At 38.4% G+C, this 127,385-nt stretch overlaps 1 protein-coding gene across 1 annotated transcript; it reads left to right on the forward strand.

Moving 5' to 3' along the window:
- The first annotated feature begins 8,869 nt into the window (after positions 1–8,869).
- C6 (complement C6) lies at positions 8,870–74,932 on the forward strand. Its single transcript, XM_051182490.1, has 17 exons — positions 8,870–9,017; positions 10,123–10,279; positions 11,524–11,668; positions 16,002–16,143; positions 27,537–27,675; positions 29,726–29,926; positions 35,198–35,438; positions 41,915–42,040; positions 48,444–48,610; positions 49,817–50,042; positions 51,751–51,922; positions 52,182–52,293; positions 58,847–58,979; positions 60,070–60,258; positions 65,433–65,526; positions 68,391–68,632; positions 74,542–74,932. The coding sequence occupies exons 1-17, from the start codon at positions 8,875–8,877 to the stop codon at positions 74,721–74,723; spliced, it is 2,811 nt and encodes a 936-aa protein (XP_051038447.1). The 5' UTR covers positions 8,870–8,874; the 3' UTR covers positions 74,724–74,932.
- Positions 74,933–127,385: the final 52,453 nt, after the last annotated feature.

The raw sequence follows: 127,385 nt of genomic DNA on the forward strand, positions 1-127,385 counted from the left end.
TGCATGACCCACACCACTAGACTCCTAAAATTTCCCTAAGATAGAAGGTCTTTGAGTTCTGGTTATATTTCTCTGCTATGTATATGTGTTACCAGCAAAAGCAGAGTGGTTGCTACTTTCTGCTCACTTAATCAATCATCAATAGAGTAGATTAATGTGATATTTTGTGGAAGATACAGATGATCAAGGTCCCTTTGAGCTAAATTATGACACAGAGCGGGAGAGCTAACATATCCTTGAGGTAAAAGTGTCCTCTGTGTTTCCTGACCTGTTCTAATTCCATTCTGTACACTGTCTGTACATTATTTTATGTCACAAGTCAAATTTATCATAAACTTTTTATATGTGCTTCTTTTTTATGTAATCAGTTTTATCTCATTTACTATAACTATGCCCATCAGATTAGCATTGGTTTTACTCACAACTTATTCAAAATTTAAAATGAACACAGGTTTTCAAGATACTTTAATTTATGACACTGAGATGTCTCTGTTCCTTACTCCTGGCTCATGTAACATCAGTGGTTTTATTACACTACATATGCTCCTACTGGGATGTATTCCTTCACCAGATGCCCAAGGCTAGAGGAATAATCAGTTATAAACAGAGTCAAAATAAACTTGCTCTTGTTATTACTTGCTTCAGATATTTTTTACAGGAATGGAAGGTTAGCTAAAACAGAAAATAACCTGTAGATAATATTTTCCTTTCATAAAGAATTGCCTAAGTGTTGACTAATTCCAATGTTGTTATCATTATTATTATTCATTGTTCAAATTTCAACAACCATGTAAATAAAAATAATTAATATACTATCTTTCTATAGGAATGATTATTGCATCATATACCAAATATAAGAAAACAGTGCAATCTAGATAAGGGCACATATGTACACATGTAATACAAAACAGTGACTTTCTCATAATTTATATTCAATTCAATCAATATTTATTCTATATTATTCTATATTAGTAATATATTCTATATTGGTAAAAATAAAGATGATTACCATTCAGACCTGGCCTTTATAAGGGACTTAGGCTCTGTTTAGTGGAGGGAAAGAGAGTGGTAACTAGTAAATCTTCCAATGGTCATAATAATTAGCAAAATTAAGTGTTTCCTTGAGAAATATTCTGGAAAGCCATACAAGTTTAAAAGATAAAAGAAACTTGTGGTACTTGATTTAAATAGTAATGTTGAATGTGGAATATAGAAAGGGTGTAAGAAAGAAACATATTTGAATGGTCCACCAAAAAGAAATACACCAGCCTGATCAGATATGCTTGCTGGTACAATAGCACCATGAATGCTATGGAAGTAACCACTTTCTGGTTGGATGTAAGGTTTGTTCCATGACTTGGGACTAATACCCATGTTGAAAGGACCAAGAACTTATGACTAAATAGGGCAAAGCTCTATGAAGGAACCTACTACTGTTAATCTGCTAAATAGATAAAAGTTTAAAATGACTCTTAATGATTTATTGCTGTAGCCATACATCCAAGTATCTTTCAACCCTCAGAGATGTTTCTTCTTGAAGTAGATTATAATCAGCACAGAGACTGTAGTACAGAGACCTTCAACTGGTCAATGTGTAGAGACTAAAAGCAGTGAGGTACTCAGCCCTACATGAGATAGCCACATCACACTCATCCCCACAGGGCTCAAGGATCTTCATGGGAGGAGAAGAAACATTGCAAGAGCTAGAGGTGATGGATAGATAACATAGAAAACAATGCTTTCCAGACACACCCAGGCAGTTGCAAATATGAACTCACAATGACTGTGAGGGCATACACAAAGGAAAGGAGAGAAAATAAAGAGATGGCATAGGACTAAAGTGCTCAAGGTCCATCACTCATGATGAGTCTCTTACTGTGTATCTTCCTTAAAAGATGTGCACTGAAATTTTGCAAAGGGCTGTGCTACTTACAGATGAGCTATGAAATGAGCAGGCTACTGACTTTAGGAATTAAAGGAGTCTTAAGGTGTGGACAATAGTTAAGCTATTATGTGAACTCCAAAGTATAAGGCCACAGGAGCTAGAAGGGATGATTCAGTCACAGATGAGTAAATTAGAAAAGACAGGAAAAGGGCAGAAACTGAAAAAGAACTACAAAAGCCAGCATGTGAAAGGAGAGGGCCAGGGACAAAGCAATGGCTGTAATGGTTTTTTTTTTTTTTTTTTTTTTTTTTGATATAATAAGTGGGCACTAGAATACTGAGACTGATAGAGAGCAACAGAGAAAAAGATGATTTGTAAATCTAAGAAATGGGTGAAATCTCAAAAGGAAACAAAAAAGAGAGAAGGAGGAAATGAGGTGAAGCTAAAAATCACAGGTAGTTAAGGAAAAGAATCACAAGAGGGATAAAGGGAGTTTCCAGGCTTTTCAAATAATGTATACATTGTTTCATGTCTAGGTAACTCAGTGGATTAAGAAGGAGGTGCTTTGGTTAACAATTTACAGTTAGGCAAGACATTGGTGGCCCATGTCTTTAGTCCCAGCACTCAGGAGGCAGAGGCAGGCAGATCTCTGTGAGTTCGAAGCCAGCCTGGTCTAAAGAGCTAGTTCCAGGACAGGCTCCAAAGCAATACAGAGAAACCCAGTCTCAAAAACAAAACAAAACAAACAATTTAAAGTTTGTGGAAGCCATTGACAGAATGGCATGCAAGTTAATTATATCAATAACTAGAGGAACGTGTGTGAGTGCTAGGTGGTGACATTAAGTACAATTAATTTAAACTCAATTTCTGGTCATTTTAAAGTAACACCAAAAAGGGAAGGCACATGACAGCTGAGACACTTTTATTTCCTCCATGTGTGAGTTTTGGTATATGGTTTCCTAAGCAAAATAGTTCAATTTGTCACTCCACTTTATCAACTCCCAAAATGACAAGCAAAGTACATTCACTGGGTTTATGAAGTAGTGATTAGCATTTGTCTCTAAAGAGACATTGTCTGCAATAATGATCAATTGGCACGTATATACACAACAGGTGAAAAACCTAGTAGGTAGACTCAGAATTTCCACTGTCCCTTGCCTTATATTTGGGGTTTTCTTGACAGAAAGTATCATTTGATTCTGAATCTCTTGTGATTGGGAGAGAAACAATGATTTTTAACTGAAACATATTCTCTACCATTTTCTTCCTTTAAAATTACAAGTTGTGTTACTAATTAGTTGCCAACAACTTTTCACATTATGAAAATACAGGGCATTTGATCTAATTTGGATTCCTTGGATCCTGTTAACACTTGAAACCCCATAGCTGGCTGAAACAGCTCAGCAAGTAAACTTCCTGTTATGTTTGTTTTTCCATATCTAATATCCAAATATGCCTTACAGAGTGTTGATGGGAGATGTCATTCTGTAAATATGTTTTTCATGTTGGTTAATGAAAGCAAGATAGGCGGGACTAGGAGACAAGGAGGATTCAAGGAAGTAGTAGGGAGGAGTCAGCATATAGAGACTGGAGAGAGCAGAGGTCCGGGCCCACTCTCGGGTAAGATGAGACCATGTGGAAATACTTAGGTTAATAGAAATGAGTTAATAATTAAGACAGAGCTAGCTGATATGAAACAAGTAACTGGCCAACAGCATTATATCTAATACTATGTCTCAGTGTGTTATTGGGGGCTGGCAGTAGTGGGCCCAGGCAGGCAGGGGAAAACCTACTCATTACAGAGTGTATATATTCATTTTACACCCAGAAAATCTAAGCAAGCACAACTTTTGATCCCCATCCCTGTAATAATCACTCACTCCACAGGACAAGTAGAACCACGCCTACTTTCCAAAGATTTTTCTCCAGCAACAAGAACTATTGCAACAACCCTGAATGTGGAAATCACTGACAAATCCAAGACCTTGTATAATCTGCTACGTTTAGAATTTCAGGGCTTCTGCCTATGGCAGTAATTATTTTCAAAGTCAGAGTTTCGACACTGTTTATTTTGACAAGGGTCAAATCACTGTTAAGAGTCTAGGACTGCACTGTCTGGTATTGCCCAGACAAACCCCTTCTCATCGTGTGCTCCTTTTGCTTCTGCAGCTATTCACAGCTTAAGTTCCCAAACAGGACAAATCCATTTAAAGGTAAGTGACCTAATTAATCAGTTCTGTTTCCATTTTAATACTTCAAAATTATAGATCAGGTTCCCAAGAAACACCCCAGGCCAAAAGTGAAAGTATATCCCTCATACTATCACCAGTTACTTATCTTTCTTTTAAATCAAGAAATAACTATTTTGCTTTAATCTCAAAAGAACCAAAGGTTCATATACTTTGAAGAAATGTCCATTTAGGGGACATTCGAGATTAAGTCACTCTTTGAGTTAAACCACAGTTAAAAGTAGAGCAAATGCACTCTTCAGCCGAGGTCAGCTATGTGTCTAGTCTCCCAGCCCAACAATGAGCAGTATAAGTGTCTCTTTTTGAGCCTCTGGTACACAGACTAGAAAAAAAATGCAAGAAGAAATAAGAGGTTCAATAAGTCTGCAAGCTAATGAAAAGGGAAGGAAGGAAGCACAGTTGGGGTTAAATTATAGCATCTGTTGATATCTTCAAGGTCAGATTCACTGAACTGCCCTCCAGATATGTTGTTCATGTGAGTAAAGTGTGTGCAAAGGTGATAGGGTAATATGAACTCCCTTCTTAACCAGTATTATCTAAAGCTCATAAAGCCAACTGCAATGGCTCAGCAGATTGTTGACTTTTAGAGAGGTCATGAGGGGCTAGCAATTACCAGAAAACTGCAGAGCAGCTGCTCTTCTACCATGACCCTGAAGAGGAAGAAGTTTCCCAACTATTCTTAACAATTCTCTCTCTCTCTCTCTCTCTCTCTCTCTCTCTCTCTCTCTCTCTCTCTCTCTCTCTCTCTCTCTCTCCTAGCCCTACTGAGCATTTGCCAATTTGATATTTCCATAACAAATAACAAATATGTGCCAGTGAGTCAAATATTTGCATTGACTATTGGCTATTTAAAGAAATGGAGAATCAACAAACATGGAACTGTATGATATACATTCCGCTATGATAATAATATATTAAAGAAATAGCTCTCTATGTTTGAATGAGAATTGTCTTTTTAACATGAAATCACCTTTATTTCTAATTTACCCAGTTTAGTACTTGGTCTTGCAGATGCATACCAGGCAATTGTCAAATGTTGTGCCATTGACACCTCAAACCCAATAGTTTTTCATCGAAACAATTTCTTTGCAGCCAACTATGTTACTACCACCTCATCAAATAAGTTTTGTTGTCACCATCTTCTTTCATTGCTGTCCAAATTTCTTCCAGAAGAATTATAACCAAATAACAAATCAGAATATTTCATGTGAATATTGTCCTGGAAGTTTTGATGATAATTGGGACGAAAATCCACCTATAATTTCAAACTTCTATAAACTAAGGCAGATAGTATTCGCTGAGAACAGAATGAAATGCTGTGCAGTTTTGCTTATCTCAATCATTTGAATGCTAATTACACAGAAGATTTAAGAATTTTTTCTTTTTAATATATTAGGAAATTATAGAAAGTGTATGTCTCTGCCAAGACTGACTATTTTAGACTTTTAGCATTTACTCTGATAACCACCCAGATTCTCTCTTTTGCCTGTCATCCTTGTGCTTCTGTAATGCTGGGAGTGGGTGAGCAGGAACTGTGAGTAGGCAAGAAGAGGAGTCTATAAAGGAGACCTATTTTTGTTATTGAAATAAGCTAGAGTCATAGTTTATTGGTTGGATTAAAGGAGTCTAAGCAAAAGCATGGGTAATGTGTTCAACATCTACCACCCTCTGCAGTGACAATGGCTTCTATTAATTTGTATCATGCTCACTGCCTAGCAGTATCAGATACCCAAATACAGGTAGATTAACTTTTTATGTTGAAGGACATATTCAGCAAGCCCATTGGCTCTTGTGGCTGACTACCTCTGATCTGGAAGACAAAGGAGTTTAGCAACTTCTAAACAGGAAGTCTCATTTCTGCAGATTGCTAAATAAGTGGTCCTGTCGTATCATTCTTGATGTATCATTTTTATCACAACTAAGAAATATAAGCTCATTACATTAAAATATAATGAGAAACTAATCCTCTGAGACAGTTAAAAGAACTATAATTAAATAGGGTAATTGGGCAAGATTAAAAATTGTATCTTTAAAAAAATGACTTAACAGAGAGTTTGATAATCATTGTTGCTAGAAAGTTGGCAAAAGGATGTGCCTCATCCAAGAATCAAGTCTAGATGGAGTTCTTGTCATTGTACGTCCTTGAACTTCGCTATTAATGATGCAGAGATATATGATCTGGAGGTTTCTTATTTCTTTTCTATTTTTTCTATAATTTAAAGTAGATTGTTTTCATACAATATATTCTGATTATGGTCTCCTCTTCCTCTACTCATCTCAGTTCTCCACATTCCCCCTCCTATTCATATCCACACATTTTCTGTCTCTCCTCAGAAAATGAGCAGCAACCTACAAAAAGAAATCAGAATAGAATAGATAAACCAAACAAATCAGAATATGACAAAACAACCAAAAAGGAAAATATCCAAAAAAGCACAACACACACACACACACACACAATGTTCACACAGTCAGAAATCCCAAAACTGGAAACCATTATATATATGCAAAGGACCTATAAGTTAGAAAGGAAAATAATTATTGGACAACATTATAACACCAATAAACTCCAAAGATACTGTTGAGTTCATTTTGTGTTGGCATTTTATGGCTGGGCATGAGGCCTACCCTTAGGAGTAGTTTGTTCCCCTAGTGAGACTTCCTAGAAGAAAACTAAATTTTCACTTGTAAATGGTTATGAATTTGAGATAGCTTATGGTTAGTGATGGAGGCATGTGCCTTTATCCCCTTTCAACTCTAGGATCCCATCTGGTGTAGACCATAGAGGCAGGCCCTGTACATGCTGCCTCAATCTCTGAGTTCATATGTACATTGGTCCTGTGGATTTAGAGGGCCTTGGTTTCTCAAGCCCCTATGTCTCCTAAATTCTTCCCCCCTCATCTTCTACAGAATTCTCTGAACCCCAGGGGGAGGGATTTGATGCTGGTACCCCATTTAGGGTTTAGTGTTCCAAGGTTTCTCACTCTCTGAATATTGACTAGCTTAGGTGTCTATATTTGTTCCCATCTGCTACTGGAAGAAGCTTCTGTGATGATGACTGAGTAGAACTTTATCAGGACTCATTTTACTGTTACATTGCCTTAGCAGACATTAGTATTTGGTTTTACCCTTAGATCTCTCTCTTATTTAGATTAGATTCTTGACCACTCAGTGTTGGGTATGTGTTCTATCAAATGGAGTGCGCCTTAACTCAATCAGATATTGTTCAGTTATCTTACAGGCTGGTTAGTCTTGTAGAACAAAGGGTTGGTAGCTGGGTCAGTGTTTATGTTTCTTCTTTGGTAGCCTGCAGAATAGCTTCCAGCACCATGAATACTAGTCCACAGAGGTTAAGGCTCTAAATAGGGACTAGCTCAACTTCTTCATGTTCATTGAGTGTGTAGGTGTTGTCTTCAACAATAGAGCTTTACTGTCAGTTTATAGAGAGCCACCAATAGCCTTGGCAAAGGCCTAGACTGTTTGGGGGTTCCTAGGGAACCCCTTTGACAAACAACTCAATTATATATAACCACTTACAGGTACTGAAAGCTTCATTTGGTTACAACAAATGTTCAGTTGGGACTCCATCTCCCACATTATTTGGTGATATCATTTTGATCACCTTCATATGTTAGGTTCTGAGAGAAGCTCCCAAGAAAAGATCAGCAGTCATGTATGCAATAAACAAGAGTGCTTTATTAATTCCAACATGTTGAGGTGGCACATGGCAACCCCAGAAGAAGCCCACAAACTCTTTTTAAACTGGGTTAGGGGAATTCCAGGGAGGAAAGATTAGTATGGGGGCTGATTTATGGCTTTACATAAAACAGTTTAGGGTTGCTATAGGAATGGTTGACAGCTTAGTGGTTAGGGGCCTTTCAGTTTTAGTTCTCTTAAGCTTGCAGTAGGTTGTGGGGCACCCTATGGTAGGTTGCCCTGGATGGCAATTTTTCCAAGAACTTCTTGCTCAGCTCCAGCCAGTTCCAATAAACTGAAACTAATGTCTGGTCCCTGGTAGGGACCATTAGAAGCCTATCCTGGCTGTGGTCTGGCTCCCTGGCTCTCTCTCTCTCTCTCTCTCTCTCTCTCTATATATATATATATATATATATATATATATATATATATACTCAAATGACCCTTAACATTCCCTCCCCGTATTACCTCCCATTCCCTTGTCTTTTTTTTTTTTTTTTTAACTTCATTCCTGTCTCCTCTCCTTACCTATCTATAACTATCCTATTTCCTGGCATGGAAGACTGTAAGCTCTGGTCCATCTCTAATTTTCTATGAACCATCTGGAAAGGAGTGAGGCAGTGAACTCTCTTTAAATCTCCCTGAGTAGTAATCTAGACTTTTCCCTCAGGCCCCAGGATGTGTGAAACAGTGAATGTACCCAAGATACCACAACATAAAATGAGCGGTTATTTTGGGAAATATAAAACTAAATGTCTAGCAATTATAAACTACATAATTTGCCTTGTGTATTATCACTACTTACTGGACTATAATGGAGGTTATAACTCTGTTAATTTTTATCCTAAAATCTTTAAAAATAACACTTATATGAATTCACTTATGAATTTATGTGTTGATTTGCCCCATGAAAAGTAGAGGAAGGGAAGTGTTTTCTATAATCACTTGTGTCAATAATTCAGCATTACATACACAGTTTTATCCCCTAAAAGCACTGAATATCTATACTATTATTTGATTTCAGGGCCTGGGAATTGTTGAAGCATGGTCAGCTATCTCACCTTGTGCTTCATTTTACTAATCATATTGACTGACAAGAGTGAAGCCTGTTTTTGTGATCACTACCCTTGGACTCGCTGGTCCAGCTGTTCTAAATCCTGCAATTCTGGAACCCAGAGCAGACAGAGGTGGGTATGGGACATGAGTCCTTTGTGTTCTGAGGGAACTCAAGGATGGAATATATACAGATCATATAGATCATACTACACAATAAAGGACCACTATATGAGAACTGACAAAATTTCAGTTCTGTCCCAAATGAAGTTAAAATAAAATCTACTTTAGTTCATTCTACAAAATTAAAGATTTTCCGAGAAATTTGATTCAGTTAGTACATGTGATTTAATTATAGGTTTTTATAGTAATTAAACAGAACCAAACAAGACCTCAGCTGAGCAGCACTGCTAGACATTTGCTTCATTGTTAGCATCATCAAGATTGTAAGGAAACTGTGCTTACTTTAGTATTTAATAATCCAGTCCTATCACCGTGCAGACTACTCACCTACACACCTTATGCATCTATGAATGTTCTGTGTAGTGGAAGTGCTCACATGGCTTATGCAAGACAAGTGTTTTTGTTGTTGTTTTGTTTTGTTTTTACTATTGTATCTCTTTTAGAGAATTATTTTGAGAAAGTATTTCTGTGAATCTAATTAAATTCACCAGTCCATGAAGTATGAGAAGAGACTCCACTATTCAAGAGTTCTTCTGAGGTTCTCAACTGCCTACTAAAGAGAGCATCCTTTCAGTCAAATGTAGTCAACCTCTTCCCCAGATACTCAAGCTCCTTTAACCTCTAACTTCTTCTGCCCTTTCTTTTTCTACTTAGGAAATTTATATGAATTTTGTGAATTTATCTCCCTTATGTCAACATCCTAACTCAGCTCAATCATTGTATTTATGTGTTGACATCTTTCAAATGTGGGGTAATTCATGAACAACCTGTACAGCCACTGTACACTTGGAAGGGCCTGTGACATGGCTTAATGATCTGCCATCACTGGCTCAAAACTTGCTTTGAACTCCCATTTTTATCATGGTTCTGAGCTCTGTTAAATTGTATAATCTTATATGTAAACCAACCTTCCTGATTTCTCTATGAAAATATTCTTTCTTTAGTCTTGGTAGGTAATGTTACATGATCAATCTGTTTGTTATCAAATCAGTTTTGTTGTCAATTTGAAGGCACTATGAAAGCACAAAATCAGAGTGGCTTTTCTCACTGTTACAGGCAAATAGAAGTTGATGATTACTACCGGCATAACTCATGTGACCAATTTTGTAACAAGCAGGAGACTAGAGAGTGCAATGTACAGACATGCCCTGTCAACTGTGTCCTTGGAGACTATGGGCCATGGTCAGACTGTGACCCTTGTATTGAAAAACAGGTATGGGAACCACAAAGCATACCCAGATAGTCTGAATCACACATGTATTCCATGGCAGATTCAACATCAGACATGCTAAACCTTTTTAATTTCTGAAAATAAACTATTTTAGTTTTCATTAAAGGAAACTTGTGTTTAGTTTTGTGTAGGAGTTATGGTGGTGGTGGTGGTAGTGGTGGTAGGGTTTATTTTATATGACCTTTGACCACATGAACACCAAAAGGAAAGTCCACCTCTGACCGTATCATACTTAGTTGTATGTGAATTCCACTGCCTATGCCTCCTGAGACTTCTGAAAGCAAAAGTAAATGCTAAGAAATTCAGCTTTCATCCGGTGCTTAAAACTAAACAGAAATAATGGAAATAAATCAAAATCCTGGCTCTATGCTTTTCCTCTAAACTCTGTCTACCCTTGGGAAAGGTCCACAGCTTGTTTATTTTCCCAGCTGCAATATTTACCCGTTTCATACTCTTTCCTGCAAAGGCCATATCACATGACCCATGTCAACTTCGGTCAGAGTCCTGTTTTCCCAACAGCTGCACATGAGAAAGGAAAAAGAAACTCATTTGTAGACACTCTAAGAGTTGTGCTGAGTCCCTTCCATAAGCCATACAAACTTCACACCCCTGTGTCTGTTTGTATGTTTACAGACATAAATGTTCCAGTTCCTTTGGGGCTAAGTATTTTGAACAAAGATGTACCACTAATTAATAATGGAACTGTATTTTGAAGTCAAACTTTTCTACAACTAAAGTCAGAACTGGTTAATCCTGTCATATTTCTAGTCTCTCTCTCCATCTTACTCCTCATCAAAATGTTTCAAAGTGTGAAGAATATGTCAACCCAGTTTCCATAGTGACTTTCTTATGCAAAGGGATCTCAAAACCATTTCCCATTTATCACTGTACACTGCCTGGGATATAAAAGGGCTACTTTATTACCTACACAGAGGGGAGTCTCAGCAATCATTTTTCATATGATGTTGGTATAATTTAGACTCCTGTGCTTTCAGAGAAAAAGCTCTGGAAGATTTTTGGCCCAGTTTTTCATTTTGCAGGTTGGGAAACTAAGGTATATCAAGTGGTGACTTACCAAATATATGCAATAATAAAGTGTTAGTACATTTTAGGAATTGTCACCATGGAAATGATTATAACTGTGACTGGGAAAGCCATTGGATGAACTTTCACTTTGACCTTTAACTTGCTTTGAAATTATTCACCCTCCTCTATTTTTCTTTCAGATTAAAGTTAGATCTGTCCTGCACCCCAGTCAGTTTGGGGGACAACCATGCACAGAACCCCTGGTGACCTTTCAACCATGTGTCCCATCCAAGCTCTGCAAAATTGAAGAGGCTGATTGCAAGAATAAATTCCTCTGTGACAGTGGTAATATACTCTGCTAAAATATTCAGTCTCCACTAAAAATACTAAGTTCCAGGAAAGCTATGAAAAAAAGTGTCCTTCCCCACTGTAAGCAGTTACACTACACATTACCAAGGCATATAGGTGTAAAATTACAGCTTTCCAGACATAGCCACCTTGACCAGTTACCTGACTCATTTGCCCAAGTAATAGTGTTCAGAGCCTTACTTTGTTATAGGGGTAGAGAGAAAGAGGACAACAGGAAAAAAAATACACAGGCAGGTAGTTTTAAAAATGGGTATTAGTAAACACAAATCTATAATGAGGGTAACTGAAAAGAAGTGAAAATTTGGGTGCCATAAACATGGTTTAGTGGATAAGGGTGCTTGTCACCAGGACTGACAACATGAGTTCAATACCTAGAACCCCTAAGATAGAGAAAACTGACTACTGTTAGTTACTCTGGCCTCTGCATGTGTATATTGCATGCACACACACACACACACACACACACACACACACACACACACACACACACATCAAATTAATAAACATAAAAACTAAGTTAAATAACAAGAGACAGATTAAGATATATTTTAATTGTTAGGAAAAGACTACTGAGATATTACTAGGTCAGGTGAATTCTAAATAATATAAATTTCCTGATTGGCTCCAAAGGCTATCTCCATCCCACAACAATGACATATCATATTAGTTTACATGTTAGTAATATTCAAGTATAATATATCCTGAGATTTCCAAGAACTGATATTTAAATTATATTAGAATATAGTAAAATCTTGATTAGTTTATTTATAGGTATTCATCTGTTAATTACTAGCTCATTAGCTCCCACCACTTTGGACAGTTCAGATCCAATTTCTACAAATGCTTTAGTAAACATCTAAATGGCCAATATCGGCTTTATGGTCCATGTGATTTATCTTGTTATCACTCAGCTGGCCCGTATCCTCAAACCTGCTATATCAACATGTGAGCATGGATGTATTCCAGGAAAGCTCTATTTACAAAATAAATGCAGGCCAGTTTTAGCATATGAATCACAGTTAATTGAACTCCCATGTAAATATCCAACTTGCATTTAGAAAACAGAGAGAAATTCAGATAGATAAACCCCACATTACTCCTGTACACTCTGGATATACAGAAAAGTAACAAGCCAATTTTAAATTCCATAAATAATCAACTTAAGACATTAGGACTAAAATCCTTTCTTCCTTACACACTGCTTCCAACCTTTATCTTTGCAAGCTTTTTCTAAATATAGATGATAAATGCTGATGTCAGGGTTTTCCTAACCCAGAAAATGAGGGTAGATGGTGAGTTGGGAGGGATACCTTGTGCCCCAATGATGAGGTCACATCACAAAGTAATGTAAGCAGGAAGATAATACAAACCATGGTGGAATGGCTTTGAGTAAGCCAGAGATGCACATTAAATCAAAATTTACAACTGAAGGATGACTATTTCAGGCTTCAAGTATAGTTATTATAGTGAACAACTAAGAGAAATTCTGTTCAGCAGATAATAGACCTATGAAACTAGTTATAGAAGAGGCTGGTACAGATAAAATGTTCATAAGCCTGCAAAAGCCTTAAGAATCACATACTGATTACTAATACACAATGGCTAATTTCAGGCAAGTCAGCAATAGCAGCTGCTGGTTTCCAGGTCAACGGTGCTATATCCACAGCCACCGTTTAAAAAAAAAAATGGTAAGATGGTTCAGTGGTTTGATTACCAGAGTTCAATCTCTGAGAATCACATGGTGAAAAGAGAGAACCAGTTCCTACAAATTGTCCCCTAACCACATGTACCATCACACTCCAATTAAAAATGAATTAAATAAAATGTAATAAAATTAATAGTTAAAACATCCCAATTATTACAATGTCTGTTATTGTTGCTAAGCTGCTGTTACTCTGAGCTCTGAGCTGCCCAAACCATGTTATCTTTAGCCTTCACTATCTTGATATTCCAGCTACCAATTGGCAAATCCCTGGCAACAATGTGGTTGTCATCCTTTTGGATTGGGTGATGTGATGGACTTTTTGGTTGTTTACTGTTCCATTGAAAATGATATGCTACTGTATTCTCCACAAACCACCTACTATGAACAGTAGTAAGAGAGGTTGAATGGACATCATTTGTCTGATTTGAGATGGCACTCCCTTAACTAACAAACAATTAGACTCATTAGACAGGATACCTTACATGACATTACATGACAGCCTTACCTGGCATTAATTGAAATTACTATGCCAACCCATCTCTTGGGGCTCTAATTTAAAGCACCCAATAACATATCTAGTTAGTCATTCAGATATTTATAAAATCATACACAATCACAATAACATATTCAGTCCAATTAGAAGAAAAGAATGTATACAATTTCTGAATAACTCTATGGCTGTAATTAGCAATCCTCTTATCCACAAATTGTTTTTGTGATTACAATCACAGTCTGATATGTTAAATGAAAAAATTCTGGAAATAAAGAATTTTAATTTTTCAATTCCGTGTCAGAGTAGAATAAAGAAACCATGTGTCACCCCACTCTGTCCCTCCCAGGATATTTATCACCTCTTTTCATAGCATACACAGAACATACACTACCTGCCCAATGTCTCCATTATAAGATCAATACGCCAGTGAGCTGTAGCAGTACACCTGTTTATGAGCCCTTATTTTACTTATTAATGGCCACAAAATACAAAGATTGTAGCAGTGGCGATTCATGTGAGTCACAGAGAAGTATAAAGTGCCAAGGTGAAAGTTGTCAACGTTAGGAAATCAAGAAAACCATATGCTGAGGATGCTCAGACCTAGGGTAGGAGTGGAACTACTAGCCATGTACTTGTAAAGAAGGGAATGTAAACTACCACTATCTTTTCTGTCACATATCAACCAGAGTTTTGCTTAAAGTGTATGACAGATGCTTAAGATGGACAAGATATGAAGTAAAAGGTATAGTGTTCCCTGCAGTCCAAGGCATGGGAGGGTCTTAAATATTGTTCCTCACAGATAAAGGAATGTGTATGCACTAACCTCAATAAATTCTGCAGCATTCAAACTTCCCAACCCCCTCTTTGATATAGGCTATATTAATGGCTTAAAATGTCACATCTTAATACTTTGTATTCCACTGAGTCAGTATTGCTTATAGTCATTCTCAGCTTGCCTACCAAATGTCACTCAAAAGGAGTCTTCTTTCATCTCAGCACATATAGACAGGCCTGTTCTGATGTCTAGAAGTGTCAAAGCTTGGCAAATAAGAACTGTGTGTTCCAAAAGTATCTATATCACTATCTAGGAAAATAGAAAGTCCTAAAAGGAACCACTAACCAAACTGGATCTTCCTTTAATCTGGTAGGACCAAGGATAGAATTTTAAAAGTATATCATGAGTCAAAATGATACTCATCTTTGTTTCAAGTTAAATAAACTAAAACAAGATTTATAATACACAAAAACAAAAACCCTAGAGAGATAGTTTCCTAAAAGAAACCTCTTCTAAGCTATGTCTTAAAATTGACAAAAATCCACCCCCATCTTTCAGTTTTGTATGATTATGATGCTAGTCCTGATAATAACAGATGTCTGAACATAAGACAAGATCTTGAATAATCTAAAGAGTCATTTTGAATGTATTCAGCCTTCTAAATGAAAATGATTAACCAAAAGATGTGAAATTAAGTGTTTTCAGGAGTCTTTTGTAGCAATAAAATTTTTAATTTAGCAGATACTCAAGTCCCCCCCCCAATCATTTATTTAGTCAAATTAGTGACACATGGCTGTAAGTGTGACACTGATCACAACTTTAACTTGTCAAGCGTGTAATCTTCAGTAAGAAGTATATGATATGACTGCTAAATATCTGGCTTCTTCCACTCAACATAAACTTTCAGAGATTTGGAAATGTATTGTTTGCACAAGTAGATTGCTTGTGTGCATATAGTTATAATATTTTTTAAAACAAAAATAGTGTAGACTCTGCCATAGAAACCAAAACAAAATTCTCAACCTACTGCTGACTTTTCTCAAATCAGTATCTCTACAGAAAGCTCACTATATCTTAATTTTAAAATTCTAGTCTTCAAACAAAAAACGGAAGAGAAAAAATGTCTTGAAAATAGCCCAATAGAAACTACATTGTCCTATGGTGACCCTTAGACTTTCGGGCCCTAGAGGTGACATCAGTTTATCACTTCATTTCATACATTCCTTTAGCTTACCCTCAACTTTCTCTTTATTTCTAAAACATTTGTGCTTCACCTTAATAACTACTTCCCAACTAATAACATGTTGGTGATGCTGTGGTGTGCTTTCTTGACCAGGGCGCTGCATTCCCCACAAATTAGAATGTAATGGAGAAAATGACTGTGGAGACAATTCAGATGAAAGACACTGTGGGAGAACAAAGACAGTATGTCCCCAGAGATACTATCCCATCCCTAACGTGCAGCTGATGGGCACTGGGTACGTAACATCTTGTTTTCACTTGGGGACAAGAAGGTATTCCTGAAATAATGAGAGGAACAACAACAACAGACACTGCACAAACTCATGGAAAATAAACAGCACACTGTTGAATGATGTTTGAGTGAATGAATAAATTGATCAGGAAAAAGAGAACATAGCTTATGTTTATATTATGAGTCAAAAATCCTAACAGGAAATTCTCTCTTTTTGGTATGAGAGGGTAAGACATAGTAAATAATGGAGAGAGAGAGAGAGAGAGAGAGAGAGAGAGAGAGAGAGAGAGAGAGAGAGCTCCTCATCACCTTCAAATGAGAGAATCAAATTAGGATCAGCACTGGGCTCCCCCTCTGTCTCATCTTCATCTTCATCAATGCACTGGCCTACCTTGGTCATGTGGCAAAGAGTCAGCATTCCAACTGGGAAGCCTGCACCCTCTGTAGTTTCCCAAGCAGCTTTGACTGGCCCTCTCCCACCTGGCATTCTCTCTCTCCTGAAGTCTAGTGGCTTTTTCCTTCTTCCCTTTTCTTGTATCTTAAGGCAGAAAACCCCCTCCTTCTCCTCCTCTCCTTATTGTTTTGCTTATTTAATTCTGATATTAAAGTATTCAAAACAAAAATAAGAATAAATAAGGGAGGGATGGGAGGAGAAAGGGGGAGTAGTTAAGCAGTCATAAAAAATACAGAGCGATTAAAACCAAGTGAAAAATGGAGTAAAATATGTGTCAGTGCAGCTAAGAATCCTCATAAATGTGATTTATGAGTTAGTCAGTGGTTTACAGGCCGAAAGATAGCCTTATGTTATCACCTGCTCTCACCTTAATGATGAAAAACTGAACTTCAGAAGATTTATTTAGGTCTGCCAAGCAATGAATGGTAGAAGCAGAACTCAAGGCCAGATTCCAAAGCCAAATTTGAAAATACTGAAAGATACCAGGGACCATGCAGCCCTTGTTGAATAGGACTCAAAAGTCCTAATGTTGCTATTTCAAAAGGGCACTGGCAATTTATCAAGGGGTCTAAATTCCAATGCCCACTAATGACCACAGCGTTTCTTCCTTCCTTCCTTCTTTCCTTCCTCCCTTCCTTTCTTTCTCTTTCATTTGTTTTGTTTTGTTTTTGTTTTTGTTTTTTGAGACAGGGTTTCTCTGTATTGCTATGGAGGCTGTTGTGGAACTAGCTCTGCAGACCAGGCTGTCCCTGAACTGCCTCTGCCTCTCCAGTGCTGGGATTAAAAATCATGCACCACCAATGCCAGGCTCAACCTCAGTGTTTCTAATTTTCTCGTTTTCAAGTGTTTGTAACATTCTGACTGATGAAGGGGACATTACAAGTCATGTCCTATTCTGTGGGTCAATCTCCAGAGTTACAGAAGAGGAAGACCACATGCTATGTGTACTTTGGCAGGCAGACTGTGTGACCTTCTGACAACCAGAACTGTTGTCCCGAAGATTCTTAGAAATGATCAGAGGCTGAACACTTGAGGATAGCCAGTCCTCTCTTTTTCTCCCCAGGGAGAGAGTCTTGAGATTTACTATAATTTCTTTTTAATCAGCTGGCCGCAGCAACTCAGCCTCCTCTCCCTTTGCATTCCAATATTTTTCTGCCTACAAAAGATATCTTCTTACGTGTATGGCTGTTTTTTTTTTTTAATTACATCTTCCAAGAAAAAAAATGAGCAACACTTACGTTCCCAACATCAATCACTATGTCTCACACCTAAAGCAAGAATAAAACAATACAAACATGTGGCTTGCTTTTTATCAGGCTCAATCAAGGTGTACATACAAATATGTTTGACCACTAGTACAAGGCCACTTTCCAAGCACATGTGAGACTCCAGTTCTTCCAGCCACCCCCAAAAAATCTATACAGCAAATGAGATAAAACAACACTTTAGAAAGCTAAAGTAATTATTGTCAGTATGCATTTAAAACACACAAAGGTATGGGGTCAATTTAAACATCTCAGAGGAGACTGAAAATAGAGGAACTAGAAGCCTCTACATGGTTGGTTTTGCTTTGAACAAAAAACAACTTTGAGAAAAAAGGGTTTAATCTAGTTTATATGTCATAGTCCATCACCCAGGGAATCCAGGATAGGAGCTAAGGGCAAGAACCTGATGGCAGGAACTGAAGCAGAAATCACAGGAGAATGCTCTGCTTGCTGCCTTGCTCCCTCCAGCTCACTCAATTTCCTGCCTTTCTTCTTTCCTTCCTTCTTTCCTTTCTTCCTTCCTTCCTCCCTTCCTTCCTTTCTTTTTTTTAAAGGCTAAATCAAAGCAAGCATTATTTGGTACATGCCTGAGGCAGGCTAGCAGGTCAGGCTCCACCTAAGAGAACCATCCCCAAGCCAATTTCTCCTATCTCTTTTATATGGCAAAGTCATAGAGAGGGTGGGGGATTTTGCAAGCAAGCCTGGTTACAGAAGTGAGATGAGACAGTTAAGGAAATTGTACTGGAACATCTGTTTTATGACCTTCTGTCGTCATGGGGTGAGGCACAGTTTAATCCTGAGACCCAGAAACTTAAAGTTGTATAGTAAACAAAACTTAGCTGAACTTGGGTATCAAAATGGCTCTTCCTAATTAATCTCACTACCCCAGTCTCTTTGTTTGTTTGGTGTGTGTGTGAGTGTGTGTGTGTGTGTGTGTGTGTGTGTGTGTGTGTGTGTGTGTGTGTTGGGACAGGGTTTCACTGTGAAGCCCTAAAAGAGGAATTATATGAGATCTCCTAGGTAAACTGAGGGTGAGGGGGATGGTAAAGAGAAGGGGATAGAGGATCAGCTACATTTCTTATACAGCCCAGGCTCACTTACCTAAACACAGCATTGTTCACAGTAGACTGTGCCCTCCTTTATCAAATAGCAATTAATCAAATGCCATCCAGCCACAGCCACAAGCAAATCTGATCAGAGAAATTCTTCTGTTCAGGTTTCCCCTTTCCAGGTGACTTCAGGTTTATGTAGAGTTGACAGCCAAATCAAACCATGGCAAGCTTCAAAAGATTCCTTATGCCTACTCTGATGGAGCAGCCTTCATAAAAATCCTGTCTTTAAACTCCACAAGCTGCTTCATAGATTCCTTGGGACCAGGGAGTTAGTTTTTTTTTTTTTTTTTTCCAGAGCACCTTCTCATTGGTTATGAATTTAGGTACATAGCATAAGACAGTTCTAAGAGAACCATTCTTTCCACTCCATGCAACCCTCTTAACTTAAAATACGCAAATACACGAGTTACAGACACTTGTGCTTGTCCTGTTGAGTAGTTTAGAAAGCTGCTCTTAGATCAACTTCTGGTAATTCTTCATTAAATTCCCACTGACATAAATTCAAATGTGAATAAATTCAAATGTCAAGTTGTACTTGGAGCAGTTGCTATGTATCTTAGAGAACCCATAGAAACCATTTCTTCTCAAAATAACATATGATATATGATATAATTTATATTCATCATGCAATTCAACCATGTAGAGCATACATATTAGAAATCGAGCAAAATAAATATCATGGGTTGCAGGCCACATTGGACTACAATGCATGGTTCTTTTGAAAATAATTTGCAAATCTATACTTTCTTATTATACTCACAGATTTATGTAGCCTTTACCTGGATATAACTTTAGAACATTTTTTACTGGTTTTTCAGAATGGCTGCAACATTTTATGTTTTCATTGTTATGTGTGATTAAAACATCAGTCTCTCTTCAGTTTGCCCACATTTTTATTTTTTAATGGAGCAAAACTTTAATTACTGCCAAATGTTGGAAGCATGTTACTGAGGAAATCCTATTTCAAATATGACACTCATTTATTTCAAATCATTAGTGGCACTTTCTGATTTCTAAAATATTATGCATGTATTTATTTAGCATGTGTGTGCATGTGTGTGACTGCGCATCCATGAACCACAGGCTATATGTGGACATCAGAGGACATCCTTCTTGGAGCTAGTTCACTTGTTTTACCTAGTTTGGAAGCCGTGTCTTGCTTATTGTTTCTGTTGCTGCACCGCAGACTCCAGGCAGGCTATATGGAGTTTTGAGTTAACTCTCTTATCCTTATTTCCTATCTCACATTAAGAGAATTGGAATTACAGATGTGCACCACCTCACATGAGTTCCAGGGATCAAACTCAGGTCCCCAGGTCTTCTGGCTTGTTTAGGAGGCACTTTTACCCACTGAGCCATCTCGCTATTTTTAATGAACCCTTTCATTAGAGCTATCTATCCTGGTGGGTGTGAAATGACAACTCATTGTGGTTTTGATTTTTATTTCCTGAATGATTCACAATATTGAGCATCTTTTCCTGTGCTTGTTAGCTGCTTCTGTATGTTCTTTAAAGAACTACCAATTCAGATGCTTTGATCCCTTGCATACCATGAACTAATATGTTCTTTATATCATTGGGTTATCAACACTCTTTCACTCTTTGTATATTCTGATTATAGGCTCTTCAGCAGATAGGTAATTTATTTGTAAATAATTTCTCCTATTGGATGGCTTTTGACATTTTGATGTTATCCCTTTAAATGTAAATGTTTGAAGTCAGGAGAGAGAGAGAGAGAGAGAGAGAGAGAGAGAGAGAGAGAGAGAGCCCGAATGATTTTATGTGCATTGCATGTACGTGGAAGCCGATGGAGACCAAAAAAGGGCATTCCATCTTGTAGAACTTGAGTTTATGGGTAGTTATAAGATGCCATGTGGAACTACTGGGAATCAAATCTAGGTCCTCTGCCAGAGCACTAAGTGTCCTTAAAGACTAAGCTATGTCTCCTGCCCTGAAGTATAATTTTTTAATTCTGATAAACTCTCATATATCTACTTCTTCTGTTATGTATGTTTTTAGCATATCATCTACGGAGACTTTGCCTATATATAAAATCACAAAGATTTAGTTTTATAGTTTTCCTTAAAATGTTTGTAGAATTTTAATGTTTGAATTTAAATCTATGATCTACTTTGAGCTAACTTTTTATCACATGAGAAATGATTCGGAATTCACACACTTTCACATGACTATCAAATTATCACAAAAATAACCATTGGTTAAAAATAAATAAAAAGACTTTAATTCCCCCTTGTGGGATTGTCTTGGGATTCTTACCAAAAATCAACTGACCACAGATATATTGACTTATTTCTGTATTCCTTTTTACTTCATGACAATATTTCTTTTTAGTACATGGTTTATTAGGTTATTCAGTAAATGTTTATAAATTATCATCAATAAAGACTAGTTGTTAGTAGATTAAACAATGATTTTTTGTATTAAAGAACTTTTTTCTGTCATTTAGTTTTTTTCCCCATTTAAACTTTGATTTTGATGGTCCAGTAGAAAAAAATTCTACAGAAACATGAAACATGCTCTATTTCATGGCTTCTGTGTTCAGTAAACAGAGTAGTTGCTAATTTGTGGGGTCACCTTATAGGTGATGAATATTACACCTTGAACTTGAAACTGAAGAAACAAGAGATCATTGAGGGTATTTCTATCCCATTGATCTATGTGTCTGTCTTTCTCAATATTACACTATCTTCATCACTCGGAAGCTTTAAGCATCCTGTATAATAGAAACTATGATTCTTTTGATGTTGTTCTTGTTTCTCAAGATTCTTTTGGCTATTTCCAGATGAATTTTGGAGTCAGTTTGCCAATTTCTATCAACGAAAGTCATCTTAGATTTCATATTACATTTTTCACTGTCATAATAAAACATCTGATAGAAACAACTAAAGATTTGTTTTCAGGTCTTTCACATAGTTTCAAGAAAGTTCAGTCTATAGTCATTGACTGTTTATCCCAAGCCAACGATGAGACATAACACCCTATTGTTCTGGGCATATGGCAGAGGCCACTCAACTCATAGCTGGGAGACAAAGAGAGACTAAGGGCCACTGAAAAGTCTCAGCTACAAGGACAAACTCAACTAACCTTCTGTCTGCTAGTCCCTTTCCCCTAAGAAACCTCTGAGCAGTGCTACAACTGGGTACACTTTTCATGCAAGCTATAACAGATCTAGATTGGATTATTCCACACCTACATGTCAGTTTGGGAAGTACTGCCATCTTGATAATAAAAGCTCTTCAAGTCCATAAATGTGGGGTGTCTTTCTACTTATTGAGCCCTTGTTGACTGTCCCAACAATTTTTATACTTTTCAGGTCTTAAGGAATTCTTTTATTTTTTTCCGGTGTTTCTGAGACATTTCTTTTAAATGCCGTCATAAATGGAAATGTTCTTCTTGTAGTGTAGTGTAAATGCATTTATTTGTAATATTCAACATTTTAAATACATTTTAAACAGCTGAATATCTATAAGATACAGTGTAGCATTTGAATATATATGTACAGTGTCTAATTATGAGATCAGGGAAATCGAAACATCTGTTATCCAGATACTTCATTTCTTTGTGTTGGGAGCAATTCATATGGTTTCTACTAGATATTTTAAAATATTTAAATAATTCATTTAATTGATGCCAAATTTTCTAACCCTGCCATACTTTAAACATAGAAGTTATTCCTTCTTTATGAATATGTGCCCATTAATTATCCTCTTACCATACATTCACAAACATTGTCAGGCATGATTCTTACTTTTCTGAAATCAACTTAGCATCCACATCTAAGTGAGTACATGTAGCATTTGTCTTTTTGTTCCTGATTATTCCATTTAATATATCTTCTACTATATATGTGGGTAATGTATTTTCATTGTATACTTGTCTTTCACTATACATCTTGGTTAATTCCATTTCTTGACTATTATAAATAGTGCTGCAGTAAAATGAGTAAAGATGTTTCTTTGACATACACAATGTCTACTCCTGTGAAAAAATATCCAATAGTATAAATGCTGTATTGTGGGACAGTTCTAATGTATTTCAGATTTCTCTATACTGTATTATATGGTGACTGTATTGGTTAACATCCCCACTGTCCCCTGTTTTGTTTCTCTGCCTACATCTCTTAGTGTTTATCTTTTGGGTAATTGGCATTTTAACAAAAGTAAGATAATTTCGTATTGTAGTTTTGGTTTGCATTAGATACATAGTTGAATATTGTCCATTGTAGTTAAATACTCGAAGCAATAACTTTAGTTTAATTTTTTGGTTTTTTATGTATATTTATTATTTTTTTTCTTATTCTACATATCAATCCCAGTTCCCTCTCCCTCCCTCCCATCCTCCCCACCCACCCCCCACTCCACAGGGAGGATGATACCTTCAAGTAGGGCTCTGTCAAGTCATTTGGAGTAGGGACTAGGCTCTCCCTACTGCCTCTAGGCTAAGGGAGTATCGCTCCACAGGGCATGTGCTCCCAAAGTCCTTTTGTGCACCAGAGACATATCCTGGTTCCACTGTCAGAGGTCCCTTAGACTGCCTAGGCCTTCTAACTGAGACCCATGTTGAGGGGGTCTGATTCGGTCCAATGCTGGTTTCCCATCAATCAGTCTGGGGTCCACAAGCTCCTCCTTGTTCAGGTCAGCTGTCTCTATGGGTTTCTGTAGCCTGGTCTTGACCCCTTTTCTTATTACTCCTCCCTCTCTGCAACCGGATTCCAGGAATTTGGCTCAGGATTTAGCTGTGAGTGTCTGCTTCTGTTTCCATCAGCTACTAGATGAGGGCTCTATGATGGCATATAAGTTGGTTATCATTCTCATTATCAGGGAAGGGCATTTACAGTAGCCTTTCCACTGTTGCTCAGATTGTTAGTTGGGGTCATCCTTGAAGGTCTCTGGACATTTTTCTAGAGTCAGTTTTCTCATAAAACCTATAATATCTCCCTCTATTATGGTATCTATTTTTTTCTCTCATCTATTAGTTCCCTGACTCAACCTTCCAAGTCCCACATGTTCGCCTCTCCTCCCCTTTTCTTTCTCCTAACTCCATCTCCATTCACTGCCTCCCCCACACCTAATATGCTCAGATTTTGTTCCTTTACCCTTCTATGAGGGATCTTGTATGAATCTCTTAGACTCCTCCTTGTATCCTAGCTTCTCTGGCAGTGTAAATTATAGGCTGGTGATCCTTTGCACTATGTCAAAAATCCATATATGAGTGAGTACATACCATGTTCCTCTTGTTGTGACTGGGGTACCTCATTCAGGATGGCTTCTTCAAGTTCCATCCATTTGCCTGTGAATTTCAAGAGTCCATCCCCTCCCCCCACTGAGTAGTAATTCCATTGTGTAAATGTGCACATCTTCTTTATCCATTCTTAAGTTGAGGGGCATCTAGGTTGCTTGCAGGTTCTTGCTATTACAAATAATGCTGCTATGAACATAGTTGAACAGATATGTTTGTTGCATGGATGTGGATCAGTTGAGTATATGCCTAAGAGGGGGATTGCCGGGTCCTGTAGTAAACTAATTCCCATTTTCCTGAGGAACCGCCATACTGATCTCCAAAATGGCTGTACGAGTTTGCACTCCCACCAGCAGTGGAGGAGTGTCCCCCCCTTCTCCACATCCTCTCCTGCATAAATTGTCATTGGTGTTTCTAATATTAGCCATTCTGGCAGGAGTAAGATTACAGGTATCTCAGAGTTGTTTTGATTTGCATTTGCCTGATAGCTAAGAATGTTGAGCACTTTCTTAAGTGTCTTTCAGCCTTTTTGAATTCCTCTATTGAGAATTCTTTCTTCAGTTCTGTACCCCATTTTTTAATAGGGTTGTTGGGTGTTTTGTTGACTAGTTTCTTGAGTTCTTTGTATATTTTGGAGATCAACCCTCTGTCAGATGTTTGAATTGTTTCCTTCATCTGTTTGTTTTTTCTTGGCTTTCCTTACTTTCTTTAAGAGATTTGTTTTTTTCTTCCATTTCTTTAAGGGATTTTCTCATATCACCTTTGAGGTCCTCTGTAATTTTTATGAAGTTATATTTTAAGTCGTTCTCTTCTGCTTCATTTGCTTTGGTGTGTTCACTTCCAGTTTGTGTAGAATCCCTAGATTCTGGTGGTGTCATACTGGTCATTGTATTGTTAGGTGTTTTCTTGTATTTCAGTATTCTCATCACTTCTTCCAGTGGGTGCAGGTGGAGTCTCTCTCTCTCTTTCTCTTTCTACCCTGCTCTCCTGGTGGGTGTAGTTGGGTCAGGAGTTCTATGTCTGCAACTCTGGATGATCTAAGCTCTCTTGGAAGTCTCTCCCCCAGCAGAGGACAGGTGATAGGGTCCAAAGTTCAGGCTAGTGCATCCTCAAGGTGGTCTCACGTGAATAGGCGGGTCCAGTGTGCTCAGAGCAGACCCAGCAAGTTCCAAGAAAATTGAGGATTTGTTGGACGTGCACACTGTCCCAGTTCTCACCTGGAGCAGTAACTCAGTGGAGCTGTGGGCCCAGTAGAACAAAGGGTAGGGGGAGGACAGGCTCTGGGTTCTGTATGCAGCAGAGTACCAGGACTGTACTATTCAGGCTGAGGATGGGAGAGGGAGCGAGATGTGGAGGTAACCCAGGGAGTTTACAGGGAAGGAGGGGGGGTGGGGATTCAGCCTGAACTGCTCCCAGACTCACTTCTTCTGGCAGAGCGATGGAGGCAACAGGGTGCAAAGATCAGGGGAGTGTGGCCTCAAGATGGTCCTGTGTGGATAGGCGAGTTCAATGTGCTCAGAGCAGTCTGAGGAAGTTCTGGGTGGGGATGGGGGTGGACCCGCCCTCTGGCCCAATGCTCACTCAGAGCAGTGGGCCCAGCAGGACAAAAAAGCAAAGCAATCACTGTTGAAGTCAAAGTTCAACTCATTTAATGAAATTAATGTCTTAATGTCCACTTTTTCCACTGGAAAACTAGGGAAACTAAAATATATTAGTACACGTTGTAGAGCAGGATAGCAATCACATGCCAACCATTGTTAACTCCCCAAACTACCTGGAGGTAGCAATAGTTACCTCCACGTTTTAAGGGTAGAAAACAATTGCAGATGCTTTAAAATGTGTGGGCTATATTCATGGTAGTAGAAAAATCATAACTTTTTTCTATTAGCCAATAATTTGTTTATAAAGTTCCTACTTTCTTTTACAACTTTCTAATTATCCTTGTTCCTTTCTTAAATTTCTTAGTCATTCTTATGGCATTTTCATGTGGCTATATTGTACTGTGCTTCTATTTACCTCCTCAGCCCCCCATCCCACCCAGTTTGCCCACTTTTGTTCCTCTTCACTCACCTCCCTCTGAGGACATTGTGCCAACTGGTTAAAGTTGCATGTCTGAGTAATTAACTCCATATTCTAAACTCAAATGCACTACAACGGAGTACCCAAATCCACACATTGAATTGCTTCTTGATGCCTTCCAAAGAAATTAATCTATCTGCCTTTTCTTGCATGAGCAAGAAGTTAACAATGCAGCTCCTGAGAAAGGTGAAGCCATTTCCACACCACTTGTTTTGTATGCTAGCACAATAGAGGTATAGTAAAAGCACATGTAAGTGGCACATGATCACACACTTCCATCAGAACTGACAAGTATACATGTGTATCATGAGTGAGACAGGGTAGAGAGCACTTCCTCTACTACATGGAATTTCTCAATGCTATTCTCTAGAAACATATTTTTGTATCCTATGGAACACAAGGTTACCTGATCAAGCATATATGGAAACTGACCATTTGTATTTTTAGATGGTCTGGCATGATTTTTATAAAGATAATTTTTATCATCTATATAAATAAATTACCAAACTTTTGATCAAAAACCACTTTTCTCAGAGAATATGTATCACAGTCTCTAAGAAACTGGAAGACTTTATAAATGAATGAAAATTTTTCTCAAGCTGCTAATATTTTCTTGAATTCATGATTTTAATTCAACTAACCCCTATGTGCCTTAATTTCTTTATTTGTAAAATAAGTATAAATAATACTATCTAAAAATATAATTCTATCTATAAAAATAAATTCTATCTATAAAATATAAATGTTAAATTGCTTAATATTTATAAAGAACTTACTATTGCTTACTTAGCAATAGTAAGAGGTTAGTAAATGATATATAAATATTTGATAGATAAAATATATTTTAAATGTAATATACCACAATATAGAACTATTATTACACTATTAAGTTTTTACATTACTATTTCATAATTTACTTTATACCAATATCTTTTACCATATCATAATATGTTTCCAATGTCTGTATCAACCTTACAAATGATAAAAATTATAAGCTCAAATTTTATTTCATACTGAAATCCCAGCCTTTCTGAGTTAATAAGACTGAGTTGGAGACATCCAGCTTTTTATGGATGGCTCATCACAGAAAAGAAGAAGGGAACCTTCCCTTGGAGTCATTTTTCAGAAGTCAAAAATGTCTAGGAAAAAGAATTTCTTTCATATAAGTAAGGTAAATTTTAAAGATTGCTCTACATCTATTGAATTCTTGAAAATTGCTTTGTTTCCAGGTTTCACTTTCTGGCAGGAGAGCCCAGAGGAGATGTCCTTGATAACTCATTCACTGGAGGAATATGTAAAACTGTCAAAAGCAGTCGAGCTAGTAATCCATACCGTGTTCCAGCCAATCTGGAAACTGTCAACTTCAAGGTATGGCAGTCTAGCTTGGTGGGCACTCCAACACTGATTGTGGTTATAAGCCTAGTTTCTAGTGGAGATTTTACATATTACAGGTGAAAAACAAATTATCCTCCAAGAACCTACATACACGTAAACAGTTACCTTTCAGGCTTCCTACAGATCAGGAATCTTTCAGCCATAATTGTTTACACAGGCAGTAGTTATTTCAATTTCCAGAAAAATAAGTTACTATTTTCACTTTTCATATGTTAGAGTCTTGTTGAAGTATCTTAACTAACCATCCAATTATTTGTTATCTAGTTACATGAAGTAAATTGCTTAAATCTTTGTTTTAGCTATGATGCACATCTAAACCGGTGAACACATTTCCCAATAATCAAAAAGAACTTGAGCTCCTGGGACTCAATTGTTTTCCTTAATCTTTAACTTAAACCACTCCTCAAGAGTAGTCTATATAACTCCTCTATACAGAGACACACATAAGTCCTAACTGCATGGCATTTTCTTGTTTCTATTTTCTATTTTGTAGTTCCTGCTTTATCAGGAGCAGGGGCAACACCATATCCTGCCTTTGCCTATATTAGATTTCTCACTAAACTAACCTCTATCATAATCCCTTACTATATTAGTTAAAAGTCCTAAATCATCAAAATTCTATTTAAACTAACACTGTTATTATATTAAACCATTACTGTGGTTAAGTAATACAGCTTAAGAGGAAATCATCTTCATAATAATCCACAAGTAAAAATGCCCAGTAGAATGGGACATTTCCATGAGATAACCACACTACATTAAAAGCAGTGGGGATCTCCCCACACCCATTCATCCCATGCCAGAAAACAAGGAAATATGGCAGTGGCAAACATGTGAAGGTATAGTGCTAACAAGAGACATTCTGGAGCCAAAGCCCTAAAGACTTTGCCTATCCAAGATTCATCCATCAATGTCTTGCACTCTGGTGAGCCAAACTCCTGAAGCTCAATTGTCACATGTTGTTCCTCTGACATGGCCACAGGCAAAAGAGAGTGGAGATAGGGTCATACAGAATCTCTCCTACCCTCTTTTGTCTCAATAGCAGATCTCTGAAATATACTTTCCATTAAATTCCACACCACACTAAAACTCACAATCAGTCTTAAAATCGGCCTGATCATTGGGACTATCATAATGAAAAACTTTACTCTGCATAATTAAGATGTGCAAAAATAGCCATTCAAGCAGTGCACAGGTATACACATAAGCAAAACACTCATATACATAAAGTTATAAAAAGTAGAGGTCTACGGTACATACTGCTGTCAGGTCATGAGGATGGCTGTGGTCTGTGTTGTCACCAGACACCATGTAGAAGTCCATGATCTATGATCCTACTGATTGTAAAGGACAAGAAAGGTACTATTGGAGTGATATCTATGGCTACAGTTAAGAAAGGGAAACAGAAGGCTTCTGTGATAACCTCACCAAAGTAAAAGCCTAGATAGGAAGACATAGAAGAGAAATGTTAAAATCATGATAAGGATACTGTAGTGTAGCTGTCTACAGTTGATGGCTTCTGGAAGGGCTGTGGTTGGGGAAGGACTCTTTTTTTTTTTTTTTTAAGAGACTGGCCACCAGAAGTTTGACCACACTGTAGTGAATATATGGACAACACAAATTGAACTATTGTATCCTTCTTTTTCTTCTTCTTATTCTCCTTCTTCTTCTTCTCCTCCTCCTTCTTCATCTTCTCTTTCTCCTTCTCCTCCTTCTTCCTCCTTCTTTTCCTCCTCCTCCTCTTCTTCTTCTGGAGTCACAAGGGTAGAGTAATGGAACTGGAAGGACTGGAAAAGAGTGTGGTTAGGGTTCATGATGTATAATTCCTAAAAGTCAATGAAAATATTATATATCTTGAAGCTTGTTGTCTTCAAGCCTAGGTTCTGTGTTCTTTCCTTAACCAAGCTACTCAAAATATTGCCTCTCCAAATCTATGTTTAGTTATGGAATCTCATTAGTATTGCATCTACCATACCAGATTCTCTCCATAACTGATGTTTTATATATATAATCTTTTGGACAGGTACAAACTGTAGAAGATGACTTCAAAACAAATTTCTACAAAGATTTAACTAATCTTGGAAATAATAAAAATGAAACTTCCTTGTTGTCACGTGACCAGAAACAGTCTTTTGATGTGCCAATTATTTATTCCTCAAAGACAAGTAGAAGATCCAAACATAACTCAGCCATCAAGGAAGCCATTCAAGCCTCCCACAAAAAGGTAAGGAAAAGAGTTCCCCATCATTCATTCTTTCATTCTTTCTTCAGAATTAGTGCCTAGCCAAGCAACAAGAAGCTTAACATTTCTGTATGCTTGGGATTCCTAAGAGATGTTCAAATAGACTTGCTTTTTTCTGATCAAGTCTCTTTTAATGAATATAATAACAAAGTTTAAGTAGTGGAGAAATGAGGGAATGGGACAAAGGGAGGATGTAAGGGAGGCAGAATGTCCTTCCAAGCAGAATGCAGGTGTCCTGCTATAACTTGCTATATGATAAGACTGCAGCTGGGACTCTTTGAGGGTCAGGCTGCATCATGTTTAACAAGAGAACAGTCATAAGGGAATGGAAAATTACCAGTATGTTTGTATCTAAGAGAGTAGTAGGGAGGATGGCTGTTAAGATGCTAACTTTGCTCTGGGGTTCTCCACAAATCTTATCTCTCTTCTCACACTCATACTTTTGCTCTGCCCAGATGATTGTCAAACATTTACTGTCCACTGACTTCCCTAAATTCATTTACTATCCAGATGTCCTCAGACATCAAACACTCAGTGATAACCATTAAATATTGTGGGGAACCCCAGAGCAAAGTTAGACTTGCTTTTTATGTTTTTGATTTTTTTTAAATAATGTATTTTTCATATTACATTCCAACCCCAGTTGCCCCTCTCTCCCCTTTTTCTCCCACATCCCTACTTCCCTACCTTCCCACCCCTATCCACTCCTCAAAGGAAGTAAGGCCTTCCTTGAGAAGGCCAAAGTCTGGCACACCAAGTTGAGGCAGGACCAAGCCCCTCCCTCATGTATCAAGGCTGAGCATAGGCTCCAAAAAGCCAGTTCATGCACCTGATCCAGGTACCACTGCCACCCTACCACCACCAAAAGATCATATCACATGACTGTCACCCACATCAGAGTCTATAGTTCAGTCTCATGCAGGTTCCCCAGCTGTGAGTTCATAGTCTGTGACCTACCACTAGTTCCTGTAGGCTGTCTCTGTGGTTTTCCCCATCATGCTTCAACCCCCCGACCTTTGTTCATATGATCACACCTCCCTCTCTTCAACTGAACTCCAGAAGCTCAGCCCAGTGCTTGGCTGTAGTAAATTCATTTCTTTTAACTCTCACTTTTGAATTTAAAGGGGTGCTGCACCACAAAACTTCCCTTATACGACCTGGGCTGTGGGAGTTGTACTTGTTTTATTTTCAGTTTCCTGTCCCATTCTGTGGTCAATATGGATTGTTTTCAAAACATAAGGCTCTTTTTTAGTTTTTATTTGCGTGTATGTATGTGTGAGCAAGTGTTTGCCACATGTGTGAATGCCCACAGAGGCCAGAAGAGGGTGTGGGAATCCCTTGAACTAGAATTACAAACAATTGTGAGTTACTGGAAGTTGGTGCTCGAACCAAACCCAGGTCCTCTGGAAAAACAGCCAGTTCTCTCACCTGCTGAGCCATCTCTCTAGCCCTCAAGAGGGCTATTTTTTTAAGCATCTATAAATTATAGGAAGTAAAAGATTTCGTTTCTTTATGATGTTGCCAATGACGGGGCTATTTTCTTTAGATGCCTGTGATTTCAACATATTTTCTTCATTTTTAAAAATCTTTTAAGAATTTTATATATGACTTTCATATATTTATATCATTTCCACTCTTCCTCCCTCCTCTTACTCCTCACTGCCACTCCATTCCCTCTCAAAGTTAAGAAATTGTCTTCCTCATTGTTGTTATACACACACATGTGCATGCACACACAAGTGCATGCACGAATGTGCACACACAAGTCCTTGGCCTGCTGAGCCCATTTAATGTTGCTCACATGTACATGTGCTCAGAGCTGATAACTTGAGATTTTATAACCTATTGGACAGTGTGTCCCTGGAGAAAACTGGTTCTCATTCTCTCAGCAGCCATTGATTACCTACAGATCTTAGTCTAGGAGATGGGGCCTTGTGAAATTACCCCATCCCCCATCTATGCTTGGGTGTGTTGATTGGTTTGGTCATTATGCAGGTCTTGTTTAGGTAACCATAATGTTGAGATCTCATGGACTGTAACTTCCCTGTCCAGTTTAAAATACCTTTTAAAAATATTGTGCATTCTATTACGGTGAGTGTGTGTATGTGTGTCTTTCCATGTGAATGTATATACCCCACAGTAAGTAAGTAGAGGTCAGAGCATAACTTGTTGGAGTTTGATGGGAGATGTCATTATGTATATATGTTTCTCATACTGGTTAATGAATAAAGCACTGTTGGCCAATAGGAAAGCAAGATAGGAGGGACTAGGAGACAAGGAGGAAAAAGGAAGTAGTAAAGAGAGTCAGCATGGAGAGACCGGGGAGACCAGATGCCTGCCCCACTCCCTGGTAAGGAGACCACATGGAAATACATAGAAATGGGTTAATAATTAAGACAGAGCTAGTGGATAAGAAACAAGTAACCAGGCCAACAGCATTGTATCAGAGAATCTGTGTATTATTTGGGGCTGGCGCAGCGGCAGAACAAGACTAGGCAGCGGGAGGAAAAACCTTTCCCGTTACAGGAGTTTATTCTCTCTTGCTATCACCCCAGTCTCAGGGGTCAGACTCAGGTCATCAGGTTTGCCTTAACTAACTGAATACGTCTCTTACAAATCATACAAATCTTACAAAACTTTATCTTTTTATATGCAATCTGCTTTGGGCTTTCTATAGACACATACACTCCCTTCTTCTAATCTATTAATTCATACTATCTAGGGATCTGGTCTTTGATCAAATCCTCATATCACCCTGGCAAAGCATCCATAACTATATATAATTATCTAAAAGTGTAGCATAGAGAGGGAAGAATATGAGGATACTGAATAAATGCAGGTGACCTACAGTGGTGGCGGGACATTAAGACAGATATCACATAGTTGATATATATGTTTTAAACACTCTAGAGAACACACATAAAAACCCTTTTCTGGGTAAAGAGATAGTTTTTATCTTAATAGTCTTTCCAAAAGTCAAAACATCTGGGGCTATTTACAGGCTAAAGCATATGAATTTGCTACTTTTCAGCCATTCTGCCTGAAAATTATCACCCTGGTGTGGCTCAACCCAATATCATGATAGACATAGAAGATAGAGTCCATCTGAATGGTGCATGTCCTTATTCTAGTCTACCTAAGGAGAAAATGCTACTGTGACCTTTCTAGGTCTGCAAACACTGAGGCACACCAGAAACTTGTGAATTGATCCAGGCCCTTCCTTTGATCCCAATGTGTGCTGTTGTTTTCTTCTGTCCATCCCAGATTTGATTAGACTTACTCACTGGACAGAGAATCGCTTCAGAGCAAAAAAATAACCAATTCCATGAGGCTTGGTTGCTGGGGGATGTCCTTCTGTATATATGTTTCTCTTATTGGTTGATGAATAAAACACTGGCCAATAACCAGACAAAAAGTATTGGAGGAGCTACCAGACCAGGAGAAAGCTGGTGAAAGGAAGGCAGAGAAGGGGCCACCAAGAGAGACCATGTAGATACCAGAAAGATAAGATGCACCAGGAGTTCTCTGGTAAGATAAGGCCATGAAGAAATATGTAGATTAGTAGTTATGGGTTCGTAATTAAGACAAAGCTAGCCAATAAGAGGGCCCAGTCATCAGCCAACAGTTTTATAATTAAAATAACATCTGTGTGCTTATTTGGGGCTGAAGGGCAGCAGGTCATAGTGGAACAGAAATTCTTGTCTTCATTTTGTGATTATCTCACTTACTTTACAAAACTGAAACCACAAAATAAAATCCAAGCACAGGAAGATCTCACAGATTGATAAAACGTGTTTATATTCCTTAACGCCCTGGTATAATGTAACTTCTTGGTCTAAACTAGACAGTTCCAGCCCATATGCAGTAGTGGTGCATCAGGGCTATGCTTCTGCTATGCTGAGCTATCAAAGTTGAGTAGATGTTTCCCGTGATCCATCCTGTAAAGAAAACTATATATATTCAACCTCCAAAAGCTTACATTGAAGATACTTGTCTCTTGACAAAACCACAGAGATGCTCCAAGTTTTGGGGTTGTTTGACAAAATTCAAATGTAAAAGTTCATAGAGTTAATGGGAACATACTGAAACATGAACTCAACAAAGGAACAATCTTCCTCTGCCTCTCTCACTTCTACAGCAAGTGCATCTGACATAACTGAACAAAAGTTAAATAGAAGACAATAACATAAGAAGGGAAGACACTGAGGAGTGGGAAGAAAGAGTAAATGATAGCCCCTTTTCATCCTTGCAATGGTTTAGGTTTTTGCATTAGCAGTTTCTGATGTCATAATTATAGCATACAGAAAAATGGCTGTTTTGTAATTAACAGTTACAGTAAAATCTTTTGCTAAAACATAGTAGTTATTATGTTATTATTGCTTATATAACACAATTTGTTACCATTGAGAGATGAGATTAAATGCATACTTTGTAAATACAGTGTATCTGAATATATTCATAAACAGTAATAGTTATGTGAGGGAATGTAAAGGAATGAGACCATACCACAGTATCAACTGTTTAACCTCAAATTAACCTATATAATAAGACATGAGGAAATAAACAAATATGTTTGCAAAAAAATTTAAAAAAAACCTTCCTACTTCTGCATATGGGTGGCAGAGATGGAATATAAAGGAAAAATTAGTTTAATTGTATTACTTATTGGCAGAAAATGTGTTCTTTAGCACTGAGAGTGTGAAATGTCATCTGATGTATATTTTCATCTGGGAATGGAGAGCTAAAGTCTACAGAATGTAATGTTTCTTTGTAGTTAGTGAATATCACCCACAACACTTCCAGTTAAACTTCATGTAATCCTTTCTTATTTTCAACTATTTGAATTAGGGGCATTCAAATAAAAGCTCACTGGTGGTGCAGCTATGCACGGACAGTCACAAATACTGACGTTTCTGAATACTGATATCCTCCTTGGGAGAGAATGCATGCCAAAGCCACATGGTGTTCATTATTGAGACAGTCTCATCAGTTTAGCTGTTTGAACATTTCAGGAAATATATTGGCATGCCGCATGAAGATACAGCTAGTGTATGAACATATGCAATAGAGTGGAATTATTTTCATCCTGTGGTAGGAATGAGCTAATATGAAAATGATTACTTTTGAAGAATGGATGCCTCTGTGTTTTTGGGGGGTTTTTTTGTTGTTGTTGTTTTGTTTTGTTTTGTTTTTATCTCTGTCTCTGTTTTCTTAGTTTTATTTTTTCCTTATGCTTTTTGCCCCTTTACTTAGGATTCCAACTTTGTTCGGATCCATAAAACAATAAAAGTCTTCAATTTCACCATGAAAACGACAGACCTGCAGCTGTCAGATGTCTTTCTAAAAGCCCTGCACCATCTGCCTTTAGAATACAACTCGGCTTTGTATAGCCGGATATTTGATGACTTCGGGACCCACTACTTCACCTCAGGCTCTCTGGGGGGCAAGTATGACCTTCTCTACCAATTCAGCACTCAGGAGCTTCAGAACTCAGGTGTGTTGACAATAGCATGGCATACATCTTTTCTCCTACTACTTCCTTCTAGTGACTCTTCTTTGACTTTATTTAGACCTTTCTTGTTGTTGCAAAAATTGAGATGAAGAATAACCAAAAGCAAACACACTGAAATAAACAAAATAAAATAAAATAATAAATAATAAATAAGGACTGTTGAAGAAGAAGGAGGAGGAGGAAGAAGAAGGAGGAGGAGTAGAAGAAGAAGATAATGAAGAAGAAGAAAATGAAGAAGAAAGTATGTTTAACCTCTGTGGCCCAATATCAGTCATGGAGTCATGGTCACTTAAACAAGATTGTCAGTACCTCAAGAACACGAAATTGTTCCTCAAACTTTTATATAATTTACTTACAACTTTTTATAGCAAATAACATATCACAACAATTTACAGCAAATTCAATAGCAATTATTTTCTTAATGATTTTAAGTAAAGACCAATGGTGTAAGACAAAAGAATAATTAGGGACTTGATAAGAAACTAAGTTAATGTAGGACAAATATTCATTACTGTTGAAATTTGCAAACACAAAGGTCTTTATTTTAAGAAGGCTTTAAATGTTATGTCCTAAGGAACAGATGTTTTAGTTTATATGGAAAATTGCAACATACACCAAGCATCTTGGTTTCTTGAGTTTTAGCTAAAATTTCAAATACTAATTATCATTATTATTATTATACATATAAAATCTTTGGATTGCTTTATTTTCAGACACTTGTGTGAAATTAAACAGTGCCTTGTAATGATTTCTCATGTGTGCCTTGGGATAAAAACTTGGAAATAATGGTCACCAGAAAATAACTCACAAATCCCCCAAAGAAGTCAAAATTAATCATCACTAAATTTTTGTACAAAAGTACATAAAAATTTATTTTAAGATACAGTATCAAACAGTCATAGGATCATTATTCCTCATCTCCTATTCTTTAGTATCAGTATAGAAAATAGTGATGTGTGATATGCCCTTCCCTGAGTCCTTCCAAACCATGGGTTCCTTCTTGATGTCTTTCCCAATAGAGGAGATTAAATAAATGTCATTCAGGATGGAAAAAAGCTTTAAACATTGACCTGGTGTGTTTACTAAAACCAAGACATAATCCTGTGATGTGCTGTCCATAGTACTTGCCTGTTGTGTTTCATTTCAGTCATTATTTTTATTGTAACAAGGCTTGCCTTCTACCACCTAAAATGGCATCAACATCATGATTGTGCACAAGTAGTTAGGAGGAACTCCTAGACCTTTAACTCCATCAAAACTGCAGTAGTTAGGAGGAACTCCTAGACCTTTAACTCCATCAAAACTGCAGGTGAAATTATTCTGGTCACCACTACTGTGACCTAGATGAAGGTTTCCTATTCAATGAGTGTTCCTGTCATGCATTCACAGCAAAGCTTCTTTTAAAAAAATCATTTTATATACAAACTACAGTTCCCCTCCCTCCCTCCCCTTCTTCTGCTCCCCCTTCCTCCTCTAGAACCTACCTCCATCCACTACTTAGAAAGGGTGAGGCCTCCCATGGGAGTCAACAAAGCTCATGCACCCACAATAGAACCTGGTCCCAGTGCCAGAGGCCCCTCAAACAGACCAAGCCACATAACTGTTGCCCACACGCAGAGGACCTAATTCAGTTCCATGCAGTTCCCCAGCTATAGATCTAGTTCCATGAGCTCCTAAGAACTTGGGTCAGCTGTCTCTGTGAGTTTCCCAATCATGATCTTGACCCTGCCTCTTGCTCATATGATCCTTCATCCCCCTCTTTCCTCTGTACTCCTGTACCTTGACCTGGTTGGTGCTTTACTGTGGATCTCTGAGTTTGATTCCATCAATTACTGGATGAAGGTTCTATGATGACAGTGAAGATATTCACCAAACTGATTACAACTGAAGCCCAATTCAGACATCCTCTCCACTATTGGTTGGAGTATTAACTGGGGTCATCCTTGTGGATTCCTGGGAATTTCCCTAGCACTTGGTTTCTCACTAACCCCATAAAGGCTCCCTTTATCAAGATATCACTTCCATTGGTCTCCCCACTCCATCCATCCCCCAACTTGACCATCCTATTCCCTCATGTTCTCATCCCCTATCTCCCACCCTCTATCACCCCTCCACCCCCAATTTACCCAGGACATCTCATTTGTTTTGCCTTCCCAAAGCAATCCATGCACCACTCTTAAAGGTTTTTCTTGTTACCTAACTTCTATGGAGCTGTGGATTGTAGTCTGATTATCCTTTGCTTTACATCTAGTATCTACCTATGAGTGAGTACATACCATGTTTGTCTTTCTGTGTCTGGTTTATCTCATTCAGGATGATTTATGTTCTTGTTCCATCCATTTACCTGCAAACTTCAAGAGTCATTGCTTTTTCCAAGTGAGTAGTACTCCATTGTGTAAATATATCATTTTTTTTTTTTATCCATCCTTACAGTTGAGGGGCATCTAAGTTGTTTCCTGGTTCTGGCTATTACAAATAATGCTGCTATGAACATAGATGAGCAAGTGCCCTTGTGGTGTGATTGAGCATTCTGATTTGCATTTCCTTGATGATTAACGATATTGAACAATTCCTTAAATGTCTTTGAGCCATTTAAGATTCTTCTGTTGGTGGCAAACACTTTAATTCCAGCACTCAGAAAGCAGAGGCAGGCAGATCTCTGTGAGTTCGAGGCCAGACTGATCTATAGATCTAGTTCCAGAACAGGCTCCAAAGCAATACAGAGAAACCCTGTCTCAAAACAAACAAACAAAAATTCTTCTGTTAAAAATTCTGTTTAGATCTGTACCCCATTTATTAAAATTTTATTATTTGGTATTTTGATGTTTACTTTTCTTGAGCTCTTTATATATTTTGCATATCAGTCCTCTGTCAGATGAGTGGTTGGTGAAGATCTTTTCCCATTCTGTAGGCTGCTGTTTTGTCTTATTTACTGTGTCCTTTACCTTTCAGAAGCTTTTCAGTTTCAGGAGGTTCCATTTATTGATTGTTGCTCTCAGTGTCTGTGCTACTGGTGTTGTATTTAGATAGTGGTCTCCTGTGCATTCGAGGCTACTTCCCACTTTCTCATCGATCAAGGTCAGTGTAATTATATTTATGTTGAGGTAGGTCTTTGATCCACTTGGACTTGAGTTTTGTACATGATGACAGATATAGATCTATTTACAATCTTCTACATGATAAAACCCAGTTATACCAGCACTATTTGCTTTCTTCTTTCCATTGTGCATTTTTTGCTTCTTTGTCAATAATCTGTGTTCATGGGTGTACAGGTTAATGTCAGGGTCTTCAATTCAATTCCACTGGGCTACCTGTTTGTTTTTATATAGAAAAGCTTCTTATTGCTTTGAAACTAGGACAAAGAACTGTATGGATCTTTAACAAACCACCCAATATTTCAGTAGTTGAAGGCCTGTAACCAAAACAAAGGAGTGACAGGCTCTGCTTTCCTGTTAAAACATTCTCACCTTCAATCACATTCTCTACAAACAGAAGGGTAAATTGACAAGGGCACCCTCGTACATATTCATATACATATACACTAAAAAAACACACAAACATTATATATACATATTTTGTAGTATTTGCAGCATACATATGCATGTGGCTATATCCCATACATCTAATAATATTGTGTACAATTATATTATTCTTATAACCTGAATTTTTGGGGCTTTTATCTGAATGTTTTTATGTTCAGAAAACTTCTGAACTACAGTAATATGGCTGTGCCATCTTAATTATGATGAAAATGAAGACCACTGGGACAGAACAAATCCTAATAGAATGGAATTCTCCAAAGGGTGGGCTTCCGTACATTTCCCTCTGAATGAACCTTCTCTTTTTATCACTTTCTTTATCTAGAAGTAAGATTAAAACTAGACTTAAATTTAAGGCATTGCTAAGCTTTATTTAATAACAATTACACTTCTTCTCATTTGTTTTATAATAGCTTGGGTGTTCCATAGTACCTTTTTTCCCTCAAGAATACAATTAAATCAAACTGTGTTTTGCTTGTATCCCTTTACTGTCTCATTCCTCTGTTGTTCAGTGTCCCCATCAGTATGCTAAGAATTTGAGTAAAAGTTGATGTGGCTTCAGCATACAAGGTGAAAGATTTTCACAAACATGGTATAATCTGTAAATAGTGGAGATATTCTAAACAAGAGGGTAATTTTGAGTCCTTTTGTGAGGAAGTCATCTTCTGCTCTGAATTTGAGATGAAAAAAGAATACCTTAGTATTTCTCAGCATAATGTTTCTTAAATTTTTTCCAAGCCTTTATTGTATATTAATAAAAACAAATATTTGAGCACAATATTTTGGCTCATTCTGCTGACTTGCTCATTCAGGGAAGATTTAATTGCTACAGAAACACTCATTCCTTTGCCATAGCATAGAGAAAATTAAGTGTGACAGATCAGGTACCACCTGAGAAACTCCCCCAGTTAATGTATATAGTGACCATGCAATGCACCACTCATGTGGACCAAAAGACATGCACAAAATGTCACATGTGAAACCTTGATTCTTTAATCACTGTATTAACAACATCACGAAACAGAGTCATTTCTCATTTCTTTAAGGATCCCATGTAGTCCTCAAATATATGAAATCAACTTTGGCCTTAGGTAAATCTTTGTGTTATAATTAGTCACATAAAATTTAATTCTAATTTATAAATGTTAAAAAGTGAATGAAGGAATAAGAAAAAGAATTGTAAACTGAGGATGCAGGAAAGCGCTAGCTTTGCTTCAAATTTTGACTTAAAAATAATGTTACCAGATACATATATTTACTCAAGATTGAATGAAATAGCCATCTTCTGTGTTAGATTTGAGGGTGCAAATACAAAAGCTTCAAACTAATTTTTTTTTTTTTTTACTCTTAACAAATAATATATACCTTCAAATGAGTCAGACTTAAAACATAAAAGTAAAAGAAAATTGAAGGTCAACCTAATTCACATCTGCTTACATCTCTGTAGTGGGATATTCACTTTGTCTCCTTCTGTGGCACTGACCACGCCCATTGGGGGGTGGAGCCATGGGCGGAAGTGACCTGTGGAAGGAGGTCGGAGGGGGCCAGAAAAGGCTCTCTCTTTCTGGCGTGACTCGGACAGGAGAGGATCGGGTTGAATTTCCTGGTGTTCATCTGTCTAGGTTGTAAGTTATTTCTCCCTGAATAAACATCTATTCGGCCTATTTGTTTATCCTGATCCTTATTTACCGCAATACATCTCCTCTCAAAAATCCATGCCTTCATGTCTTCACCTTGGCATTAGACCTGATGTGATATATGCCTCAAGCTCTCATAGTACTTATCCCTGTGCATTGTAACTTGTAATCACAAGTGCCAGAATCTGAAAAAGTGTTTGCTTTAAAGTGTTTAAGTGCTGGTGTTACAGCCTGTCTCCCATGCACAGTCATATGTCTTGGAATGCTGGGAAGAAAATAGGAAGCATCAATTGCCTTCATGTTATCCCAAATAAGTGGTGCCACCTCTACTTTTAGGGATGCTAGACCTGTCTCTCTGTGCTGTCCTAGCCTCACAGATAGACTCTCAGGTCAGTGAGCATGACTGAAGGCATTCTGATGGAAATGATTAGAGTACTCAAGTGTCAAACACTTTAACAATCTATGGTAAGACATTGGCAAAGGATGTGGTAAAGGTCTTCTAATGGAATGGTTTCAGTCTCCAAGCATCATAGTTTTTACATGATATATAACAGTAGAGAGCCACTCAATGAAAGCAGTACAGTTGATCTGGGAAGATGTTAATTAACACTAACCCCAAACCTGAAGGGACAGAAATTAGGTAGTACTGCCTCCCTTGAGACAATAGAAAAATTGCTTCAGATATAGATTTGAATACAGATAAAGAGACAAAACTGCCAAGAAACAGTCTGAAGAGTTCATCAGTCAAGACTTTAGAATTCCTATTCTAATGAAGAGGTTTGCGGAGGAGGGATGGAATGAGTCACTAAGTCATGGGAAGGAAACCCATTTGTGAAAACGAGCAGTGAGTGACGGACAGTGGGCAAAGATTCATCCTTGAGATGGTGAACATTGAAGTGATTCACACCTCATAAAAACAGCTATGAGTCCACAATGTGCATTACACAGCAAAACAAACTTAATGTGCAGGGCTACACAGAAGCATGAAAGAAAAGCTGTAGCAACAAGGGCTAAGAGAGACCAGAACCCCATGAAATGGGCTACAGTGACTTCACAAGTGCTTCCTGGGAAAAGTATCAAGGGAACTCACAGAATCTCTTCTATTTGGGATTTTCTCAGGGTTTGTGTGTGGCTGAATCTTGAACAAAACTGTCTATTAGAGCTGAGCAGGACAAAAGCTAGTGAGAGTATCTAGCCCAACAGCAGCCAGAGCCACATGTCCTCTTTCTTGAATTCTCAATGGTACATTCTCAGAGAAGTTTGCTTATATTTCATTTTCCAGGTTTAACAGAAGAAGAAACCCGAAACTGTGTCCGGTATGAAACAAAGAAACGTTTTCTCTTTTTTACAATACAAAAAAGCACAGAAGACCGGTGTACCACAAATAAGCTGTCTGAAAAATATGAAGGTAACCGCACTCTCTTGGCAGTTTGTCCAGTGTGTCCTGAGGCTGCCCACTATTTAACCATAATGCACATGACTGCTGTGTCTTCACTGATATTATATGATTGGCTCAAAATGCCACATGCTATGAGGGAAGGTATAAATAAAATATCCTTAGCACTTAAAAAAATAGAAATGGAAGCTGGTTGATGGTGGGACATGCCTATAATCTCAGCACTCTGGAGGCAGAAACCGGTGGATCTCTGTGAGTTCCAGGCCAACCTGGTCTGCACAGTGAGTTCCAGGAAAACCAGGCCTACACATAGAGAAACCCTATCTTGAAAAAGAAAAAGGGGAAATAGTTAAGATGTTCTTTTCCTTGTTCTTAGGCTGTTCGATTCAAAGAACAATGTATTGACAGAACTCTTTATCAAGTATTAAAAACTAAATGGGAATATAAACCAGACATCTCCACTAAGAAACTTAGAAGGCAAGGATATATAGATAACCAATCATTAAAAACATAGACTTGCAATCAGAACACTGGAATTCGTGCCAGTTGTCAAGCCAAAGGCACATATGCAGACACAAGAATTGAATCTTTAAGTTTTGCTTTATTCAAATCTAAGATCTGAGAAGCCAAAAGATTAGCATGTTTTTGGAAACTGTCTTAGGTTTCTGACCTGAAAGTTGGTAAGGATGAGGGAAATGGATATGGCAAATACAAAAGCCATCAATCATGCCAGAATTCAGTCCCACCTTTTTGGTCATATGCACATCCACATTTCTGAGACTTGTAGTGGATGTCTGTTGTTATCATTCTTTGCACTATTCCCTTATTCTCTGACTGACTGGACTCAGGTACTTCTTGGAACACAAAAATTTAATTAGTGTTTGTCTGATTCAGGCATGGATTCCAGCAGGGGTATCTGGGCTGAAAGGTAAGATGGGGAGCTTAACTCAGAACACACCAATCATTAACAATGTGATATTAAAAACAAATGTGTGCTGATTTCTTTTTATAATACTCCATCTTACAGAAGCATCTTTATAACACAGAATATGAAAGTGCCCCTTGTGGTCTTGTCCCTCACTAATTCCCATTGTTACATATTTATAAGATCCATGATGTATAAAGAATGGCATTCTGACACTATATAAAGTGGCTGATTGTTCCCATAGCTTCTTAATAGTGAGACAATTCTCCCGCAAAATTGTGCTCATGGGAGCATGTACGCACACACACACACTTATAACTTAGTGTGAACAGTTTTTAACTGTCTGAACCAAATATCACAAACAGAATACAAATAGGAGTGAAGATTATAAGGCATTCAGTTAGTGTCAGGTAACCACATGTAAAAACTGTTTTTATAAAAACCTCTTGGCCTTAGTTCTTTGTTGAAAGATGGACCCAAGACTTCATTCTTGGTTTTGGCTTTGAGAAATGGTCTCACTGTGAAGCTCAGGCTGACTTCTAATTCATCATCCTCCTGTTTCACCTTCCAAAATGGAAGAATTAGACTACCACGCAAGTATATACTCATTTTAATTCTGGCAATTTCAACTCTTATCTCTGAATATTATTTTCTGAAGTCATTATTGATTTATTGTCAATGATCTGACCTCGATTGTCTCTCATTGCCAAGGTAAGATATGACCTGATTTATTTGACCTGATTCCATGTTGGGATATCTAAATTATATTCATGACATAATGAAACAAATTCAGTCACCTGTTCATACAGTTAAACTATAAAGTTTTGTTTTGCTTTAATTGTTTTTAGAATTTCATACATGAGTGTTTTATTTATGATATTTCTACTCTTTCTTATACCCTCTCTAATTTCTCTCATGTCCCTTTTCCACACTCCCTTAAATGTATGATCTCTCTTCTTCTATAATTATTTCACATTTACACACATAATGTGTGTGTGTGTGTGTGTGTGTGTGTGTGTGTGTGTGTGTGTGATTGTATACATAAAACCTACTGAGTCCATATAGTATTGCTCATATGGACATGTCTTTAGTGGTAACTACTTGGGATCATATAACATAGGAGGACACTCATCCTAAAGAAAACATTCTCCCCTCTCAGCAGCCACTTATTGCCACTAGCTCTTCATCTAGGGGTGGAGCCTTGTGAAATCCCCCATCCACCTGGCATGTTGATATATGTTGTCATTATGAGGTCTTGTGCCAGCCACCATACTGAGATTTTATGGGTTCAACTTCTCTGACATGTCTAGGAGATATTCCAGACAACATTCTGGTTCTCTGGATTTTCCAACCTTTTTGGCCCTTCCCTCCCAGTGTTCCCTTTGCCCTAGTATAGGATTACATTAGATGTACTAGCTGGACCCAGGACCACTTAGTCTCTTCATTTTGTCCAATTGTAGACCACATAATAGCCTCGATCTGTTGCAAAAGGAAGCTTATTTGGTGTGGGATGAGGGCCAAGTTTCTCTGCAGATATAGGGATAACTGTTTAGAGGGGGCTTGGATGGATATAAACAGTAGAGTTTTGTTGTTGTTGCTGTAGGACTTAGGCAGGCTTTATGGTTACCAGATTTTTAAAGGCTCTTACATGTTAGTTCCTTTGTCTACAAAAGTCTGAGAGTAATATAGAATCCTACATTCAAATAAGAGTTGTTCAAGATAACAGAAACTCCAGTGACCTTCAACGGTGAGCCATATCATATGAGGAAAAAGTCAGAGGGGCAGGAAATACAGAGAAATCCAAAATTCTTTTTATATCAACTCTAATTGGGGTTTGAGATACAAAGGGCATGTGTTCTCTGTAGAACTTGGGGAGAAAGCAAATGGCTGCTTTCATTTTTCCAGAAAGGCATAAGAACAGTTAGACCAATTTTTCAGAACATTCTCCCAAGAGGCAGTCACAAGGAATGAAGCCTGTGCCTCCATATCAACAGTCATAGCTCTGAAATAAATCAAACTGAACTGGCTGAACAGAAATGGACCCTTAAGAGGCCATAAAGGCCTTAACCCAAAAGAAGAGAACAAAATGGGTCTGAAAGCATTTTAAACCAGAGGCAAGTGTCATGGCCCCAGTTGGACTTGAGGTGAAGACCTTGCTTCTTTCTCTGCAGAGCTAAACTTTTCCAATCATCTAAACAACTCAGCTCTTTCATATGCCTTGGCACTATAAATAACTTGTACTTTATATTAAATTCTTCTTGTCCTTGATTGATTGCTGTTCATTCTGCTCCAAACACATAGAGGTACAGTCACAGAAACTCTCAAATCTGAAATTTGCAGTCTCATTAGGAATACAGATGAGAAACAAATACAGGTGTTTTATTGTGATAATTAACAGACAACTTTAAATGTAGTGTTTGAACATATTGATAGTGTCAAGCATGAACAAAATTGAGAATAATAAACTCGGCAACTACATTTATACCACAGTCCACCCCCCCCCAAAAAAAAATAACTGAAAGAGAAAACACAGTGGAAAATAGACAAGGAAATCAATAATATAAATTTAATAACTGGATACTATAATGGGTAGTTTTATGTCAACTTAACACAAGCTAGTGTTGTTTAAAATAGAGAACTAAAATTGAGAAAATTTTTCCACCAGATTGGCCTGTGGGTAAGCCTGGGAATTAGTGTCCTCAATTGGCTCTACTGAACAACTTCCCAGCCATGCTCAGAAATTGATTCTATTGAACTTAGTGTGCCACACATGAAAAGAAGACATGAAGTAGGAGGCCAAAGCATTGAGAAGAAGGGAGCCAGTAGTCCAGACAAGGGTATGAAGGAGAGCAATGGAAGGTGAAATGACTAAAACTTACTACATAAATGTATAGAGCACTCAACCATTTTTTTTCAAGTGAAGAAAAAGTAGGAAAATCCACACATTCACAGATAGAGTTTTCTGTTTCCTAAACAGAACTCAACTTATCTCTCAAATTCCCATTCCTTCCAAATAGTACAAAAAATATATAACTACCAGTGTAACATCAATTTGTCATTCTGGATTTTAACTTTTTAATTTTTAATCAGATATAGGACTGTAAGTCTTCTCCTTTGCTGGCTCCCAGGGCTAATCTCAGTATGGACTTGTCTGTGAACATGCACACTTGTTGAGGGAGTGTCAGGTGCACTTGGCATCAGAGGATCTTTGTATCATGTTGCCTTTCCACATCCTAACTTCCTTTAATTGCCATCTTCCTGCTCTGCTCTCTGTTGCTATGCACAGATACCCAGTCTAGTGTTGATGATCTTTCCTAGTCCTGTGATTACTGAGCCCAGAGGCTCAGAATAGACCTCATCCTAAGGAGCATGAGGACAGGCTGTGTCCATGCAGCTTCTCCAGACCTCCTCATCTTCCCCTAGGTCTAGGGAAGTCCTGACTATTTTATGCATTTATCAGAGAAGTATTGATGTTTTTTAATCAGCACTAACTTGTGGGACATGTTAGATAAACCTATCAATTCACATACTAGTACTAGAGACAAATTAGATACAATTTTGTTTTTATCAGATTTCTCTTATAACAGCAAGCCCTCCTAAACTCAACTTAAAGTAATAGAACCCTCATTGTCCACTGTGCTATTCATCAAATCTAAATCCCCATTCATCCTACTGCTCAAAATCTTTTTCTCCTTTTGAAAAGGAAAATGGCCCAAGTCATTTTGTATTTTTATCATTCTATACTTAATATTTTAATTTCCTCTTCTGAGTCATAGGAGGTTTGGCTGTTGGTATTTAAATTCAGACATTAAGGACTGGACAATTACTTTTTTCTCTCAGGAGATTGGTCCTACACAGTAAAATTTATGACTTTCCAATCTATGATCTGGATCAGATTTTCAAAAGTGGACTTGAGAGTTCAAAAAACAAAGCTTGCCTCTTTTTCCTTTCTTCTCTGACCCAGGGTTGTTCATATGCAAAGCCTATGATGCAACTTTAATGGGGACAGGAATGGGAAAAATGAAATTTAGGAACACAAGCAAAATGATTAATATCAAGAATTTAACCCGACAAATAAGTATAGCACTCAAAGGGGAAGACAGTGGATCCAATGAGACTATGAATTTAAATGTTTACTATGCTAACAATGTGATCTTTACTTTGAGGCCATCATCTTGAAATTTTAAGTTTTGAAAGGTGGTCTAGGATGCCTTTCCCAACTCTCACCTCCATCATTGTAATTAGGGTCAGGCACCTTCCTATTGGTTCACACAGAAAACTATTCATGATATCACAGCATTCATCAACTGCATTGTTCTTATTTTCTTTACCAACTTTTAAGAAAACCTATGATGCTGTCATAGTCTCTGTGTTCTCTATGTTCTCTATATGCTAAATGCTTAATAGAGTATTTCAGCAAACACATGAAGGGCAGAAAGAAAGAGAATTGAGGGAGTAAAAGGAGGAGAGAAGAGAGTATGGGGGAGGGGGAACCAGCATTGTTCACATCCTTACTATATCTCAGGCACTATTTTGTTGTAAATGTGAACTGATCTTTTCTAATGTTTAATTCTCATGGCAGCCCTGTGAGACAGGTATTACAATAGCCAATTTGTAGATCAGGAAATGGAAGCACAGAGAGACAGAAAATGAATATAAACAAACTAACAAATAGTATGTCAATTTGACATAAACATAAGTTTGTAAAATAAAGCTAACTTTTGAAAACAGCTTTGCTTGGAATTAAATAGTATTTATACGCCCAGCTAAAATATTTGGATTCAATCCTACTAAAGACTTGCACTACCACACTTGCAATAGGATGATGTTTATAGATGACAGGGGTAAGCTTGTTCTGTCTTTAGACTTGAAAACTGTGACAAGGTTATTTTTTTCTGAGTTCTTAAAACTATAGACTGACATTTCCAGTAAACTGACATGGCATTCAGTGCTTTTGTTTTTTTCTTTTGGCTTGTTCTTGTTTTTGTCTTCTGCCTGTAATTGAAAGTTTCTACCATGGTACTCAGCAAGTGCATGGTTTGTGCCATTCCACAGACCCCAAACTTAAAGGAATATAAATCCACAGATGGGAAGTTGGCTTCAAGTAGTGGACCAAAGCAGTCAGAACTAGAGTTCATTTCCATTCCCCTGCTGCCTGTTGCTAGCTACAAGTTTCAAAACACATTGCTTTTGGCTTCAGTATCTGCAATGACACTATTGTCTACTTAAGGTTGTTGAGAGAATAATGGAAGATAATGTGATGGGCCTGGTGTGTGCCCCCTGTTGACTAAGTAGCACCATCAACAGTTAATCTAACCTCTATCATTAACCTCCTGTAGGGATAGGGGGTGTTCTTTCCCTCTTTCTCTGTTGTTACTTTCTGGTACAATCTGACCAGTGTTGTCTCCATTGCTCTCTGAGAAAATTAACTTGCCTTTAAGCATGAATTTTCAATAAATTAAATGGATCATTTTCTTGCATCTCTTGCAGGTTCCTTGTTGCAGGGTTCAGAGAAAGCCATATCCCTGGTCCAGGGAGGGAGGAGTCAGCAAGCAGCAGCCTTGGCATGGGAGAAGGGGACCTCAGGCCCAGAGGAGAAAGTCTTTTCTGAGTGGGTAGAATCAGTGAAGGAAAGCCCTGGTGTGATTGATTTTGAGGTGAGACTCGAGTATTGAGGGTAGGAGGGGTTATAGCATTTCACCACCAGTCAAAACTGTACACCACACAATTCTCCTTTCATTTCCTTTTCAGATGATAAATAAAATGTCTGGTTTTAATATACAGGCAGGATATGCCTCTCTAAAACATGTTAAAATGCACATCTGTTACTTTTAAATTTTAAATGAGCATTCTAGTACCATATTTAGGACTGTTGGCATGTGTGAAATACTGAGGAAGAAAATTTATGATTACTCACTCTTCGTCTCCCTATAAAACAGTAACATTCAATTTTGTGATTTTTGTGCAATTCCACTTTGTAAGCACATTAAGAAAATTTTAGATCCATTTGTTTTTCCAGTTTTGTATTTGTTGTGATTAGACAAAAAAAAAAAGTGAGTTTTATTGGCCATGGCATACTTTGTATAATATTATGTCATGTGGAGACAGATTTGCCTATGGCATACCAACATTTTAAAGGCTACCCAAAACTATTATGTTTATTGATTTAAATATAGATAGAAAATTTGAATCATTATAAACATGGAATCATTTACATGAAGCAGAAAAACATGAGAGTTCCATAAATTTTGTTAGGATCAAAGCCAGGACTACACTAGATGGTTTCTTTTAGCTTTAAAAAAAAAAAATGTAACAGAGAAAGCACTGTTGTTGCTGCTGCCTGTATTATCTGTTACTACATTCCTACAATTCACATGAATGGAAAGTTCACTTCTCTTGTTTCCCCCCATTGTGCACTTTCTCCACTGGCTCCAACAAAAGCCAATGTACATCCTTAGACAGAAAGCAATGACCTCCCTTGGTCCTCCAGATGTGCCTACCTGAATCAAAGTTAATAAGGTTACAACACAACACTAATGAGCACTAGTGATTCTCGGTGACCTATCTCTGCACTTTAGCTGCTTATGTTTGATGCTTAATAAATAACAGGACACAAGTCCAAATAAGCAACATGTAGTTTCCATCCTTGTGATGCAGGGATAGTTAATTCTACACAGTTTGCAGCTGCCCTTGGGCACTGGGCTTTCCCCTCCTGGCTCAATAGCCAGATAGCTATATGAGATTCATTAAAAATTCCTTGGATGTTTTCTTGGTAAGCACTAATTCAAAGAGAACTAGATAGTGGTGGCAACAAAATAATACCCTGTGGAAGTGACTAGAGCCTCTCTGTTGCCTGCTCTTAGCTTGCTCCGATCACCGACTTGGTCAGAAACATCCCATGTGCAGTGACAAAACGGAACAATCTCAGGAAAGCATTTCAAGAATATGCAGCCAAGTTTGACCCCTGCCAGTGTGCTCCATGTCCTAACAATGGCCGTCCCAGGCTCTCAGGCACGGAATGCTTGTGTGTGTGCCAGAGTGGCACCTACGGTGAGAACTGTGAGAGGCGGTCTCCAGATTACAAGTCTGGTAAGTGTCAGGGATTGGTTGTGTGAGCAGTTCCTTTCCCACTCAGAAATATATTACGTATGAGTTGATGAATTTCAGCAAAATAAAGTTCACTAGCACCCTCCACCTTATAAAAGAACCTCCAAAAATGTGATTCCAAAGACAAATAGTACTTGGCTGTGCTATAACCTATGAACTGCATTAAAAATAATTTTAACCTCTCCAAATTAAAATATCCTTGTCCATAAGACGAGGATAATTCTATTATTAAAGGTTGAAATGTGTGTGTGTGTGTGTGTGTGTGCATGTGTTTGTGTGTGTGTAAACATTTTAAAGACACATAAAAATCCATATTATACTTCCTTTAATATTAGACATCATAAAAATTAGTATGTGATATTGTGTCTTAGTTACTATTTTGCATTATACTTCCTTTAATATTAGACATCATAAAAATTAGTATGTGATATTGTGTCTTAGTTACTATTTTGCTGTTGTGACAAAACACCATGAACAAGCCAGCTGACAGAAGCAAGGGTTTTTATTTGGGGCTTATAGCTCCAGAGGGTTAGAGTGCTATGGAGCAGGGGCAGTATTAGGTGGCAATGTCTAGAGCAGCAGCTGATACCTTACTTCTAGAACTCCAAACAGGAAGCTGAGACAAAACAACAGAAAAAGCACATAGCTTTTGAACCCTCAAAGTCCAACCCCAGCAACACACTTCCTCCAGCAAGGATACACCTCCTAAGCCTCCCCCAAACAGGGATAGCAACTAAAGATCAAATATTCAAATGTCAGAAACTATGGGGCACATTTATCATTCAAACCACCACATACTGTTACTGGAGATTTATATGATTATATGTATTATAATGTATAAACAAGATGTTCATAAAGGGTTAAATTAAGCCACAAGAAAAGTTTTCATACATGGCTAAGTATATTAACTCACATTTTCTTTAGAGGAGGGGAGAGGTCTAGTAGAACGAGGATATGTTCCAATACCTATAAAAATGTAATTTGATATATTCTCTCTTATTCAATATCCTATTGCTGTGAAGATACATGGTGCTACCATTGCAACTATGTAATTGGGGCTTGCTTATAGTTTCTGATGTTTAGTCCATTAACAACATGTCAGGGAGTATGGCAGCATGCAGGCAAACACCTTAGCTGTGAGTTCTACATCTGAATCTGAAGACAACAGGAAAAAACATTGGGTCTGGCTTGGGCTTTTGAAACCTCAAAGCCCATCCCTTAGTGGCACGCTCCCTCCAATAAGGCCATACTGACTACAACAAGTCCATATCCCTGTCCCTCTTAGGCAGTGCCATCCTTTGATGACCAAACATTCAAATATATGATCCTATGGAGGCCATTCTTATTCAAACCCTTATAATTTTATTCAGAAATTTTAGTATTTATACATATATGTGTATATATGCACATACATATGTTTTGCATGCATGTACATATAATATGTGACTGATATGTTTGTTGATTCAAGTGATTCATAGCTGTTACTATTTTATTCATGATTTTGAGAACAGGAAAAGTTATCAAAGAATGTATAGGACCCCTTCCATAAGTAACTTCTTGAAGCCCTCACTGGAAAGCTGTTTACCTTCCACAAAGCATATATACCTTCCACAAAGAAAGCCAGGTGGTGCTAGTTTCAAAGCCCAAACTTTTTTGCAGCAGTAGGGCAATGGGTCTCCCTCTATTCCAGATTCAGTGGATGGAAACTGGAGCTGCTGGTCTTCCTGGAGCACGTGCAATGCTGCTTATAGGAGATCAAGGACTCGGGAGTGTAACAACCCTGCTCCCCAGCAAGGAGGGCGACGCTGTGAGGGCCAGCAGAGGCAAGAGGAAGACTGTACATTCTCAATAATGGAAAATGTGTAAGGTCGGGTGACAGGGAACCAAGGATCACTGGTTAGCATTTGCCATTGTTAATTAAAAGAAAAAAAAACACTTAGAATTTTAATGTACCTACACAATGTACTATGAGGTACCAAAACGGCTGCTACACTTAGCTCACTAAGCATTGGGTTCTCTCTATCAGTATCTGCATATTATAAAGATGCAGAGTGGGCATATTACTTTAATAGATGCATATCTGTGTGTGTTCACACCCACATATTAATTTTTCCCTTTTAGTGGACAACCATGTATCAGTGACAATGAAGAAATGAAAGAGGTAGACATTGGTGAGAAAGAAGCAGATTTGGGGTGTCCTCAGCCTGCTCTCCCAGAAAATGGATTTATCTGGGTACGTATCCTGACCGTAACTTTTGGCTTAAAGTTAAAAAAAGAAAATTTGAAATGTATGTTTTCTTTTCATTGGAATTATTTTCCTACTTTAATAATATGTTGTCTCAAAGGCACAAAGGAATATCCAGGAATGCTGGAACACCCTTTTATCAGGAATTCCCTTGGGATACCCTCATGCCTGTTTGTTAGTCAAGGAAGAGCCAGGTGATATTTTCCTTTGTACCACTCAGCTCACAGAAGGCAGCAGACTTTGTGAGTAGGAAATGGAGCTTCAGTGCAGGATAGGTTTGGATGGACTTAACAGTCTGCAACTGAGACCTGGTTGTTTACTTCTGAGTCTGATAAAAACTAATGTCTATTGTCTAAGGCAGATTCTCCAAGAGATAAAAGAGATTTGGATATAACCATTGGAGGTGTTCAGCCTGTATGTCTTTTTAGGTTAGAAAGCTATAGATCCCTTGAGCAGTCAATACAAATCTAATTGTGTGTGTGTGTGTGTGTGTGTGTGTGTGTGTGTGTGTGTGTGTAATTTTGAAAATCATCACAAAAAGCAAGATCTCATCCATTTTGCATTTTAAACTAAATAAAAACCTTCACATTAATCTTTTTCCATTTATTATCAAAAGTCAATAACACAAATCTTTAAACCCACTCTCACAGATATCCATGGTGAATAGCAAAACTTGTATATCCTAATGTATTATGCCTAATGGTCTTAAGAGGAGGTATTTTTGGGTTTTTGTTTGTTTGTTTCTCTCTTTTTTTTTTTTTTTTGAGTTTTTAAAAAGTATTTATTTCTCATTTTACATATCGATCCCAGTTCCCACTCCCTCCCTCCTGCTCTCCCACCCTCTCATGCCCCCCCCGAACACCCTCCCTTCCCACCCCACCCCACCCCACTCCACAGGAAGTGTTATGCCTTCCAGGAGGGATCAACAAAATCTGTCAAGTCATTTGAAATAGGGACTAGGACTGCTCTCCTGTCTCTAATTTAAGGGAGTGTCCCTCCATGGGGGATGTGCCCCCAAAGTCCTTTTGACCAGGAATACATCCTGGTTCCACTATCAGAGGTCCCTTAGACTGCTCAGGGCTTCTAGCTGAGACCCATGTTCAAGGGGGGTCTGAGTCAGTCCCATGCTGGATTCCCAGCTATCATCTGGGGATCCATTAGCTCCTCCTTGTTCAGGTCAGCTGTCTCTATGTGTTTCTGCAGCCTGGTCTTGTCTTCCCTTTCTGCATCTGGATTCCAGTTCAGCTCAGTGTTTAGTTGTGGGTGTTTGCTTCTGTTTTTATCAGCTACTAGATGACAGCTCCATGATGGTGGATAAATTAGCCATTGAAATCATTATCAGGGAAGGGAATTTATGGTAGCTTTTCCACGGTTGCTCAAATTGTTAGTTGGAATCAGTCTTGTATGTCTCTGGACATTTCTCTAGGTTCAGTTTTCTTTTCAAACCTATAATGGCTCCCTCTTAATATCTCTCTCTCTCTCTCTCTCTCTCTCTCTCTCTCTCTGTCTTTCTCTCTCTCTCTCAATCTTCCTAGTCCCACATGTTTTCCTCTCCTCTCCTTCTCTTTCTCCTAGTTCCCTCTCCACTCACTGCCCCACCACTCCCCATGTGCTCTGGAGATCTTGTCCCTTTCCCCTTCTGTGAGGGACCTTATATGAATCTCTTAGAATCCTCTTGTATCCTAGTTTCTCTGGCAGTGTGAATTATAGGCTGGTGATCCTTTTCTTTAGGTCTAAAATCCAAATATGAGTGAGTACATACCATATTCCTCTTTTTGTGACTGGGTTACCTCATTCAAAATGGGTTCTTCAAGTTCCATCCACTTGCCTGTGAATTTCAAGATTCCATTATTATTTTTCCACACAGTAGTATTCCATTGTGTAGATGTACCACATCTTCTTTATCCATTCTTCAGTTGAGAGGCATCTAGGCTGCTTTCAGGTTCTCGCTATTACAAATGATGCTGCTATGAATATAGTCCAGCACATGTGTTTGTTGCATGGATGTGGATCATTTGGGTATATGCCTAAGAGGGGGATTGCCGGGTCCTGTGGTAAACTGATTCCCATTTTCCTGAGGAACCGCCATACTGATCTCCAAAATGGCTGTACAAGTTTGCACTCCCACTAGCAGTGGAGGAGTGTTCTCCTTTTTCCATATCCTCTCCTGCATAAGTTGTCATTGGTGTTTCAAATTTATCCATTCTGAAAGGAGTAAGATGGTATCTCAACGTTGTTTTGATTTGCATTTCCCTGATAGCTAATGATGTTGAGCACTTTCTTAAGTGTCTTTCAGCCATTTTGGATTCCTCTATTGAGAATTCTCTATTCAGTTCTGTACCCCATTTTTAATAGAGTTATTTGGTGGTTTGGTGACTAATTTCTTGAGTTCTTTGTATATTTTGGAGATCAGCCCTCTGTCGGATGTAGGAATGGTGAAGATCTTTTCCCAGTCTGTAGGCTGCCATTTGATCTTGTCAACTGTGTCCTTTGCCTCACAGAAGCTTCTCAGTATCTGTGCTACTGGTGTTATGTTCAGGAAGAGGTCTCCTGTACCAATTTGTTCAAGGGTACCTCCCAGTTTCTCTTCTAAGAGGTTCAGTGTGGCTGTATTTATGTTGATGTCTTTGATCCATTTGGACTTGTGTTTTGTGTATGGCGATAGACATGGGTCTATCTTCAGTCTTCTATACACCATCATTCAATTTTGCCAGCACCATTTGTTGAAGATGCTTTCCAAGGAAATATTTTTGAAGGAGGTAATTTTAACCAGTCTTCTTCCAGAGCAGAGGTCTTGGCCTCACCAATGCAATGGAGGGCATATTAAAACACAGACCAGCCACTTCTATGCCTGCAGTTTCTGATTCACTAGTTCTCAAGGGAGGCCCTGTCTCAGTTAGAGTTTCAATTGCTCTGAAAAGACACCATGGCCATGGCTGGAAGCATGGTGGCATGTAGGAGGACATGGTCCTGGAGAAAGAGCCCAGGGTTCTACATCCTGATTAGTGGGTAGCAGGAAGTTAACTATGAGCCACTGTGCCTAGTTCAACCTAGTGACACACTTCCTCCAACACAACCACACCAATTTCAGCAAGGCCACACTTCCTAATAGTGCCACTCCCTCTGAGCCTGTGGGGGCCATTTTCTTTCAAACCACCACAGGCCCCCAAAAGCCAATATCCACAAGCTCCCATTGAGTGCTAATGTTTCTGGGTTGAGAGTCACAGAGTGGAGACCAATCCTTTAGGACAGGTGTGAGGCTCAAGGTTATTACTTTAAAATATTAGATTTTACAACACAGCCACATTCATTTATTCACATTTTACCTTTGATTGCTTCCAGACAGTACTAAAAAACAAGAATAACTGTGACAGATGCCTTATGACCAACAACTGACTAACACAGGTCCTTTATAGAAAAACATTTTCTGGTTCCTGGTTTAGAACAGAGATGTCAAAATTATATATTGTCAGATCTATCTGCCTAAATAATGTTTAACATATTTATGCCAGCTGCATGCATGAACTATTAAAAATTTCTTGTTATTTAATTTTAAAAACCCCACAGAGGCTTTAAAGAGGAATTCATTATACTTATGGATTCTTTTATAAAATTAGATTATGTCTCTTACTCTATTCCCTGCTGCTGTAACCAAGTCCCACAAAGAAGAGCAATATATGTATTATAAAAAGGTAATTAAAACTGGTATGGTGAAGCTCATCTTTAATCCCACCACTCAGGAGGCACAGGCAAGTCAATCTATATGAGTTCAAAGCCAGCCTGGTGTACGTAGTGAAATACAGAACAGCCAGGGGTATGGAGTGAGATCCTGTCTCAAAACCCATAACCAGCAAACAACCAAAACAGTTGTTTAGCAGACAGTTGTGAAGTTTGAGCAGTTAAGCTCAATGATTACTATATAGAAGTTATTGCTTTATTAGGGAAATGGAGACAGAAGTTCAAAGCAATAACTTTTTTCAGGAGAAAAGCATGAATAAAATGTTTGCATCCATTAGCTGGTGAGATTGCTCAGTAGGTAAAAGTGCTTACTTTTCAAGCCTGGCCAAGTGCAGTCCCTGAAACGCACAGTAGAAAAATGGAACCAACTCCTAAATGTGGTTCATTGACTTCTACATAACAACTGTGGCATGCAAACACATATCATATGAGCACACACACACACCACTAATAAGTAAAATAATTTTTAAAGTGTGCAGTCAATAAAAAATCCAAATCATCAACATTTTTAACAGTTCACTTCCTTGAAAACAAAGATATATCAGTAAGGACCAACATAATAGTTTTTTGTTTGTTTGTTTATTTTGTTTAGACTGTTCTAGGATGTAGTGTGAACAAGTCATGAAAAAAGAATAATGCTGATCTTTTACCTTCTGTCATTTTCTCAAGTTTAGTGTTCTCCCTCCTGGTAAAGGAATAGAGTGCTCCTTTATCAACATCCCTAGAGAAGATGATGCTCTGCATAGTTTCAAAGACTACTAAGATTTCTGTAAGGGTGTGTGTGTGTGTGTGTGTGTGTGTGTATTGTGTGCATGCATGTGTGTGATTGTGTGTTCATGCCTCTATGCATGTGAGTGTGTGTGAGGTGTGCCTATGTGTGTGAGATGGGAAAGTTGTGAAGTTGCCACTTGTTTCAGTGTCAGAGCAGATAAATGTGATAGAAGCTAGAGAAAGCTTTGTTCAAGATGCTGCAGAGCTGAAATTTCAGTGCACCAGTGGAAGCTGAAGTTTGCATAGAAGGTGTTTTGCATGAGCTGGGTCTTTAGAGAAAGGCAGACAGAAGGTGGGTAGTACAGATGGAACAGCCAATGGAAGATGACATGAAGGCATGAACAGCAGAAGAGACAGGGAGGATCAAAGTAGGGTTGGTAGTTTTGTTTCTTTAGAACATGGGTTTTGTGAAAGGAAATGCCAGGAAGTGAGGACAGTTGCATGGGTTAGTTTAAATTAACAATTTAAATTAAGAAGTGCAAGACTTGTTTTTATCTTGAAATTTTTATTGAGCCTGCGTAAGGCAATGCTCTATCCATTGTCTGGGAAAGTATATAATGACTAATCAGTTGCTAGGAAATGAACAGATTTTAACTGGTTTCTAGTTCATTCATCTCAATAACAATGGCACATGTTTATAAGTGTAGGATCATCATGCAATGTATAACCATAACACAGAAAGCAGAACCCTTTCCTATTCTGGTAACACTAGGAATTTTTGTTCCTTTTCTCATTGCTGTGCCTCACTCGTGTTCAGGAAAACACATATATGGACAAAAATGAAAATGATTAAATCCTTGAAAGATTACTTTATAGAAGTAAGTCAGTGAGGAGGAAGGGCATATGATTGTTCAGGGTTCACATGGGAAAGTTGTGACTGAATAGGCAACAGCAAGCAAGGCTCATGTCCATGGTGAAAAGATCTTGAAGAGGCTTGCTCATCTTTCCAGGGACTAAGAAGCACACAGAGCCCAGGTATGTGAACTGACTATAATCTATGGGCCTGAACCCCAGGAACACACTTCTTTCCACTAGACTTCACTTCTTTAAGGTTTCAGAATATCCCATAACAGCACCATGATCTGGGGACGAAGAGTTCAAACATAAGAGACTACAAGGAATATTTCAGATTCAAACCATAGCAGACGGCATCACATACGCAGTTTTATTTGGTTGACTGTGTGTGTGTGTGTGTGTGTGTGTGTTGTATGTCTGTGTGCATATTTGTGCATATGTGTATATGAACATTTATAGAGGTGAGAGTTCAACTTTAAATGCCCTCCTCTATTGTTTTCCACTTCATTATTTTTGAGATAACATATCTCACTCAACCAGGATCTCATCAGTTGGCTAGACTTGGTGGCCAGCAAGCTCCAGAGACCCTGCTATCTCTGCCCACCACCAATGCAAGAGGTACAGATATGGGTTCCCATATCTGGATTTTACACTGGTGGTGAAATTCCAAACTAAGGTTCATGTGTTTACACAGCAAGCACTTAAGTACTTTAAGTCCCATGGAGCAAGATTTTTCATCTGTTTTTGGTTTTGTCCATGCTTTAGGAGTCTGAGGAGACTTGCTAACATCTCCACAGACCCAGCAAGTACACAAAGCTTGGGCAGAAAGTGAAACCCAGCTATAGTCTATAAGGCCTGCACACCAGCCCCATGTGGAACCCTGGCTGGACTTACATTCATAGAGGTCTACTACCTCTGCCTGTCAAGTGCTAGGATTAAAGGCAAGTACCATCATGTCCAAAAGGAACAGGATTTTTAAGTACAAAAAATATAATTTGTTTAGAGCAGAAAAATTAACTCAGAGAATGTACAGCTGAAAGATTATCTATGAACAAAGAGATTGAGGAGGAGGAATGGAAAGAATGTTTGGCCTGTGCTTATAAGTAGACACTTAAGAAGATGACATGAGTGAGTAGCTACAAAGAATATGCAATGGGCAGTATCCAGAAAGACCCTAAGATATTCAGAAGTAATAATTGATTATACTCATGATTTCTGCTTTTGGTTTTAATTCTAGAATGAAAAGAAACTGTACTCCATTGGGGAGGAAGTTGAAATTTCATGTCTTACTGGATTTAAAGCTGTTGGGTACCAGTACTTCAGATGCTTGCCAGACAGAACCTGGAGGCAAGGAGATGTCGAATGCCAACGTGAGAGTGGGGCAAGCATGATTCCCCTGCAGAATGAAGGAGCCCAATACAAATAGAGCAAACTCAGTTCGGTTCACTTTAATATTTTTTAGTAACTGTGCTAAAAAGACTTAGTGAAGCAGTAAATGGGGCTCATTTGCTTAAAGTCATATTTCAAAATACCAGATTTCAGCTCTCCTGCCCTTGCATATTAGCTTTGTGCACACAGCACTACAAAGTATGCCTCTAAAAAAGAAATTCATGGAACCAGAAAACTTATCTAACCACAGGAATCTGTCCTGGGTGATATAAAAACTGAAACAAAAGAATAAATCCCAGAAAAATAATACTCAGATTTGGGATTTTGTATGAGTTGCCATTATCTCCAAACCACTATTCTTTGGGGGAAGAGGGGAACACAATCAGAAAAGGCTAAAGAAACATGTGTTTCCTGTGGCTACCCACGCTGTAGGAAGGTAAAAACCAAGATTCAAACAAGACTCAAAACGGGACCTCAAGCACTTTATGGAATGACTTACATAGAATTGAGATCACTGTCAATTATAATCTCCTGGCACCTATTATTCAACAGGGTTGTAACTAGTATTAAGGAAAACACAAAAAGAAGATAGGAGGATGGTTTGGAAGATAGGAACACTTGCTAGTCAAGAAGAGGATCTAGGTTTGATTGCAAGAACCCTAGGGCAGCTCATAACCATATGTGTATAGAGTTTCAGTAGATCTGGCTCCCTCTTCTGACTCCTTAGGAACACACATGCATGCAAACATATCTACATAAAATAAAAATAAATATATCTTTAAAAAAAGAAAAAAAACACAAAGGGTATAAAAGTAAAATTATTTATTGAATAAGAAATGTTCAAAAGCTGTAATTCCTTGGCAAATAGACCTTGGCTGTCAGAACAAAGGGTTTTTTAGTGGTGTTTCTGAGAAGTTGGGGATCCAAATTTCACTGATTAAAGGGAGGTGCCACAGCTGAACAAACACAGTAAAGCTCGCTAACGTTACCTCTTTGGTCACATATCATCTGTCTATACTTGTTGACTCTTCTGTTCCACTGAATACATCTGATATATTGCTCTTCCTGCAGGGACCGAGTGCCTCAAGCCAGTTGTTCAGAATGTCCTGACAATCTCCCCATTTCAGAGAGTGTATAAGATTGGTGAATCCATTGAGCTGACTTGCCCCAAAGGCTCTGTTGTTGCTGGACCATCAAGGTACACTTGTGAGGGAGACTCCTGGACACCACCCATTTCAGATTCCCTGACCTGTGAAAAAGGTGAGCAGTGACTTGGGACTTGGGGTTCTCATAAAGTCTGGCTCCTCAGGATGGGAAATTCAGTGCACACAACATTGCTGCTTCTCAAGTAGATTTTAGGATGACGGGGATATGTATTTCACCCTGTGTCGATGATGAGGTAACACCTTACTAGCCAAGTGAATGTCTTTAAATTTTAGAGGGTGAGTTCAATTTCCCTTTCCAATAGAAAACTTTGTCATTTACAGATAGTCTAAGGAATGCAAGATCTGTCATCTAACAAGATCAGAATTTATAACTACTGAAATTTCAAATAGAGCACAATAAAAAGTGTGGAACATATAATTAGGCATTGTATTAATTAGCTACATCTGAAATTTCATAGTCCATCATTTGTATCTCCCTATATCTATCACCTTCTCTAAATGATGTGTTTCGGTGCTGGGTGGCATCCTTTTATAATTAACTGTCTAAGCCCTGTCTTCCTGATGTTGATGTTACAGAACGGGAAAGAAATCAGTGTCTGGTATTTGTTCAAAATGCTCCCAGCTAAAGAGGATTTTGAATATTTTTACTACAAAGAAATAGATCTGTTAAATTTGAATAGAACACTAATTTGTGCATGTACCAAAATGTCACATGGAACACCAAAAACAAACACATTTTATATATCGATTTTAAAAGTTTTTAGTCAATATAAAATTTTAAGAAACCTCCCTTGTGAATCCCGTGTTCCTGAAGCAATTGTTTTGAAGAGGAAAAAAAAAATATAGAAATATATTTGAAACAACTGACTACAGAACACTACTGAATTTTCAACTTATTTAAAAATGGATTTTGAAAATTATTTTTATTTAACTATTTAAAGCCTTTGTCTTAAGTATAAGTCCATTTTTCTTTATTTTGGCAGTTTACATTTATATGTTGAATCAATTTATATAATAACAAGGATAGCTGGATCTTTTAAATGTCTAATTACTTTTTGAAGAGAGAGGGTTGTGTGTGTGTGTGTTGTAAAGTCTATTTGTATATGCATGTTTTTGAGAGGGTTTGTGACAAGGGCATGGAAGAACAATTCTGTAGAAAACAGTGGTAACTCACCCATGTCAGTGCAAATATGCACAGTTGCAACCCACATCCCTCACCTCTTCTGACATCCATGCTACTTACCGTAGAAGAGCTACAGCCCTTCAAGTTTGTCTAACTTTTAGCCACATTTCACTAGATGGAATGAAGGCTCCAAAAGAATATAATGATAGAAAATAGAGTTAGCAGGAAAAAAATCTCACAGCTATTTTCAGTACTCAGTTGGATCTCTAACAAAATCCTCATTTCATCAAATCTTGTGCACAATAGGCTAAGTAAGAAACTATGAGCCAGATCCTATGTTCTGCTATGTCATTTAACAAATATTTGCATGTGGCTGTTTGCTCTTCCAACAATTAACTTGTTCACAAAAGCATTCTGGCCCTGTGGATGCTAATGAATCAGACTCAGCTCAAGGAAGTTTGGTTCATCCAACATGGTTGGGATGTCAGCTTTAGGCTAATGCAGCTATTCTAAACATCCCTCTGGGTAGCCTTCCCTAGAAACAGAGATAACCAAGATTATTCCTTACAGAGAATATACCCAAAGTATTAACGGCCTACTTTAGTACCTTTCCTTCATGTAGACTCTATTCAATTCTTCATCTTAGTTCAAGCATGTTTCTTTTGGAATCTTTCCTTACATTTCCCAGCTGAGATCAGTATGGTATATAGTCTCCTGAATCCAAGTTGTCAGTTTAAAGAACTGTGCCTACTTTCATTTACAAACCCATTGTTATACTATTTTATGCACATGAGATAAAAAGTCTTGAATGTAACTACTTTTCTCCAGTTCTGTGTCTGGTACCTTGACCCAAATTACTGTCACCTTTCCCCTGAATTATTAACAAATTCCTCTCTAGATTAATCAAAGAACCACTGTTGTTTCCTTCCTCTGTCTTCATTGATACCTTTCATCCCTCCCACCTCTCCTCACTCTTTTCCTCCTTCCCCTCCGTCTTTCTTTTTAGTTAGCCATAGAATCCTAGTACATAGAAGATATAAATGATTCCAGTTCGGCTCAGTGTTTAGCTGTGGGTGTCCACTTCTGTTTCCATCAGCTACTAGATGAGGGCTTTATGATGGTAGATACATTAGTTGTTGTTTTCATTATCAGGGAAGAGTATTTGTAGTAGCCTTTCCACTGTTGCTCAAATTGTTAGTTGGGGTCAGTCTTGTAGGTCTCTGGACATTTCTCTAGATTCAGTTTTCTCTTCAAACATCTCCCTCTTTTCTGGTCTCTCTCTCTCTCTTTCTCTCTCTCTCTCTCTTCTCTTCTTTTCACTTCTCTTGTCTACTCCTCCCCTGGTTCAATCTTCCTAGTCCCACGTGCTTTCTTCTTCTCCCCTTCTCTCCAGATGCAGAGAGAGAGGACAAGACCAGGCTACAGAAACACATAGAGACAGCTGACCTGAACAAGGAGAAGCTAATGGGCTCCCAGATTAATAGTTGGGGATCCAGCATTGGACAGACTCAGACCCCCTGAACATGGGTCTCAGTTAGAAGGCCTGGGCAGTCTAAGGGACCTAGGACAGTGGAACCAGGATGTATCACTGGTGCACAAAGGACTTTGGGAGCACATTCCCCATAGAGGGATAGTCCCTTAATCTAGAGGCAGGAGAGGCCTAGTCCCTATTCTAAATGACTTGACAGATTTAGATGACCCCTCCTGGAAGGCATGTAGAGTGGGAGGGGGTGGAAGGAAGGGTGGGAGGGAGACATGGGAGGGTGGGAAAGAGAAAAAGAGGGGAAAGGAGAGGGAGGGAAGGACAGAGGGAGGGAGAGGGAACTGGGATCAATATGTAAATAAAAATAATAACTAATAATAATAATAATAATAATAATAAAGAATAAGAAACCCTTAAAAAGAATATATAAATGAAGTGTATTACTCTTGTATGAAAATTGGACTTTCAAGCTACTAACCCTCCCACTTCCACCCACCCCCCCACACACACACCAAATTGCGAGATTCTCATAGTTAACACCCATAATGCTAGATCTCACAGATGTTATATTTGTTCTTGTCTTCTTTGGCCTCTCAACAGGTTTCAACTATATTGACTCTCTCCATTTTAGTTCCTACCTCCCTAGCTGGTTGTGCTGCCTTGTTTTTCACAGGTTCCTGCAAGAGCATTAAACAGTAGTCTCCTTAGACTAAGATTTGCCTCACCATCTCATGCTGCACTCTTGTGCTGGAGAATCATAGTCATACCCACAACCTTAATGATTTCCTCGAAGACTTGATGAATTTATCCTTAGCACAGATTTCTCTGTGAACTCTGAACAGGGATATCCAGATCCCTCAAAGTCTATTTGTCTGGGTAGGCTGAGGGTACCATAAACTCAACATGGGCAGAAACAGCTCTGATTTGTCATCTTCCCATTCCTGAAATCAACCATCTTCTGATACTTTCCCTTTCAGAAGAGACCCCGGTGCCTCTTCTCTTGTGTACATTAGACACTAAGAAATAAGCTTGAGTCTCATTATAACTTAACACAATATTGACAGAATTTATTTTAACACACACACATACACACACACACACTGTTTGCCTACTTCATTCTCGCTTGTCACATACACATATAAAATACTTAATTTTAATTTTTTTATCTTACATACCAACCACAGTTCCCCCCTCCCACCCCTCCCCCCCCCCAGCCTACTCCCATCCACCCCTCCATAAGGGTAAGGCCTCCCTGGGAAGTTAACAAAGCCTGGCACATTAAGTTGACACAGGACCAAGCCCCTCCCCCACTGTACCAAGGCTGAGCATGGCATCCTACCATAGAGAATGGGCCCCACAAAGCCAACTCATGCACCAGGGACAGATCCTGGTCCCACTGCCTGGGCCCTTCCCCAAAAAGACCAAGCCATATAATTGTTGCCCACATGCAGAGGGCCCAGCTTTGTCCCATAGAAGCTCCACAACTGTGGTTTAGATAGAGTTCATGAGTCCCCATGAGCTTGGTTCAGCTTTCTCTATAGATTTCCCCATCATGGTCTTAACCCCCACCCCTTGCTCATGTAATCCCTCCTCTCTCTCTTCAACTGGAGTCCTGGAACTGGGCCTGGATACACACTTATAATTTATCTACTTCTCTCTTCTTTCATATCTGCACCCTTGTTCTAAATTACCATCTCTTTTGTACCTGAGTCACTATAATAACACCATAGCCCTCTTCTCTTGACCTAAACCTCTCCAAAACTATTTTTTCACTAAAGTCAGAGCTTACCTCTTTTTCAAAATCCTAACCTGCTGTTGCCACATGCTTCCTTGCTTAAAACCCATCAAGGTTGTACTGCTTAGAAAATAAAGGGGGATAGACTGATTAGACACCTTAATTTCCATCACATACCACATCCAGGACTTCATCTTGTTTTGTGTTTTTGTTTTTCTGCACTCAGCCACAATGGCCTTCTCTCAGTTCCAGGAAAGTCACATGGTGTCTCATTTTGAATATTTTCATGCATGACGTTCCCTCTACTTCTGACATCTTCTCATCCTTGCCATCTCTCTCTCTCTCTCTCTCTCTCTCTCTCTCTCACTCACACACACACACACACACACACACACAAACACACACACACACACACACACACACACACACACTTCACTGTTCATAACCTTCCTGGTAACAGCAATTTTTCTGAGTGCATGCTTTCTCTTTAATATCACTGATATTGTTAGCAATTCTCTCCATATAATACTGCTTGTTTGATCACCATCTGTCAGCCCCCATTCGGTAAAGGACGTGAGACACAGTTTGCTCAGTCCAGTCTCAGATCCTAGCAAAGTGCTAAAAACATCATGAATGACCCATAAGCATCTGAAAGACAGATGAACAAAACTCTCATCATTTCCATATTTATTTTTGTTTTACTTTTCTGAGCTCAATAGCAATGTTAGGCTGGAAATTAACAAAGGAGGTGAGCTGGAAAGGACATTTCAGATGGAATATTTCATGACAAGTTATTTAGAGCAGCCACAATGAGTGATCTAACCCGGAGATAAATGAGAACCCTTCACCCCTGCCTGCTCTCCCGAATGTAAGCTTGTCACTTAAAACCCTCGAGGACACTGTTCTCCCTCTTCTCTTCTGTTTCAGATAATGTCCTGACAAAATCAAAGGACCTTTGTCAGCCAGGACAAAAACAATCGGGATCCACGTGTATATGTATGTCTCCAGAAGAAGACTGTAGGTATGAAACATTCTGGGGTGTGTCTGCAAATGGAGGAAACCAGTCTAGCAGCCAGTCTGATGAGGAAGCTGACAGTGACATACAAATACAGAACATTAATTTTCACATAACTGAAACTCTTATGTCCAGTTGAATTTCTATTTTGAAGCAAGCCCTTTTTAATTATTTTATTTTTGAGGTTAAAAAAGAATTATGCCATTTCCCCCTTCACTTTCCCAACTCAAATATCCTTCCTGGGAGGAAGTTATTTAAATTATGTCTCAGCCTAACTCCTGAAGTATATGTTGCTTTTATATATTTAAGCAGTCTAATCTTTCTGTTAAAACCCTCAAACTTGAATACATCATAGCCTTCCCTTCCTTACTGAATATAGTTAAGGTAGTCACTCCTTACTTTAACTTACCATTAATTTAAAGAAAGTGTTAAGTATGTACTACACACCACACCACACCCCCACACACACACAAACACACAAACACACACGCTATACACTACACACCACACATACCACACACCACATACTACACATACACATCATACACACACACACACACACACACACATCACCATACCGCACATCACATCATACACACATACCATACACACCATACAATACCATGCATCACACACCACACCACCACCACCACCCCACACACACACAAAGAGAGGCAGACAGAAAGACAGACAAACCACACCACACACACACACACACACGCACACACACACTCACACACACACACACAAAGAGAGAGATAGACAGACAGAGAAACCACACACCACACACTTGCTGATGATTTGTTTCATGTTGAGCAGAAAGAAAAACTAGATGTCCCCGTTTGTGGAACTGTTTGGAAAAGATTAGGAGGTGTGGTATTGCAACTTCTTTTATTGTTTTATTAAAAAATAAAATTCATGAGTTAAATATTAGGGAATAAACCTGGGAGATCTACTGAGTGACAAAGAAGCAGTCCTGACCGTCTCTCCATCTTTCCAGATAGATCAGGCCATGCATCTCTTTGGGCCCCTCATTATTCCTCCTGTGTGTCCCTCTATAGTCCACTTGAACCAGCTGAATGTGGACTTCCCCCTCCAGATCTCCACCCTTCGAACCAGGGTCTGAATATTTTGCCAGTCTGGGAGCAACAACACAAACAAATCTCTGACAACAATGTGGTCTTATTGAGGGAGCTTTGTTACTGCATTTGGGCTTTAAGAACTAAAAAATCCACACCGTTTCCAATTAGCTGTCTCTCTGCTTCATGAATGTGGATCAAGATGTAAGCAAGCTCTCTGCTACTTCTCCAACACAATGCTTACCTGCCTGATGCCATGCTCCCCACGATGGTGGCCATGGACTCTAACCCTCTGGACCAGTTAGTCCCAAATTAAACATTTCATTTATAAACTTTTTCTCATGGTGTTTTATCACAGCAGTAGAAAAATAACTAAGGTATGGGTCTATCCTCCCTTTTGATGTTTTCCCACCTTTAAGATTCTTCTTTCATGGTCTAAGATTACTTTGCTAGAACAAGAAGGAAGACTACAAATAGAAACATTCTTGTTTTGGTTAGTTCTCCTTTCCTGGAAGACTCATCTCTTGCTTCATCTTGCTCATTTTCTCAGAGTCAAATTAGATTCAGTTCCTGAGATAGTAACAGAACACATGTTGCAGAGGAAGTCAACAAACTAGGCACAGTATGAATGTGTCACCTTTAACACTCATTAGCTCCCAGATTCTCCTGTACAAATGAGGACAAACACTTGTAAATGATCAGTCCCCATTGTTTGGGAGAGCAGAGTGGGCCTTTTTCTCTATAATCCCACCATATACATGAGCACAAAGGTGGCTCACCTTGTTCTCCTCAGAAGATGCTCTCTGGAAACTACTAGAAGCATCCATATTGTCGTTTTAACAGAGGAAGCTTCTTCCTGTGTTCTGTGCAGCACCAAATCTTAAACATATACACTACCCCTGGAGAGGCCATCACAACTGTGCTATTCTTTCCAGCCCTTCCTCTACCCATCATTTCTCCTCATAAGGAGTGAAGGTGTTGAGAGTGTTTAGTCCATGGCTTATTTCTTCTGAACAGAGAAAGAAGACTTTTCTTCTAGGGAATAAGGCCTATTATCTGGACATAACTTTGCATACTGTTTCACTGACTGTTAACTCTAAAGCACACATCACAGAAAGAACTCAGATTGAACTAATTGAAAAGATCTATGCTCTCAGCCAAGGGAAAACTGATCTCATATTACATTCGTGTAGCAGAATAGATGAAGTGAGTGAGTCAAGGAATGACTTAAAGCCTCATGTTCTGAAGCATACTACAAACACATTTAAAACATTGTACAGTGATGGAGATACTGTGCAGCAGCAATAGATTAGTTATTTAGAGTTCCAAAGAGATACAGACCCTGAGCTACATAGATCAGGGTAAGCAAAAGAAAGAATGCAATACTGGTGGGTTGTAGCAAAAAAAAATTAAAAGTTTAGAGAGTTGATTTATATAATAGCCAGATATTAAAGAGGGGCTTAAGGATGGGAAAATAAAACAGGACAGTTGGTTGAAGTTAATCATAGAAAATTCTGGCTTTCAATTGTTTGGATGTAAGCATGAATTCAGTTGCAAGCAATGCCAAGATTAAGATGGAAGTTCAAAAATATGAGTCTCATAAAAAACACAAGGTGAAATTAGGGGGCGAGGTAGTAGGAGAGAAATTGACAGTGAAATTTTAAAAAGAAAAATAAATAATAAATTAGTGAAGAAAACTTGAGTGGCAAGTCATTAAACTGGCTATATATCATATTATATCATATTTTTCCCTGCCCTCACATGTAACCCTTGATTTCATTCTTTGAATAGCAATTATTCAGAAGACCTTTGTATATTTGATGTGGGATCCAGCCAATACTTCACTTCATCTGCTTGCAAATTTTTGGCTCAAAAATGTTTAAACAAGAACCAGTTCCATTTTGTACATGCTGGTCCTTGCCAAGAAGGTCCCCAGCTAGAATGGGGTCTTGAGAGACTAAAACTCGCATTGAATAGCACAAGGAAAGTGTCCTGTGGATATGACACCTGCTATGACTGGGAAAAATGCTCAGGTAAGCTACTGTGGTAAACATATACTAGAAATGCTTTAACTCACATTCTACTCACATGGCATGGTATAGTTCCTCCACATTTATACATCATATTTCTAGAATAACCTGACTTTAATCAAAATTTATTTATTTTTATTGAAATTGTAATTATCTAAACAAAGAGGGCAAAAGGTAACTAACCACAAATTAAAAGTAACTATCTTATTAATTCAGATGTGTATCTTTTTTTTTCCCCCTGTGCTTACATAGTCAGTGTTATCCTTAGATTCCAATAAGAGGAATACTTTGCTGTCTAGCTTCAAGCAACCCTTGCCATACCCCACTTGAAGGGTCTTCCTGAGAATTATCTGATTTTCCCTATTGTTTCAGACTCAGTTGTGCCAACTGTGCTATATAGAAAAGATTGAGTTTCAATATGGATACTGATTGATGAAACTTTTCCCTTAAAGTTCTTTATTTCCTCTACTAGTGACTGGGACTTGCAGGACTAGCAATCAGACATTCTGGGCCCAAATTCAGGGTTCCACTGAACTCCCGTTCTGTTTTCCCCTCATGGAACAATCATTGATCATCTACTGCTTCTCTTCTTTGCCTGACCTAGAAGGTCAACTAGATCTCCACATAAAGCACCATGACCCATGTGTACAATGTCATTTCTGTTCTTTCTAATTCTCAGAGCATAGCCTAGTGAGTAAATAATTCACAAAGGACTATTTGCTCAAAATTGCTTGAAAGTGAACTACCAAAATAGTATTGACATTCTCATTTGGATCACTATTTATAAAGACAGACAAATCTATTTAAAAAATTGCTCTGGTGCCTTACACATCTCAGGTATATGCATGCGATATACATACATAAAAGATAAATTGGGAATATATTACATATGGCATTTTATAAATTGATGTATTCATTTAATATAACATGATATAAATGTAACTTTTTCCATGTCCTGATATTATTGTCACAAATTTTAATGTTCACAAAGTCTGTGCAAATATTAACTATGATTTATTTATCCAATGTTTAATTAGTTTAACTTTCCCCTGATATTATAAACAGTGCTATGACAGATAAATTTATCACAAAGGGTTCTATTAATCGAAAATTAGTTATTTAACATGTGACTTAGAAAGTGAAACTTATAGGTAAATAATAGTTAATGATGTCTTCATTTATACATTGACAATTCTTTACAATATACTTTTATCAGATTCTTCTTTTTCCCCCAAAACCCTCCCAAATTCTCTCCTTAAATATTATTTTTAAAGTATAAAATGTTAACTGATACAATGTATTAACCTACTTTTCAGAAATATTTTTATGATAATATATTCCACTTTATCACATATGCTATTCAGCTGCTTCTATCCGGTCCCAAGACTTGAGGTTGTTACTCCATTATAACCTGACAATTTATCCTTAAGGAGTGGCATTTCATTCCCATTCCCCTTAAGTGGATTGCTGTTGGTATCGCTTGTGTGAGCTGACAGGAAGCAGAGACTTCCAAAATAACATCTGCCTCTGAACTAGGCAGTTTCATATAATTTACAAAAATTGTTAGAGATTAGGATTTAACAGAACTCAGATAGGCATCTAGATTTCCCTTATGACACATTTTCAAGAAAGGTATCTGAAACTTGGGAATAAAGACAAAGCAGCCTTACAGATTAAAGCCAGGATTTCTAAATCTTCTTCGAATCCTCCATGACAGCGCCCCTTACCAGCAGGAAGTAGTTTGGAAAGAACAACACCCAAATTCCCAAATATTGTCTATAAATGTTTGTTTTCATTTAAATGGACTTTGTTCTATAAAATAAATTTAAAAAATAAAAAATAAAAGGTTAACTAAGGAAAAAAAAAGTACACAGTCAAATCCTGTGAAGTTGTTCCATCTAAAACCACCTTGTATTCCTAAACATCCATTTTTAGGTCCCAGCTGAGAGAAGAAGAAAATGTCCTACTCAAGTCCACACTCCTTCTGATCAGTTTAAAACTAATAAAAATCATCTTCTTTGGCAGACCACAAGATGTTCCCATAAGAGAGGGAAGATGTGGATTCACACAGCACAGGCTATCTGGTTTTACCCTCACTCAGGAGAATAAAATACCCAAGTCTTTAACCTCCACACCAATTCTGAACAAGGCAGTTCCACATAAGAGACAGAAAACAGAGGCTACTTCATACATCACCCAGGGCTAGTCACTATAAAATCTCTTATAGAAAAAACTTTAGATTCCATATTTTAGTTGTTTGGCCAACAACATTAATCATCTGGCATCTCTCTCAGAAATGGCATTTTGTGATAGAAAAGAGCTACAAATATTATGTAGAATCCTTTCTATATTTAAATATAGCCATTGTCAAAGAGAATTATAGTACATGGATATTATTGTCAAAAATATAGAGAAAGCCACGCATGGGAGCTCTAACCTGCAATCCTAGGACTTGAAAGTCTGGTGCAGGAGGATTTCATGAGTTCAAGACCAAGCAGGATTACAAGGTGATTTCCAGGCCAGGCTGGGTTAAAGCATGAGTCTGTCTCAAAATTCCTTCTACAAAAAATAAAAGGGATTTGGACAGCTGGGTGATGGCTTTTGAAATGGCCTCTGACTTTACTGGATAAGTTGAGATTTGGGGAGGTATTTTAGCATTATCTCTCTGACTTTATTCCTTGCAATGAGGTCTTTGAAGAATTCTTCCTTTAAAAAGATTTTGTTTTACTATATTTTCCATAAAACATTCTCTTCCAATCTGTAAGACTTAAAAATAATTGCTGCAATACAACTTCATCAAAATATCTGCTTTATTAGTACCCCCACACAAACTATCTGCTTTATCTAGTACCCACCAACTCTACTAACACAAGTTCATTTTTAAAAGAAATACCAAATACTTAATTAGTGTTGCTCAAATTAATCGAATGTTTTGGGGCTAATAAAGCTTATAAGCATTTATTAACAAAAAAAAGGTTTGCTTATATAGTTTAAAAAATTTGGTTCTGCACATAGTCAGGCAACTAAAAGCACCCTTTTCTAAAGAAATGATTGGCTTCAGACAGTTTTATTTTATATTTTTATTTATTCTTTGATAATTTTGTACACTGATACAGTGTCTTTCATCATATCCAAGTCAAACTTCCCTCTCCCACTCCCCTTAGCCATACTCCAAGTATTTCCCCCTCCTGCCTCCATATCTCCTTTTCTTCCTCATCATCCTTGTCACCCTCCATGGCCCACTAAGTGCAGCTACTGGCTCTGCAGGGATGTGGGCCCATCCATCTGCACATGGCAGCCCACCAACAGCCACATTCAACCAGAAAATTGATTCCTTCTCCCCAGGCAGGCATCAGTCACCAATAGCTCCTCATCTCAGGATCTGCTCTCCCTTTTCACTGGCTTGTTTCATGCAGATCTTATGCAGTTACCAAGGCTGTCTTAGGTTCATGAGTGCAATGGCCACATTGTTTTCAGAAGGCAGCATTTCACAGCATCTCTCCCATCCTCCAGCTCTTACATCCTTTCCATCCTCTCTCCTTTGATGTTCCCTGAGCCTTCTGTGTGGGTGAGGCAACATAAATGCCCTATTTAGTGCTGAGAATGCAACAGTTTCTTATTCTCAGCACTTTAACCAGCTATTACTCTCCCCAATGACTGACTGCCCCATGGCAAAAGAGGCTTCTCAGAAAAGACTGAAAACAGCACTAATCTACTGGTATAAATGTAAAGATTTAGAAAGCAGTTTGGCAATAAGTCCACTTAACAGAACAGCAGCAGGGACATCCCACATGCGTGCACACGCGCGCACGCGCACACACACACACACACACACACACACACACACACACACACAGAGCTCCTAGAGCCTATGAACTTCCTCGCTATGGACTTTTAACCAGTCTTAGGTACCAGGCATAAAATGCCTCCTGTGGATTAGGCATCAAATGCAATTAGAAAATAGCCAATTCTGCCTCTGCCAGTCTTTAACTCATGATCAAATGTCTGCATCACAGTAAATAATGCTGGGAGTCACACCATCAAAAGGTATGAACAAATGCATTTACAAAGAAAGAGAATTTAGAGATGTATTTTATACCCAAGCCACTTGCTGCAAGTTGTAGTCCTAGTATTATTAAGTTGAATTGGTCTATCTTGCTTAAACTATGTTCAAGATTGCACTGGGCTCTCTGCTTCTCCTTTTCTTCCCTATTTAAAATGAAATTATAAAAAAATTTAAAATAGTCTAAAGTGGAATATCAAAGAAGCAAGATGTTCTCTCTTCAGAACTTAAGAAATGGCTCCCTTAGGGGACCTATTTTTATGGATATTAAATATTCTTTCTGAATTACAAAAATACCCATTACCAACAAACCAGCCAACAGGAAGGGGAAATTCATTCAGCAAAAACCCATTTAACATCCCACCTATGGAAGTTCCTCTACAGTCTGGTGAGGGGGCTGAACATAAGGGACTCTTTGTTCTCCTCAGATTGATCACAACCCCTGCAGAACTTACATTAAACAATTCTTTCTTTATGCAATATTTTAATTAAATTTTTTTTTCAATTTTATTATTTTTTCTTATTTTACACATCAATCCCAGTTCCCTCTCCCTCCCTCCCATGCCTCCCCGACCCCCCTCCCATCCCATTTCCCACACACACACACTGCTAACTTAACAGATTTTGATGATCCCTCCTGGAAGGCATCATGTTAACCAATTCTTGCCTGACTCGTTTCAACACAAAGTAGTGTGATAAGAACTGTAAGACAGAGATGAGTCTTCTGACCTGGATTTCATAAGCATGGAAGTGTGAGAACTGAGCACTGACAGATTTCTTCCTAGACATGGTGGGAGTGGCCCTTAGGTGCTGAAAATAAACAGGTTTGGTACCTGCAAGTCATGATACACGGGGGGGGGGGGGGAGAGAGAGAGAGAGAGAGAGAGGTGATAGCACCTTTTCAAGACCTGAGAGAACTGGTTTGCTTAGACAATGTAGAACAATCCCTTGGTCTTCTTTCTCCAACTCCATCCTTCTGACAATAAAGAAGATTTTCCCACTACCCTTACCTTCTCCAATTGACTGCAGATTAGATAAAACAGGCAAGTTCCAAGCACAACAAGACACTCTGCCTCTGTAAGATAAGTTAGAGAGCAATCCAGGAAAATACCTGGTGGCAACACACACACACACACACATAAACACACACACATTAAAACAGAAGATGATTGCATGAACACAGGATTTGTATGAACTATGCAGTGACTAGATGCCTCAAAAACTGGCTCTCATGGGAGAATCACCCAAATTAACTGCTTATTAAATTACAGACCACAGATACAACCAAGTAGTATTCTAGTATGAAATAAGTAAATACGACATAGAGTTACATTAGATGAGCATGGGGGCCATTCATTAAAATACTCGCCCCTCCTATTTATTATTTGGTTAGAGGCAAACTCTGAGTTTAGTTTATTCATCTGTAGAACTGGTACAGGGCAGGTCATAGACTTGTAAGGATTCAATAAAGTATAAATGTATTGTATTGTTTCAGAGTTCATGTCCAATAAATAATAACTGTAATGTTATATAAGAACAGGACACATCACAAACCTTGTATAAATGGCTCAATAGAATGAGTGAGAGAAAAAGCTCAAATCCTGACTAGCTGTAGGTTATGAGGAACAGAAGGGATCAACAATGGCCCAGTTCTGGAATATTATTAACTTAGGAGGGCACTCTGCTGTCTCAAATTATCATCTATCCATCCATCTTAGTTTGGAATGTCACCTTAGTTTCAGCTTTCTCTTCATTGACAAAAAGGAACTCAGTACTACAGGAAAGGCTTAAATAAAACCAAGCCACAATGGACCATCTGAGATGACTCACACTGTCTCTTTCATTGCAGCCCACACTTCCAATTGTGTCTGCCTGTTGCCCCCACAGTGCTCCAAGGATGGAAACCAACTCTACTGTGTCATAATGGGATCCTCAACACGTGCGAAAAGAGTAAACATCTGTACAGTGGGAGCTGTGAGGTGTGCAAACAGGAAGGTGGAAATACTGACCCCTGGGAGGTGTTTGGATTAGCATTGTTGCTGATAAGTTCAAAACAGTGCCTCCAAAAGCAGGGATGGGCACAAGGACAGGAATTGGGGAAAGTGAATGGATGTAACCAGAGGATAAAGACACTTATATCCAGGGATGCCATGATAAAATTTTTTTTACTTTGTATGATAACCTAAAAGGTAATTTTTAAAAACATTATATGAAGAGAAAACTGGCATGGACATAAATTATTGGACAAAATTATTTTGTGCTGTCTTTATATCACTACCCTCCCACCAACTCCCATTTGATCACCCCTATCTAATTCTAGTATATGTTGTCCTGTGTCTTACTTCTGAGTTGAAACATCCATATGTTTAAAAACATGCTAAATCATCTTTTTTTCTATTTTATATAACCAAGTCCATTTAAATGAAAACAAACATTTATGGACAATATTTGGGAATTTAGGCGTTGTTCTTTCCAAACTACTTCCTGCTGGTAAGGGGCACTGTCATGGGGGATTCGAAGAAGATTCAGATATCCTGGCTGTAGTCTGTAGGGCTGTTTTGTCCAGCTGTTTTGAATGAAGGATCACCTGGTACTCTGTTTCAGGTGATCTGGCTTTATCAAGCCACTTTAGTCTGAAAGGAATCCACATCTTTTCATTTTCTGTGGAAACAAAAATAGAAATCCTTTTCCCCAGTAACTTGTCCTTGAACTTAAATTTTGGAGTCAAAGCATTTTTTTAATTTAATTTATTATTTTACATGTCAATCCCAGTTCCCTCTCCCTCACTCCCTCCCAACCTCCCTCACTCCCTCCCTTCCTCTCTCCCTCCTTCCCTCCCTTTTACCCTCTCTGCCCCATCACATGCACTCTAAACACCCTCCCATCCCATCCCTCCACCCCAATTCCATATGTAGGGGAATGCCATCCAGTAGGGGTCATGTAGATCTGACATGTAGATCATGTGAAGTAGGGACTAGGACTTCTCTCCTGTCTCTAGATTAAGGCAGTTATCCCTCCATGGGGGATGTGTTCACAAAGTCCTTTTATGCTCCAGGGATACATCCTGGCTCCATTGTCTGTGGTCTCTTAGACTGCTCAGTCCTTCTGGCTGAGACCCATATTCAGGGGGGCTTGAGTCAGTCCCATGCTGCCTTACCAGCTATCAGTCTGGTGGCCTGTTAGCTCCTCCTTGTTCAAGTAAGCTGTCTCTATGTGTTTCTGCCCCATGGTCTTTTCCTCTCCCTCTGGATCTGAGTTCTGCTTTGACTCAGTGTTTATGTATGGGTGTTTGCTCCTGTTTCCAACAGGCATTAGTTGAGGGCTCCATGGAGAAGTTAATTGTTGATCTCACTCTCCTGGAAGGGCATTTATGATAGCCTTTCCACGGAAGCTCAAATTGTTAATTGGCAACAGTCTTGTAGTTCTCTACACCTTTCTTTGTGCTCAATTTTATCTTCAAACCAATATTGGCTCCCTCTTTTATGTTATCCTCTCTCTCTCTCTCTCTCTCTCTCTCTCTCTCTCTCTCTCTCTCTCTCTCTCTCTCTCTCTCTTTTCCTGTCTTCTATTCCTAACCAGGCTCAATCTTCCTGGTCGCACATGTTTTCCTTTCCTCCCCCTCATTTTCTCCTGCTTCTCTCTCCATTCGCTGCCCCCCCCACTTCACCTGAGCTCTGGGGGACTTGTCCCTTCCCAGTTCTGTGAGGGACTTTATATGAATCTCTTAGAATACACCTTGTATCCTAGTTCCTCTGGTGATGTGAATTATAGGCTAGTGATACTTTGATCTAGGTCTAAAATCCATATATGAGTGAGTACATACTGTGTTCCTATTTTGTGACTGGGCTACCTCATTCAGGATGGTTTCTTCAAGTGCCATCCACTTGCCTGTGAATTTCAAGATACCATTATTTTTTTTCTGCAGAGTAGTATTCCATTGTGTAAATGTGCCACATCTTCATTAACCATTCTTCAATTGAGGGGCATCTAGGTTGCTTCCAGGTTCTTGCTATTACAAATAGTGCTGCTATGAACATAGTTTAATAGATGTCTTTGTTGCATGGATGTGAATCCTTTGGGTATATGCCTAAGAGGGGGATTGTCGGGTCCTGTGGTAAACTAATTCCCATTTTCCTGAGGAACCGCCATACTGATCTCCAAAATGGCTGTATGAGTTTGCACTCCCACCAGCAGTGGAGGAGTTTTCCACTTTCTCCACATCCTCTCCAACATGATTCATCATTGGTGTTTCTAATTTTAGCCATTCTGGCAGGGGTAAGATGGTATCTCAAAGTTATTTTGATTTGCATTTCCCTGATAGCTAGGGATGTGGAAAATTTTCTTAAGTGTCTTCCAGCCTTTTTGATTTCCTCTATTGAGAATTCTTTCTTCAGTTCTGTACCCCATTTTTTAATATGGATATTTGGTGTTTTTGTTCACTAGTTTCTTGAGTTCTTTGTATATTTTGGAGATCAGCCCTTTGTTGGATATAGGATTGGTGAAAATCTTTTCCCAGTCTGTGGGCTGCCGTCTGGTCTTGTCTACTGTGTCCTTTGCTTTACAGAAGCTTCTAAGTTTGAAGAGGTCCCATTTATTAATTGTTTCTCTCAATGTCTGTGCCCCTGGAGTTATGTTCAGGAAGAGGTCTCCTATACCAATTTGTTCAAGGGTACCTCCTACTTTCTCTTCTAAGAGGTTCAATGTGGCTGGATTGATGTTGAGGTTTTTGATCCATTTGGACATGAGTTTTGTGCACGGCGACAGACATGGGTCTATCTGCAGTCTTCTACACACCGTCATCCAATTGTGCCAGCACCATTTGTTGAAGATGCTGTCTTCACCCCATTGTATAATTTTAGCTGTTTTGTCGAAAATCAGGTGTTCATAGGTGTGTGGGTTAGTATCAGGATTTTCAATTCGATTCCTGTCTATTTTTATGCCAATACCAGGCTGTTTTCAGAACTATAGCTCTGTAGTAGAGCTTAAAGTCAGGAATGGTGATGCCTCCTGAAGTTATTTTATTGTATAGGGTTGTTTTGGCTATCCTGGGTTTTTTGTTTTTCCATATAAAGTTTATTATCTTTTCAAGGTCAGTGAAGAATTGTGGTGGGATTTTAATGGGGGTTGCATTGAATCTGTAGATTGCTTTTGGCAAGATTGCCATTTTTACTATGTTTATCCTACCTATCCAAGAGCATAGGAGATCTTTCCATTTTTTGGTATCTTCTTTAATTTCTTTCTTTAGAGCCACAAAGTTCTTATTATATAGGTCTTTTACTTGTTTGGTAAGCGTTACACCAAGATACTTTATGGTGCTTGTGGCTATTATAAAGTGTGTTGTTTCTCTGATTTCTTTCTCTGTCTCTTTGTTGTCTGAAAAAAGTAGGACTACTGATTTTTTTGAGTTTATCTTGTATCGTGCTAGTTTGCTGAAGGTGTTTATCACCTGTAGGAGTTCCCTGGTAGAGTTTGTGAGGTCGGTTATGTAAACTATCCTATCATCTGCAAATAGAGAAAGTTTGACTTCTTCCTTTCCAATTTGGATCCCCTTGATCTCCTTTTGTTGTCTTACAGCATTAGCTAGAACTTCTAGTAAGATATTGAAGAGATATGGAGAGAGAGGGCAGCCTTGTCTTGTTCCTAATTTTAGAGTAATTGGCTTAAGTTTCTCTCCATTCAGTTTGATGTTCGCAGTTGGTTTGCTGTATGTTGCTCTTATTATGTTTAGGTATGTTCCTGTTATCGCTGACCTCTCCAAGACCTTTATCATGAAAGGGTGTTGAATTTTGTCGAAGGCTTTTTGCACATCTAGGGAGATAATCATATGGTTTTTCCTTTTCTGTTTGTTTATATGGTGGATCACGTTGATAGATTTTCATATGTTAAAACATCCCTGCATTCCAGGGATAAAGCCTACTTGGTCATGGTGGATGATTTCTCTGATGTATACTTGAATTTGGTTTGCCAATATTTTATTGAGTATTTTTGCATCAATGTTCATCAGGGATAATGGTCTATAGTTTTCATTCTTAGTTGTATCTTTGTGAGGCTTGGGTACCAAGGTTATTGTGGCCTCATAAAAATAGGTTGGCAATGAAACTTCTGTTTCTATCTTGTGGAACAGTTTGAGGAGTAGTGGTATTAGTTCTTCCTTGAATGTCTGGTAGAATTCTGCATTGAATCCATCTGGCCCTGGACTTTTTTTGGTTGGAAAGCTTTCGATGACTGCTTCTATTTCATTGCGGGTTATAGGTCTATTTAAGTTGTTTGTCTGTTCTTGATTTAGTTTTGGTAAGTGATAGATATCCAGAAATTTGTCCATTTCTTTTGAATTTTCAATTTTTGTGGAATACAGATTTTCAAAGTATGACCTGAAAATTGTCTGGATTTCCTCTCTGTCTATTGTTATGTTCCCCTTTTCGTTTCTGATTTTGTTAATTTGCACGTTCTCTCTCTGTTTTTTCATTAATTTGGATAAAGGTTTGTCTATCTTGTTGATTTTCTCAAAAAACCAACTCTTCGTTGCATTGATTTTTTTGTATTGTATTCCTTGTTTCTATTTTGTTGATTTCAGCCCTCAAGTTGATTATTTCCTGGGATGAATTCGCTTCTCTCTGTTCTAAGGCTTTTAGTTGCGCTGTTAATTCTCTTATGTGACTATCCTCTGTTTTCTTCATATGGGCACTTAGTGCAATGAACTTCCCTCGAAGCACTGCTTTCAAGGTGTCCCATAAGTTCGGGTATGTTGTGTCCTCATTCTGGTTGAATATTAGAAAGTCTTTAATTTCTTTCTTTATTTCTTCTTTGACCCAGGAGTGGTACAATTGCACATTGCTCAGTTTTCATGAGTTTGCAGGTTTTCTGCTATTTGTGTTGTTGTTGAATTCCAATTTTAAAGCATGGTGGTCTGATAAGATACAGAGGGCTATTTCAATTATTTTGTATCTGTTGAGGTTTGTTATGTTGCCTAGTATGTGGTTGACTTTGGAGAAGGTTCCATGTGGAGTTGAGAAGAAGGTATATTCTTTTGTGTTTGGGTGGAATGTTCTATAGATGTCTGTTAATCCCAATTGGAACGTAACTTCTGTTAGTTCTTTTGTTTCCTTGTTAAGTTTCTGTCTAGTGGTCCTATCTAGTGGTGAGAGTGGGATGTTGAAGTCTTCCACTATGAGTGTGTGAGGTTTTATATGAGCTTTGAGTTTCAGTAGTGTTTTTTTTATGAATGTGGCCGCTTTTGTATTTGGAGCATAGATGTTCAGAATTGAGACTTTATACTGATGTATTTCTCCTGTGATGAATATGAAATGACCCTCTTCATCTCTTTTGACTAATTTTGGTTTGAAGTCTAACTTGTTAGATATTAGGATTGCTACACCTGCTTGCTTCTTATTTCCATTTGATTGGAAAATCTTTTCCCAACCCTTTACCCTGAGGTAATGTCTATCTTTGAAGCTTAGATGTGTTTCTTTTATGCAGCAGAAGGATGGAGTCTGTCTTCGTATCCATTCTGATAGCCTGTGTCTTTTTATAGATGAGTTAAGACCATTAATGTTGAGGGTAAGGACCATTGATTGTTGATGCTTATTTGTTTTATATTTCTTGTTGGCAGTGGTATTGTGAATATATTTGTTCTGCTTTAACTTTGGTTTCTGGTGTAGTTGGATTATCTGTTGCTTACATTTTTGTGGGTGTAGTTACCTTCCTTGGGTTGGAGTTTTCCTTCCAATACTTTCTGTAGGGCTGGATTTGTAGATACATATTGGGAAAATCTGGTTTTGTCATTAAATATCATGTTTTCCCCATCTATAGTGATTGAGAGTTTTGCTGGATATAGTAGCCTAGCCTGGCATCCGTGTTCTCTTAATACTTTTAGAACATCTATCCAGGACCTTCTGGCCTTGAGGGTTTCCATGGAGAAGTCAGGTGTAATTTTGATAGGTCTGCCTTTATATGTTACCTGTCCTTTTTCCTTCGCTGCTCTTAATATTCTTTCTTTATTCTGTATGCTAGGTGTTTTGATTATTATATGCCGAGGGTTCTTTTTCCTTTGGTTCAGCCTATTTGGGGTTCACTATGCTTCTTGTACTTTCATGGGCATGTCCTTCTTCATATTGGGAAAGTTTTCCTCGATGATTTTGTTGAATATGTTTTCAGCACCTTTGAGCTGGGCTTCCTCACCTTCCTCTATGCCTATTATTCTTAGGTTTGGTCTTTTCATGGTGTCCCACATTTCCTGGATGTTTTGTGTTAAGGATTTGTTGGATTTATGATTTTCTTTGGTTGATGAATCTATTTCTTCTAGTTTATCTTCTGTGCCTGAGATTCTCTCTTCCATCTCTTGAATTCTGTTGGTTATGCTTGTATCTGTAGTTCCCAATTTTTTGCCCAGTTTTTCTATTTCCAGCATTCCTTCAGTTTGTGTTGCCTTTATTTTCTCTATTTCAGTTTTCAAGTCTTGAACTGTTTCCTTCACCTGCTTAATTGTTTTTTCTTGGCTTTCTGTACTTTCCTTAAGGAATTTGTTCCTTTCTTCCACATTTTTGTTTGTTTTTTCCTCCATTTCTTTAAGAGATTTTCTCACATCTTCTTTGAGGGCCTCTATCATTTTTATGATGGTAATTTTGAAGTCCCTTCTGCTTCCTCTGCTTTGTTGTTGTGTTCCGTTCTAGTTGGTGTAAATTCCCTAGATTCTGGTGGTGTCATGTTTGTCTTTCTGTTGTTAGGTGTTTTCTTGTATTGCCTTCTTCCCATAGCTTCTTCCAGTAGGTGTTGGTGGGGTCTCCCCCTCTCTCTATGGTACTTCCCCAATGGGCTTATGTGGGTCAGAGATTCAATATCTGTAGCTCTGTGTAGTCCAAGCTCTCTAGGAGGTCTCTCCGCAGACAGGGACCCAGGGATGGGGTCAAGGATGAGAATCCAGTAGAAGATGCCAGCAGGTACTCACAGTGGTCCTGCAGAGATAGGCATATGTCTGGGAGGGGCCCAGGACTCCAGCAGAGGACTGGAGGTGGGGTCAGAGACCAAGCAGGTGGAAATTATGGGTGGTCCTGTGTAGATAGTCAGGTCTCCTTTGTTCAGAGTTGCCCTGAGAAGTCTCCGAAGTAGGATGGACTGTTGGCTCCACCCTCTGTCCTAGTGTTCAACCAGAGCAGCAGGACCGTGGTTAGGGTAGGGCACAGGGTGGGGGGGGGGCAGGCTCACGTTGGGATGGGTGGGTGTGTATCAGAGCCCCAAGGGTGCTCTCGATGGAGACAGGAAACAGGAGCAGCAGAATCAGGGGCCAACCCAGGGAGTTCGGGCGGGGGTGGAGGGTGGAGGGGAGAGGTTGTAGGGGACAGGCAGCCCTGATTGGGCCCAGACTCACCTCTGGCAAATAGTGGGCAGAAGAGGACAAGGGCTGAGCTGAAACTTGGGAAGGTTTTGCACGATATTCGGATCTCACTGGAAACTGGAACTCCCCAGCTGAGGCCTCTTTCTTTAGCAGAAGCCCAGATTTGGGGGTCAAGGATCTTGCCCACAAGAACTCAGAGTGCCTGCTAAATCATCTTACACTGCACAAAATACACTGGGATTTTGAGGGCCTTTGAGGCCTGTGATAAACATTATCCTCACATGTAAAAACAATGAAACCTGTAACATTTTTCGATCAACCAATATACAGAAGCTTCAGAGTCCACAATGCATATTACAAACACCCAACCTACATATACACATTTCCCAAATAATTTCTGTTTCCACGGTGTAAAGAGTACTGTCCCATATCCTTGGTATTACTGCTTGAAACTGCCAGGGGATCACACTTTAAGAACACCTAGTTTTGAGATGAATCGCCCCACAGTAGACCCTGATTTCATAGTTGATGTCAAAACCTTAGTCTCTTAATTCTTACCTTGCAGGTGGATGTGTAGATGCTGCTTTCCTATATCTCCCACTCAGTGGGGCTCCTGCTTCAGGGAAGGTGGCAATGAGCCACAAGCACCTGGTAGAATTTGTCCCACACTTTGCATGTTAAATTCAGACATTCCTGCTTTTGTTAACCATAAAGCGTTGATAACATCTAAAAACTTTGTGATATAAGTTGAGAAAAAACAAAGAAAGGGAAAATCCTGAGAAAATATAGTTTTTTAGTGTCATTAGAGTTGAATGAGAGTGCTGAAGGATGCATGCATCTCCTGCCTTCAGCGTTCCTGAGACAAGAGTAAAATGCACTAAATAGGCCCACATGCCAAAGACAAGCCACCAGCAAGAGTCAAGAAACTTTCGTCAAAGCTGATGTAGCTCTGCCCCACCCATAACTCTTGCCAATGAAACAGATCTCAGAAGGAAAAGGTATCAGCAGGAGTGGGGGATGCAGTGTTCAGAGTGGGAGTTCTTGCTTCCTCCTCCCTCCTGGGTCAGAGGCATTCAAGAGCTGACTGACAGCTTTTGTGGTCAGGAGCATTCAGCTAAGGCTTCTGAAAAAGACTTGTGTTTCTGTTTCCTTGAAAAACCAAGCTCAGGTGGGGTGGAGTCATTGCCAATAGCACTGCCACCTTGGGAAGCCACTTCTCTGTGACCTGTTGCCTGCCATGGAATGTCAGCACTGCAGACCTTGATGAGGTTTCTGAAAGGGTTCTTCTGAAGGTGCTGGTCTGTGCTGAAGCACTTCCCCCTTCCATGAGCTGAGAGCACTTCCTGTCTAGTCCTGAAAGAAAGATGCTTGCAAGAATGGCAGAGCACTCGGAGAAAGAGGGAGAGAATAGTGAAGTCATGTGTCTAGGGGTAAGAAAGGAACAAACCTTCTGTACCTCAATCCCGAGGCACAGAGAAGGACTGGAAAATTGGCAAGTATCACAGTTCTAATAAAAGAAACACAGAGAAGCAGACAGGCAGGCAGTGGCCACAAGTGAAGTTATGTTATGAAATGAACATCAGCTATGAGATAGAAGACCAAACCTGAACCAACTTTTAAAAACACAAGCTGACTGGAAATCTACGTGGTCTGTTCCAGACTTAATTAGTAGGAGCAGAAATAAATTTGACAGAACATAGTGAAAGCAGGAGCTGTCATAACCAAGGGCTACAAACCGGTTGGCTGAAACAAGCACTTATTATCTGACAGTTCTAGGCTAGCAATCTGAAATATGATGTCTTAAAGACCAGTTCACTCTGAAAACCTGACATCCTTCCTTGCCTCTTCTAGCTTCCAATAATTGCCAGCAAGTCTTGACATTCTTGGTTTAAGGATACATGACTGCCTCCGTGACCACATAACTCTGTCAACCTCTTCTTCCTGTGAATGCCTGGCTCCAATTCACTCTTTCCTAGGATTTCTTTGGACACCTGCATTCACATGCGTGAACCCACACAGAGATACACAATATATATCATTCAAAATAGGGCAAATTTTTTCAAAGCTTCCTGTTTGTTGTCCATAGGATAATCAAAGGTCACACCAACAATAACATTCACTTGCCTGAAAACAAGTCACATGCTTAAAAGTATTTTTCTTTTTCTTGTAACAATTTTCCCTTTTAATGATGATTAGTTGATCTTTTACCTCTTCAGTTACTTTTGTCTCAAAGAACTTTTTAGTGCACTAACCCATTAAAGTCTGCATTACTCTAATTTGCATACCATTTACCAGTTGAATTCTTCACACTCTGATATTAATATTAATACAGCAATTTAGTACAATAAGTGTTAAGAGCTGGCAATAAAATTATCATCATGAAGCTGAGAGCAGCACCAGAGCATATTAAATACCTGGAATTTAGGTTGGGAATCTCCAACCCTGTCCTACAAGATTCAATAAATTCTATATCAAAGTAAGAGGCCTATCCTCCAAGGCTAACAGAAATGAGTGGTGAGCATCTCTCTGTGTTGCCTAGGTGGCTGATAATTAAATCAGATATGTATCTCTGTGTGTGTGTGTGTGTGTGTGTGTGTGTGTGTGTGTATACACATACATACATACATACATACATACATATATTGATTTTGTTGATTCTGCCATATGCTGACAAAAATAATTCCTCCATTTAGGGGATTGTATGAATTTGTCAAGTTCCTTGGATGTTGTAAAAATAAGATCTTAAAATTCCAGTATTCTAGTGGCATGATGTTTCAATGTAACTGAAGGATTCTTCTTTCAGTCTTTAGTAAAGATCACAATATATTTTAGGTATGTTCCCCCCCCCTTCTACAAAAACTCCCACAATACTAAATGCTGCTTAGCTTAGAAGGTTGAGTTTCTTTGTTTGTTACAAGAGACAAGCTACACCTCATCCCCATCCTCATCCAAATCCTAATCCTCAATGAGATGCTGATGGAGTGTGATTATTCTAATTGGCCTTGGGTGCCAAACTGCCCCATAGCTCCAGTAATTGAATTCCAAATGGCCTGTGTCCCCTAAGGTCACCTTTGTTCTTTTGGATTACACTGCCAGTGGAATCAATGAGGAATCCTACATCTAAGCAAAGAAACCCCTGCAAACTCATAGTTGTACCCAGTCTGTTTATGCATGTGAGACAGGCCACTGCTTCCTTATTTGTCTTCTTGACAAGTTCTGGCTGCAGAGTTTTAGCTCCACATGTCCACTCTCTGTTAGTGAAGTTAGATGTCACCAATCAAGGGGCTCCAGGGGACAGATGGTACACCAAAAGTCATAGTTGCAGAGATTTATATAGAAGGCTATTTGTCACAATATTATTTATAATAACAAACAATGACACAGCTTAAACATCCAATAATAAATTAGGGTCACAGCAGATGATAACAAAGTATGAGGTCACTGATATCTTTTTTTAATGACTTTAATGAGCATGGTAAAAACTTAAAAACCAGACTGTGAAATTTCTGGGAGTATAAATGGCTCTCAGCCAGGCATTGTGCTACATACCTATAATCCCATCATTTGGGAGATGGATACAGGAGGATTGGAGGTTATATAGTTATATAGTAAGTTTGAGATTAACCTGGACCCCATAAGGCCTCTTTTCCAACAAAACAAAAATAAAATAATGCCAGGAAGAATAATGACTGGAAATACATATATTGAAAAAAAAAAAATGTGGAGAAGGGTTATTTTCCTCTGTTTTTTGTGAAGTCTAGATTTTTTTCTTCTATATTTTATCCAAACTGCATGTGTTTTATAACTGGAAATGAAAACTCAGTTTTGCCTTCTTCTTGTGAAAACAGACTGATAGCTTAGATAGTACAGGCCCTCCTGTTCTGTACCTACTCATAGGAGGGATGTTTGGCAGTTTTTAGCCAAATTTGTGAGCCTCACTTATATCATTCATTCATTTCTAAGAATATCCTAAATTCTTGCTAGGTCACTAGATCTAGGATTATAATCATGTAGATTATGTATGAACTTAAGGACTAATGTAGGGATGGTATACTTGAACCAGTATTGCACAAAGTAGGAAACAGTAAGTGACTTCTAAATGTTATAGATACAGATAGTGTCATAAAGAAATAAAAATAATTTATACTAAACAGTTAAGTTTAAAAATCAAGCCTAGGAGCTGTGGAGATTGCTCAGCCACTAATGTTCTTGTCATCCAAACATGAGTCTCTGGATTTGGATCCTTAGCACTCACATAAAAAATGAAAAATTTGAACCTAACAGACATCTATAGAACATTTCACCCAAACACAAAAGGAAACACCTCTCTTCTCAGCACCTCGCAGAATGTTCTCTAAAATCGACCACATACTTAATCACAAAGCAAGTTTCAACAGTTACAAGAAAATCAAAAGAACTCCCTGTATCTTACCAGACTACTAGGGATTAAAGCTGGATTTCAACAACAGAAAGCTTACAAACTAATAAAAACTAAACAAATCTCTACTTGAATGACCACTGAACCAAAATAAAGAAAGAAATTAAAGACTTGCTGGACTTCAATGAAAATGAGTGCATAGCATACTCAAACTTGTAGGACACAAGGACCACACAAACAAAGAAAGAGTATTACAGACAAATGTCTCCCAAGATCATCAATGCAAAAATACTCAATAAAACACTCAAAAACCAAAACAAAGACCACATCATTCCAGAGATACAGGGATGTTTCAACATATGAAAATCTTGTCCATGTAATACAACATATAAACAAACAAAAAGAAAAAAACATATGATAATCGTATTAGATGTTGAAAAAGCTTTTGACAAAATCCAACACCCCAATCATGATATAAATTTTGAAGAGATTGGGGATAAAAGGAATATACCTAAACACAATAAAAGCAATATACAGCAAGCAAACAGCCAACATAAAATTAAATGGAAAGAAACCCAAAGCAATTCCACTAAAATAAGGAACAAGACAAGGCTGTGCACTGTCTCCATATCTATTCAGTTTAGTGCAAAAGTTCTAGCTAGAGCAATAAGACAACCAACGGAGATCAAAGGGATACAACTTGGAGAGAAAAAAGTCATATACCTAAAGGATGCTCAATCTAACCACAAGGACACTTGCTCAACTATGCTCATAGTAGCTTTATTCATAATAACCAGAACCTAGAAGCAACCTAGATGTCCCTCAATGGAAGAGTGGATAAAGAAAATGTGGTACATTTACACAATGGAATACCATTCACCTGTTAAAAACAATGATTATCATAAAATTTGAAGGCAAAGGGTGGGACTAAAAAAAATCATTCTGAGTGAAGTAACCCAGACCTAGAAAGGCAAATATAGTGTTTACTCCCTTATAAGTAGATATTAGCTGTAAAGTGAAGGATACCCATGCTACAATCCACAGACCCAGAGAGACTAGGTACAAGGAGGGTGCAAGGTGCGAGGAAGGGACACATGGATCTCCCTGCAAAGGGGAAATAGAAGAGATCTTGTGGGTGGACTGGAAGCAGATGGGGATGGGAACATGAGGTGATAAGGTTGAGAGTAGATGGCGGGCGGAGAGGGGGGTCCAGTCAAAGAGATGACTGGAAAGGAGTAGAATTTAGGGAGAAGGTATAAACCTGGTGCAAGGGAATCTCCCAGGAATCTGCAAGGATGACACAATTGGATTTTTTATGACAATGTAACGACGCCTACGGATATTCTTCTATACTCGTAGATTGACACCTACCCCAATTGTCATCAGAGCGATTTCATCTAGCATCTGATGGAAACAGATGCAGACCCACAGCCAAACCTTAGGCTGAGCTTGGGGGATCCTGCAGAAGAGATGGAGGAAGGATTATAGGAGCAAGAGGGATCAAGGACATCACAAGAAAATTCAGAATCAGTTAATCTTGGCTAATAGCGGCTCATAGAGTCTGAGCCATCAACCAGGGAGTCTGTATGGGACCGACCGAGGCACTCTGCATATATGTTACAGTTGTATAACTTGGTCTTCTTGTAGGACTCTTAACAGTGGGAGCAGGGGCCATTTCTGATTCTTTTCCTGGCTTTTGGGAGCCTTTTTCCTCATACTGGGTTGCCTTGCCCAGCCTTTATACAAGGGGATGTGCCTAGACTTACTGCAACTTGATATGCCATGTTTCTGCCGGCCTTTTCTGAATAGAAACACATGAGTAGTGTATGAGGGGAGGTGCAGAGAGGCACTAGGGGAAAGGGACTGGGAGAAATGGTAGGAGGGGAAACTGCAGTTAGAATGTAAAATAATAATTGTGAATAAATTAAAAAAAAAAAACAGCCAAGGATGATGGAACTCCATTTGTAATCCAGACATAAGGACTCCTGGAATTTGGTAGCTAGCCTATCTGGCTGAATCAGTGAGCTCCATATTCAATGATAAGTCCTGATCAACAGCAATAGACGAAGACATCTATTGTCCACCTCCAGTTTTCACACAGATGCACATGCCTCTGAACATACATAGATACACACATACAAATGTACACACAAAATGGAAGCCTAAACCCCAACATCGATAGCAACGCCTGAGTGGCTATTTAACCTTAAATAAATCTAGCTGAAAGTCCAGTTTTTACAGGCAAAATTATAATATAATAACAGCTCTCTCTATTTCTTCTGAAATGTGGTTGGTGTGTGTGTGTGTGTGTTGTTGTTGTTGTTGTTGTTGATGATGATGATGATGTTGTTGTTGTTGTTGCTGCTGCTGCTGCTGCTGCGTAAGATAGCTTCTTGACAGAGTTTACAAGAAGATTCACCCATAGTTCCCCAACCCTAAATCACACTGAGATAGCAAATGTTCCATCATTCCATGTCCATTGGCTACTAATGTGAACTAAGCCCCAGCCCTCTGATGCATTTCTGTGGATATGTGGATTAAGCAAAAGAAAAGAACCCAAAACAAACAAACAAACAAAAAATATTTACAACAGTTTCTTGTTTTCAGCTGTTGAAATTCAGGGCTGGTTTATTACATCTTCACCCAGTCTACCTGTGTGACTTTAGGATGAGTTTACCAAACACCCTGATGCCATGAAAAGACAATCTCTTTCATGTCCCTAAACTGTGTTCCAGAACAATATTCTCTGGGGCTTGCTGAGAAAGGAAACCAACACTCTTTAACATGGCCTATAATCACTAGCATACTTTGAGGAGAAACAGGGAAATGAAATCAAAATAGAATAAAAGAATGATGATTTCTCATTTTAAGCATATGTTGAATTACATCCATCAATCCACAGAGAAATTGATTAGAATAATTAAGATGAAATGATTAAATAAATCCTTGTACAAATAATTTACCTAATAGGACTAAAAAAATAAACAGAAATTCAAAAATGTCAAACACTTTCCTTGGAAAGTATTAATTTGAATATTATTATAGAATATTGGAAATACTGTTTTTATAAGTATAATAGAGTTAATTAGACCTGTTTTATATTTTTTGATTACCAAATCATTCCCTATGCATATTTGTTACTGATTGATTATCAAACTGAATTCTAAAGAACTCTGGAACTCCTTTACAATAACATAGAAGTAGAGTCTTTATTCCAATTTCTAACAAGCGTGGCAGAGCTTAAAATCTAATATTATGCAGTAGTAAGCAGTATCTAGTTGTCTGTCTTCCCCCCAAACCCATTTATCCTCCCATCTGAAGGCCAGCATTTCAGGAGAGACTATTCCTAACCTCTGCCTTAGACTCAATTAGTTGATATCAATCAGTTAAAGCCCTTCAACAAGGCCCCATCTGCCCTCCCATATGGCTTAGACAAGTGTGTGGGATGCAGGTCCCTGAATCAGATGAGGGGAAATCATCTGTAAAGAATTTTATTATTTTTATTGATTAAATTTCCTCCTTGCTACTTATACTCAAAGATACCTTAATTCAGAAGTAACTGTGTTCATAACAGCAATACCTTGTCCTTAAGTTACCATAGAAGTTATATGTGACAAATTATATTAATGCTTCAGAGGCAGTCAATTAAAAGAGAGAGAGAGAGAGAGAGAGAGAGAGAGAGAGAGAGAGAGACTAAAGTTTTTGCCTATTCACAGAAATAATTGTGCTGGGTGCCCTGAAAGGCATGGTAGAAATCCAATGACCCTAAGGTTGCTATACTATGAGGAAAGTAAAGACACACAAAGAAGCCAAATGTGTTGACAAAACCACATGACTTAGCCTGGATCTTGGTCCAGATATCGACTATTTGAATGAAGAGGGCTCTAGATATTCAGTTTCCGGGTACTTGAAACACCTTCTGATGTTTGTGTCTTTCTCTACATTATGTGAAGCAGAGGCAACCCACTTCAATGTTCTCAATCCAAATTCCTGTTCGCAGAACCCACAAGAAGTACAAAGTGGCTGTTGCTTTATACCAGGGAGTATAAATTGGCTTGTTATGTAACAATAGACAGCCTGTAAGGAGTATCTGTTCTTGGGATAAATACAATACAGTCATCATGTGTAAGAAAAAGAAAAGAATATCCATCTCATACCCAAGTGGCTCAGAGAAAAATATATAATATGTAAATATAACTCAAAAAGTATGTATGTGTATGTGATTTCAAACACCCAAACACACACACACACAAAAAAAAAAAAAATGTAAAGAAACAGAACGGATAAATGTGAATCAATCTTACATGGAACTATTCTAATTATTTTTTAATTTTTCTGTAATTTAGAAAGTATTTAATGATAAGTCAAAACAGAAATTTGTGGCTTTTCTATCATAACATGGATTGAATGCCATATCTGTGGATAACCACAATTAATAACCTGAACCAATATGCAATTTCTGTTAAAACAGCTCGTATAGAGCACATAATTCCGTTGTTATGCATTGCTATTCTTCTGAAAAGTGCATAATCAGAGGAAAATAAAGTTTTTCCCATCTCAGAGTAACAAGCAAGAATTACTAAAGCACTGTGATTTTTATACAGAATATAGGATATGTTTTAATATGTTTTTATTTTCTAACTGGGAAAATGGCTTTGCAGCTGCAAGACATAATCACAGCTGTAGATCACATCACCTGTTTGTATAATTATTTAGAGGTTGGTAGGCACACAGTAAACTGGGTAGAGTTAAACCTGGATCACTCACCCCTAAATGGGATATCTGTATCAAATTACTCCCTTTAGGGCTCAGGGAATGCTGCAGAAGGGGAGGCAGAAAGAGTATAAGACCCAGAAAGGATAGAGGACCCTGTTCCTCTAACTCAGCAAGACCAATGCAGATATGAACTCACAGAGACTGAGGCAGCATGCACAGAGACTGCACTAAATTGTGCCTTAGAGCAGAAAGGAGAAGTGGACACAACCCTCCATCCCTAACTGAGACACTGCCTCCAATTGAAAACAGAATTTTCTGCAAGACAGTCTCACTGGAGAAACAAACTACTCTAAAGGGCCAGCTGAGATGTCCAACAGAAAAAAACTCAACATCTTTGGAGGTCCCTGGTCTTAGAATGGCATGTCATGGCTCTTTTCGTTTTTAATCATTTTAGAAGAATTTTTACTCTCTTTTTACCCCTACAAGCCCTTTGCCTATGCATGATGACTTCCAGTTTAGTGTTTTGAAGGTGTTGCTGAGTATGAATGAGTGGGTCTCTACATCTATATCTGTTTCTTATGTCTTTTCTTGGGTTCTTTTCCCTCTGTTTGCTTTGTCCTATTTTGGCATGTTAGTTTTTGTTCTGTTATTATATTATTATCTCTTAGAATCCTGTTTGTTTTCTACTGAGAAACAGAAAGAGGGTGGATCCAGATGGAAAGGGAGAGGGGCAGAGCTAACAGGAGTAAACTGAGGGAAAACTATAATCAGGAGATTTTATATGAGGAAAATAGTCTGTTTCAGTAAAAGGAAAGCCATCATTAGTGTTCGTTGGCTGCACTTATAGCTGCTGGTACTACACTGAGCATCGAGAATCACAGCCCAGTTGTGCACAAGCCTAAGTTCAGGATCCAGAGCAGATAGGTTGATAGCAGAGCTATGAGGCTGAGTTTCTTGTATGAAGTTGCTGTCACTATCCTTTGTTTTCTTCATGTGGGCACTTAGTGCAATGAACTTTCCTCATAGCACTGCTTTCAAAATGTCCCATAACTTTGGGTATGCTGTGTCTTCATTCTTGTTGAATTCTAGGAAATCTTTAATTTCTTTATTTCTTCCTTGACCCAGGAATGGTACAATTGTGCATTGTTCAATTTCCATGAGTTTGTAGGGTTTCTACAATTTGTGTTGTTGTTGAATTCCAACTTTAAAGCATGGTGGTCTGATAAGATACAGAGGGCTATTTCAATTATTTTGTATCTGTTGAGGTTTGTTATGTTGCCTAGTATGTGGTTGACTTTGGAGAAGGTTCCATGTGGAGTTGAGAAGAAGGTATATTCTTTTGTGTTTGGGTGGAATGTTCTATAGATGTCTGTTAATCCCAATTGGAACGTAACTTCTGTTAGTTCTTTTGTTTCCTTGTTAAGTTTCTGTCTAGTGATCCTATCTAGTGGTGAGAGTGGGATGTTGAAGTCTTCCACTATGAGTGTGTGAGGTTTTATATGAGCTTTGAGTTTCAGTAGTGTTTCTTTTATGAATGTGGCCGCTTTTGTATTTGGAGCATAGATGTTCAGAATTGAGACTTTATACTGATGTATTTCTCCTGTGATGAATACAAAATTATCTTCTTCATCTCTTTTGATTGATTTTGGCTTGAAGTCTAACTTATTAGATATTAGAATAGCCACACCTGCTTGCTTCTTGGGTCCATTTGAATGGAAGATCTATTTCCAACCCTTTGCCCAGAGATAGTCTGCCTTTGAAGCTTTGATGAGTTTCTTGTATGCAGCGGAAGGATTCAGTCTTCGTATCTGCTGTTAGTCTGTGTCTTTTTATAGGTGAGTTAAGACCGTTAATGTTGAGGAAAAGTAAGGATCATTGATTGTTAATTCTTGTTTGTTTTGAATTTGTTGTTGGGAGTGGTATTGTGAATATATTTGCCCTGTTTTTTCTTTGGGGTTCTGATGAAGTGGTATTATCTATTACCTATGTCTTTGTGAGTGTAGTTAACTTCCTTGGGTTGGAGTTTTCCTTCCAGACTTTCGTAGGGCTGGATTTGTAGATACAAATTGTGAAAATCTGGCTTCGTTATCGAATATCTTGTTTTCTCTGAGATTGAGAGTTTTGCTGGTTATAGTAGCCTGGGCTGGCATCCGTGGACGCTTAGTACTTGTGAAACATCCATCTGGGACCTTCTGGCCTTGAGAGTTTCCATGAAGAAGTTAGGTATAATTTTGATAGGTCTGCCTTTATATGTTACCTGGCATTTTTCCTTTGCTGCTCTTAATATTCTTTCTTTATCTGTATGTTAGCTGTTTTGATTATTTTGTGGTGAGGGGACTTTTTTTGTTTTTGGCCCAGTCTATTTTGTGCTCGGTACGCTTCTTGTACTTTAATAGGCATGTCCTTCTTCAGATTGGGAACGTTTTCTTCAATGATTTTCTTGAATATGTTTTCTGCTCCTTTGACCTGGGCTTCTTCACCTTTTTCTATGCCTATTATTCTTAGGTTTGGCCTTTTCACAGTGTCCCACATTTCCTGGATTTTTCTGTTATTGGTTTGTTGGATTTAAGGTTTTCTTTGGTCGATGAATCTATTCCTCTAGTTTATCTTCAGCGCCTGAGATTCTCTCTTTGATTTCTTGTATTCTGTTGGGTATGCTTTCATCTGTAGTTTCTGATAGTTTTCCCAGTTTTTCTATTTCCAGCATTCCCTCAGTTTGTGCTTTCTTTATTGTCTCTAATTCAGTTTTCAGGTCTTGAACTGTTTGAATTGTTTCCTTCATCTGTTTGTTTTTTTCTTGTTTTTCTTTACTTTCTTTAAGAGATTTGTTCAATTCTTGCATTTGTTGCTTGGTCTTTTCCTCTATTTCTTCCCATTTTTTTGTTTGTTTCTTCTTCCATTTCTCTAAGGGATTTTCTCATATCATTTTTAAGGGCCTCTATCATTTTTATGATTTTTTTTAAGTTGTTCACTTCTGCTTTGTCTGCTTTGGTGTGTTTAGGACTAGTTGGAGTAGAATCTCTAGATTCTGATGGTGTCCTGCTTTTCTTTCTATTGTTGACTGTTTTCTTGTATTGCCATCCTCCCATCACTTGTCCAGTGGTTGCAAATGGAGTCTCTCTGTCTCTACCTTGCTCTCCCAGTGGGTGTAGATGGGTTAAGAGTTGGATGTCCATCAATTCAACTATGTTCATAGCAGCACTATTTGTAATAGCAAGAACCTGGAAGCAACCTAGATGCCCCTCAATTGAAGAATGGTTAATGAAGATGTGGCACATCTTCACAATGGAATACTACTCTGCAGAAAAAAATAATGGTATCTTGAAATTCACAGGCAAGTGGATGGCACTTGAAGAAACCATCCTGAATGAGGTAGCCCAGTCACAAAAAGAGGAACACAGTATGTACTCACTCATATATGGATTTTAGACCTAGAGCAAAGGATCACCAGCCTATAATTAATGTCACCAGAGGAACTAGGATACAAGGTATATTCTAAGAGATTCATATAAAGTCCCTCACAGAACTGGGAAGGGACAAGTCCCCCAGAGCTCAGGTGAAGTGGGGGGGGGGGTGGGCAGCGAATGGAGAGAGAAGTAGGAGAAAATGAGGGGGAGGAAAGGAAAACATGTGCGACCAGGAAGATTGAGCCTGGTTAGGAATAGAAGATAGGAAAGAGAGAGAGAGACAGAGACAGAGATCATAAAAGACAGAGCCAATATTGGTTTGAAGATAAAATTGAACACAAAGAAACATCTAGAGAACTACAAGACTGCCACCAACTAACAATTTGAGCTTCCGTGGAAAGGCTATCATAAATGCTCTTCCCGGAGAGTGAGATCAACAACTAACTTCTCCATGGAGCCCTCAACTAATGCCTGTTGAAAACAGGATCAAACACCCATACATAAACACTGAGTCGAACTAGAACCCAGATGCAGATGGAGAGGACAAGACCATGGGGCAGAAACACATAGAGACAGCTTACCTGAACAAGGAGGAGCTAATGGCCACTAGACTGATAGCTGGGAAGCCAGCATGGGACTGACTCAGGCCCCCCTGAATATGGGTCTCAGCCAGAAGGACTGAGCAGTCTAAGAGACCTCAGACAGTGGAGCCAGGATGTATCCCTGGTGCACAAAAAGGACTTTACAAACATATCCCCCATGGAGGGATAACTGCCTTAATCTAGAGACAGGAGAGAAGCCCTAGTCCCTACTTCACATGACCTCTCAGACCTACATGACCCCAACTGGATGGCATTCCCCTACATATGGAATTGTGGTGGGGGGATGGGAGGAGAGGGTGGTTAGAATGCATGTCAGAGGGCAGAGAGAGTAAAAGGGAGTGAAGGAAGGAGGGAGGGAGAGAGGTATGGAGGGAGGGAGGGAGACGGAACTGGGATCGACATGTAAAATAATAAATTAAATTTTAAAAAAAAGTTGGATGTCCATAACTCTTAATGATCCAAACTCTCTTGGAGGTCTCTTCTCTGGCAGAGGACAGATGGGGTCCAAAGATCAGGTGAGTTCAGCCTCATGTTGGTCCTGCGTGTGTAGGTGGGTCCAGTGTGCTCAAAGCAGACCCAGGACATTCTGTGGAGGTGGATGGGTTGTTGGACCTGCACTCTGGCCCAATGCTCACCTGGAGCAGCAGGCCAAGCAGGTTCAAGGGTGAGGGGAAGGCAAGCTCTGGGTGGTATATGGAGCAAAGTACCAGGACTGTGTTATCCAGGGCCAAGATATATGAGGGATCGAGATGCAGAGCTAACCCAAGGAGTTTCCAGGGAAGGATGTGGGGGGAATGCTGCCTGAGCTGGTCCCAGACTCACCTCCAGCAATGGGCTGGCCTTATGTCAATTTTATTATGCATGCTTTTTTTATTCACACTCCCTGGAGGGAACCACAGCAGTCAGAAGTTAAAGCAGAAAAAATTTTAAGCTATATCTTTATTCTCTGAGCCTCAGGTTAAAATATCAGATGATGCTCACCATCCCTGCTTCAGTAAAGTGCTGGTCCTCTCCTGGACCAACTAATCAAAGGAAAGGCCATATGAGAAAGAAGCTTGGGTACTAAGTGGCTTACCATTAGCTGTGTGGTTAATATGGGGAAGGGTGAGATTGATGACTTTCTTGTCAGTACCACAAGCAATGGTCACAACCAAACTTCAAACTCCCTACCAAACTCTTAGCAAGTGAAGGGGCTTGAATTAAGATAACAGTGCCTCAGAGAAAAAAAAGATACATTGTAAATACAATACATCTGGTAATGACTTGAGTTAAAAGGCTTTCCTTTGCTCTAGCAAATAACTGAAATGATGTATACACACACAAAAAATTTTTTTTTATTTTGGCTTTCTTGGAGATTGCAGTCCATAATTGGTTGGTCCATGGCATTTGGGGTTATGAAAAACAGTATATCAAGATTTAAAAATCAAGACTGTGATAGGATGAAGTGATGATGTACTCAATGTGCAATATATTTTATTTTAGAAGAGAAAAATGTGCTCATTCCATAGATAAGAACTAAAAGAACAGACATAGCTACAATCTCCCAATCCCAACCCCACCCCATCTCTCTTGGAAGCATCTTCCATAAACCTAAAGGTTCACACTAAGCCTATCTCTTAAAGTTTCCCATTGTCTGTCAATCACAGCCAAAAGTAGGGAAAAAAACCTTTCAATGGGGACATTGAAAGACAGTTACCCAAGCTACTACAGTCAGAGGATGATGAAAATCATTTGGAAATTTTTTTAAGCACAGGGCTTTCCAAAATGCCATCCCATACCTACTAAAATAGACTCTTAGAACCTGAATAAAGAATCAGTAAAAGCCTAATCAAGAAAAGTAAGGCAAGTGATTTATGTCAGAGCTCGCACTGTCTGGCTGCCTGTTCTGAATCGTCCATCCTTCATCCATTTCCTCCCACCCTTATGAAAACCTCTATGCTCTTCCCCAGTTTGTGCTAATGTGGTCAGATCACAATGTTTTTTTTTTTCTAAAGCTTCTACTGCTTTAAGTTTCTTATCTAAGCTGGAGAGATGGTTCAGTGGTTAAGAGCATGCCCTCCTTTTTTTAGAAGTTCAGAGTTTGGCTCCCACAATGATCTTCTCACAACCACCTGTAATTCTAGCCCCAGGGGATCTAATGCCTTTGACATTCACAACTCTCCCTTCATGTGCACACCATACACATAATTTAAAGTAATAAAATTAGTCTTTAAAAAAAATTGTGGCTGTATCTCTCATGAATACAAGATGGTTTGCTGGCACTCTGCAGAAAGCACAGCACAGATTTTCCTGACTAGGACCTAGAGTGAAAAAAAGATCACTGTCTAGTCCAACATTGAATATTGTATTGTGTGTGTGTGTTTCTACATTTGCGCATGTAGTTGTCTCCCTATACCATTATGCATATTTGTGTTGTATGCACACGCTCAAACACTCTGCATGTTTTTTTCTACTTTTCATTGTGTTTGTATTGATTACAATATTTAATTTGATAAATGCTGTCTGCAATCACATAACAATGCTCCCCACCTGAAACAAGCAACATTACCCAAAATAAGGGTCTCACTTTGGGTCAGCAGCCACTGCTGCATCTGGAGACTTTGTGTTTTGCAGTAGTGGGTTTTCTTCTACTTGTCTAATACAAGTTTGTCTCTGTAATGAGATTATTTTCATTCATAGAAGGATTTTGTGTATGTTACTTGATTTTCTGGAACCAACACTCTGAATTACAAAGTCCAATCATATGTAAAACCAGAGCCTTTCTTTGAAAGGCACAGGCAGTGGGTGGGGATTGTGTAATTTCTTAATACCTCTTTCAATGCTGGGGTTAAAATTATGTATACGTGTAGAACAATCCAAATTCAAATATGAAATTTGTTTGTAAATAATAAAATAAATTGTCCAAAAAAAGTCATGTCCGCATCTGCTAGTATTGTTAATTGTATTGGCCAACTCTACCTTCAGCTTTCGATTCAGTAATCACAGAAAATTCACAGCCACTCATTAGATGAACTATTTCATCCCTATTTGAAATCTCCATGATGTTTATAATTTAAGATTAAGGAAATGACTGACAATGAAAATAGTTAGACTGCTGCAACAAATGTGTCAAGGTAAGCAGTGTGCAATTTGTAATTCAAGTTAGTATTTCTCCAAAGGTGGAAGCAAGATCATCTGTACCAAAATAAACTTAATTAATCCTGTGCCATGTGAAATTTACATACTTTCCTCTGGTCCCCATCAGGGTAATGAGGTAGATCCACAATTTTAAAGGAGCAAACCACTACTTTTATCCACAACACAAAGCTGAACCTGCACTATAATTAGTGATAAAATTTATATGCACTCTGACACAGAGATCTTGACCCATGAGAAGCAGCAAAATGTCCCCACAGACATTCTGACCTGAGATATTACTTAAACAGTAGTAATAATAATGTATTACTGTTGACTGTATGATAAGCATATAGAGAACCTTACATGAGTTAACACATTGAAACCTGACTTTAGCTCTTTGAGATAAATATCTTCCACACTATTAAAACTTGTGAAAGTAATTCAAGGACATAAGAAGTTAGGAGTATTTTTTGTCCTTGTTCTAAGTATAATGAATCTAAATCTCTTAATATGGAACCCAGGAGTCCATTTTTATTTGTTTGTTTGTTTGTTTGTTTGTTTTTGAGACAGAGATTCCTCTGTAGCTTTGGAGCCTATCCTGGAATTCACTCTGTAGACCAGGCTGGCCTCGAACTCACAGAGATCCACCTACCTCTTCCTCCTGAGTGCTGGGATTAAAGGCATGCACCATCACTGCCCAAGGAATTCTTATTTTAATTAGATCTCCAGATTGTCAGCTCTGTGAAAGCAATCCTTGAGTATGTTAGAACAGGAGATAAGGTAATTGAATTTTTGATTAGGTAGTTAACTCTTTTTCTAATAGAAGAGTCCAGCTTGAGGCAGGAAAAGTCAACAATCCTAAGACTGATTAGAGGATTCTATTATAACAAGTCCATGAAGATAAAGAAGATCTCACCAAGACAGAAGAAATCAAAATAAAAGGACAGATATCAATATGGGATGAAGATAAAATGTAGTAGACCCATTCACTAAGCATTCCTCACTGCCAAGAACTGTGTGCATTTTTTACATATAAAGATTTTAACAGTAAGTAAATTCTAATGAATAATATTTTGTTATCTTAGGCCCACCATGAAGTAGAAAACAGCACACAGCACATCTCAAGAGAATATTACTAACTAATGCAGACTTCAAAAAAGGGCTCTACAGAGCATCAGATATTATGCCTCAATCCACAGTCTAGGAATGCTGAAAGACAACCCCACATTCTTCCAAAAGTCATAAGCTGCTGCTCATGCTGGCCACAGCCACATCCTTGTTTCAGGACCTCTTGCAGCTGTGCTCTGGCTGTTCTGTTTCCATCACAGATGCAAAGTGAATGCAGATCAGATTTCGACAAACTCTAAGTGCTACCATATTTTCATCTCCCAACTCAGTCTTCCTGAACAACACTCACATACCTTCTTTCTTTGGCATACTATGGCTCCAGGATACTGTCTCATCTAATCTTTAGAATTTCTTTTTCATGACTCAGGACTGATCCACAACTAGACACTTGTGGGGATACTTCAGGTACCCATGTGGGGATGTTGCAGGTGTTGACGTGAGGATACTACAGATATTCATTTGAGGATACTGCAGGTGTCCATGTGGGAATACAGCAGTTGTTCATGAGCTGACACTGCAGCTGTCCATGTGGGAATGCTGCAGGTGTTTATGATTGCCCTCAGACTACCTGTTGTGCACTGTTCTGTCATTTCAATAAAAGCTGGAGATGCCATTAGAACTATAATTGATGCCTGTGTTAAATTATCTGGGTTAACACTGGGAAAAGCAATGAACAAGACTGTCTGCTTAATGACTGCAGAGGCTCACATTCTCTGGTAGTACATGATCAAGACATGATCAAGGTACAGCTCATCCACCCCTGGGAGCCCTCATCTAACTTCACCCAAGGGTGACAGATGTGAGCAGCTGGCATTCTCGGATAGGAACTATTGCAGCACCTGAGCCTCCAGGATTTATCTGCTTACATGGTTGTTCTATCAAAATAGAGAGAAATGGTGGGGAAGTAATGGGGAGATCCTTTTCCTAAATGATAGCCCAGTAGCTGAACACTTTCTACACTCAATGTTTTCTAGAAAGATTGCCCAAAAAAATCTATACATTAATGCAACCATGTAATTAATACATGTCATGGTAGGAAAATATGTCTCCCATATACTCCATATTTTGGCCCATATGTTAAATATGAAGTGGACTTTAACATCTCCCATTTTCTAGATAAAGGTCTAAGATAATTTTCCCAAGCACACAAGTGGCCAACCTAAAATTTTAAAACAGGTAATTTTAATCTACAAAATGAGAGAAAATCTTTACTTGCCATATATTTGACAGAGAACTAATACATTGGATATGACAAGAACATAAATATTTAAATGAGAAATCAAACAACTCAATAAGTAAATGGGCTAATGAATAAGTTGTTCTGAATGTACATGATGAATAAACATAAGAAAATAATGCTCAACTTCACTAGGCATTGGACAAATGCAAATCAAAACTACATTGAGAGTCCATCTCAGCCCAGCCAGAATGGCAAGCAATTAGAAAGCCAGTAGAAATACATGTTCACACCGCTGTAGATAAAAAGAACCTTCATAAACTACTGATAGGAATACAAGCTGACCCAGCCACTATGGAAATCAGTAGGGCAGTATTGAAACTAAAAGCAAATCTGCCACATGACCCAGTTCTACCACATGATATTTAATCAAGACTCCAAGTCTGAATGTCACAAAGATCTTTGAATGAACGTCAATATTTCTTTCAGCCCTGCTCACAACAGATGACTATGGGAACTAGCCAGGAATAGATGGCTTATAGATTACAGAATTACTCTCAACCAAGAACAAAAACAAAGTTATGTTGTTTGCATGAAAATAGACATGACTGGGTTTATCTCACTTGTGATTTCTGGATTGTACATAGATATATAGAAGTAGGTGTGTACATGGCATAAAACAGCAGTAGAATTGACTAGGGGGGAATGGGGGACTTGAGGTGGGAGGAATAGAAAGGGAAAAGATGGGTGAGGCATAGGAGAGAGAAGAATATGATCAGCATATAATGCATAATTGTATGATCTAATATAACAGCACCACATACAATGGATATGCATAATGGAAAGAATAATAATACAAGTCTCTTAGACTTTGAAAACTGAGGAAAGCTAAGAATAATGTCGAACTGTCTCAATCAAATACCTAGAATAGCAATGACTTATGTCTATAAACAATACAGGGACAAAATACTTTAGGATGAAAAAGTAAATACAGCTTTGGAAATCTTAAGTGCTATTTATAAAGAGAGACTAAGATTTGTCAATTGTTTTTCTTAAAATAAGTGGCAATGCCATGGAGAAGATATGATAAAAAAATTTTTTGGCATATCTCAAAATAATTATGCATACAGTTTTACATGGTAAGTGCCAGAAGTATATTTAAATAGACTGGGATTAAAATAAAGAAATATTAAGTTAGAAAATAAATGTTTTGATCATCCACCAATAATTCAAAACTACATAAAAATATTTCCTCAGTATATTAAAGCTCATTTTATTTATTCATTACTTCATTTCAAAATCTTTTCATTCAATAAAAAAATTACCAAAATTGTTATTAAGACTATGTAATTCTCATTGTCAAAGAGTATAAGCTTATCTTCATTGTTGGAGGGAATAAAAAGTAAATTATTATTTACAGTACATTATAAGCTTCCAGCAGTGTTCTAAAGAAAAAGAATGCTAGGATAGAGAATGATAATTGAATGGAAAGCCTGATGTAAACAGGAGTCAAAGGCATCCTGGAGAAGGTGCCATTCAGGCCTAGAACTGAAGGTTTGGAAAGAGCAGCACTGGAGGCCTTAGGAAGACAGTGTGAGAATGAGTCTGAGGGGTTTCTTTTCTAAGAAATAAACCTAAATGGTTTCTGTAGTCACATAGGTGAGAGACCATTATGGTTCTGAAAACAAAAACCCAGACAAATATTTAAAATATACTTAGGCCACAAGACTGCGTTAAGAAGCAACGTGGAATGAAGAGCTAACAGCTCAAAGAGCTTTTGAAAAAGGAGCCCAGGATTTGAGGGGACCACTAAGACAAATAAAGAATCTGGGCATAGTCTCAAAGTTATGAATCAAAATAGGCATAAGCAGTGGTCACTGCAGGAGAACAGAAGAACCAGAAGCGTTCCTTGACTAGAAAGATCCGCCATAATAAAACTGGAGAAACAAAGGGACTCAAGATTGTAGGGATTTCCCCTTTAAAACACTGACTACCCAGATTTTCTATCTCCTGAATTTTTTGATTTGACTTTTCCTCCATTTCTCCCATTTCCCTAATTTTGCCATATTGATGTTTTAGCTCCCCAATTCTCAACGTCTATTTTCTCTTCAGAGAAGAACTAGAGATAAATTTATAGAATGTACTTGATATGATATTGTAAGCCAGTAAATGCCATTGCCACATTCAGGGAAGAACTAGGGATGTGTTTATAGTATGTCACTGTAGTGTTATAGGGCATCATTTGCACCTGATCACCTCTAGATTCACTGAATTTTTTAATCTGACAATTTGCTCAGAGAAACAACTATGGCTAAGCAAAGGCCATGCAACGTTTACTGTGCAATCACCACAGGTTATGTTCTTTCCTTCTTGTCTTCTTCTGAAGATAAATACAACTGGCACCTTCTGTATCCACCCTCTTGTTTCTGTCCTCATGAATCGCACATGGTGACCTTGGTACCTGGAGTATCTTCTAGGTCACCTTAGAATGCAGTGATTGAAAGGTCCTCTGTCCTCACAATATATGCATTCTAGTGTTTTGGATGCCTCAGAATTTTTATTTCCATCACAGTCTGCCTGGGCAAGTGGAGCAGCATTTTAGTATGACTTGGCCACTGTACTACTTTCTCCAGGCACCTAAAAATTGCCTGATCATTGCCTTTCTCAATCATATTGCAATCCTTGCCATGTTAAATCCCATGTTTGAGTAACTCCCCCCCCCTGGTTAGGACATCAGGCACTCCTATTTCTCCTACCCAGCTCAAATACCTTAAGATATTTCAGAATTTATGAAAAAAATCAGATACAATTATTTACAGCTGAAATATATGACTGGAATTCTGCTCCATTTAAATGATTCCTTGATAGCAAAATGGTATATGTGACTGAAGATGTTAGATAAAGTTAGAAGACAAAAACATTGATAGGTTGAAGCTGATTGATAGACATGATTGAAAGCTTAAGTGTTCATCATCACATATGATCATGTGTGCATCTGAAATTTTCTGTAATGAAATGATTGAGTGCTTCAGACCTTCTTTCCCATGGAGTTGCAAGATAAGATGATTTATTGGAAGACAGGAAAGAAAGTTTAAATATAATGAAGTGACCAACATTAAAGAGAAAGAAGAAGCAAAGAAGGAAGAAGGCAAAGAGGAGGAGACAAGGGAAAGAATCGAGAAGTAGGAAGCCTTAAGAATAATGGGGGATGGTGAAGACCAGAAACTTAGAGGACACTTAAATGCCACCTTTCAGACATTTCAGACATTTCTTGCCCACCTACACTCTAATTAAAAGAAATTGTTCCCACATACGCAAGCTCCATACAAAGAAAATTCAAGGCAAGAGCATTTGATTCACATCAGTCTTTGAAATCCAGTATTCATTTCTTTGAATTATCCTCAAGATTGAAGTGACATGTATGACTGAGCTAGAAAAGGTAGCAGCAAACAATCTGTCCACTTAATTCAAGTTAATTGGAGTGAAGATGCTTTAACACAATGCAAAAAGCTTTCCTAACTCTTGGTTCTTTGATAATTCTTTAGTGAACATTTTTGCTTTCTTTGATAGTTGAAATTTTTTATCAGTAATGTAACACCCATAGTGTAGGAGATTTTAATATGAAAATTGTATGAAACTTTATTCCTCATCTGTCTTCCCTTAGGTAATTTGAATAATGGAGCTTAAGTGGCATATGCCAAGATACAGATATACATATAGGAAAATGATGTAGATACATAATCATGTAACTATAAAATGATACGGTCATGTTTTCATATCAGCCTCCCTTTTCTTCATTTTCTCCATGAACAGTAAATTCTAAGTATCTTACTTTATCAGTATGTGTAGAGTACTTGCTGTCCTTTTTCAAGTGAATGAAAGTCATGAACTGAATTATGCTACCTCAGGAAGGTATGCTTAGTTCTATCTCTTATGGTCAAGGTTGGAAGTAGAGTCCTTATAGGTATGGCAAAGCTAACATCATAGCTAGTGTCCTTTTAAGAGTCACAGGGGTGGACACCTAGGTTAGGCTGCAAGGCAAGAGGACCAGTATTAGTTGGTAAAGTGCCAGAAGTCTGGAACTGTTCAGAACTATGAGAGAGAGAAAAAAAATTATTGTTTTGATCCTCCCATTTGATGGGGCTTTGTTATAGCAGCAGCTAGACAGCCCCAAGATAAATGTTCTTCCTAAATGTCTCATTCACTCAGGAAATGTTTCTCTTTAACTCTTTACTCAAACCAAATCAATCAACACCTGCATAACAATTTACTAATAGCAGAAAATTCTTACAACTCAGGTGGTTTCATGTAAGACTGAAAAGCAAAATTCATGTGATTTTTAAATTTATCCTATCAATAACAATGGCAGAGAGGAAGCATAATTCTTTCATTGTAGAGAGATAGCTCTGCTAAATTCCTTCCTTCCTTAAATTCTCATTAGATATTTTCTCACAGCAATGAGACAAGTAACTAAGACATACATTTAAGTATTAAGTTTCTATAACTGTGGCTTTAGGTCCAAACTATGTGGGCAATAACATATAGATGGTAAATGACCGTGGAATACAGCTCATTGTCATCAATCATTAGATATTTCTAAATGAAAACAGAGGTAGCACTAACCATCCAGTAGGGAAGCTGAAAACAAAAATATTGAAACATCAAATAATGCTCACAAGGTCATGAAGCAGCTAGAACTCATTCATTGCAAAAGAAAGTGGCCACTTTGGGAGAGAGAGTGGTAATTGCTTACAAACACTCTGAATCAGAGTCCTAATCTTCCCGTATGATCTAGCGTTCTTGGTATTTTACCCAAAAGAGGAGAAAACTTACCCTGAGTAAAAACGTTTACACGAATATTTATGCCAGTCTCACTTGCTATTGTCAGATTTTGTAAGTAATAAGGGTTCTTTCAATAGGTAAATTGTAGTTTATCTATCTTTGGAAAAATACATTGCCAGTAAAGACAAATGACCTCAGGCCATGATGTGGAACATCCTTAAATGCATATTAATAAGTGTAATGGGCATGTCTGAAAAGGCTACAACAGTGTATAATTGTAAATGTGGCATTTGAGGGAAATACAAAGATATGCAGATAGCAAAATGGTGGAACATTGCTAGCAGATTGAGAGCAAGAAGGGAGGGATGGATGAGTAAATGGAGCAGAGGGGAGCTTTAAGGCAGTTGAATGCTCCTTAAGAACTCTGTGACACAGAAGTGAACTTGTATAAATTAAGTACTTCAGTGAACAGTAGCATATCGTTGCTGGTTTTCCAAGGACAGCCAATGAACCATATGAATGCAGAAGTTAATAGCACTGGGTCACAAAGAAAGATATGCAAGGATTCTGCACTTGATGCTTACTTTGTATGTATATGTAATACTTCTTTAAATTGTGTGGAGTCAAGACCATGCTAGGTAAACCCACAGAAACGGCTGACCTGAGCAAGTGGAGACCTTCATGAGTCCAAACTAAGACAACTGAATGTAGGTGACAGTTTGTGAAGGGATTAGTCAGTTTATGTGGCCACTGGCAGTGGAACCAATACTTATCCCTAATGCATAAACTGGCTTTTTGGAATACATTCCCTATGGAGGGATACCTTGCTCAGCCTAGATATAGGAAGGCACCTGGGTCCTGCCCCAAATGGTGATAGACTCTGACGATTCACCATGGGAGGCCTCACCCTCTCTGAGGAGAGAATGGGGGGGGGAGATGTTGGGGGTAATGGAGGACACAAAGGAGAGGGAACTAGTATGTAAAATAAGACTGTTTTACAAATAAACAAATAAAAATGTGTGTGCTCTTTTCAGTTGGTGCAAACACATGCCCCTTATCTAAAAGGTTTTAATTTACAGTTACAAGTCTACATTTTCTCCTCCACACAGAATTCTGCACTGAAACCTTAGTCACTATTGTGCCATCAGAGAACAAAGATATGAAATACTAAAGGCTGTTGATTGGTTTTACTCTTTTTCCAGAAAAGAGCATTAAATGTTTAAAAGAAACAATAATTATACATTTTTATCACATTAAATTTTGTGTTTTTTCTTTTTTTATATTTTATTTTATATAACAAAGTCCAATTAAATGAAAACAAACATTTATACACAATATTTGGGAATTTGGGCGTCGTTCTTTCCAAACTACTTCCGGCTGGTAAGGGGCATTGTCATGGGGGATTCGAAGAAGATTCAGAAATCCTGGCTGTAGTGTGTGGGGCTGCTTTGTCCAGCTGTTTTGAATGTAGGATCACCTTGTACTCTGTTTCAGGCGGTCTGGCGTGATCAAACCACATTAGTCTGGAAGGAATCCACATCTTTTCCTTTTCTGTGGAAACAAAAATAGAAATCCTTTTCCCCAGTAACTTGTCATTGAACTTAAATTTTGGAGTCAAAGCATTTTTTTTAAATTTAATTTATTATTTAACATGTTGATCCCAGTTCCCTCTCCCTCCCTCCCTCCCTTCATCCATCCCTCCCTCCCTCTTGCCCTCCCTTTTATCCACTCTGCCCTCTCACATGCACTCCAACCACCCTCCCCTCCCATCCCCCACCACATTTCCATATGTACGGGAATGCCATCCAGTTGGGGTCATGTAGATCTGACAGGTCATGTGAAGTAGGGACTGGGGCGTCTCTAGAATAAGGCAGTTATCCCTCCATGGGGGATGTGTTCGCAAAGTCCTTTTGTGCACCAGGGATACATCCTGGCTCCACTGTCTGAGGTCTCTTAGACTGCTCAGTCCTTCTGGCTGAGACCCATATTCAGGGGGTCCTGAGTCAGTCCCATGCTGGCTTCCCAGCCATTAGCTCCTCCTTGTTCAGGTAAGCTGTCTGTATGTGTTTCTGCCCCATAGTCTTGTCCTCTGCATCTGGGTTCTAGTTCGACTCAGTGTTTATGTATGGGTGTTTGATCCTGTTTTCAACAGGCATTAGTTGAGGGCTCCATGGAGAAGTGAGTTGTTGATCTCACTCTCCGGGAAGGGCATTTATGATAGCCTTCCCACGGAAGCTCAAATTGTTAGTTAGGAGTAGTCTTGTAGTTCTCTAGACCTTTTTTGTGTTCAATTTTATCTTCAAATCAATAATGGCTAACTCTTTTATGTTCTCTCTCTCTCTGTCTCTGTCTCTCTCTCTCTCTTTCCTATCTTCTATTCCTAACCAGGCTCAATCTTTCTGGTCGCACATATTTTCCTTTCCTCCCCCTCATTTTCTCCTACTTCTCTCTCTATTCGCTGCTCCCCCCACTTCACCTGAGCTCTGGGGGACTTGTCCCTTCCCAGTTCTGTGAGGGACTTTATATGAATCTCTTAGAATATACCTTGTATCCTAGTTCCTCTGGTGATGTGAATTATAGGCTAGTGATACTTTGATCTAGGTCTAAAATCCATATATGAGTGAGTACATACTGTGTTCCTATTTTGTGACTGGGTTATCTCATTCAGGATGGTTTCTTCAAGTGCCATCCACTTGCCTGCAAATTTCAAGATACCATTATTTTTTTCTGCAGAGTAGTATTCCATTGTGTAGATGTGCCACATCTTCATTAACCATTCTTCAATTGAGGGGCATCTAGGTTGCTTCCAGGTTCTTGCTATTACAAATAGTGCTACTATGAACATAGTTGAACAGATGTCTTTGTTGCATTGATATGAATCCTTTGGGTATATGCCTAAAAGGGGGATTGCCAGGTCCTGTGGTAAACTAATTCCCATTTTCCTGAGGAACCGCCATACTGATCTCCAAAATGGCTGTATGAGTTTGCACTCCCACCAGCAGTGGAGGAGTGTTCCACTTTCTCCACATCCTCTCCAACATAAATCATCACAGAATTTTAGCCATTCTGGCAGGGGTAAGATGGTATCTCAAAGTTGTTTTGATTTGCATTTCCCTGATAGCTAAGGATGTGGAGCATTTTCTTAAGTGTCTTCCAGCCTTTTTGATTTCCTCTATTGAGAATTATTTCTTCAGTTCTGTACCCCATTTTTTAATAGGGTTATTGGGTGTTTTGTTGACTAGTTTCTTGAGTTCTTTGTATATTTTGGAGATCAGCCCTTTGTCAGACATAGGATTGGTGAAAATCTTTTCCCAGTCTGTGGGCTGCCGTTTGGTCTTGTCCACAGTGTCCTTTGCCTTATAGAAGCTTCTAAGTTTATTAATTGTTTCTTTCAGTGTCTGTGCCCCTGGAGTTATGTTCAAGAAGCGGTCTCCTATACCAATTTGTTCAAGGGTACCTCCTACTTTCTCTTCTAAGAGGTTCAATGTGGCTGGATTGATGTTGAGGTCTTTGATCCATTTGGACTTGAGTTTTGTGCATGGCGCCAGACATGGGTCTATCTGCAGTCTTCCACACACCCTCATCCAATTGTGCCAGCACCATTTGTTGAAGATGCTGTCTTCACCCCATTGTATAATTTTAGCTGTTTTGTCAAAAATCAGGTGTTCATAGATATGTAGGTTAATATGAGGATTTTCAATTCGATTCCATTGGTCTACCCATCTATTTTTATGCCAATACCAGGCTGTTTTCAGAACTATAGCTCTGTAGTAGAGCTTAAAGTCAGGAATGGTGATGCCTCCTGGAGTTCTTTTATTGTACAGGATTGTTTTTGCTTTCCTGGGTCTTTTGTTTTTACATATAAAATTGATTATTATCCTTTCAAGGTCTTGAAGAATTTTGCTGGGATTTTAATGGGGATTGCATTGAATCTGTAGATTGCTTTTGGCAAGATTGTCATTTTTACTATGTTTATCCTACCTATCCAAGATCATGGGAGATCTTTCCATTTTCTGGCATCTTCTTTTATTTCTTTCTTTAAAGACACAAGGTTCTTGCTATATAGGTCTTCACTTGTTTGATAAACATTACCCCAAGATACTTTATGTTGCTTGTGGCTATTGTAAAGGGTGATGTTTCTCTGATTTGTTTCTCTGTAGCTTTGTGGTCTGTATATAATACAGCAACTGATTTTTTCTTAGTTTATCTTGTATCCTGTTAGTTTGCTGAAGGTGTTTATGAGCTGGAGGAGTTTCCTGGTACAGTTTTTAGGGTCGCTTATGTAAACTATCATATCACCTGCAAATAATGAAAATTTGACTCCTTGCTTTCCCATTGTATCCCCTTGATCTCCTTTTGTTGTCTTATTGCTTTAGCTAGAACTTCAAGTACTATATTGAAGAGATATGGAGAGAGAAGGCAGCCTTGTCTTGTTCCTGATTGTAGAGGAATCATCTTAAGCTTCTGTCCATTCAGTTTGATGTTGGCTGTTGGTTTGCTGTATATTGCTTTTATTATGTTTAGTTGTGTTCCTGTTATTCCTGATCTCTCCAAGATTTTTTATCATGAAATGTGTTGAAATTTGTCAAAAGCTTTTTCAGAATCTAATGAGATAATTATGTCATTTTTCTTTTTCAGTGTGTTTATATGGTAGATCACATTGATTGATTTTCCTATGTTGATCCACCCTGAAACCCAGGAATGAAGCCTACTTGGTCATGGTGGATGATTTTTCTGATGTGTTCTTGGATTTGGTTTGCCAATATTTTATTGAGTATTTTTGCATCAATGTTCATGAGTGATATTGACCTGTAGTTTTCTTTCTTAGTTGTGTCATTGTGTGGCTTGGTACCAAGGTAATTGTGGCCTCATAAAAAGTCTGGTAATGAACCTTCTTCTTCTATTGTGTGGAACAATTTGAAGAGTATTGGTATTAGGTCTTCTTTGAATTTCTTGTAGAATTCTGCACTGAAGCCATCTGACCCTGAACTTTTTTTGGTTGGGAGGCTTTCGATGACTGCTTCTATTTCACTATGGATTATAGGTCTATTTAAGTTGCTTATCTGTTCATGATTTAATTTTGGGAAGTGATAGTTATCCATAAATTTTTCCATTTCCTTTGAATTTTCAAATTTTGTGGAGTACAGGTTTTCAATGTATGGCCTGAAAATTGTCTGGATTTCCTCAGTGTCCCTTGCTATGTCCCCCTTTTTGTTTCTAATTTTGTTAATTTGCATGTTCTTTCTCTGGTTTTTATTTGGTTTGAATAAAGACTTCTCTATCTTTTTGATTTTCTTGAAAAACCAACTCGTTGTTGCATTGATTTTTTTTGTATTGTTTTCCTTGTTTTTACTTTATTGATTTCAGCCCTCAAATTGATTATTTCCTGGTGTCTACTCATCTGGGGTGAGTTTATTTCTTTTTCTTCTAAGGCTTTCAGTAGAGCTGCCAATTCTCTAATTAAGACTATTCTCTGTTTTCTTCATATGGGCACTTAGTGCAATGAACTTCCCTCATAGCACTGCTTTCAAGGTATCCCATAAGTTTGGGTATGTTGTGTCCTCATTCTCTTTGAATTTTAAGAAGTCCTTAATTTGTTTTTTATTTCTTCTTTGACCCAGTTATGGGGCAATTGTGCATAGTTCAATTTACATGAGTATGTAGGATTTCTGCAGTTTGTGTTGTTGAATTCCAACTTTAAAGCATGGTGGTCTGATAAGATACAGGGGACTGTTATAATTTTTTTGTATCTGTTGAGGTTTTTTATGTTGCCTAGTGTGGTCGAATTTAGAGAAGTTTCCATGTGGAGCCGGGAAGAAGGTATATTCTTTTGTGTTTGGTAGAATGTTCCATAGATTTCTGATAAAACCAATTGAAACATAACTTCTAATAGTTGTTTTGTTTCTTTGTTAAGTTTATGTCTGGTAGTCCTGTGGAGTGGTGAGAGTAAGATGTTGAAGTCTCTCACTATGAGTGTGTGAGGTTTTATGTGAGCTTTGAGTTTTAGCAGTGTTTATTTTATGAATGTGGGTGGTTTTGTATTTTGTGCATAGATGTTCAGAATTGAGACTTTGTGCTGATGGATACAAAATGACCCTCTTCATCTCTTTTGATTGATTTTGGTTTGAAGTCTAACTTGTTAGATATTAGGATAGCTACACCTGCTTGCTTCTTGTGTCCATTTGATTGGAAGATCTTTTCCCAAACTTTTATCCTGAGGTAATGTCTGTCCTTGAAGCTTTGATGTCTTTCTTACATTCAGTAGAAAGATGGATTCTGTCTTTGTATCCATTCTGTTAGCCTGTGTCTTTTTATAGGTGAGTTGAGGGAAAATAAGGACCATTGATTGTTAATTCTTGTTTGTTTTAGATTTGTTGTTGGCAGTGGTATTATGAATATATTTGTCCTGCTTTATCCTTTCAGTTCTGGTGAAGTGGGATTATCTATTGCCTATGTCTCTGTGAGTTTAATTAACTTCCTTGGGTTGGAGTTTTCCTTCCAGAACATTCTGTAGAGCTGACTTTGTAGATATTTATGGTGAAAATCTGACTTTGTCATTAAACATCTTGTTTTTGCTGTGTATATTGATTGTTTTTCTGGGTATAGTAGCCTGGGCTGGTATCTGTGGACTCTTAGTACTTGTAGAACATCTATCCAGGACCGTTTTTTTTGTTCTTGAGAGTTTCCATGGAGAAGTCAGGTGTAATTTTGATAGATCTGCCTTTATATGTTACCTGGCCTTTTTCCTTTGCTGCTCTTAATATTCTTTATTTATTCTTGATTATTATATCATGATTATTATGTGGCAAGGGGTCTTTTTTCTTTGGTACAGTCTATTTGGTGTTCGGTATGTTTCTTCTTCAGATTGGGAATGTTTTCTTCAATGATTTTGTTGAATATGTTTTCTGGACCTTTGAGCTTTCTTCTATGCCTATTATTCCTAGGTTTGGCCATTTCACGGTGTCCCACATTTCCTAGATGTTTTGTGTTAAGGATTTGTTGGATTTATTATTTTCTTTGGTCAATGAATCTATGTCCTATAGTTTATCTTCAGCACCTGCCATTCTCTCTTTGATTTCTTATATTCTGTTGGTTATGCTTGCATGTGTAGTTCCTGATCGTTTGCCCAGTTTTCCTACTTCCAGCATTCCCTCAGTTTGTGTTTTCTTTATTGTCTCTATTTCAGATTTCAAATCTTGAACTGTTTCCTTCACTTGTTTGATTCTTTTTTCTTGGTGTTCCTTACTTTCTTTAAGAGATTTGTTCATTTCTTCCAATGTTTTGTTTTTTCTTCCATTTTATTAAGGGATTGTTTTCATATCATCTTTGAGGGCTTCTGTCATTTTTATGAAGATATTTTTTTAAGTCCTTCTCTTCTGCTTCATCTGCTTTGGTATATTCATGTCTAGTTGGTGTAGAGTCCCTAGATTCTGGTGGTGTCATTCTTGTCTTTCTATTGTTAGGTGTTTTTTTGTATTGCCATCTTCCCATTGCTTCTTCCAGTGGGTGTAGGTAGGGTCTCTATCTATCTATCTCTATATCTCTCTCTACTACTCCCCTCGTGAGCTTAGGTGGGTCAGGAGTTCGATGTCTGTAGCTCTGGGTAGTTCAAACTCTCTAGGAGGTCTTTCCTCAGGCAGGGGCCTGATGATGAGGGTCAAAGATCAGGCAGGCAGGAACTCAGGGTGGTCCCACATGAATAGGTGGGTCTCTGGTAGAGGTCTGGTGTTCCGGCAAAGGCCCGGCTATGGCACTCTCCTGACAAATACTTTGTAAGCATAAAATTAATGAAGAGATATGAAAATGATGCTGGTGAAATGTCTGCTCCTCAAAAAAAATCTCTCAAAAAATATAAAAGTAAAATGTTGCCCAAATAAAAGGCAAAGAACTACGCAAATTACACATCTAATGGGGTCTACTGCCTGTAGCTCTTCAGTTTCCTCTTTATGAAATTCAAAGTATGTTGTCAGAAAAGTTGGTAACCCTGTAAGGGAGACTATACCATTGAAAATAAGATATAAAAATGATTTATAATTTTTAAATGTATAATTAAAAATAAAATTAAAAGTATTAGACTTAAAGGGTTATTTAAATCAATATGAGCACAAAAGATTAATAAATACATCTAAAAAATTAATGAATTCTAAGAATGCTAGGAGCTGTCCTGATTGGACAGAGATAACATACAGCTATAAGAAAAAGGATGAAAACTGAATTGTCAGGGCTGTGACTGGGTATCAGCAGTAAAAGTCAGTGACAACTTTCAAAAGCAGAATGAAAAAATAATAGAAAATAGGGAATAATTTTTGTGGTTTCTCTAGAGTTAAATGAGTGATTTCTTTACTGAAAGAACACATAGCATACCCTGTGGGCAAAATTAAAGAAGAAAACATAACGTCATCTTCAGTAGCTTTTATAGGTATTAATATAATTTAATGGGATAGTGTTACATTTACACTTTTATACCCTGTCATTTTGAGTTCACATACAGGCTGATGTTCTGCCAGAAGGCACAGTAAACCATTTCAGTTAATAAAATATTGAAATGGTTCTGTGGTATTTGAAAGTGACTGCTGTGCCATCTTGCTGTTAGCCTCTAGCAAATTTGCCTTGGCTCTCACAAGTGAACTTCCTCCTATTTGGGCAACTACAGTCCTGCATCTGATACCATCAGAAAGTTCCAGAACTCTGCTCCAGCATATTTAACCAGCTTCCAGTCTGATATCTTAGCCCCTGTAATACACAAGATGACAAATACTCATTTTAAATGATCATAATGGACACGTTGTGTCTATGCCATGGTTTATTCAATTATCTGTTTGTATTTAAGAAACATTTTCAATTTCTCTTTCTTTTTTATTAGATTCTTTTCTCATCCAATACATTCTGACCTCATTTTCCCTCTCTCTACTCCTCCTAGCTCCAACACACCTCATATTTCTCCAAAATACACTCACCACCTCTATTTCCTATTAAGAAAAGAGCAAGATTCCAAGAGATAACCACCAAACATGACAAAAGGAGATACAAGAAGACAAGGCAAGAGTCCTCATATAGAGGCTGGATGAGGCAAACAAATAGGAGGAAGAATACTAAGAACAGGAAGATCCAAGTGATAGACCCACTCCCTCTGTTAGGAGTCCCACAAAAACACCAAACTACAGTCACAATGAATTGGCAAAGGATCTGGTGCAGACCCATGCAGGCCCTGTGCTTGCCTCTTCAGTCAACTGGCAAAGAAAAAAAAAATACCAAAAACAAAAAACAAGAAACCAATGAAAGGATTCTGAATGAGTCTGCTATACTCAAATATCAGTGCCTGCTATACTCAATATCCAGTTATCGTCAGAGACACTTCCTCTGGCAGCAGATGGGAATACATGTAGAAACCCACAGCCAGACATTATCCAGATAAACTAAATGGAGGTCTTCATAGGCTCCCTCCCCTCAGGGATCGGGGAACTGCCCCACAGAAGAGGGTGAGTTAAGAGTATAGGAGTCAGAGGGGATAAAGGACACTGGGAGAACATGGTCTACCAATTCATTTTCTAAATAACACTCTGATGTATATCTTTGTTTCATTGCTAAATTCTGAAATTACTATGAAATCACAAAAGGTGGATATTACTGCTTAAAAAACTATAATTGTATTAACTATATTACTATAATTGTATATAATATTAAATAAAGTAGCTTTCTGATAGTTTAATTAACTTTTTCATAGTATATTATTTCATTTATTATGCAAAAGAATTTCAGAGAGCTGATTAGGACAAGTATTGTCAGCAACAATTTATGCAAAGCCAATCCAGAACCTTTTTTTTAGCTATGATTGAAACAAAGCACACCCAATGCATTCTACCTCAGACCTTTTACTGATTAGAATGTTGTTTGCAAGTTATCAATACTGATGCTTTTCTCTTTGTTTATATCAAATGCATACTTTCAATTTTTAAAACCGCACATAAGGCATTAGATATTACTATGACATTTTTGAACAGTGTATTTAGTATACTCCTCTCCACCTACATCTTCCTCACTCTCCTGACCTCTCTGACCTTCCCTTTGTAATCCCCCCCTCCACCAATCTTTACTCTGCTTTATGTCACAGGTACATTTTTCACAATCCCCATTTTGTTCATCATCTTATATAAACCCTTTCTTCATGCCCTTTCTAGTTTTATAGGCTTTATACATACCCACTTACAACAATATTCATATATACTACAGGCTAGAATCTATGTGAAAAAGAGCCTATGATTTTGCCTTTCTGACTTTGGATCACTTAATGTCATACTTTTCAGGTATATCAATTCTCCTGAAATTTTCATAATTTCATCTTCCTTTCAGCTAAATAAATTATATTGTGTACATATATGTACTATATTTTCAATGACTGTTAATATGTCTATGGGCTTTCTAGATTGGTTCTAATTCCTTGCTACCAGGAACAGTATAGCACTACACCACTATCTCTGTGGTATGATATGAAATCCTTTGGGAATATGCCCAGAAGTAAAATAGCTGAATACTGACACTTTCCAACTGAATCTTGTTGAACGTTCCTTTATTAAGAGCAGGTTTTCTCACTGCCTGATGCCACAGCTGCTCCAGCTCCACATAACACATAGAGATGCTGTATTAGATATTATGCTATTGGCCTGTTGCTATAATTTCTTATTGGCTATCTCTGTCTTAAGTATTAACCCATTTCTATTAATCTAAGTATTTCCATGTGGTCTCATCTTGCCAGAGAGAGGGCCCGGACCTCTGTTCTCTTGGTCTTACATGTTGACTCTCCTCTCCTGCCTCCCCCAACTCCTCCTTCTCTGCTAGTACTGCCTATTTTGCTTTCATATTGGCCAACAGGTATTTATTCATTAACCAATATGAGAAACATATTTACAGAATGACATCCCATCACTCCTTCTCATTCTTCTCCTTAACTTTGACATAGAAACATCTCTTAGGACTTTAAAGTTGGTTCAATGGGTTAGAGCGTGCATTATGCATGTATGAGGTCTGAGCTCAGGTACCAGTGGTCACATAAAGCGCTCAATGTGGTAATCCACACTAGGAACCCCAGGACTATGAGACTAAAAGAAGAGGAGAAAATTTCTGGTGTTTACTTGCTGCAAGCCTACAGCCAAGTTCAGAGAGAACCTGTCTCAAAGAAATAAAGGAGGGTGGGGAGAAATGTATTTCCCTATTTGTTGTTTTCACCTTAAGTAGAACTTTCATTTGATGTCATTGTTATTTAATGTCCAAATAACTTATAAAATGTCTTTTCATAGTCAAAGCCTACATTCTTCAGTATTTCAAATATTCCTTCTAACAAGTGATGTTTTTAATTTGACAAGTCTACCATAACAACAGTTTTGTTTCCATCCAGCTGCATAATGTCAATTTGGCTTCAAACACATCACCTCATGCATGGCCAGTATGAAACATCCCTGGTATTTTAGAATTCAGTCTTCAGAGGAATTATCATGATGTTTCTGTAATTCGTGTTTATTTTTAGTTATGCAACTTTCATTAGAAATCCACAACTCTGTATTAACCCAGTTTAGATTCCTGTTCTGTCAGAAATGCTCACTTCAGGAGTTTCAATGAACATGTTTTGAAAATAATTGAAGGAACTACTCCTGGGGAGGTATGATAGCAGTGATTTGTTTTCCATTAGTTTCTCTTTTGTACAATTAAAACAGTCTCTGTAAGTATTTGATTCATGTCAAGAAACAATAGCAGACAAGAGGTTTTTTTTTTTTTTTTAAAGACAAAGATTAAGAGTATGGTAGATAAAAAACAGTCTCATGAAGCAAGATATAAAAATATGAAGAGAAGAAATAGTTTACATAGGAAGAGATCTAATGTCCATTAAGCCCCTGCCAGGTCCCAAGGATTTTATGCAATGTTAAATCATACTACTATTATGCCCATATGTTATGTGAGATTTACTAATGAGACCACACACACACACACACACACACACACACACACACCTACTTAACCCAAGCAGAGACCTGGGACAGAAAAAAGTTATGAATCTATGGAAGCCCAGTGTTGTGAACTGAAGTTCAGGTGGGGTACCTACCGGAGTGTTGGGGGGATTTACTCACAGGAGCAGGAATGATTCAAATGCCATTGCATTGCCAAAAAGCCTGTCTCAACATTGAGTAATGACTAATGAAAGCTACATCACAGAAGCTCTTTGCATGGATTACAGACAGCTAAAGTCTCAGAATCTCCTCCCAGTGGTTTGGCAGGTCTACCTAATTCCCTGGTGACTGTTTATTGCTTCCTCAACCTTGGGAGGGGCCCTTGGGAATCTTGTGAAGTTCAGGCTTTCCAGACAGGTGTAGTTTGCTTACTAGCCACTCTGGAGTCTTCCTGGAATTGATCTTCCAATAGGAGGAAACTGCTATCTATACAACACCATTGTAGAGCTGAAAGCAGAGAGCCAACAGATGGCAAAACCAGAGTAGATGAAACCAAGTTTCTTCTTCTTCTTCTTCTTCTTCTTCTTCTTCTTCTTCTTCTTCTTCTTCTTCTTCTTCTTCTTCTTCTTCTTCTTTTTAATTTTTTTTTAATTTTACAGGCTAGCTCCAGTTCCCCCTCCTTCCTTTTCTCCCTCCCCCCACTTTCCCCATCCCATCCCCATCCCCTCTTCAAAGGGGATAAGACCTGCCTTGGGGATTCAACCAAGTCTGGTATACCAAGTTGAGGCAGAACTTAATCCCATCCTCCATGCAGGATGAGCAAGATATTCCAACATAATGAATGAGCACCTAAAATGGCAAGAATAGAGTTGAGAAAAAGGGTTGTCATTTTTCCACAATAGAAGCATTATGGAACTATGTGGTAAATGGTGCAGACACAGGAAAAAGTGATGAGTGCAATTTACTTCCATGAGTTAGCTCATACTTTTATCCAAAGCATACATGATGCACACAAGGTAGGAAAGATATGTGATATATTACATACAGTCTTTGCCTCTTCCTGTGCCTGCCCCATTTACCACATAATTTCTTTTTGTTGTTGTTGTTGTTTGTTTTGTTAATTTATTATTTAAATTTGAAACTAACTTGTTTCACATGTCAATCCCAGTTCCTGCACCCTCCCATCATCCCCTGTTCTCTGACCAACCCCCATCTCATCTCTTTCTGCTCCCCAGAGAGCAGACTTCCATGGGGAGTCTTCAAAGTATGTCATATCATTTGGAGCAGGACCTAGGCCCTACCCCATATATATAAGCTGAGAGAGTATCCCTTTATGTGGAATGGGCTCCCAAAGTCCATTCATATACTAAGGATAAATACTGATCCACTACCAGAGGTGCCATAGACTGCCCAATCCTCCTAACTAACACCCACATTCAGGGAGTCTGGGTCAGTCCTATACTGGTTTCCCAGCTATCAGACCAGAGTCCATGAGCTCCCCCTTGTTCATGTCATCAGTTTCTGTTTACCACATAATTCCATAAGGCCTTCTACTGTGGAATAAGACTAACCTTTTCTCCCAACTCTAGTATTGGCCAGATCACTTGATTTAGCCAGTGATATTTTGATGAGTATAATGGATGCAAAGACTTGAACAATGACAGTCATATGATTTGTGTCAGCCTTTTGCACCTCTACAAAGTACTACAGCAGAGGTACACCAATACACACAGGGAAATGAGAGGCATGAGGCAAATCAACCCAACCTGGATCAAGTCAATCCAGCTAGCTGAGACACTTGAATGAATATAACCAAAACTATCTGTATTATGCAGCTATAGCTTTCTTACTTAGCCATTCTCGATCATTCAACACCTCTGGAAAAGCAAAAGCCACTGAGTTTGGAGATACATTTTCATGCGAAAATTTAACCAAAATTAATAACTAAATAATAAAATGTAATAATATGAATTCTTCAACCTGTGGGGAAAAATTACACTTTATAGAAATTTACACTAAAGCTGGAGCTAGGGCTCAGTGACAGAGCACTTGCCTGCATGCACAATGCCCTATATTTAATTGCTGGCATCACAAAAAAAAATTAAACAACTCGTTTTAAAAGGTATTTTGACTTGTTTATATCCTTTATTTCTACAGTTATGTAATTTTATGTATTACTCATCTATATAAAATAAAGAATAGCAACCAGTGAGTAAGAAGATCCGTTTTATGTCTCTCTGCTTGCACTCACAGTTAAATGTGAGTCTGATGTCCATTAATTACAACAGTAATAGATTCCTCGTTAGTGTCTATAGATTCCACTGTTGTAGCAGGGGCCTCTGTGGGCTCCACGGTCTGAAGAGAGACAATCCATGCAAAGCAGAAAAGCAGTTTGGTTCAACAGAACTAATTAGCTGGTGATGGTTTAAACTTCGAGAGTCTGACCCCAAGTGGATAATTTTAGACATTTTTTAAGCACAACACAATTTGTTGAAAACTTATTCTGGTGATAACCAACTTAATTCTGCATTCACAATAATGCTAAATATAGGTCAGAAATGACTACATTGAAATTCTAAGTAAAGTCCATAAAGATAGGTTTTATTGATTGAGAAAAGCAAATTTATGATAAGGGACTGGAGGAGGATCCAGGGTGGTCTCTGGCCATACAGATAGAGCAAAGGTCACAAGGTTATTAAACACACATCAGTTCTCAGCATTTTGAATGGATAACATTATGAATTCCTTTCTTTGAAGGAAGAGTTCTGTGGGTTTAACATTTCAGGATCCTCTGGTGGTTATTAGTAAGCACAAACACCTCTGTACCCTACAGCTTTCAAACAGATTTACCTTACCATGCAAGACATTTATTCCCTACTGTGGAGCATGACTCCCATTCAATCAGAAAATGTTTGGATGTTCTTATCATAGTCATGCTACTATCTCACCAGAGGACATACCATACTTGACAGGTCAGTATTGTAGAATTCAGGGTCCATCATTAAGTAAGATACTTACTGCCCTTTTCCCCCAAGCCTTCTGGCACAATAAAAGGCAACCAGCCAGGAGGAAGTTTCCCAATCATTTTGATATTGATTTCTGTATGTCCTGCAACCAAAGTATGCAGTGTCTTCAGCAGTAGGGTCTTAACCTCTAGTTATGGGGGAGATAGTCAAGAATAATAAAATTAAAAATATTTTAGTACCTCTGGGACCTCTCTAACTAACAATTCATTGAGAGGTATCCCATGCCTGCCTGCCATGGGGATTTGTCTAATAATCTATGGCTTCTGAGACCAGCATTATCCATCTATACAGAGTTCCTCCATGCAAATTCCTTTTGGTTGTTATAGTCTTTAGTTAGCTTACAAAGAAATGGGTTCCCATATGACTTTCATAAAACCTTAATTTTTGATATGTCCCCCTCACTTGTCTTTCTCTCATACTCTCATGCCAAATAAATTTTCCGCTCACAGCAAATCCCCCTTTCCATGTCACAGGTGTGATATGAATATTACACCCTTCTCCATCTCAATACCTCTTGTCTTCACTATGTCATGGGCTTTCCTAATATCTGTAAGTTATCATCACAAATGTATTTTACCTACACAATCAGATTTATTCTTTGGTTATAATATCTTTTCGGAGATATTTTAAGTGAGATTATTTTCTTTGAATTCTATCTTGGAAAATTTGATGTTGGAATACAGGAAAAACAACTTGTTTTGTATGTCGATTTTTGTACTCTGTTACTTGAAAGTGTGTATCAGTTTTAAGAGTTCCTAGTTTGTAAAGAAATAGGTAGAAAGTGTGTGTGTGTGTGTTTGTGTGTGTGTGTGTGTGTGTGTGTGTATGGTGTATGCGCTAGATTTGCTAGCTGGGCTGGTAGGATGGTTCAGTAGGTAAAGACACTTGCTGCAAAGTCTGGTGACCTAAATTTTATCACAGAATCCTCATTCCTCATGGAGGAAGGAAAGGACCAACTCCCACAAGTTGTCCTCTGACCTCTACATCCATTCTCTGTTATGCGGCATGGGTTCACACCTAGTCATGCACACACATGTGAGTACACACACAAATAAATAAGTAAATATTTAAATTTCTAGCTAATCTCTTGGCATTGTAGCAGATGTCTTTTTAGTAAATGATTCTGGAACAACTAAATACATGTTAAAATTTGCTGAAGAGCATTAGCCATGAGGGAAATAGAAATCTACATCGGCCTGAGACACCACTTTAGGATCCCATAAACAGTTCAGAGTAGGTATTCTGAACATGCATTTGTTGACACACAAACAGAACCTCATATACACACTGTTGTCAGAAATCTAAAAGAGTACTATCACTTTTTAAAACAATCTAACAACCTCTATAAAATTAAAGGAATGATCACTGCTTTCATCAATTACTGGATGAAGGTTCTATGATGACAATTAGGGTAGTCTGGAGACTACTACTCATTAGAGGAGAAAGCCAGTTCAGGCACCCTCTTCACTATTCCTAGGAGTCTTAGCTTGGGCCATCCTTTGGATTTCTGGAAGGTTCCCTGGCACCAGATTTCTCCTTGACCCCATATTGGCCCCCTCTATCAAGATGTGTCTTTCTGCTGATCCAAGCTCATAAGAGCTCATGGACTTAGACAGACTGCTAGGGAGCCTTCATGGAACAAACCTAGGCTCTCTGCATGTGTGGGACAGTTATATAGCTTGGTCTGTTTGTGGGGCCCCTAGTAGTGGGACCACAAGCTGCCTCTGGTGTATGATCTGGCTTTTTGGAACTTGTTCCTTGTAGTGGGATACCTTGCTCAGCTTTGATGCAGGAGGAAAAGTGTGGTCCTGCCTCAATTTGATATGTCATGTTTCATTGACTACCATAGGAAGCTTCACCCTTTCTGGGGTGTAGATGGGGGAAGGAAGGAGGTGGGGGAGGGAACAAGAAAGGGAAGGGGAAACTATGGTTGGTACATAAAATAAATAAATAAATAAATTTAATTTTAAAAGGTGGGAGATAAAAAAGAATGATCACTGTATTCCATCCATAGGTAACTGCTCAGGGGAGAAGTATCTTTTCACCATATGCTTACAGAAACACTTGTACCTGAATGTTCATAACAGAAAAAGCAACACTAAAAACACCTAAAAGAGTCCCTAATAGATAAGTAGACAGATCAATTACAGGATATCCACACAGCAGGAAATGATAAAGTATATGAATAAATCCCAAAAATCTTTTTACAAAGTTTTTAAGTGATGCATGTGCCTCTTGGTTGTGGTGGGAGTTTCACGAGTGTGTACTATGCTAGAACTTTTTATTTCCCCCTTTTTATTAGCCTGTAGTTATTACAGTTAGGATTTGGTTTAATATACAATTTCCTTCATGTGTAGCATGTACTTTAATCAAACTCACCCCCCTCTTTCCCTCACCACTTTCCCAAATTCCCTTGCTTCACCTAGTCTCCTTTCCATCCTCTCTCTCTCTCTCTCTCTTTCTCTCTCTTTGTGTGTGTGTGTATGTGTGTGTATGAGTGTGTGTGAGTGTGTGTATGAGTGTATAACATCTAGAATCCACAAATGAGAAAAATCCCTGGTATTTGTCTTTCTAACTCTGACTTGTTTCACTTAGCATAATAATCTCCAGTCAAATTCATTTTTCAATAAATCTTGTAATTTCATTTGTCTTTATGGCTGAATAAAACCCCTTGTCTATACTGGATGTTCTTTATCTATTTCTCTGTTGATACAGAGCCTGAAGACTGTTACACAAGCATGAGGGTGCAAGCATCTCCATGGTGTGCTGAGTCCTTCAAAGATTAAATTGGAATACTTGTATTTTATTTTATGTGAATCACAACATATGTATGCATTTTGTGGGAGGACAATCTTTTCAGTGTGCTTACAGTTGAAGCAACCTCATCCCAAGGGAACATTTAACCTTTCCACATGCCCTACCCCCAGTCCTTTCACAGATTTTTATAACTCACCTCTTGAGGCCTTCCTGATGCAAGCCTCTTGAACATTTCTTGTCTAACTACAAATGCCCATGAGAGCAGAAAACACTTATAAGGTTATTTGCCCTGCAGCTTACTATCCCTAGAGAATGGAGTAACATTTGTAAGAATGTTTCTCTTTATTAAAATACCTCAAGAAAATCCCTTGTTTAGAGTTAATTTTTTTTTATTTTTTGATTATGAGCTTTCAGGTGTAAACAGCAAGGGAGACAGTGGATATTTGTTTTTATAGAACTAATACAATATCAAGAAGTGGTGATGGTTTTAAAAACACTATTTTACAAACCACAAAAGATAAATGCTTAATAATAATGAACAGGTGAGTGATTAGTAACCAGTTAGCTTGAATACATGGCAAGAATGATTGCTTTGTAGAATTCCCATGCTCTCTTAGTAAAAAACTAGACATTTAAGACTTCCAGGAAAACAGATACAGCTGGAATGGTGTGGTCTCTCTGGTCTGGTTTTGTGTTGTTGTTGTTGGATTGTTTGTTTGGAGATGTTATAAAGAAGACAGCAACAACAATAGCTCACTAAGTAGATGGAACACATTTTCCCTGTGCTACTGTTCATGCTCTGATACTTCTCTCTTTTCGGGTTTTATAGTGACCTAGATGTTCTGAGTAACTTCCCTGGAGACCTGCCTAACTCCTATAAAAGAATTAGGACTCGACAATTAGCTTCATTTTATAACTTATAGTTCTTTTATAACTTGTTTCCACCACCTGTGCTCAGTCTTTTCTCATGCCCTTTTCTTTCTCCTTTTTTCTTTTTCATGTTACCCTGTAACCACATACACATTTGTTTACATATAACATGGGTGTACTTAGAATGCATAATATTAAGCAAGGTCAGGAAATCTCAGAAATAAACCTCATGTTCTCTCTCATGGAGGATATAACAAAAAGTGGTTTGTAAACATTGCTTCATGGCTCAGTTATGGGTCATGGAAACTATCTTGTTAGGTATTAGGATAGCTACACCAGCTTGTTTCTTAGGTGGAAACTATCAAAATCATGAAATAAAAGAGTATTTTTTAAGCTCCTTAACGCAAGTCAAGGGCTGAAAAGATAGCTCAGTGGGTAAAGACAATTGTTGCCAAACCTGAGAACCTGAATTTAATCCTCAGGACTCAGATGGTAGAAAGAAACAACTCCCTTAAATTACCCCCCACACACACACACATACAGAGAGAGAGACAGAGACAGAGACAGAGACAGAGACAGAGAGACAGACACAAACAAATAAATGAAAATGTGGTAAAACGTTTTAACTAATCAAAAGACAAAAGAATATATTTGTTTCTTTTTAAAAAATGTTTTTCTTCATAAATGCAGGTTAATCAGTGATAAGCAATTACATTATCTTTAAATACTTAAAATTATAGCACTAATTCTTCTTCAAAGGTTGATTTACCCAAGCTGTTAGAAGACCCAAACATTAATTTTGAAAAGTTGTGATAATTAAAGTATTCCAGCCAAGCATGATGCTTCACACTTGTAATTCCAAAATTTAGGAAACCCAGGCAGGAGGATTATAGTGAGTTTAAGACTACTTTGTGCTACAGAGTAATATTCTGTCTCAAAAACAAACAAACAAAAAGAGTGAAACAAAATTATGTAGGTGACTTTTTTCTCCCCTTTGGTCGTTTTTGAGACAATGTTTCTCTGTGTAGCTTGGGAGCCTGTCCTGGAATTGCTCTGTAGAACAGGCTGGCCTCAAACTCACAGATATCTGCCTGTCTCTGCCTCCCACCACCACCCAGCATAGATGATGATTTTATGTATCATGAAAGACAAACTCCTCAGGCAGAGGACGGCCTGCATTCCTCAATAACATAACATTCAAGGTCAAGGGGTAATGAATAGTTAAAACTTGATCCTCCTGTGTGCATCCATCCTGTGGATTTGAAAGGCGTTGTTTCCTGGGTGTCCTCCATCCTCTCTGGCTCTTACACTCTTTCATCTTCCTCTTCTGCAGGGTTCCCTAGCCATGAGGAGAGGAATTTGGTGGAGATATCATATTTAAGCCTGCATGTTCCAAGTCTCTAAGTTTCTGAATAGTGTCTGGCTGTGGGTCTCTGTATTTGTTCCCATCAACTGCAGGATGAAGCTTCTCTGATGACTACTAAGCAAGGCGCTGTTCTGTGAATATAGCAGAATGTCAGCAGGAGTCATTTTATTGCCATGTTGGTTCGGAGGTTTTTTTTTTTTTTTTTTAAGGAATGTACTTTATTTCATGTGCATGTTGTATGTCAGATCCCTTGGAACTGGAGTTACAGATAGCTGTGAGCCAAGCTGACAATGTGGGTGCTGGGAATTGAACCCTGGTCCTCAGGAAGAGAAGCCAGTGCTCTTAATCTTTGGGCCATCTTTCCAGCCCCTTGGAGGGTTTTTTTTTTTTTTTTTTTTTTTTTTTTTCTTGCTTCACTTTGCTTTGCTTTTTACCCTAGGCCTTTGAACTATCTAGTCTCAGGTTCTTGGTGACCAAAACATTGTTAATTATGTTTCATCTCATGGAGTGGGCCTTAAGTCAAATCAGATATTGGTTGGTTACTGCCACAAGTTTTATGCCACTATCGCCCTAACATATCTTGCAGGTAGGACACCATCACATATCCATGGGTTTGTAGATGGGTTAGTGGTTAGGTTTCTTCTTTGGTATCATGTGAAGTACCAAGGTACCAAGTGTCATTTACTGTTCAAAAGGTGCTAGTCCATGGGGGTAAATGCTCTATAGAGACACCAACTGTACTTCTCCATATTTATTGAGTTGTGTACATGGTTGAATTCAACAGTAGGACCTTGTTATCAGTTTTGGAGAGCAACCTAAAGTCTTGGCTAAAGCCTGGATTGTTTGGGGTTCCCATGAGACCCCTTTGGCCAATAACTCAATTAAGTGTAATCTATTCCTAGTACTGGAAGCTTCATTTGGCCATAAGAGATGTCCGGTTGGTGCTCTGTCTCCCTCATTGACAATTTCACTTAGATCACTTTCATATAAATATATATATATATATATATATATATATATATATATATATATGAAGTTTCTACTGAATTTGATTTCTATACTACCACTCAAATGGTTCTTAAATTTTAATTTGTTCTCCCTGTATTTTCTTCCCCACTCCCACTTTCCTCCCTCTCCCAACTTCATCCTCCCATTTCAGTCATGTGCCACACTCCCTCTTAGCTCAAGATCCAGTGACACTACCTTGGTTTTGATCCCTGCTATATTCTCCACTCGACTCTCCCTGCATCACCAATATCTACCAGTACAAAGAGGGAAATTTTTTCCTGCTGTGTTTATGGACAGAAAAGAAAAAAACTTCCTACAACCAAGGTTCTGATAGAAAGCCACACTTACAGTTCTATTGCTTTGGAATTAGGGACACTATAAATGGTTTGGGAATTACCATGAAAATTGGAGGGGTCACTTGGCATGGGAGATTATCATAAAGCCAACTAGAGGGATCCCTTCATGTTTTTGTAGTCTAAGGGCCTTGGTTGGTTTTCCCCAGTAATACAGGGAATCAGAAGCAGACAAATGACATCAAAAAAGCAATGAGTTACTGTCACCTAGAGAGGCACCCTAGTTCTTAAGAAGGCTGGATTTGGAATCCTTCATAACAGATATTGAAAAGCAGTACTGAATTCCTCTCTACACACCATCTTTACCAGCTTTGAGAATTGACGTTTTACAAGCTTCTAGAGCCTCAGAGGAATCAGACCTACATTGTGTTTGTGTAGTGTAAGGAGAAGAGGAGTTGATGAAAACGTGCAAGAAGAAGGCCCCCCAAATGGGAAAAATTACAGAAAATTGGCTGTTCTGAGAATATAGGGTTTTCTAATCTGTGTAAATGTGCCTTATCTGAAAAGACATTAGTCAAGAAAATTTGTTTGGATTTTGCTGATGAATAAATGACAAAGTTAATATAAATCAATCATCTCCTACCCTCCCTAATTTTCTATGAAATCAACAAAATCTTTATGCATGAAATTACAGAAAAATCATTTCTTGGTATTCACAGAAAAAAAGAAAATTATAACAATTTCCTAAATAGCTAGATTCTAATTATTAACTTTATTGCACAATCTTCTTTAATAC

The sequence above is a fragment of the Phodopus roborovskii genome, unplaced genomic scaffold (genome assembly GCF_943737965.1).
Source record: "Phodopus roborovskii unplaced genomic scaffold, PHOROB, whole genome shotgun sequence".
Lineage (NCBI taxonomy): Eukaryota > Metazoa > Chordata > Mammalia > Rodentia > Cricetidae > Phodopus > Phodopus roborovskii.

Excerpts from the sequence above, each read along its gene's own strand:
- C6 (XM_051182490.1), top strand. The coding sequence starts at position 8,875 with ATGGTCAGCTATCTCACCTTGTGCTTCATTTTACTAATCATATTGACT. Across the intron at positions 10,280-11,523 it reads ACCCTTGTATTGAAAAACAG|ATTAAAGTTAGATCTGTCCT; the intron begins GTATGGGAACCA and ends TTTTTCTTTCAG. Across the intron at positions 27,676-29,725 it reads TGGAAACTGTCAACTTCAAG|GTACAAACTGTAGAAGATGA; the intron begins GTATGGCAGTCT and ends TCTTTTGGACAG.